The sequence below is a fragment of the Podarcis erhardii genome (genome assembly GCF_964252035.2).
Source record: "Podarcis erhardii genome assembly, chromosome: 7".
NCBI lineage: Eukaryota > Metazoa > Chordata > Lepidosauria > Squamata > Lacertidae > Podarcis > Podarcis erhardii.
In genome coordinates this window covers 89,851,518-89,962,880 of record NC_138511.1, presented here as the reverse complement: position 1 = coordinate 89,962,880, position 111,363 = coordinate 89,851,518, and the positions used below count along the sequence as shown (strand labels likewise).

At 49.0% G+C, this 111,363-nt stretch overlaps 3 protein-coding genes across 9 annotated transcripts; 1 reads left to right on the top strand and 2 right to left on the bottom strand.

The window, feature by feature from the left end:
* Nucleotides 1–16,902: 16,902 nt before the first annotated feature.
* OPA3 (outer mitochondrial membrane lipid metabolism regulator OPA3) lies at nucleotides 16,903–22,102 on the top strand. Its single transcript, XM_081869906.1, has 2 exons — nucleotides 16,903–17,105; nucleotides 21,547–22,102. Exons 1-2 carry the CDS (start codon nucleotides 16,964–16,966, stop codon nucleotides 21,873–21,875), a joined length of 471 nt encoding a protein of 156 aa, XP_081726032.1. The 5' UTR covers nucleotides 16,903–16,963; the 3' UTR covers nucleotides 21,876–22,102.
* An 8,142-nt stretch (nucleotides 22,103–30,244) lies between these two features.
* Nucleotides 30,245–75,153, bottom strand: VASP (vasodilator stimulated phosphoprotein). 7 transcript variants are annotated; one of them, XM_081869111.1, is made up of 17 exons: nucleotides 63,358–63,608; nucleotides 62,622–62,681; nucleotides 60,959–61,012; nucleotides 60,578–60,652; nucleotides 43,336–43,507; nucleotides 42,290–42,458; nucleotides 39,967–40,036; nucleotides 38,623–38,693; nucleotides 37,026–37,318; nucleotides 36,790–36,887; nucleotides 36,145–36,199; nucleotides 35,460–35,493; nucleotides 34,548–34,593; nucleotides 34,234–34,299; nucleotides 32,777–32,864; nucleotides 31,626–31,683; nucleotides 30,245–30,399 (listed from the first exon to the last, which is right to left on the bottom strand). In XM_081869111.1, the coding sequence occupies exons 1-17, from the start codon at nucleotides 63,591–63,593 to the stop codon at nucleotides 30,362–30,364; spliced, it is 1,683 nt and encodes a 560-aa protein (XP_081725237.1). In that variant the 5' UTR covers nucleotides 63,594–63,608; the 3' UTR covers nucleotides 30,245–30,361. The 7 variants fall into 7 exon arrangements, with proteins under 7 accessions (XP_081725237.1, XP_081725239.1, XP_081725238.1 ...); XM_081869113.1 differs by having other exon boundaries at nucleotides 35,460–35,490; XM_081869112.1 differs by having other exon boundaries at nucleotides 38,623–38,690.
* Nucleotides 75,154–80,984: 5,831 nt separating this feature from the next.
* Nucleotides 80,985–104,024, bottom strand: LOC309345825 (amino acid transporter heavy chain SLC3A2-like). The gene is made up of 9 exons (XM_081869243.1): nucleotides 103,807–104,024; nucleotides 96,954–97,304; nucleotides 95,570–95,728; nucleotides 93,078–93,163; nucleotides 91,074–91,151; nucleotides 89,861–89,919; nucleotides 86,088–86,262; nucleotides 84,872–85,000; nucleotides 80,985–82,260 (listed from the first exon to the last, which is right to left on the bottom strand). Exons 2-9 carry the CDS (start codon nucleotides 97,279–97,281, stop codon nucleotides 81,910–81,912), a joined length of 1,365 nt encoding a protein of 454 aa, XP_081725369.1. The 5' UTR covers nucleotides 97,282–97,304; nucleotides 103,807–104,024; the 3' UTR covers nucleotides 80,985–81,909.
* Nucleotides 104,025–111,363: the final 7,339 nt, after the last annotated feature.

The following is a 111,363-nucleotide window of genomic DNA, read 5'->3' as shown; positions in this document are numbered from 1 at the left end:
CCCCAGTCTAGCTGCCGCATTCTGGATTAGTTGCAGTTTCTGGGTCCCCTTCAAAGGTAGCCCCACATAGAGTGCATTGCATCGTCAGGGATGATGGGAATTGTAGTCTCAAAACATCTGGAGGGCCGAAGGTTGGGGATGCCTGAGCTAGACCATTGTTTCCCAAACTTGGTTCTCTGGCTGTTTTCGGACTACAGTCCCCATCATCCCTGACCACTGGTCCTTCTAGCTAGGGATGATGGGAGTTGTAGTCCAAAAACAGCGGGAGACCCAAGGTTGGGAAATGCTGGGCTAGGTGACCCGTGTTGTCCCTTCTGTGGGAATGTTCTGGGGTGCAGGAGAGGATATATTGACTAATTATATCCTTATCCAACTTGTACTAACAAGTTCCCAAAATATCAGCAGAGTTTATAGACATTCCCCTTTAAGTTCGCAACGGTAACGCTTGCACAGGTTCGCTAGAACCTCTATAATAATTACTCTGGTAATTTCCCCTTTGTTCCCTCTTAAAATACAAGACACGACACAGTCTTTATAAAAGTATAAAAGAGTTTACTCACGTTCTGTTCACAATATGATCCCAGAAGGTAGGCAGGCTTAAAAAGGTTACATGCAGTTAGAATCTATCTTGTAGCAAAATATTACTGTCCTCTCTTGGCTGGGAGCCAAGAGGGCATGTTGCTCCTTCAGAAGATGAAGATGGCAGAGAGGCAAGAGGCAAGAGGCAAGAGAGAGAGTGGCTGCCTGCCCTGTGCTTTTATCATTACCTGCACAGGTGAGGCCACACCCACCTCTGGTCACATGCGGAGGAAGTCCGTCCCCAGGAAGTTTACCTGCTTGCTGGACAGACATCCCTCCCCATGTTCTAACATGTACACTCTAGGAATGTTGTCATTGACTGCTCCTGTGTTTACATCCCACATACCCCTTCTCAGGCAATACAACATACACAAAACATAAACAACTTTATTCAACCACCCAGAGTCCCAGCTTGACACGTAGATTCTGGAAACTCTCTCTTGGTAGGGGTTTCGTCAGGATGTCAGCAGTCATCTCTTGGGTGCTGCAGTAGGATAGTTCCACAAGTCCATCCTGGATCATCTGGCGTATGTAGTGGTATTTAACCCCAATGTGTTTTGTTCTGGCCAGGAACTTCTCACTCTGTGTCAGCTTCAGGCAACTTTGATTGTCCTCTAGCAAGCTGACAGGCCCTTTTCTCACCAACCCAAAGTCCTTTATGAGTTGATCAAGCCAGGCGATCTCTCTGCAGGCTTCTGTTGCTGCAACGTATTCTGATTCTGTGGAAGATAATGCTACACAGCTCTGTTTATAACTGCCCCATGAAACAGGTCCATCACCAAACATGAAAACATGACCACTTGTTGATTTATAATCAGCATTATCCCCAGCCCAATCCGCATCAGTATACCCAACCAACTTAGGGTCTCTGACGGCTGGTAACCTTAATTTACAATTCATGGTACCCTTCAAATATCGCACCACCCTCTTTACACCTGCCCAATCATGCTCAGTGGGAGAATTCACTTTTCTGCTAAGAATCCCCACAGCATTTGCTAAGTCAGGTCTACATGTGGTAACTAAATACAAAAGTTTACCAATCGCCGACCTGTAGTCATTGTTGTCTGGCAACTGCTTCGAATCCTGCTGATTCTTCAGGAAGTCAGTAGCCATCGGTGTAGCAACTGGATGTGCGTCTTGCATCTGCATGTGCTCAATCAGCTCGTGGATCTTCTGTCTTTGGCTGAGAAGAAATGAGCCGTCCTCTTCTCTTTCCACCTGGATCCCGAGGTAGTACTGGACATCTCCTAGCTCCTTGACCTCCACCTCTTTGCTAAGGTGTTTTACTATCTGTGTATAGTCTTTCTCACTTGCTGTGGCAATAATCAGGTCATCGACAAAAGCTAAGATATATGAGAATTGTCCATTATTTGACTTACTGTACAAGCACTTGTCAGCGTCGCCTTGCTTGTACCCAAGTTGCGTCAGCATTTTATGCAACTTCTGGTTCCAGGCTCTAGCAGCCTGTTTAAGTCCATAAAGTCCTTTCTGCAGTTTGCACACTAAATGTGCCTCATGTGGTTTCACAAAACCTTTGGGCTGTTTCATATAAATTTCTTCAGAAATCTGCCCATGTAGAAAAGCGGTAGCAATGTCTATGTGTTTCACTCTCATTTTCTTGGAGGCTGCAATGCTTAGAAGCATTCTTACGCTGCTGTACCTCACAGTTGGTGCAAAAACTTCATCATAATCTTCACCAAAACGCTGTGAAAATCCCTGTGCTACAAGTCTAGCTTTGTAGCGCTGCACTTCTCCTTCTGACCCCTTCTTAACCTTGAAAACCCATTTACTGCCAATGGCCTTCTTACCGGGAGGCAGCTCAGTGAGTGTCCAGGTCTTGTTCTGATGCAGTGCATCCATCTCCTCCTGCGCGGCCTTCCTCCAGAGACTGGCTTCTGCAGCTGGCATCTCCTGTATCTCTTCCCAAGTGGAAGGTTCTTGTGGAAACGCCGACCCTGCAAAGTAGGACAACCGTAATGGTGGGACACCTTTGTTGGTTCTGGACGAGCGCCTGACCTCTGGTTCTGCGACCGCATCAGCTTCCTCATCCTCCTCCAACGCAGGCATGTCCCCATCTGAGTCCTCATCTTCGTCTCTGGTGCCGCCAGGGTTCTGGTCCTCTGCGTCTTCTGGTGCGTCGCCTGTAGGGGGCGCTGTAACACTTGAAGGCAGATTAGTACTTTGTGGGGTCTCAAAAGGGAAATATACAAATTCTTGAGTCCTTTCTGACTCATCGGAAGAATCCACAACAGTGTTCTTAGTGTCTACTTTTCCATATTCATCAAAATAAACCGCATGGTATGCATTTGTCTTACCAGTTTGTAAGTCCATAATTCTGTATCCTTTGCCTCCAGAGGCGTATCCCACAAGGATACCTGCTTTTGCCCTGGAGTCAAGCTTGTGTCTGTGTTCCTTGGGCACGTGGAAGTAACATGGACTTCCAAACACACGTATGTGCGACAGATTGGGAGCTTTCCCATGCCAAAGTTCAAATGGTGTGCGCTCTGCACCTTTAGTTGGCAGTCTATTCTGCAAATAGACCGACGTGTACACTCCTTCGGCCCACAGCTTCTGTGGCAAACATGCATCCTTTAGCATGCACCTTGTCATGTCCATAATGGACCTAAACTTTCTCTCAGCTATGGCATTCTGCTGTGGTGTGTAAGGAATTGTGGTTACATGTGCAATTCCTTCCTTGGCCAGGAGAGCCTGCATTTCATTTGAGCAGTACTCACCTCCATTGTCGCTCATTAGCACAGCTGGAGCTCTTTGGAATTTATTCTTGACCATGGCAATGTATTCCTGGAGCTTGTCCACTGTCTCACTCTTCTCTTTGAGGAAATACACAACACAAAATCTTGAAAAGTCATCCAGAAATATTAAAATATATCTATTCTTTCCCAGTGAGGGAACACTCATGGGTCCACATATGTCAGTGTGCACTATGTCAAGCACTTTGTTGCTTCTTTGTTCTGCACAACGTGGAAATGAAGGTTTTACAGCCTTCTCAGTAATACAGCTTATGCACTTTGCTGGAGCTTTGTTGCTCTGCTTTACTTGCAAACCTCTTACAAGATCTCTTTTCTGTAGATCCAGAATGACGTTGGTGTCTCTATGTCCAAGCCTTCTGTGCCACAGGTCCAGATCTGCTTCATCCTTCTGGCTGGAATGTGCCACTTTTGCAGACTGATTCTCTGAAAGATCAAGCTCATATACACCATTGATTAGCTCTGCTTGAGCAAACACTTTGCCATTTCTAGTCACCTTGCATACTCCATTTCCAAATGTGATCTGGAAACCTTTCTTGTCCAGTGTGGACACGCTGATTAAATTGCAGCTCAGCTCTGGTACATACAAAACTCTAGAGATTGTGTTCTCAATGCATTCATTGTTTATATTGCATTTCAGACTCATGGAACCTGCACCTTTTGCTTTAACAATGTTCCCATCTGCAATTTCAATTTCAGATCCTTCTTCATCATTTATCTCATTAAAATAGTCCTTTTTATATGAAAAATGTGAGCTGGCACCTGAATCAATTATCCATTTATTACGTCTATTCTCACGATTCTGGACAGTTAAATTCCTTTCTTGCAGTAGCCATGTGCATTCACATTTCCCCTTCTTTTCTCCTTTTGGCTGAAAGGGGTGGGGTTTCTTGGCTTTAGGAGCCTTGCAATTCTTTGCAATGTGTCCTTCTTTGTTACAATTGAAACAAATCACTTTCTTAGGCATCTCTTTGGACTTTGTACATTGCCTAGATGCATAACTGCTGTCCTTGCTTCTAGCATTTCTCACTGGAGATTCAGCTCTATCTCTGCATTCTTCTTTTAAATAACCAATCAAGTCTTTAAAAGTCAGACCTTGTCTATGATCCATCAAACTTACAAATGCGCTAAAGCGTGGTCCAAGTGATGACAACAAAAAATGCTATCTTTGTATCTTCATCAAAAGCTTTGGGAGTCAAATCAATTCTCTGAATAATCTCAGTGAACTTGTTGATGTGCTCTGTGAATTCCTCTTTTGAATTCATCCTCACTCTGGTTAATTTACACACCAAGTTTCTGAAGCAGTTTATGCTAGATTCTCCATACATGCGCTCAATATCTCTTAAGATTTGAGATGCATCATCTGTACTATTTATTAATGATAGCTGCTCATCACGAAGTCCACTCAAAATTATGTGTCTAGCTTCGCTGTTCATGCGTTTCCAAGCACTTATCTTGGCTAAAGCTTCCTCAGACGATCCCGTAGGTTGAGGGTTTAAAGCTTCCAAAATGTGCTTATAATCTAAACATGCTATCAAGCGCTGCTTCCAGTGTATGAAATTGTGTTCATTCAGCACAGGCATTCCTAGCTTTGCATCACTATCAAAAGCTGCTCTAGCCATCTTAAAATCCAAAAATTTGAAAATTCTTCAAAATTTCAAAATTTCTCAAAATTTTAAAATCAAAATCTCAAAAATCTAAAATTCAAAACAATTCTTCACTGCCTTGGGTCACTGTGAACTCTGAGGGAAGGGGGGGGTGCTTAATCCCCACTGCACAATGGAACAAAGGACCATGTGCTTACCAGGAAGTTAACTCAGAAAAATACTACTCAACTCAAAATCACAATCCAACGCAATCCTTCAAAAATACGCAGAAATATGCAATACTGGGCCCAATAACCCTTTGTGGGAATGTTCTGGGGTGCAGGAGAGGATATATTGACTAATTATATCCTTATCCAACTTGTACTAACAAGTTCCCAAAATATCAGCAGAGTTTATAGACATTCCCCTTTAAGTTCGCAACGGTAACGCTTGCACAGGTTCGCTAGAACCTCTATAATAATTACTCTGGTAATTTCCCCTTTGTTCCCTCTTAAAATACAAGACACGACACAGTCTTTATAAAAGTATAAAAGAGTTTACTCACGTTCTGTTCACAATATGATCCCAGAAGGTAGGCAGGCTTAAAAAGGTTACATGCAGTTAGAATCTATCTTGTAGCAAAATATTACTGTCCTCTCTTGGCTGGGAGCCAAGAGGGCATGTTGCTCCTTCAGAAGATGAAGATGGCAGAGAGGCAAGAGGCAAGAGGCAAGAGAGAGAGTGGCTGCCTGCCCTGTGCTTTTATCATTACCTGCACAGGTGAGGCCACACCCACCTCTGGTCACATGCGGAGGAAGTCCGTCCCCAGGAAGTTTACCTGCTTGCTGGACAGACATCCCTCCCCATGTTCTAACATGTACACTCTAGGAATGTTGTCATTGACTGCTCCTGTGTTTACATCCCACACCTTCCAACTCTACGGTCCTATGATTCTATTAACAATGCCTAGCACCTGTGTAGTGCTTTGCTGGAGAATTCAGAGCACCTTCCTTCTTGGTGGCCCTAGCACAACCACCCTGTAAGAAAAGTGAGCATTGAAGGCGCAGGTGGGTGACGGCGGGTGTGCTGTGGCTGAGAAGCAGCAGCTTGCCTAAGGTAAAATTTGAAAGGAGGTTTTAGGACAGAGGGGAGAGCTGCTTCTGTGTTCAAATCATGCTTGAGCATCTTGCTGGCCCCTGTGAGAGCGCATTTCAGCACATTCCTTCCCTATCCCTTTTGGCTCAGCATTCCATATTATAAGACGGCTTAAGGACCGGAAGACACCCCGGCTGTTCTTTAGAGAGCATGCAAGTATATTTGCAGGGCTTACAAAGAACTCCAAAATGCCCACGGGTATTTTGGGGGCTTGCAAAAAACCTCAAGAGTTCTTGGAACGTGCGAGCCGTAACTGGTTGCTGGGCTGCCTCAATGCCCCTGGAATGGCAGGCTGGAAGCCACCATGAAATCCTGTCCCGTTTGTTCTTTGCAAAGGCACTTTAGTCAGGGGTGGGCAGAGACAAAGATGGAAATGGAGGGGAGTAGTTAAACCAAACAGTAGGAGAAACGGCCCACGGGATCCTTTTGCAGCACCAGAGACCCAAGCAAAACACACATGTCACTTCGTTCTTCCCCCTCCCGGTTTCCCATCTCCAAATTACAAGAAGAGGCCAAAGGCCTGGCGTTTACGGAGCCTAATGAGCAGAGAAAGCTCCTTGGGGACCATGAGAAATGTGCCATGCAGTCAGCCAAAGCCCACCCTCTCTGTGTTTCAGCACAGGCCGGGATTTAGAAGTGCTCTGAGCATCTCGGAGCTATCTGAGTAACGGGTTGATTGTGAAATAAACGAAAGGGGCTGAGGCTGGAGCTTTGCTCAGCTCCTATGCCCCCTCAGGTGCCTGGAAGTTGGCTGTGGCTCCCACATGGGGAGAAGAAACACCCAACGTGTCCTCAGGCGCTCTTGTTATGCCCCAAAGGGAGGCTGATGGCCGATAGCCAAGGTTGCATGAGAAAGCTGATACTCTTTCTGGGTTCCTATTGTACTTTGAAAGCAGGCCCTTTTAAGGAAGAGTGAAAAGGTGGCTTATATTCTCAGGGGTGAGATGCGGCTGTCAAACAACGTCGGAGATTATAAATATGGAATAGGGGGAGAGCAACTCCTATAGAGAGCCACAGTTATGGCATTAAGAAGATTTAATTCTTTTTGTACTGGTAGCTGCAAGTCTGTTGTTGTTTAGTCGTTTAGTCATGTCCGACTCTTTGTGACCCCCTGGACCAGAGCACGCCAGGCACTCCTGTCTTCCAATGCCTCCCGCAGTTTGGTCAAACTCATGCTGGTAGCTTCGAGAACACTGTCCCACCAGCTCATCCTCTGTCGTCCCCTTCTCCTTGTGCCCTCCATCTTTCCCAGCATCAGGGTCTTTTCCAGGGAGTCCTCTCTTCTCACGAGATGGCCAAAGTACTGGAGCCTCAGCTTCAGGATCTGTCCTTCCTGTGAGCACTCAGGGCTGATTTCCTTCAGAATGGAGAGATTTGATCTTCTTGCAGTCCATGGGACTCTCAAGAGTCTCCTCCAGCACCAGAATTCAAAAGCATCCATTCTTCGGCGATCAGCCTTCTTTATGGTCCAGCTCTCACTTCCATACGTCGCTACTGGGAAAACCATAGCCGCTGGAAAATCCCAGGCGGAGATACCTCTTGAGATGTGGTTGAATAATATTTGGGATATAGCTGGTTCAGAATGACTAAGTGGGCTTGGAAAAAATGCAAAAGGGGTTGTGATGGAAAATACCTTTGACAAAACCTGGTCTCCCTTCTTTCCGTACATAAAGGAAAAGTAAAGCTCTCCCACTAGTCTCACAATCCCCAGGATGCCATAAACTTAATGCTATGTTCTTTTCTCTGTTGGGGCTGCGTTGTACAGTGGTACCTTGGTTTACAAATTTAATCCGTTCTGGAAGTCCGTTCTTAAACCAAAGCGTTCTTAAACCAAGGCGGGCTTTCCCATAGCAGCAGGGGACTCAATTTACAAATGAAACACACTCGAGAGGAAGCAGAACATGTTCTGCTTCCAAGGCAAAGTTCACAAACCAAAACACCTACTTCCAGGTTTGCAGCATTCTTAAATCCAAGTTGTTCATAAATTAAGCTGTTCTTAAAGCAAGGTAAAGGTAAAGGGACCCCTGACTGTTAGGTCCAGTCGCAGATGACTCTGGGGTTGCGGCACTCATCTCGCTTTACTGGCCGAGGGAGCCGGTGTACAGCTTCCGGGTCATGTGGCCAGCATGACTAAGCCGCTTCTGGCAAACCAGAGCAGCACACGGAAACGCCGTTGACCTTCCCACCGGAGCAGTACCTATTTATCTACTTGCACTTTGACGTGCTTTCGAACTGCTAGGTTGGCAGGAGCAGGGACTGAGCAACGGGAGCTCAGCCCGTCACGGGGTTTTGAACCGCCGACCTTCTGATCGGCAAGCCCAAGAGGCTCAGTGGTTTAGACCACAGCACCACCCGCATCCCAAAACCAAGGTACCACTGTATAATAATTTAAGTTCTAGAGTTATGGGAGCAGGAGAGAAACTTTTATCTATCCATGCAGCCGTGATTTAATTTTATAAGCTTATGCCCTGTCGCCTCTTCCTTGCCGTTCCTCTAAAGAGTTTCTCCTCAATGAAAAGTTGTGCGTAAGAAGCGCCTTCCCGCACCCCCCTGCCAAGGGAAATTCCCTGCGCATAAGAGTAATTTTTACTTTGCTCATAGCAGGTCAGGAATCCCCGCCTGCCAGCCAGGCTTAACCCCAGAAGTATCTGCATTTCCACACAGGGCCTGCGATCCTGCAATAAACAGCTACTTTCGCCGCCACCCTCTGCTCCTGGCTGCCTCTTGGCTTGGGATAAAACCAAACATGTTATGCTGCGCTGAATGCTTTCAGAAATTCCCACACCTCCTGGGATTAACCTCTACCTCCAGCGATGGGTCTTGAAGCCTAAGACTGCCCCACTGATGACTCACTCCATGTTCCAGGAATGCATGGAGAAGAAAAGAGAGGGTCATCTGTGACGTCCCAAGATGGGAGCAGCCTAATCTCAGGGTTTAACAAGAGGCGAGGGCTGCTGAGTCAGTGGCCTTTCTGGGAATAAACAGGAAGAGGCCAAAGGTGAAAGCAAGTGGAAATACCCAAGGACCTTCCGACAATTCCAGCAGGCTGAGACCAAACAGTAGGACAGGCAGCCTCGGTGGGCTCCCCTTTGTTGGAGGTTTTTCAACAGAGGCTGGGTGGCCATCTGCCAGGGATTCTTTAGCACCGATTGCTGCATTGCACGGGGTTGGTTTAGATGACCCTCGGGGTCCCTTCCTGCTCTACAGTTCTGTGATTCTATAACTGATCAAAGTATGCCCACGTGGGCAAGGAGTGAAGGATGGGGCTGGCCCATTGCCACAAGCCAGCCCGTGTGGTGGTGTGGTTAGAGTACTGGCCTAGGACCTGGGAGAAATAATAACAACAACAACAATTTATTATTTGTACCCTGCCCATCTGGCTGGGTCTCCCCAGTCACCCTAGGTGGCTTCCAACTAAGATTAAAAATACATTAAAATGTCACACATTAAAAACTTCCCTGAACAGGGCTGCCTTCAGATGTCTTCTAAATGTCAGGTAGTTGTTTATCTCTTTGACATCTGGTGGGAGGGCGTTCCAGAGGGCGGGCGCCACTACCGAGAAGGCCCTCTGCTGGGTTCCCTGTAACTTGGCTTCTCGCAATGAGGGAACTGCCAGAAGGCCCTCGGCGCTGGATCTCAGTGTCCAGGCAGAACGATGGGGGTGGAGACGCTCCTTCAGATATACTGGACCGAGGCCATTTAGGGCTTTAGAGGTCAGCACCAACACTTTGAATTGTGCTCGGAAACGTACTGGGAGTAGGTATTTCAAGACCAATGTTATGTGGTCTCGGCGGCCGCCCCCAGTCCCCAGTCTAGCTGCCGCATTCTGGATTAGTTGCAGTTTCCGGGTCACCTTCAAAGGGAGCCCCACGTAGAGCCAAGCGGGAGAAACCGGGGTTCATATCCCCACTCAGCCACGAAGCTCACTGGTCGTGTGTCACTGTGTCTCAGCCTAACCTCCCTCGCAGGGTAATGGCAGGGGGAGAACCACGCACACCCACTTAATCTCCTGGGGAAAGGCAGAATGTAAATGTAATGATGATGATGATGATCAACTTCTTCTTCTGAGAGATTTGCAGCCCCAGCGAGAGCAGTTCCTCAAGTCTTTTTTGGACTTTTTGAGAGTGGATTCCAGAGTGGGATGCTTTCACTGCTCCTGTTTATTTAGCTTCCTCTCGCTCAGCCTAAATCTCTTGATCCCTTTCCCGCTCAAGCTGCTGGGACGCATGCTGGATCTCTGGGGCCATGAAAGGACACGGTTCCCATGTGTGCAGGCAGGGAAAGGAAACAAAAGACCCTCTGGTTTCCCATTGGGGCTCGCGTTCCAAACTCTCCTTTCCATTCCTTCCCCGCTATTGCTTAATCAATACAGTGCGCCAAGACTACCCCTGGGCACAACCTGAAAGAAATTCGGTTGTGCCCAGAGACCCTGGCTGGGCTGTTACGGTACTGACCTCTTGCGGGCAGCTCCCTGGTCCTGCCCTTGGTTCCATGCCTTAGTTTCTCTCTCCGAAAACCCCGTTCTGCTCTAACAAGAAGGATGAGCCAAGAAGGCAGCATCTGAGACAGGCCAAACAGCAGGAAAGTCCTTTAATTCTTGTGTTCACACGGTCCGGGTGACCCTGCGGGAAGGAACGAGCTTGGGGTCAGTCTCCTGGGCAGGCAAAACACAGCAAACCCCCTCAGAGCAACTGAGGAGCCAAAGAGGATCTAACTCATTCAGGGAAGGATTATGAAAGTTTCATTCCTCTTCGTAAATCTCTTAGCATGCTTAGAGTCACAATGACCTAAGAAGAGCCTGGCTGCTGAATCAGGCCAATGGCCCATCTTAATAATAACAGTAATAATAATAATAATAGTAATAATAATAATAATAATAATAATAATAAATTTTATTTATACCCCGCCCTCCCTGGCCAGAGCTAGGCTTAGGGCGACTAACACCAATAAAATTTCAGTAAAAACATAAGGAAAAAAAAGAAAAAATTATTCTGTTCTCACAGTAGCCAGCCAGATGCCTCAATGGAAAACCTACAAGTGGGACGCTCAAGTCCCCTAATTTATATGTATTAAACTGTCTCGTCTCCCTTCATTAGCACTTCACTGATTTTGTAAACACATTAGTTAGGTAAAGGTACCCCTGACCGTTAGGTCCAGTCGCGGACGACTCTGGGGTTGCGGCGCTCATCTCGCTCTATAGGCCGAGGGAGCTGGTATTTGTCCGCAGACAGCTTCTGGGTCATGTGGCCAGCATGACTAAGCCGCTTCTGGCGAACCAGAGCAGCGCACGGAAACGCCGTTTACCTTCCCGCCGGAGCGGTACCTATTTATTTACATGCACTTTGACGTGCTTTCAAACTGCTAGGTTGGCGGGAGCAGGGACTGAGCAACGGGAGCTCACCCCGCCGCGGGGATTCGAACCACTGACCTTCTGATTGGCAAGCCCTAGGCTCTGTGGTTTAGACCACAGCACCACCCGCATCCTTACTCAGCCCAGAACTCAGAGATACAGGGTTAAGGTTATCGCATATATCACAGGCACACTGCATTGACAGAAGTCACACGCACACAAAAAAGTGTCTATTTACAGTACGAAATTAATGAAATTAACTACAAAAATGTACTAAACTTAAAAATTGCGATAGCAAAGGCCGAAGTAAAAAACTTAGCATAATCAGATGACCTGGGATGGCTCAGTTGGTAGAGCACAAGACTATGAATCTCAGGGTTGCGGATTTGAGCACCGCATTGGGCAAAATAAACCTGCATGACCCTAAACTAGATAAAACAAAATAAAAAAATTCCTTCCAGTAGCACCTTAAAGACCAACTAAGTTAGTTAAACTAGACCTTCATGGCCCCTTCGAACTCAACAAATTCTTTGAGTCTATGAAAATATGACAAAGACCTATTCAGGCATTCCTTAAACTTTCCCTCAGCTACCAAGGGATCAAATATACCATCACAGGGATTAAACGCCAGACTATTTAGAAACACAGTTGCAGGGACTTTTGATTCGGAACACAGATATCACTAGATGCACACCAAGCCCGGCCAAAGTCTTTGCTTTCTGCTGGACCTGCAACGCTACGTTACCCAAGAAGTGCACCTGAGGTTATCATGAGGCTTCTGTTGCAAACGGTGCTTGGACTTGGGACCTCGCATTTAACTGAGTCAACCAGCTCCCAGAAACCCTCAGCTGGGTCAGTCTGGCTGCAGCCCTCCCGAAATAAGGTCAAGAGACCCCAAAGAGGTGAGAAATGGAGGCGTCTGGTCAGGAAGGCCAATGGCTGCTCAGCTGTCCCACAAAGGCAGACACGGAGCAATGGATCCAAACTACAAGAAAGAAGATTCCACCTAAACATTAGGAAGAACTTCCTGACAGTAAGAGCTGTTCGACAGTGGAATTTGCTGCCCAGGAGTGTGGTGGAGTCTCCTTCTTTGGAGATCTTTAAGCAGAGGCTTGACAACCATATGTCAGGAGTGCTCTGATGGTGTTTCCTGCTTGGCAGGGGGTTGGACTCGATGGCCCTTGTGGTCTGTTCCAACTCTATGATTCTATGATTCTATTCTATGATTCTTCTCCTTGCCTTCTCAGGTTCCATCGTTTTGCACCATTAGACTCGGCGATTCTATGCAACACTGAACAAAATTGGGGAGTGGGGCCAGGGTGACTTTTTTTTAACGATACGATAATCTTTATTGTCATTGTCCCATACAGAACAACAAAATTGGAAAAAACCATATCAGACATTCAAAAGCTGCTATCCCAGCCTGGTTAACCCCCTAAAAACTCCCCCATAATTACCGTAAATACAATGTACTCTCCCAGAAAGTACCTTACACTGTGTTTAAAACCAAAATCACATTTGGATAAAAACTGTTTCTCAGGCAGCTAGTCCTAGTCTTTATAACCCTGTACCTTCTTCCAGAAAGGTCCGAATAGTTAAAGCTCTGGTTTTCCCAGTAGTGATATATGGAAGTGAGAGCTGGACCATAAAGAAGGCTGATTGCCGAAGAATGGATGCTTTTGAATTCTGGTGCTGGAGGAGACTCTGGAGAGTCCCATGGACTGCAAGAAGATCCAACCTCTCCATTCTGAAGGAAATCAGCCCTGAGTGCTCACTGGAAGGACAGATCCTGAAGCTGAGGCTCCAAGACTTTGGCCACCTCCTGAGAAGAGAAGACTCCCTGGAAAAGACCCTGATGTTGGGAAAGATGGAGGGCGCAAGGAGAAGGGGACGACAGAGGACGAGATGGTGGGACAGTGTTCTCGAAGCTACCAGCATGAGTTTGACCAAACTGCAGGAGGCAGTGGAAGACAGGAGGGCCTGGCGTGCTCTTGTCCAGGGGGTCACGAAGAGGCGGACACGACTAAATGACTAAACAACAACACCCTTCTTCCAGAAGGCAGAAGCTGAAAGAGATCATTTCCGGGGTGCGCACTATCCCTGCAGCTTTCTTATGGCACCTGGAAGTGTAGATTTGATCCAAGGTGGGAAGAGTGCACCCAATTCTTCTCTCCGCAGTCTTTACAACCCTGGACTTGCGGGTGCTGTAGGCCTTTGCCCCTTAGCCTTTGATGTGAACAGGGGAAATTCTTCACTAGAAAGCAACTTCATGCCAGCTTCACCTGTTGAATTGCTGACATCATGATGATGATGATGATGATGATGATGATGATGATATTTATACCCTGCCCATCTGGCTGGTTTCCCCACATAGGTAGGAGGAGGAGGCCAAGGTGAAGTTGGTGGAAGAAGATTGGAAAAAATTCAAAGTTTATTTACAGAAACATTGTAAAATTAAGGAATGTTAGAAGGTTGTTGGAATGAAGTAATGTGGTTTTAGCAGAAATGATATAAAGGATTAGGTTAAAATTGATTTATTAATTGGTGAAAGACGAGAATTACAGTATATTAAGATAAATTATTAGGATAGAAACAAAGCTGGAAAGGATTTGCTGAAACATCTAATTGAACTAGAATACAAAAAAGGGAGGTGTGAGGAGGTCAAGGAAATAAGTAAAGGAAAGAAAGCTATGTAAAGGTCTGATCTGGTTTTTTTTTTAATTGTTTGTGTGTATTTTTTATGTTTTTGTTATTTTTCTTTTTTATTGTTCCTTTTTGTAATTTTCAAAATTTGTTTTTTTAAAAAATATATTTATTTATTTTTCCAGAAAGAAAAAAAAAACATCAAAACAATACAAAACAACAAAAGCAGTTACCAGTATACATCATAAAAAAGAAAAAAAATTAAAAATAAAAACTCCAGTTTTTAAATTCATGTTTACAAAACTTTCTTTCCTGACTTCCTCACGCCTCCCTTTTTTGTGTTCCTCTTTGTCCAATCAGATACAGCAAATCCTTACCCTCCTTCAAAACTCATTTCTAATTATTATAATCACTTCTATTATGTCTCCGATCTTTCCTTCTTATGATTAAACACCTTTAACATATTGTTTACTTTTAACATAATATAACCTTATTCTTTCACCTTTTTTCAATTACGTTTTTACATACTTCTTTAACACTGTATCACTAATGCCATGTTATTTTCATGTCCAACATCATTTTAGCATTCATACACTTTGCAGTATTTCTGCAGATAGTTCTTGAACTTCTTCCAATCCTCTTCTGTAATTTTCAAAATTTGAATAAATATTATTTTTTTTAAAAAAGGAGGAGGACGAGGAGGAGGAGGAGGGGCGTCAGAGACGGGGTTTCCCAGAACAGGAAGGTAGCAATGCCCCCCTGGGTCTCTGCACCGCCTTCCTGGGGGCGAGAAAGGGGAGGAGCCTCCTGGCACGTGGTCTCCGCGTGGCCGTGGGAGAGTTTTCCCGCCAAAAACCCGGGAGGGAGCGGGAGAGGGCGGAGCCAGCCGTGATTGGCTGAGGCGGATGACGGCCAGCACTGGAGGGCAGCAGTGCGCCAAAGATATAGAAAAAAGGAAAGAGTGACCCATGAGCACTGACAGGAGAGAGAGAAACTGAAATGCTCGACCGGCTACGGTTGTCTAAAAGGGCAGCCGCGATTCTGTTCCTGAAAGCAGGCCGTTTTGCAGACGAAGAACAGAAAGGTGGAAAAGAGCAGGAGAGCCTCTTTCCCTTTCTGGGGTGCAGCTTGTTTCTCCAGGGCGGGGGCATTTGCTGCCGCCCAACCCCTTCGATAAGGAGATTCCGGGTTCATAGAATCATAGAATCCTAGAGTTGGAAGAGACCACAAGGGCCATCGAGTCCAACCCCCTGCCAAGCAGGAAACACCATCAGAGCACTCCTGACATATGGTTGTCAAGCCTCTGCTTAAAGACCTCCAAAGAAGGAGACTCCACCACACTCCTGGGCAGCAAATTCCACTGTCGAACAGCTCTCACTGTCAGGAAGTTCCTCCTAATGTTTAGGTGGAATCTTCTTTCTTGTAGTTTGGAACCATTGCTCCGTGTCCGCGTCTCTGGAGCAGCAGAAAACAACCTTTCTCCCTCCTCTATGTGACATCCTTTGATATATTTGAACATGGCTATCATATCACCCCTTAACCTCCTCTTCTCCAGGCTAAACATGCCCAGCTCCCTTAGCCGTTCCTCATAAGGCATCGTTTCCAGGCCTTTGACCATTTTGGTTGCCCTCCTCTGGACACGTTCCAGTTTGTCAGTGTCCTTCTTGAACTGTGGTGCCCAGAACTGGACACAGTACTCCAGGTGAGGTCTGACCAGAGCAGAATACAGTGGCACTATTACTTCCCTTGATCTAGATGCAATACTCCTATTGATGCAGCCCAGAATTGCATTGGCTTTTTTAGCTGCCGCGTCACACTGTTGGCTCATGTCAAGTTTGTGGTCAACCAAGACTCCTAGATCCTTTTCACATGTACTGCTCTCAAGCCAGGTGTCACCCATCTTGTATTTGTGCCTCTCATTTTTTTTGCCCAAGTGCAATACTTTACATTTCTCCCTGTTAAAATTCATCTTGTTTGTTTTGGCCCAGTTCTCTAATCTGTCAAGGTCGTTTTGAAGTGTGATCCTGTCCTCTGGGGTGTTAGCCACCCCTCCCAGTTTGGTGTCATCTGCAAATTGGATCAGGAGGCCCTTGAGTCCATCATCCAAGTCGTTGATAAAGGGTTTCTTCTTTGGCTTTCGAAGGCGCCCGCAGTGGCTCCTGCAGGGGGGGGGGGAGGGCGACACATAGAGCAGCTCCTAGCATGAACCCGGAAGTTCCCTCTACGGACAGTTGAAGGGTGATTCTATATTTTTAACTCTGTGACCTCAGCCTCTGGGCTGCATCAAGTTCCTATATTACATGCGCAGCCGCAGTCGGCGTTGTTCCAACGCCCCCAGCCATCTCTATGGCAATGGGAGCGGCTTCTCTCCTTCCGGTCTGTGCCGGAAGTGTACGTCAGGGCTGCGTTTCGGAGCGCGGCTTTAAAAGGCTGGAAAACAATTGTTTTGCTTTTTATAAACCAGAATATATTCAATATATATATTAAAAAAATTCAAACAAACCCCAGTAAAAACAGAAAGTACACATGTTGAAAATAATATATTCCACTTCGCCTCATTAACATATTTATGACTAGAAAAAAAAGGAAATATATTCCAGCTCGCCTTATTAGCATATTCGTGAGAGGAAAAAAACGATATTATTCAGCGTTGCCTCATTAGCGCGCGCCCACGTTTTTCCTCACCCGGTGTGTCATGCGGGGGGAGAATATATTAGCATATTAATAAGGCCTATTTGCATACGGGAGACGCAGGCGTGCGTCTGCGCGCTGACGTCGCGGACGCACGCCGGGGAGGTCCGGCGTGACGTGCTCGCTGACGTCACCGCGGCCCGGCGTCTGCGTGCGCCGCGCTCGGCGCGGGGGCCGCTGGGAGCGCGAGGATGGTGGCCGGCGCCTTCCCGATTGCCAAGCTGCTCTACCTGGGCGTCCGGCAGCTCTCCAAGCCCCTGGCCGCGCGCATCAAGGACGGGGCCCGCGCCAGCCCCTTCTTCCGCCAGTACATCTGCGGGCCCCCCGCGCAACGTGAGTCAGGCGGCGGCAGCGCCCCCCGCGATAGGGGGAGTCTCCCGTCAATGGTTGAAAGGGAAGCCAATGGGAGAGAGGGTGGGCGGGCACGCGAGGGGAGTAGGCCAATAGGGAGCCGAGGGGGGCGGGCCTCCGAGGAGTCGCGGGCCAATCCGGGGGGGCGGAGAGGCTACGGCGGTGACATTGAGAGGTTCCCCTTCCCGGGCGGCACGTGGGAAAGCGGAGGAGGAGGAGGAGGCGGAGCCCCTTGACCCAGTGGCCGGGAATTCTATTAATTAATTATAATTAAATTATTAATTAATTTTAGTCAATAGAATTTGTACAGCGCTTGGTTGTTTGGAAAAGCCACCAAAGCGGTTTACAAAGAGAACAAAGCAGTGAAAAGTTTAAAACTCAAGTTAGAAATCCAAACTTAGATTCATCCATAGACTGGAAACAGACACTAGAACTCCCAGCAACTTTCTAAGCCTCCGGCATGGCTGAGCAAAGGTGATCTTTAGCCGCCTGGTGTCCACAGGCCAGAGCTGTCAACTTACATCTTTGAAAATAACTGACCAGCAGTGTTAAGTTGTGGGTTGACATAGCAGACGACACAGCAATTTCTCCAAAGCAGCTCTTTATTTTGTAAGCTGGAATAGAACTGACTGCAAACAGCTCAGCCGGCCTGCTTTTATAGGCAGCCGGCTGTCAACATTGTAGCAACAACAACCCAGGGTTTCCTGACTAAAATAACTGACGTGGACCTGAGTGAAAACTATCTACAGTATCCCCCTGCTGGCCCAGGGTGAGAACTTCAGTACATAACAAGCAGGCTCAAAAATAAGGGATCAGCAGCCAAAATAAGGGATTTTGCTATTGTAAAGAGTTACATACATTGGTAGGATTGACAGGTGCTGTCAATCCGGCATGAGGTGGTTGCGACGCTGCGGCAGCCCTGAAGTGCCGCCCTTCTGCGTCCCTCCCCATCCCCTCCTCTTCCTCCTCCCTCAGGCCGCCTCCTCAGCTGTCACCACCGCTGCCGCCTCCGGGATCATGGGCGGCGTGGGCGAGAGTCTCTCTCCCTCCTCCCCCTCTCTCTCGGGCGGGGAAGGGCTGATGGAACTCCTTGCGCCAGGATGACGGGGCCAGTGTGCGCTCTCTCTCACGGTGGAGGACCCCAAGCCGCTGCTTCCCTCCAGAGCCGGGCAAGCATGATACCCGGGAAATTTAAGGGACATCATCAATAAGGGACACGGCACTGGGACAAGGGAGTTTCCCGCCAAATAAGGGACGGTTGACAGCTATGCCACAGGCAGGGTGTTCGCAGGTGTGAGTGTCTGGAGGCAGTTGGAGGATGGATGGCGGCTAACAGATTGAGGTTGAATCCTGACAAGACAGAAGGACTGTTCTTGGGGGACAGAGGGCAGGCAGGTGTGGGGGACTCCCTGGTCCTGAATGGGGCAACTGTGCCCCTGAAGGACCAGGTGCACAGCCTGGGGGTCATTTTCGACTCACAGCTGTCCATGGAGGCGCAGGTCCATTCTGTGTCCAGGGCGGCTGTCTACCAGCTCCATCTGGTACGCAGGATGAGACCCTACCTGTCCACAGACTGTCTTGCCAGAGTGGTGCATGCTCTGGTTATCTCCCGCTTGGACTACTGCCATGCGCTCTACGTGGGGCTACCTTTGAAGGTGACCCGGAAACTACAGCTAATCCAGAATGCGGCAGCTAGACTGGTGACTGGGGGCGGCCACCAAGACCATATAACACCGGTCTTGAAAGACCTACATTGGCTCCCAGGACGTTTCCGAGCACAATTCAAAGTGTTGGTGCTGACCTTGAAAGCCCTAAATGGCTTCAAAGGCCCAGTATACCTGAAGGAGCATCTCCACCTCCATCGTTCTGCCCGGACACTGAGGTCCAGCTCTGCTGAAAAAAATTGCTGACCCCTTACTTTTTATAGTTCATGGGCATCTGTACCATTGAATGATGTTTCGCAGGTGTCCTGCCCACGCTTCCTGCCCCGGAGGACAGAAATAGGATCATAGAATCGTAGACTTGGAAGGGACCCTAAGTGTCATTTGGTCCAAGCCACAGCAATGCAGGAATCATCAAACTCACATTTAATCACTTTATCCGCAAGAATATCCTCAATAACTGTTCTCTGTAAATAGTAAAAGTCCATTCTTAACTGGCCTGCTCAGACAATAACCTTGAAACTAGTGTGACTGGTTCAGGAGTCTCTCTCTTAGATGCATAATTTAATATGTACAAGATGGCGGGTTTGGAAGCAACCGCACAAGCATTGTTAGAGTCTTGAATCATGCCGCTTTTTCTCTGAAATAAAAAAGTCCCAAACACTGCAGCATTTCCTCATAGGGGAGTCCTGAGAGATCTGCATTGGCTCCCAGTACGTTTCTGAGCACAGTTGTTGGTGCTGACCTTGAAAGCTCTAAACGGCCTCAAAGGCCCAGTATACCTGAAGGAGCATCTCCATCCCCATCGTTCAGCCCAGACACTGAGGTCCAGCCTTCTGGCAGTTCCCTCCCTGTGAGAAGCCAGGGAACCAGACAGAGGGCCTTCTCGGTGGTGGCACCCGCCCTGTGGAACGCCCTCCCACCAGACGTCAAGGAAATAAGCAGCTATCTTATCTTTAAAAGACATCTGAAAGGCAGCCCTGTTTAGGGAAGTTTTTAATGTTTAATGCTGTACAGTGGTGCCCCGCAAGACGAAAGGGTTTTCCGTTTTGGAGGCGCTTCGCAAAACGAATTTCCCTATGGGCTTGCTTCGCAAGACGAAAATGTCTTGCGAGTTCCTGCGGTTTTTTTCCCCTTCCCCCCCTTTTTCTAAGCCGCTAAGCCGCTTATCAGCTGATCTGATAAGCCGATAAGCCGCTAATAGTGCTAATCCGCTAAGCTGTCAATGGGCTTGCTTCGCAAGACGAAAAAACCGCTAGACGAAGAGAATCGCGGAACGGATTCTTTTCGTCTTGCGAGGCACCACTGTATTGCTTTTAACACTTGAGTGGGAGCCGCCCAGAGTGGCTGGAGAAACTCAGCCAGATGGGTGGAGTATAAATATTTATTATTATTATTATTATTATTATTATTATTATTATTATTAGTCTCTTCATCTCCTTAATTGGAAAGGTTCAGAAAAGGGCAGCCAAAACAAACTCCACAATGTCTGCCATGGTGAATATTGGGGTGTTGTTTTTATTTATAACATTTGCATACTGCCCTTCCATCAACAGATCTCAGGGCAATTTGCAACATTAAAATTACAATTAAAAGCCCCCACAAAATATAACCTTCAGACCTCTCTTGGAGGAAACACTGCAAAAAAGGCCTCAGAGGATGACCTCAGGGCCCAGGTAGAAAATATGGGAGAAACACACTTTGAAAATGTTGTCTAGAAGGATAAAAGAAAATTATTATAAATTAATTTGGAGATGGTATTTAATACCAGTCAGATTAAATCACATAAATCAAATATTCGGTGTTATGTTGGAGGGGATGCCAGAAACTGGGACCTATGTTCACATGTGGGGGTGTAAATATGTACAATTTTTTTGGCAAAGGGTGTTTAAGGAAATAACAGAAATCACTGGGTTAAAGCTGACCAAAGAATTACTATCAATTTACAATGGGGTGGAAGGTTCACAGGCTACGAAGGACTTACTTGCTAATTTATCGACAGCTGCACGAATTGTTATAGCTAGGAAGTGGAAGGAGCAAGGTGAATATAAAATGGAAGGACGGTACAAAGAGGTGTGGGATTTAGCTGTTAATGACAAATTAACATGTGCCATTCAGATAAGATGGGGAATATGCAGGAGAAATGATTTTGAGGAGATTTAGAGGGTGTTTGTAGAATTTATACTGTTAAAACGGAAAGGGGTCAAACCATCACAAGAGGTGTTGAAATTTTGGGAGGTTGGACAGTTACAATGGTCTCGGGCATGGGCTGCACATTTTTATTCTTATTTATTTATGATTATTACTTTGTCAAAGTAGGACATGGGTGGCGCTGTGGGTTAAACCACAGAGACTAGGGTTTGCCGATCGGAAGGTCGCGGTTCGAATCCCCGTGACGGGGTGAGCTCCCGTTGCTCGGTCCCTGCTCCTGCCCACCTAGCAGTTCGAAAGCACGTCAAAGTGCAAGTAGATAAATAGGTACCACTCTGGTGGGAAGGTAAACGGCGTTTCCGTGCACTGCTCTGGTTTGCCAGAAGCGGCTTAGTCATGCTGGCCACATGACCTGGAAGCTGTACGCCGGCTCCCTCGGCCAGTAAAGCGAAATGAGCGCCGCAACCCCAGAGTTGGCCACGACTGGACCTAATGGTCAGGGGTCCCTTTACCTTTTACTTTGTCAAAGTAAAAATTAAAAAATAAGTGATGCCTGGAAGGTGCAGGCCCAGCACCCCGGACATTCCTCACCCTTCCTTTTCCTCTTGCAGTGTACCACTGGGTGGAAATGCGAGCCAAGATGCGGATCATGGGCTTCCGTGGCGCCGCCATCAAGCCGCTGAATGAAGAGGCGGCCGCCGAACTGGGGGCGGAACTGCTGGGCGAAGCCATCGTCTTTGGGGTGGGGGGGCTGTGCATCTTCCTGGAGTACTCCCGCCAAACCACCAACAGCAAGAAGAAGGAAGACGAGCTGAGCAGCACCCTCGAGAGCCTGCAGGAGCAGGTGGCCGAGCTGAACTTGACCGTGGAGACACTAGACGCCCGGCTGCGGGAGCTCAACCGGGTCCTCGTGGAGGTCTCGGCCTCCCCCAAGAAATAACGGGGATGGCGGGCAGAGAGGGAGAGAGACGGCTTCCTAAAACTGCGCCCGACTGCCAGCTGTGCCGCGAGGTTCCCCCTTGCTGGACGGCGAAGGGCACTGCGGGGATCCTGGCCTACGCAGGATTTGGGGTGCGAAAGTCCCGTTTCCCAACCTACCCTGTGGTGCTGAGTTTCTCGGCCTTTTCCAAGCGTGTAAATACTGAATCCATTAAAAAACAAAACAAATCGCAGAGAAAAAAGCTCTCAGCCTCGCTGATCGTGCGGAGAAGCTGCAAGGGCAGTCGGTGGGTGTGGGGACTTCTGCATGGCAGGGGGTTTGACTAGATGACCGCTGGGGGCCCCCTCCAACAACAGTTGGCCGTCGGTCAGGGGTTCTTTAGCCCTGGTTAACTCTGTGTTATACCGGGTGGTGTGTGAATGAATGGATTTTATTATTATGGTCAGAGACCAGCTCCGGGTTACTTACAATATGAGGAAAATCATAAAACACAACAGGGATACAGTGGTACCTCAGGTTACAGACGCTTCAGGTTACAGACTCCGCTAAGCCAGAAATATTACCTCGGGCTAAGAACTTTGCTTCAGGATGAGAATAGAAATTGTGCTCCGGCGGCGTGGCGGCAGCGGGAGGCCCCATTAGCTAAAGTGGTGCTTCAGGTTAAGAACAGTTTCAGGTTAAGAACGGACCTCCGGAACGAATTAAGTACTTAACCCAAGGTACCACTGTAAATTGAATTGCAATTGGGTACAACAGAGACAATTCAGATATAGCAGCAGTTAAATATATTGTTCCCCAAATTATATGGCAGTGTTAACACAACTAGGTGGTGTGTTCATGGTGGTAACCCTGAACTGTGGTGGCTGAAGCTTCCTGTTTTCTGGCATTTGTTCTATAGCATTTGAACATTTCCCAGATTCTGGCATTGGGGAGAGAGAACCGATGCCCTGAGGCCATGGATTTAAAAACACTTCCAGGGCATGTTCTGCTTTTCAGCACTGAGATGGTGCAGTGATCTTCTATTCTGCCATTTACAGAGCTGGGGTTTTCTGGGAGCTGCTTTCAGGTTCCTCTGAGTTTCAGTCCCCAAGTGCAGTGGTTGGGGGGATTCCACTCCCACTAATATTGGATCACTGCATTAACATGTAGGAATCATGTAGGAATCTTGAACCACAGTTCAAGGAGGACACTGACAAACTGGAACGTGTCCAGAGGAGGGCAACCAAAATGGTCAAAGGCCTGGAAACGATGCCTTATGAGGAACGGCTAAGGGAGCTGGGCATGTTTAGCCTGGAGAAGAGGAGGTTAAGGGGTGATATGATAGCCATGTTCAAATATATCAAAGGATGTCACATAGAGGAGGGAGAAAGGTTGTTTTCTGCTGCTCCAGAGAAGCGGACACGGAGCAATGGCTCCAAACTACAAGAAAGAAGATTCCACCTAAACATTAGGAAGAACTTCCTGACAGTAAGAGCTGTTTGACAGTGGAATTTGCTGCCCAGGAGTGTGGTGGAGTCTCCTTCTTTGGAGGTCTTTAAGCAGAGGCTTGACAACCATATGTCAGGAGTGCTCTGATGGTGTTTCCTGCTTGGCAGGGGGTTGGACTCGATGGCCCTTGGGGTCTCTTCCAACTCTAGGATTCTATGATTCAGGCAGAGCAAATCCACCCACTGTCTTTGAAGGAAGACGGGGTGTTTGGGGAGAGGGTGGAACAGTTTTGGCCCCCAACCGAAGCCCTCTCAATGTGCCCCAAAATAGCTTTCCCCCAGCCTGGCATTCTCTGCTGCCTTTTGGGCTATGACGCCCAGGAACCTCAGCCGGACCCTCTCAAGAAGGGGTGAAAACTTTCAGCACCCAATCCCAAAGGAGCCCAGCACAGTGATCAAAGTACTGTGGATGCTCGGGTTGCGAACATTATCCGTGTGGGATGCACGTTCGCAACCCGCACCTGCGTATGTGTGGGTTGCAATTTGGGACTTCTGCGCATGCGCAAAGCGTGATTTAGCGCTCCTGCGCAACCGCCAAAACCCGGAAGTACGGTGGTACCTCGGGTTACAGACGCTTCAGGTTACAGACTCTGCTAACCCAGAAATAGTGCTTCAGGTTAAGAACTTTGCTTCAGGATGAGAACAAAAATCGTGCTCCGGCGGTGCGGCAGCAGCAGGAGGCCCCAGGTTAAGAACATTTTTAAAGAACGGACCTCCGGAATGAATTAAGTATTTAACCCGACGTACCACTGTAACCGGTTTCGGTACTTCTGAGTTTCGGTGGTCCGCAACCCAAAAAGACACAACCTGAAGCGGCTGTAACCCGAGGTATGACTGTACTGATATGTGGTGCGTCATGGGAAAGCCTCCGTATTTGATGATAACCAGCAGCAAAACCAAAACACTGCTGTCCCTTTAAGACAAAAACACTTTGTGCATCATCGAAATGCCTTCTGCCGAGCCACTTAAATAATTAATTTCCTTAAAAGCACTTTCATCGACTGCCTTTGTTTAGATGGGAGGCAAAAGCGAACCCACACAGTAACAGGGCAGAGGATTACCGGCAATGAAATATGGGGGGTGGGGGGGTGGGGGTGGGAGAAGAGAACCGAAACCAATTTGAGGTGACCTTGTCCTTCCTTGCTTGGCCTTCCCAAAACTGCCCCTTGAATTCCTATTTTTAGATGAGGCTCACCTGTTCCAATAAAGCAAGCCCTTCTTCATGCGAAGGCCGCCAACCTGGATGCCTTTAAAAGAGAATTGGGAAAATTCACGGGCTATCGATGGCTATTAGCCATTTGCTTCTGAATGCCAGTTCCTGGAAACCGTAGGACGGGAGAATCGCTCTTGTGCTCATATTCCACTTGCTGGCTTATCATTGTTGCATCTTCTTGTTGACTGTGAGGATGCTGGATTCGATGGACCATTGGCCTGATCCAGGAAGCGCTCATTTTATTATGGCCACTGAGAACAGGAAGCTAGACTAGACAGGGGCATACTCTCGGCCCAGCAAGCTTTTCTTATCTCCTTAAACTCTTGGCTGGGTCAGCTGCGTTCCAAAGGGAGGATCTCAGGATCCACGGTTTCCCAAATTTGGGTCTCCAGCTCCTTTTGGACTACAGGTCCCATCACCCCTAGCTAGCAGGACCAGTGGTTAGGGATGATGGGGATTGTACAGTGAGGGGGGGAAACGTATTTGATCCCCTGCTAAATTTGCCCGTTTGCCGTCTGACGAAGAAATGACCAGTCCATTAATTTTAATGCTAGGTTTATGGTAGCTGTGAGAGACAGAATAACAACAGGAAAACCCCCAGAAACCCAGAAGACAAAAGTCAGAGATTGATGTGCATTGTTGTTGTTTAGTCATTTAGTCATGTCCGCCTCTTCGTGACCCCCTGGACCAGAACACGCCAGGCACTCCTGTCTTCCACTGCCTCCCGCAGTTTGGTCAAACTCATGCTGGTAGCTTCGAGAACACTGTCCCACCATCTCGTCCTCTGTCGCCCCCTTCTCCTTGTGCCCTCCATCTTTCCCAACATCAGGGTCTTTCCCAGGGAGTCTTCTCTTCTCATGAGGTGGCCAAAGTATTGGAGCCTCAGCTTCAGGATCTGTCCTTCCAGTGAGCACTCAGGGCTGATTTCCTTCAGAATGGAGAGGTCTGATCTTCTTGCAGTCCATGGGACTCTCAAGAGTCTCCTCCAGCACCAGAATTCAAAAGCATCAATTCTTCGGCGATCAGCCTTCTTGATGGTCCAGCTCTCACTTCCATACATCCCATACATCATATAATGATGTGCATTATAAGTGAAATAAGTATTTGATCCCCTATCAACCAGCCAGATGTCAGGCTACCTTGTATCTTCACCAACGAGCTGAGATTAGAAGCACCTGCTGTAAGGGAGAGGTCTGACCTGTAATCCCAGAGGGCAAACGGGCAAATTTAGCAGGGGATCAAATACTTCTTTCCCCTCGCTGTCGTCCAAAAACAGCCGGAGACACCCAAGGCACTGGTCTTGCAACAGGCAGCCTGGTCCAAGGCGGGCCACGATAGGAGCCCTACCGCCGTGCAAATACACGGCGAGAGATTAAGAAACTGGTCCCCAAAATGCATGTTTGGATCCCAAAGTGGGGTGCACCGTGGCAGAAAGTAAGACAGCCTTAAATAGCACTGGAAATGCAAACGGCCAGCAGGTGGCAATATTGTCTTTTGAGAAGACCTGCTCCAACCACTGGTTCTTTTCGTCAAATCTGTCCCTTCTCCCGCACTTAAAAATGAGAGGTGGGTCAGCCGAAGAGACCAGCTTTGCATGCAGAACGTTCCAGATTCCATCCCCAATGGCACCTGCGGGTGTGACTGGGAGAACACCACCCTGGCTACCCCCAGAGAGATGCTGCCAGCCAGTGTAGGCTGGGCGCAAATTAAATTTGAGGTTAATAGCCAAAGCTCATGAGGCCTGAATGCTTAGGAGTGCTGTTACCTAAAGTTGAAATCCTTAACAAATGCAGTAAGGCCAATTAAACACGCAGGAGACCTTGGTTCTTCAGAATCCGTCTATAGCATTGCATTTCTCCAGCCAGAAGTTCCTTGTTTACTCACCTGGCACCTGCTTCTAATCCCCAGCCCTGCTGGGCTATATCTTTCTTCTTTGGCAATCACTTGTAGCCGAGTAAGATTGTCTTCCACAAACACAGTTTTAACAATGAGTCCGTAAGTGACTGTGGAGGCCAATTCTGGATCCACACGTCCTTCCACAGTGGGGACATTGGTTTCCGGGCGGGAGTTGATCACGGTGTGGATTTGCCAAGCGTGCCTTCCTCTTAGCACGTTTCTCCCTTGCGTCCTGAGTTCGAGTGTCTTCAAAGCCCATGACACCTTTGGGAAAGGCTGTTCTCCAACTGGAGCGCTCGCAGGCCAGTGTTTCATAATTGTTGGTGTTTATACTACATTTTTATAATTTGCCTTGAGACTGTCTTTAAACCTCTTTTGATCATAACTTGGAAGGGGTACTTAAGGTCATCCAGTCCCACCCCCTGCAATGCAGGAGTCTCAGCTAAACCATCCCTGACAAATGGCTACCCAACCTCTGCTTAGAAACTTCCAAGGAAGGAGAGTCCACCACCTTCCAGTGGAGCACTTACCATCAGAAAGTTCTTTCCAACGTTTAGCCAGAACTTCCTTTCTTGTAACCAGAGTCCATTGGTTCGGGTCGCCTTCTCCAGAACAGGAGAAAACAAGCTTGCTCCATCTTAAATGGCAGAGCCCTTGAAATATTCGAAAGGGCTCAGTCTCCTCTTTTCCATGCTGAACATACCCAACTCCTTCAACCATTCCTCACAAGGCTAGCTTTCCAAACCCTTGACCACCCTCTTTTTTCCTCTCCTGGCTAAACATCCCCAACTCCCTCAACTCTTCCTCTGAAGTTTCAAGACGCGGTCACCCTCCTCTGCCCACCTTCCAGCCTGTCAACATCTTAAATCGTGATAAGAAAAGTAATAATTTATTATTTATACCCCGCCCATCTGGCTGGGTTTTCCCAGCCACTCTGGGCGGCTTCCAACCAAATATTAAAAACAATACAGCGTCACACATTAAAAACTTCCCTAAACAGGGTCGCCTTCAGTTGTCTTTTAAAAGTAAAATAGTTGTTTATTTCCTTGACATCTGATGGGAGGGTGTTCCACAGGGCGGGTGCCACTACCGAGAAGGCCCTCTACCTGGTTCACTGTAACTTGGCTTCTTGCAGTGAGGGAACCGCCAGAAGGCCCTCGGAGCTGGACCTCAGTGTCCGGGCAGAACGATGGGGGTGGAGACGCTCCTTCAGGTATACTGGGCCTTTGAGGCCGTTTAGGGCTTTAAAGGTCAGCACCAACACTTTGAATTGTGCTTGGAAACGGACTGGGAGCCAGTGTAGGTCTTTCAGGACCGGTGTTAAATGGTCTCGGCGGCCGCTCCCAGTCACCAGTCTAACTGCCGCATTCTGAATTAATTGGAGTTTCCGGATCACCTTCAAAGGTAGCCCCACGTAGAGCACATTGTAATAGTCCAAGCGGGAGATAACCAAGAGCCCAGAACTGGACACAAGACTCCAGGTGTGGCCTGATCAAGGCAGAACAGTGGGACTATGACTTACCTTGATCGAGACACTAGACTTCTGTTGATGCGGCCTGGAATAATAGCATTGGGTTTTTTCTGATGCTGCGTCACTCCTAACACCTGTGTCTAGGATTCGAAATGCCAATTCATAGCTTCAAACTTCAAAGTATTCAAAGGAGGAGACCAAGTAATCCAGCGGTTCTCAACCTGCGGGTCCCCAAATGTTGTTGGACTACAACTCCCATCATCCCTGAGCTCTGGCCTTGCTAGCTAGGGGTGATGGGAGTTGTAGTTCGACAACATCTGGAGACCCCCACAGGTTGAGAAAGGCTGCCGTAATCCTCATCAACTACCGTATTTTTCGCTCTATAAGAAGCACCACACCATAAGACGCACCTAGTTTTTGGAGGAGGAAAACAAGAAAAAAAAATAATATTCTGAATCCCAGAAGCCAGAACAGCAAGAGGGATCGCTGCGCAGTGAAAGCAGCAATCCCTCTCACTGTTCTGGCTTCTGGGATAGCTGCGCAGCCTGCATTCGCTCCATAAGACGCACACACATTTCCCCTTACTTTATAGGAGGGGGAAAGTGTGTCTTATAGAGCGAAAAATACGGTACCTCCCATTTCTTATCCATTTGCAAACAAACACCAGGAAGGGGGTTTTCCTTTCCGCTATCCCACATACAGTTCTCTGAGCCCAGTGAGAGTGCCACCAGTAAGAGAGGAAAAAACCACGCAGAGGCCCCCTTTTTTTTGCAATTTTACAAAAAAGGAAAAGATTTATTCCTAGAGAAGTTTGGTGCATGTGCCCTAGACCCTAGTGCCGATTTGCAGGTGAACATGTGCGGTGAGGCCAGAGGGTGGGCAGAAATACCCGGCAGTTCAGTAATAATAATAATAATAATAATTAAAAAAATCAAAATATAATATTCCATCCAGCTAGACAAAAAAATAACAAAAGTCAAAAAATTACAGCTCAGTAGAAAAGCCAAGAACCCTGCCTTGCTTTCCCCTCGGCGCTCCCCGATAGGAGGCAGAGGGGAGCGAAATCCTCTTTTTTATTATTATTAAAAATAAAAACAAATCATTACCCAGAGAGGTGAGAGCAGAGAGATGGGTGAGTGGGTGGGGTTGAGTAAAATATATATATTTTTTCAGAATGAGCCCAGCAAGAGAGAGCGTGTGAAATGAGAAAAGGTACTAGGAAGTGGGGTGGTAATTATTATTATTTGGGGAGGGGGCTGTGAAAGCTGTCCTTTTCAGCAAAGTGGTCCATCTTCCAGGGATGGGCATGCATGACTAGCGAGGGGGGGCCCCGTGCATTGCAAGTAAGGGTGCCCTTTTAAAAATAAAAAGGTTGTGGTTGGCAACTAGGTGGCCGGAATTTGGCCCGGATCAAATTACCAGCAGCGGGAACGCTGCGGTTTGTCACCCTTCCACTGGGGAAAATATATAACTGCGCCCCAAAACTACAGAGAAGGTTCAGGCCACCTTTGTTCCGTTCCTTGGTCCCCTTATCGCAAACCCAACCCCTGGCGTCGCGTCTGGAAGAAGGAAGGGTCCGAGAGACCTGCTGCCTTAGCTAAAAAGGGAAATGTTGCTGGTTTAGGTGAGGAAGGAAGCTCAGAAAAGTCAGGGCAGGTTTGGCCTTTGGGGCAACCCAGTTGCTGACCACTACCTTCAAAGGAAAGGAAACTTCTCCAGTTTGGTTAAGCTGATGCGATTCCCTGAAGCCCGGGAAAAACAGGTGTTTCTCGTGCTACTGCCTGCCCCCCCAAAAACGTCTAGGGGTCCCTGGCTGGGCTGCCTGCACCCCCCTTCCCATGCCATGGTTTTTTTTGGGGGGGGCGGAGGAGAGAAAGTAAAAACAGACACAGGCGTCTTGGTCCAAGCGTGAAAAAGGGTGATTTGCGGGTGATGGAGAGTCTAGCCCTCTCTGGGAATGGCACAGTGTTAAGTGGTGGCGGGAGGGGAGGGGGAAGGAGCCAGTTCCGCCAGGGAAACGAACCCCCCCTTGCACACCTCCCGCGGGAACAAGCCCCTCGTTGTGGCGGGGGGGGGGGGAAGCAGAGGACGAAGGAGGGTTGCTGCTATTGCTCTGGGTAAGGCACAGGTGGGGGTCCTGCCCTTCCTGGGGTGGGGGGCTGCCAGAGATTCTCCTTTCCCCCCTCCCCGGAAATTGCACAGCGGGGGCATGGGAGCCGACGGGAAAAGTTGTGTGTGTGTGTTTTGTGTGGAGCTCATCTGGTGTGTTTGGGGGTGGGGAGAAAAGGGGTGATCAAGTTCATTCTTTTTATCTTCTTCCGCTTTTATTCTTTCCTGCACGTTTCGGAGGATTGAACTGCTGGCTCCAGGAGGCACCGGCAAGTTGGGGGGTTTTCTTTCTTTCTTGAGGGGGGTTGCACTAAGGAGACCCCCGCTTCCTTAGCTCTGTCACAAATGCTGCGGCAAGAGAGAAAACGAAAGTATGAAGCCGGGCTCTTTCAGCGATCCAAAATATTCCAGCGCTGTCTAGAAAAGCCAGGCTTTTCCAACCCCTGCGGGGGGGGGGGGGGCTTTGCATAGCTGCTTAAGACTACAACTCCCATCAGCCCCTGACGGCACAGTCGATAAGACACACTGGCTCATGGGAGCTGTAATCCAACACAGTTGGACAGCCCCAGGTTGGGGAAGACAGCTGCAGGTTATATATTGTATTTTTCACTCCTAAGGATCCATGGGCTTTTACCTCCCCCATCCCAGGCAGCCTCCTTTATCTCTAGTGTCCCTTATCTCCGTTCCGATCGCTTGCCAATCTGCTGTTTCCTTTCAACACGCCCTTCCCTCTTGTTTGCCTTACGGTAGTGTCTTTTCCTTGGGACGCGGGGGGCGCTGTGGGTTAAACCACAGAGCCTAGGACTTCCCGATCAGAAGGTTGGTGGTTCGAATCCCTGTGACGGGGTGAGCTCCCGTTGCTCGGTCCCTGCTCCTGCCAACCTAGCAGTTCGAAAGCACCTCAAAGTGCAAGTAGATAAATAGGTACCGCTCTGGCGAGAAGGTAAACGGCGTTTCCGTGCGCTGCTCTGGTTCGCCAGAAGTGGCTTAGTCATGCTGGCCACATGACCTGGAAGCTGTATGCTGGCTCCCTCGGCCAGTAAAACGAGATGAGCGCCACAACCCCAGAGACCGTCACGACTGGACCTAATGGTTAGGGGTGCCTTTACCTTTACCTAGTGTCTTTTCCTTAGTTGGAGCAGTTTTTTGCTCCTCCTTTTCTTTTAATTTCTCTCCTTATTGCTTTTGTCTTCCTGTTTCCCCCCTTTGCAAGTTTGCTGTCTTTACCTCCCCCCTCCCAGGCAGCCTCCTTTATCTCTAGCATCCCTTATCTCACTCCTGATCGCTTGCTCATCAGCGGCTTTGTTTCAACACCACCTTCCCTCTTTAAAAAAAAAAAAAAGCATGATCTGCTTTTCGCCTGTGGGCAATTTGGCTCCAGGGACCACACATCCACTCCATAAGCAGCACAGACATTTCACCTTACTTTTTAGAGGGGAAAAGGGCATCTTATGGAGTGAAAAATACGGTCTTATGGAGTGAAAAATATGGAGAGAAAAATATATATAATTTATTTTGTAAAACCTATATACCACTTATTAAAAAAACAACAACCAAAAGCCTTCATAACTTACCCTGTATGATTTCCTCTTTCATTTTCTGTAATTCCCGCCGGACCTCCTGCAAGAGTTCCTAGGGTGGGGGTTGGAAAGACATGCATTTAGGGCCCAGAGGGAAGAGGGAGAAGACTGGACCCCCCCCCCCCCCCGCCAACAACTCTGGCACCAGGGAAAGAACAGAACAGAACCCCCCAACCAGCCAAAAAATGAGCATCTTTGAAATAATCATTAGCTGCATATTATCTGTAAAAAAATGTTACTTGGAAAAAAAAGAGCGAGAGACATTGCACATACTTTTGTAAACCAAGAAAATCTTTAACTAAAATAAAATAATAATCATTAGCTGAGATTCCTGCATTGCAGGGGGTTAGAATCATAGACTCATAGAGTTGGAAGAGACCACAAGGGCCATCGAGTCCAACCCCCTGCCAAGCAGGAAACCCCATCAGAGCACTCCTGACATATGGTTGTCAAGCCTCTGCTTAAAGACCTCCAAAGAAGGAGACTCCACCACACTCCTTGGCAGCAAATTCCACTGTCAAACAGCTCTTACTGTCAGGAAGTTCTTCCTAATGTTTAGGTGGAATCTTCTTTCTTGCAGTTTGGAACCATTGCTCCGTGTCCGCTTCTCTGGAGCAGCAGAAAACAACCTTTCTCCCTCCTCTATGTGACATCCTTTAATATATTTGAACATGGCTATCATATCCCCCCTTAACCTCCTCTTCTCCAGGCTAAACATGCCCAGCTCCCTTAGCCGTTCCTCATAAGGCATCGTTTCCAGGCCTTTGACCATTTTGGTTGCCCTCCTCTGGACCCGTTCCAGTTTGTCAGTGTCCTTCTTGAACTGTGGTGCCCAGAACTGGACACAGTACTCCAGGTGAGGTCTGACCAGAGCAGAATACAGTGGCACTATTACTTCCCTTGATCTAGATGCTATACTCCTATTGATGCAGCCCAGAATTGCATTGGCTTTTTTAGCTGCCGCGTCACACTGTTGGCTCATGTCAGGTTTGTGGTCAACCAAGACTCCTAGATCCTTTTCACATGTACTGCTCTCAAGCCAGGTGTCACCCATCTTGTATTTGTGGGTTGGACTAGATGACTCTAGAGTGTCCCCTTCTCTGGTTCTAGGTGACGTTAGCTTGGACCCAAAAAGGCAGGCTTACCTGTTTCACCCGTTCCAGCTCCGACTCATCTCCTCCACCGCCGCCACCAGCAGGTTCCGAACCGGTGATTGCTCCGGCGGATTTCATCCTGGGGTTGGCGAGAAAGTAAAGGAAAGATTTCAGGGGGGGGGGCAGGCTAAGCTTTGCAGCATCAGACCCGCCAAACAGGCAGCTGCCATCGAGTTTTCCATGTATGCAAACAGCTGCTTCGGAAGGGGGGTTTTCCCCTGCAGGAAAACCCCCTCCCTCCCGGGGGCTGCTATTTCGTTAACAAAAACCAGGTTGCAAAAACCAACAGCCAATATCGTTTGGCCCCAAGGCAGCACCAATAACGAAGCCAATAACTGATAATCATATTGCGGTTATTTTATTGTGTTTCTATCCCACTTTTATTTCCAAAGTGGCACTCCAGGTTCTCCCCCTCCCTCATTTAATTCTCCCCCACAAACAGCAACAGAGAGCTTTGTGGCTGAGTGGGGGATTCGAATCCAGGTCTCTCCTCGGTGCCAGTCCGACGCTCTAACCACTGTACCACACTGCTCGGGAACAGGGCTGGGCGGGAGGCAGCTTGCACAGCCCTCATACAGGAAGTATTTGCCTATGGGGGGGGGGAGAACAGTGTGGGGCAGGCTTGCCTCTCTCCCTGCCTTGCAAGCTTTCCTTCTGCAGAAAATGTTCTCTTTTTCGTTGGCAACAGAAAGGCCCCCCGGGCTTTTCTGAGATGCTGCAGAATCCCTGAATCAGCTCAGAAAGCTGCGCTTGGGTGCCAACTCCCATCAGCCCAGGCCATGGAGAAGGATGGGAGTTGTAGTTCGGCAGCGCCTGGTGGGGGCACAGATACCTCTCCACCCAGCCCGGTCTTAAAAGAAACCCAGCAGCAAGAGCTAAGTGGGCACCCTCTGCTCAGGGAAGGCTCCAGGTACGTTTGAAGTCGGCCATGATTCCTGTATCGCAGCGGGTTGGGTTTGATGAGCCCTGGGGTGCCCTTCTATGGTTCTACGGGGGTACTTAGCAGATATAAGTCGATCCTCCACCAGGGCCAGGGCCTTCTCAGTGGTGGCTCCCACCTGGTGGAATGCTCTGTCCAATGAGACCAGGGCCCTGCAGGATTTAACCTCCTTCCGTCGGGCCTGTAAGACAGAGCTATTCCACCTGGCCTTTAATTTGAATTCAGCCTGATCTTTTATTTCCCTTCCCTCCCCCTCCCCTTTTATGAAGATCACCTGCTCTGAGACCCCACAACTAATTCTCCCCTGGCCTCCTCGCTGGCCCAAGTAGGACCAATTCAGCCAGCTAGCCCTGGAGATTATCTAATTGATTTTCGAATTTATGTTTTTATACTGTATTTTATGCTGCTTTTACAATTCAATGTTTGAGTGGGGTATAAATAAATTTATTATTATTATTATTATTATTATTATTATTATTATTATTATTATTCCCTCCCTGCCTGATACCTAGACTGGCCGAACTGTGGACGGGCTGCAGCGGAGGGCGTGGTGCTTCTCTGGGTCACAGTTGTCCTGAGCGTTGGGGGGGGGGGCAGAGAAGAGAAAGACTGAGACACAGCTTGGGTGGGGGGCAAGCAAGATAGTCACCCCCCCCACTGCCTGCTCCCCACTTTGTGGGTCAAGGAGGGAGAGAAACACGGCACACAAAGAAAACACATACACACCAATTCCACTGGCTTCGTGGAAACTTGGTGCCAGGAAAAAGGGTGGGGTGATTTCAGAGAAATTCAAAATGACCATGATGGACAGGTGTCACTTACCTGGGTAGCGTCGTGCTGGTCTTCTCCCAAGGCCTGCGGAAGGAATCTAGGACAAAGCAAGGAGGGAGAGGATGGGTGGGGGGCTGTGGATGGCAGAGGCGCAAACCCCCTGGACACTCCTGTTGAAGCCCCCGCTTAGCGTTCCCCAGGCGCCTGGGAACTCTAGAGCAAACGGCCCTCGCGTATCTCCAAAGAGACCGGCTGCTGGATCAGGCCAAGGGGGGCCCATCGAGTGCAGCGCCCTGTTCTCACAGCGGCCAATGGCCCCCGAGAACGCAGGAGTCCAGATAGACTGCTCCTGGACCTAGAAGCTCCATAAGTAAAGCCCAGCTTCTGGATTCATAATGATCATTTTAACTATTCATACCCTGCACATCTGGCTGGGTTTCCCAGCTTCCAGCACCTATAAAAGCTAAAGGGACCCCTGACCATTAGGTCCAGTCGTGGCTGACTCTGGGGTTGCGGCGCTCATCTCGCTTTACTGGCCAAGGGAGCCAGCATACAGCTTCCGGGTCATGTGGCCAGCATGACTAAGCTGCTTCTGGCGAACCGGAGCAGCGCACGGAAACGCCGTTTACCTTCCCGCCGGAGTGGTACCTATTTATCTACTTGCACTTTGATGTGCTTTCGAACTGCTAGGTGGGCAGGAGCAGGGACTGAACAACGGGAGCTCACCCCGTTGCGGGGATTTGAACCGCCGACCTTCCGATCGGCAAGCCCTATGCTCTGTGGTTTAACCCACACGTAATAAATCTACTCCAGTGTCCTCCTCAAAGGGAAAGCCACAAGCAGGATTTGAGCATCGTCACCATGCCCAGTAGCCATGGCAAGTTACAAGGTGGGTCTTCCACTGGCTGGAGGGTCTTGTGCCCACTCTAGTCTATCACCCGCCTTCTGGGCACCTTTGCCTACCTGTGGTCTTGGCACCAGCGTCCGTGTCGTTTTGCTGTGGGGAAAGAATCAGAGATGGCAAATGAGACACGAGAAGCCGCCAGCCTCAGTCCCACCCCCAGGGGGACCCTCCTGCTCTGCAAAGCAAAAACCAGAGAGGGATGCTAGTCAATGCCTCTCAGCCCAACCCGCCTCCTAGGGTTGTTGTTGTTGTTGTTGTTGTTGTTGTTGTTGTTGTTGTAGTAGGAAATGAACTGGGGACGGGGAGGGCAATGTTTGCCACCTTGCAGGAAAAGGTGCCATATAAACTGGCCCTACTACACAGGGGCCAATAATGACCCTTTTCTGCATTTGCAAGAACTCAGTTGCTTGGCCTTTGGAACTCCCTGCCTCATGGAGATGGAGCAGGCGCCTTATTTTGGAACCAGCTGAAAACATCCTTGTTCAGACAAGCCTGTGCAGACACTTAGTAAGGTAATTTTTTTAATCTGTTCAATATTTGGTGGGATTTCCCTTGATTTTATTTGTCTTTCATATATCAATTCGAGGTGTGTTTTTCTTTTCAATCCAGCGTTGGGAAAACTGCATTGCAATAATAAATGAATGAATTTTGCAAGGGGGGGGGGATGAATGAAACCCAGATTTCTAAACTTCTTGTTCTCAAACTGGACCCTATGGGGGCAGGGAAGGGGAGCTGGGTACTTACGGGACCTTCATCTTTCTTTGGAATGGGTTTCTCACCCTGATCCGCAACTTTTCTCCTGGGAAGATGGGATTTGGGGGGGAGAGAGAGAAACGAGTTGTTCAAGATCGCCTCACTCCCTAGATGCCGTCTCATCGATCTATGGAAGCAGCCCTGTCACAGAACACCCCTTCTGCGTTTGTAATAAATCCAGCTTTTAGTGCAGCGGCTAGACTCTGGAACTCTCTGCCACTTGACACCAGGCAGACGCCTTCACTGTGCACTTTTCAGCCAAACGCATTCTTGCTTATGAAATTACTACACTTGTGGGGCACCCTGTTCCAAGCAGGGCGCAAGACGAAGAGAAATCAGGAATTTGGCAACCTTCTCCTACGACTATTGGGAGAAAAACATGCCTTGCCTGAGCCCAGAAAGGGGCTCCGTCTCGCCTGGGTCCTCAGCCCTACCTGGAACTGCTGCCAGGGTCTGATCCTGAGCCCTTTTGCATGATGCACCACAGAGCCAGGATCTTTTCCTTGACAAATCGAGAGCTAAGATCCTAGTCCTCAAGAGTCTTGGATTTAAATAGGAAGAGACTGGTACTCTGCACCACTGAGCCAGGCCCCCTCACTGCCACCCACCCACCCACCGAGGTTCCTCCGCACTCACCGCCGCGCCAACATGGCGCTCATTTCCTCCATGAGCCCCCCGCCTCCCCCTCCACTCGGTGGGGGTGCCGCGCCAGCCGTGGCCTTTGGCGCCTCCTCCTGTGGAAGAAGAACAGGGTTAAGGGTTAAGGCGAAGGCGCCGAGAGGGTGCCCAACTACAACTCCCATCTACAGCCTTAGGGGAAACCGGGCGCCTGAACTACAATTCCCGCCACCCGCGGAGTTGCCTGTACTCACCTTGCCCACTTTCTTGAGCTTTGCCCCTGCGAGGGCAGCTGCCAAGCCGGAGGGCGGGCCGCCACCTCCTGCCGGGCCCTGGGGAGGCGGGAGGGGCGGCGCAGGGGGCGGCCCCCCTCCCGGAGGTGGAGGGCCAGGGGGGCCAGGCGGAGGGCCGGGCGGCGGCGGAGGCCCCGGAGGTGGGGGTGGCCCCGCTGGTGCTCCTGGCGGTGGGCCCGGGGGCGGGCATGGCGGGGCAGGCGGGGGTCCTGGTGGGGGCGGGGGTCCTCCTCCCGAAGGGGTCCCTGCAGGCACTGCAAGAAGAGAGGTTTCGGTTGTGGCTCCAGCAAGGCAGGGGGCTGAGCTGGATGACCCCTTAGGGTCCCTTTCCAATGCTACACAATTCTGCAGAATGTGGGGTCGCATAGAGGGGCAGAGGGAGGCATCTCATCACAGCCCCCCCACAAGCACGGAACACCTGTGTGCCCAGCCCAAGATATTTTCTTAGGTCACATCCGCACGTCACATTTAAAGAACTACGATACCTCTTTAAACAGCCCTGGCTTCCCCCAAAGGATACTGGGAGTTGTAGTTTGTTAAGGGTGCTATTTCCCCTCCCACAGCCATGATTCCCAGAACTGCCTCTTCCACTCCTAGAACTACAATTCTCAGAATCCTCCTTCCCCCTCCCAGAACTACAACTCCCAGAATTCCTCCCCCAGAACTATAACTCCCAGAACTCCCTCTTCCCCTCCTAGAACTACAATTCCCAGAACTCCCCCTCCCCTCCCAGAACTACAACTCCCAGAACTCCCTCTTCCCCTCCTAGAACTACAATTCCCAGAACTCCTCCTTCCCCCTCCCAGAACTACAACTCCCAGAATTCCTCCCCCAGAACTATAACTCCCAGAACGCCCTCTTCCCCTCCTAGAGCTACAATTCCCAGAACTCTCCCTCCCAGAACTACAACTCCCAGAACTCCAGAACTAGAATTTCCAAAGCTCCCTCTTCCCCACACAGAGTGACAATTTCCAGAGATTCCTGGGAAGAGGGGGTGTCTGTTGAAACCACTCTGACAATTGTACTTTTGGGAGGGGAGTATGGGGCTCTCCTGACAACCCCCAGCACCCCCCCCACAAACTACAGTTCCCAGGATGCTTGGGTGGGGGTGGGGAAAAGCCACATCTGCTAAAAGGGGAGCCATACTGCTTTAAGCATGGGTGAAGATGTGAGCTTGACCATTTAGCAGAACGCCCTCCATCCCATTCTCTCCCCCCCCCCAAAAAAAATCCTCAGCCTGGGCGCGTTAATCCACACTAAACCAATTGTTTATTCTTCAGGCGCTCAGAGGCTGGCCGGCCTCCTCCCACCCACGGACTTCCCTTTTGGGAGTGAGGTCACCCCACTTATGTTGGGGGGGGAGGCTTTGTCGAGGGCACCCCCCACCCTGCAAAAAAGCCATAACTCTCCAGGCACATTTCCAAGTCTCTCCCCAGAGCCATTACCGGCCAAGGTCCTGAAACAGAAAAGGGGTTTTGCACCCCACTCGCCTGGGAGAGGGAGGGAGGGTTGGGGTCACCCACTGGGTGCTGCTTGTCCCCCCACCCCAGGGACCCACCTGAGATTGTCACCCGCCGTTCTCGCTCGGCCTGCTCCTGTTGCTCCCTCTCCAGCTGCTGCTGCTGCTGCCTGGAGTTTGGGGAGGGGGGAAAGAAAAGAGAAAATCAGCCCCCCCCCCTGCAGTCCGAGGGCCCAGGAGAGGCGCCTGGGCAGGATGAGGCCCACCTGGGCTGGGTCCCCCACCCTCCCCTGTGTTCAGCCCCCTCCCCAATCGCTGCCACTCACTTCTGCGGAGGCTCTGGCAAAATCCCGGACACTGCAAAGCCACACATGGCCAGGAGATGGGGCAGGTGGGGGGCGGCCCCCCAGGAACAGGGTGCTCTGTGCACGCTGGGAACAGGCGGCCGGAATGGAGGCAGCGAGTGGGGCAGCTGGGTGACCTGATGACCCCTCAAGCCGATTAGCAGCTAAGCTGGGAAGGCCCTCTGCTGCGCATGGAGGCATGAAGGAGGGCTGGGGGAATTAGCAGCAATTGTCTGCTGACCTGGGTACCGGATCGGACCCCCAGTATTCCCTGCACGGGACGGCAGCCTCTCTCCAGGGTTGCAGAGGCAGGGGTCTCTCCCAGGGGTCTCTCCCAAGAGAGGCCACTGTTGGGGACTGAGGTTTCTGCATGCCCTTTCCATTCTGGCCGAAAATGAATCGGAGCAAAATAAGGAGGCGCGATTCGCACTGGGGGCCGAGGGAAGGAAAAGCTGGCGGGAGGGAGACCCACTGGATTTGGGGAAGAGGGGCTCGGTTACAGTGTCCACCTCAGCCAACGGACTCAATCGGGTGGCCCTCAGGGGTCAGCTGCTTTGCAGCCTCAGTTTGCTCCGTCTGTAAAATGGGCACGGCAGCAACCTCAGATTCGCGGGGATTTGTTGGAAAGCCAAGGATTCCTTGAAAACATGCAGTTGTTTAACAAAGTGCAAAAGGAGATATGAACGATGAAGTAACTGTAATTATTATTATTATTATTATTATTATTATTATTATTATTATTACCCCGCCACTCTGGACAGCTTCCAACAGAATATTAAAATACAATAACCTATTAAACTTTAAAAGTGACCTAGCCTGCTCCCCCCAAAATCCTTCCCCTCCCTCTCCTTTTCGCAGAGGGTTGGACCAGATGACCCTTTCCCCTCCATCGCTACCATTCTATGATCTTAAAGGAATTGAGGCTTGTGCCTCTTTTGAGGGCACAAGCACCGAGGACGCAGCCTGGGCTGGCCTCTGCCCACCTGGCGCCCATCAGCCCCTGTGAACCTAGCTTGGTACTAAACTGGAGTAGGCAGAGGCCCCGCAAGGCGTTGCTCTGGGCAGTAAAACAATGTAGTAGCAGGGAGTTCCGCAGTACCTTTTCTGCTGCTCCGCCATTTCTTCCGCCGTGGGGCCGTTCTGGATGGGCCGTGGAGCTGCAGAGTTCCCTGCAGGGTGTGAAAAAAATCAGGATTTAGAGCCAGATGGCAGACAAGATCAGGGCGGGTCCTGCCCTTCTCCTTTGCAAGTTTAAGGCTGAGTATCCCCGCAAGACAATGACAAACCTAGACAGCATCTTAAAAAGCAGAGATATCACCTTGCCGACAAAGGTCCGTATAGTTCAAGCTATGGTTTTCCCAGTAGTGATGTATGGAAGTGAGAGCTGGACCACAAAGAAGGCTGATCGCCGAAGAATGGATGCTTTTGAATTGTGGTGCTGGAGGAGACGCAGCAGCTAAAAAAGCCAATGCAATTCTGGGCTGCATCAATAGCAGTACAGTGGTGCCTCGCAAGACTAAATTAATTCGTTCCACAAGTTTTTTCGTCTTGCGAGTTTTTCGTCTTGCGAAGCACGGTTTCCCATAGGAATGCATTGAAAATCAATTAATGCGTTCCTATGGAAACCGCCTTCAGACCAGGTCCGGGACAGTCTGTCCCCGGACCTCTTCTGAAGGCGTGGGGGGGGGGACAAGGGCTTTTTCCCCCCACCGCCAGCCTTCAGAAGGCTGTTCTGAAGGCTGGCGGTGGGAAGAAAAGCCCTTCTCCCCACCTCCCGCCCCGCAAGCTCCGGGGACAGGAGGGCTTTGCTAGCGACCGCCAGCATTTTAAAAGCCCCCGGGACAGCTGATTTTAAAATGCTGGCGGGCGGCAGCGAAGCCTCCGCTGTCCCGGGCGATCTTAAAATGCTGGCGGGCGGCAGCGAAGGCTTCGCTGCCGACCCCCAGCATTTTAAAAGCCGCCGGGACAGCGGAGACTTCTCTGCCGTTTCTCCGCTATCCCGACGGCTTTTGAAGGCAGGCGGGGGGGGGGAGCAAAGACTTTCGCCCACCGCTGGCCTTCAGAAGAGGTCCTGGACCTCTTCTGAAGGCCGGCAGGGGGTGAAAGTCTTTGCTCCCGACGGCCAGCATTTTAAAAGCAGTCCGGGATAGCGGGAAAGAGCAGCGCAATTCCCTGCTATCCCGGACCGCTTTTAAAATGCTGGCGGTGGGGAGCAAAGCCTTTCGGCCCCCGCCGGCCTTCCTGGACCTCTTCTGAAGGCCGGAGGGGGGGCGAAAGGCTTTGCTCCCCACCGCCAGCATTTAAAAGAGGTCCCTGGAGATTTCCCTATGGGCTTTCTTCTTGCGAAGCAAGCCCATAGGGAAATTCGTCTTGCGGAACGACTCAAAAACGGAAAACTCTTTCGTCTTGCGAGTTTTTCGTTTTGCGAGGCGTTCGTCTTGCGGGGCACCACTGTATAGCATCTAGATCAAGGGAAGTAATAGTGCCACTGTATTCTGCTCTGGTCAGACCTCACCTGGAGTACTGTGTCCAGTTCTGGGCACCACAGTTCAAGAAGGACACTGACAAACTGGAACGTATCCAGAGGAGGGCAACCAAAATGGTCAAAGGCCTGGAAACGATGCCTTATGAGGAACGGCTAAGGGAGCTGGGCATGTTTAGCCTGGAGAAGAGGAGGTTAAGGGGTGATATGATAGCCATGTTCAAATATATAAAAGGATGTCACATAGAGGAGGGAGAAAGGTTGTTTTCTGCTGCTCCAGAGACGCGGACACGGAGCAATGGTTCCAAACTACAAGAAAGAAGATTCCACCTAAACATTAGGAAGAACTTCCTGACAGTGAGAGCTGTTCGACAGTGGAATTTGCTGCCAAGGTGGAGTCTCCTTCTTTGGAGGTCTTTAAGCAGAGGCTTGACAACCATATGTCAGGAGTGCTCTGATGGTGTTTCCTGCTTGGCAGGGGGTTGGACTCGATGGCCCTTGTGGTCTCTTCCAACTCTATGATTCTATGATTCTATGAGACTCTTGAGAGTCCCATGGGCTGCAAGAAGATCCAACCGATCCATTCTGAAGGAAATCAGCCCTGAGTGCTCACTGGAAGGACAGATCCTGAAGCTGAGGCTCCAAGACTTTGGCCACCTCATGAGAAGAGAAGACTCCCTGGAAAAGACCCTGATGGAGGGCACAAGGAGAAGGGGACAACAGAGGAAGAGATGGTGGGACAGTGTTCTTGAAGCGACCAGCATGAGTTTGACCAAACTGCGGGAGGCAGTGGAAGACAGGAGTGCCTGGCGTGCTCTGGTCCAGGGGGCCACGAAGAGTCGGACACGACTAAACGACTAAACAACAACAACAACAATCCCCGTAAGATGGAAAACCTTTCCAGCACCCCCAGAGAGATGCCCCGATTCTTCCATCTCACCTGAATCCAGAGCCTCCAGGGCAGCCATCATCCCACCAGCAAACTGGCTAGCGTCCTCTTTGGTGCCAAAGTTGAGCCCCCAGACTTGGCGGGCATCTCGCCACTGGTGAAAGTTGGGTGTAGCCTGGTTGTATTTTAGCCCTTTCACGATCGGGCTGTTGATGACCACCTTTGGGAGAGGGAAGGGGGGGGGGGTAAAAAAAAAGCTGAGCCAAGAGGGATTTTGCCAACTTGGTGCCCTCCAACACCCATCAGCCCCAGGCAGGGTGCACAAGCATTTTGGACCCTCCCCTGGCGCCAAACCCAACCCCTTTCCGGTGCCAAGACCTGACCCCTTTGACGCAACCTGAGAGCCAAGCAAGGCTCTGCTGCTCCTTCGGTTCCTTCCTTTTGTAACGGCAAGACATTCAGCGGGTCAAAATAAGAGGATGGGAAAGTCAGAGCCACAATCTCCATTCCACGTTTGTAAGAAGTCGATATTTTAGTGTGGCACTTTTGGAACTCCCTGCCTGTTGAAAGCAGGCAGACGACTTCACAGCACCCTTTTCGGTGCACGCTAAAAACATTTATTTGTACCTGGAGAGGTTGGGAACATTGACACCTGCGTCCATCTGGTTTTTAGTTTACTGCTGAATTTAATTTTCTTCTAATCTATTAGCCTGTAATTTTACAGTTTTGTAAACAGCTTTGAGGCAGGTATAAATTCTATGAAATTACGTAAGTATAAATAGGGGAGAGCCCCGGACACAGACCCATGCACCCCAGGAGAGGGAAAAATAAAGAGAAAGAGCCCTTTTGGGTACCAGAGCCAGGGGGGTTGCTATGGCAACACTGGAGATGCTCTAACACAGGCTTCCTCAACCTCAGCCCTTCAGGTGTTTTTGGCCTACAACTCCCATGATCCCTAGCTAGCAGGACCAGTGGTCAGGGATGATGGGAATTGTAGTCTCAAAGCATCTGGATGACCGAGGGTGAGGAAGTCTGCTCTAACATTACAGGAAGGGCAGACCTCCTCTTCCCTCCCTCATCTTTGCTGTGGTCCTTACCTGTTGGTCCGGCTGCATCTTTCTCCCCACGACCCTGAACGTGTTGTTGACGGGGCTGTGGTAGATTTGGATGCGGCTGAAGGCCTGGGGGCCACTCCCCGCTGGCACCCATTTCTTGTTGGCATCATCATACAGCATCACAGTGGCTCGGGTGGTGCAGACGACGGACTCACTGGGTTCAGGGAGTGGGGGGCACAGGAAGGAGAGAGTGAGGCTAAGCCAGGGCACAAAGACCCCCCCCCACCAGGAAAAGTGTGGGGCAACACAGACACACACACACACACACATGCTTTGAGGGTACCAGTGTAAGATGCATCATCAAAAGAACTAGGCTTCTATATGATCTTGGCACCTAGGATAGCTAATTGCATCTCTTTTAAAAAAATAATTTTTACTGAATGATTTTATGCTACAAAAAACATTACAACCATACTACCACAAAATATAATTGAGAAATAAAAATTACATGCATCAATATTTTGTTTATTTGTTATTTACTGCCTTATTTCCTCCCAAACATTCCATACAAAACACAAAGAAAAAAATTAATAATGAAAATAATGAAAATAAGTATTTCCCCCTTTTTTATCTTACAAAACCTTTTCTTCAGTTTTGACTTCCTGTCAAGTCCCATCGCATATGTTTTTTCTTACAATTGAATGTACACAAAACAATAAACCTTTCTATATAAATTTTCCAATACATTCAGAAAACATAATAAATCCTTAATTGTTATCCACCACGCTTTGTCACTCGAATGCTAATTGCAGCTCAATGGAAAAACAGCCCAGAATTTTACACTGGGTGCTGGGTAGCACTTAGTCCGGAATTGAGATACAATGGAGAAAATTACACATAACTTGAGATTTCAAGAGGGATGACCTGCATTCTTTGGTTACATATATAGCAGAATCGTCATTTTCAAAACAACTCTCATCGCAGGCCCGGCAACATCTGGAACTTGACTCGATAATTCCCTTATTTATTTCACAATCTACCAAATAACATCAACGTTCTTTACAGTGGCACCTTCGTTCTCAAACAGCTTGGTACTCAAAACAACTTGGAACCCAAACACTGCAAACCTGGAAGTAAGTGTTCCGGTTTGCGAACTTTTTTCGGAAGCAGAACATGCTCTGTTTTGAGTGTTATGCTTCTGATCTGAGTGTTACGCTTCTGTTTTGAGTGCTACGCTGACATCTGTTTTTGCTATATATTTTTCATTATTGCAGCTTTCATTTTTATTTTTGTGACTGTGTGGAACGCAGTTCAGCTGCTGCTTAATTGATTGTGTAACTGCAGTACATTGTTTATTGCTTTCATTTTATGGATCAATGGTCATGTTAGATAGTAAAATTCATGTTAAGTTGCTGTTTGGGGGGTTGTTTTTAAAAGTCTGGAACGGATTAATGCATTTTGCATTGCTTTCTATGGGAAAGCGCACCTTGGTTTTGGAACCTTTTGGTTTTGGAACGAACTTCCTGAACGGATAAAGTTTGAGAACCAAGGTACCACTGTACTTAGATTTTCATTATTTTGACCCTTGCGTACGCATCCCACATGCTTATTTTCCAGTTTTGTTCTTCATCTTTTTATTTTCAACACCCGCTGTTCTGTTATATATACTCATCGTAAAATGAAATAAAAAGTATTTACACACACACACACACACACACACACACACACACACACACAAAATATCCCAGCCCCGAACTTCTTTCAATACAGTCAAATTTAGCATAGTAGCTGGTAAAAAGGAGGTAGAAACCTCCCCACCCCCCATTCCCATCTGAAAAAACATTACCCAAGGAAGAGGAAGGATCTGTTCCGAAGGCATTAAGCAAATTGCATGTCTCAATTATGCAAATATGAACAGAACCCTATTCTTCTCTGTGCTCAGTTTTAAAAGAGAGAAGTTCACAGTCTGAGGACTGCAATGTTATACTGCAACGTTTATTTATTTAAAAGCTTTCTGTATTGCTTTTCTGACAAAACTGCCTCCCAAATGCATAAATAAATGAGTTCTTAAGGCCCATTTCACAGACACCAGAGATGAGGACTGCCTGATATCACTCGGAAATGGGTTCCCTAACTGGAGTGGGGGGGGGGTTCAGAAAAGGGCACGTTCCTTAAGAACTTGCTCTCAATTTGTGGCCTCCAACTTTTTGACCCGACAGCCATCAGGGTTGCCGCTTTTTTTATTTAGAAAACTGGTCTTGCTCCTCTGCATCCTAACATCCCCCCCCCCAAAAAAGCAAGTGATGCTCTCCCCTGTCTATTGAAGAAGCATCTCTTTGCCGGAAAACTTTAACTTCCCCTTAAAAAAAAATCACTCGCAATTCATGTGCATGGCTGCAATTAAAGGCAGAGGAGCAGGAGCAAGAAAAAAAGTTGGCAACCCCAGCTGAGATGCTGCAATTTCCCCCCCACGGAATTCAGAAGCATGCCTTGGGAGGCCTGTCACAAACACAGCGAGACCTGACACATGGCCTCCATCGGTGGGGATGGAAAGTTCTGCAAACCATCAAGTCACAGAAGCCCCAAACAACAGGCAGCAGAAATGTACTGTTGGCAGAGAGAAGAGTTTCCGCAGCCCCTTCTGCCTGGATTCCCCAGAGGTCCGGCCTTATATGGGTCCTCAGGGGCCAGTGGCGGGGAGGGGGGCAAAGGCACGCGTTTGCCCCTGGAGCCTCTGGCCTTCTTCCTCTTGTCTCCAGCTTCCCCTGCTCCCTCCAGCTCTCCTGCTTTAACAGCACCGAGAGCCAGGCAGAAATCCAGCAGGTGCAGCTCACTTTGCCACGGACAGCTGCCCCTGTTGAACGGCTGGCTGCTCAAGGCAAGATGCAACAGGGCAGGAGTGGCAAGATGGCTGAGAGTCAGCAAAATACGTATATATACCCAACGGGGAAATGGGAACCAACTAACGCCTGACCAAGGATAAGATTTGGAGACTTGTGGAAGAATTACCAACGAAAGAAGATTGGAGGATGAAATTGATGGACTGTGCAGAACTAGACTAACGGGAAGAATTCGAAACCGGCGGGACCAGAGATTCACAGAAGATTGGTGTAAATTTACGGACTATTTGAAAAGTAGCTGTGATGACCAGATTACATTTGTAGGTTTGCAGGAAGTTTTGTAAGGGGAATACTTGGAAATACTGCATTATTGAATGAAAAGGATGATGTCAGTGATGATAATTAAAGGCAATATGAACTTAAGAAATGCGGAAGAAATTATAAAAATGGAAGGTCACCAGAGGTGCTGATGGAAGTCCAAAAAGATCGTATAAGATGTGAAATTTGGTGAAATGTATAATGACTATTATGTTTGAAAATTAATAAAAATTATATATATAAAAAAAGATTTGGGGACTTGTGAAATAGGTTTGGGGACTTTGAGAAAGGCGGCCTACGGTTTAAACCACCTATTCTGCAATTAAGTTCACTGGCTGGGCCAATCACATTCTCTTTCAGCCTAACCCGCCTCACAGGGCTGTTGTTGCGAGGGATAAAGGGGGGAAGGAGCGAGGCCAAATCACCCTGAGCATCTTGGAGGATAAACTGGTGATAAATAAATATGTTGGGAGGGATGAGGGAAGCCGTACTCCTCTGCCACAGCTGGCTGCCGGGGATTATGGGAGTTGTAGTTGTAGCAGGAAAACCCCCCCCCCAATCATTCAGTTTGTACAAACTTCACACACACTCACACTCACACACTACATATGCTACGCTTCTGTTATAAATTCATAGAAAATCAACCATGCATCGGATTTGCACTGTTCTACTTTTATTTTACTCCATGAAGGAAGGACTACAAAATGGGGAAGGTTTGATACAGGGCACCATAATCCCTTCACCATCCCAGCACATCCACAGGAGCCCTGCCCAGTTGCTATGCCAACCCTGATGGTCCTAGACAGAAGACCATCAAGATCACAAAGAACTTGCATATGGCAATGGATTCGGCATGGACTGGAACAAAGGACAATGATCAGATCTTCCCTCAGGGGGCAGGAAACTGCCAAATCCCCTTTGTCTCCTGGAAGTGACTCATGGGGAGGGGGAGAAGGGAACCAGCCAGGTGACAGGACACTCAGGTTACCACCGCAACTCCTCCCTCAACCCCTCCTTTCTGTAATGTATGCATGATGTTTCTGGGGGTGGGCTTGACCTACAGGATGGGAATTTCAAAAGTTTTTATAAGGTCTTGCACACCATTTTTCTGTGTCTTTCCTCTCTCCTGCAAGTGAGGGGAACACCCTGTTGCAACAGTTCAATAAAGGCCAAGCCTACAGGCTGCTGATTTGCTCCAATTTACAGTGGTGCCCCGCTAGACGAAAGGGTTTTCCGTCTTGGAGGTGCTTCGCAAGATGAATTTCCCTATGGGCTTGCTTCGCAAGACGAAAATGTCTTGCGAGTTTTTCTGACTCCCCCCCCCCTTTTTCTAAGCCGCTAAGCCGCTTATCCGCGTATCAGTTTATCTGCTAAAAGCCGCTAATAGCGCTAATCCGCTAAGCTGCTAATGGGCTTGCTTCGCAAGACGAAAAAACCGCTAGACGAAGAGACTCGCGGAACGGATTATTTTCGTCTTGCGAGGCACCACTGTACTCTGGTTGGTGTCTTTACTTTTTGTCCAAGGGAGCCCTCAGATTTTTCCGATAACATAGTCCAATGCTACTTGGAAAAGCCACAGGTATCCCTCACTCCTGGCTTAACCCGGCTTCCGGCCTGAAGCTCAATGAAAACCAGGTGCCTTTGGGGAAATCCCCAGGCTGGGCCCGAGTGCAACAACACACCCATTTTGGCTAGTAGCCCTCTCCTCCTCGATTTTAAAGCCATCCCTGCCTCATGTAGGAGGGAGTTCCACAGGCTAACTCTGTGCCGTGTGAAGAAGTCCTTTTATCAGTCCCAAATCTTCCAACATTTGGCACCCGTTAGTTCCAGTGCGGTGAGAGAGGGAGACGAAATTTTCCTGACGCTGCTTTCTCCATGCCATGAATAATTTTACAAACTATCATGTTGCCACTTACACAACTTTCCTCTAAACTCAGAAGTCCCAAATGCTGCAATCTTTTATTCGCAGGAGAGTCCCTCCCCTTGATCATCACGGATGCTGTTTTCTGTACCTTTTCCAAACTCTACTATGTCCTTTCTGAGTTAAGGCAACCAGAACAACACACAGCGTCCCAAACGTGACCAGATCACAGATTTGTACAACAACATTCTATGAGCAGTTTTATTTTGAACCCATTTCCAAATTATCCAATTATCTGGTTATCTCCCGCTTGGACTACTGCAATGTGTTCTACGTGGGGCTACCTTTGAAGGTGACCCGGAAACTACAACTAATCCAAAATGCAGCAGCTAGACTGGGGACTGGGAGTGGCTGCTGGGACCATATAATACCGGTCCTGAGAGATCTGCATTGGCTCCCAGTACGTTTCTGGGCACAATTCAAAGTGTTGGTGTTGACCTTTAAAGCCCTAAACAGCCTCAAAGGCCCAGTATACCTGAAGGAGCGTCTCCACCCCCATCGTTCAGCCCGGACACTGAGGTCCAGCACCAAGGGCCTTCTGGCGGTTCCCTCATTGCGAGAAGCCAAGTTACAGGGAACCAGACAGAGGGCCTTCTCGGTGGTGGCTCCTGCCCTGTGGAATGCCCTCCCACCAGATGTCAAAGAGAACAACTACCGCCAAACTTTTAGAAGACATCTAAAGGCCACCCTGTTTAGGGAAGCTTTTAATGTTTGATGTATTACTGTATGTTAATATTTGGTTGGAAGCCGCCCAGAGTGGCTGGGGAAGCCCAGCCAGATGGGCGGGGTATAAATAATAATAATAATAATAATAATAATAATAATAATAATAATAATTAATTACTGTTATCCCTAGCATGGAATTTGCCTTTTTTCACAGCTACCACATAGTTGATGTCTTTGTCTACTTACAACCCCAAGGTCTCCTTCTTGGTCAGTCCCCGCCAGTTCAGACCCTGTGAGCGTAGGTATGAAATTCACAGAGTTTTTTTGGCCTGACATGCCTCATTTTACACTGGTTTACAACGAATTGCATTTGCCGCCTTACCACCCATTCACTTAGTTTGGAGAGGTCCTTTCGGAACTCCTCACAGTCTCTTTTTGTTTTAACAACCCCGAACCATTTTAGTATGATCAGCAAATTTGGCTTGCTCACTCCTAACTCTAGATGGTTTATGAAGGGGGTTAAAAAGAGCAGAACCCAATTTTGACCTTTTGGGGGGGGGGTGCAGAGAGAAAAGGTTTCCACTTTCGACTTCTCCCCCCTTTGGAGAAGTGTCCATTTATTGCTTCCTGCTACTTAACTGGTTCCTGGTGCACAAGAGAACGCAAGAATCGTCGGCGAGGCATTTTGTCAAGAACCTATTTGAGAGTTCAAGCACCCTAAGTCACGTCTGCCTACCGTATTTTTCGTTCTATAGGACGCACATTTTCCCCTCCAAAAATTAAGGGGAAATTTGTGTGCGTCCTATAGAGCGAATGCAGGCTGCACCGCTAAGCCCAAAGCCAGAACAGGAAGACGGAGCGCTGCGGAGCGCTCTGTCTCGCTGCCCTAGCTTGGGGACGGCTGCGCGCGCAGCCTCTCCAGGGCAGCGGGTTGCCTTCACCCCGCTGTCCTGCAGAAGCTAGCAAGGCTGTTCCCAAGCCAGAACAGCGAGACGGAGGGCTCCGTCTCGCTGCTCTAGCTTGGGGACGGCTCCGCGCAAAGCCTCTGCAGGGCAGCGGGGCGCTGCGCTCCAAAGGCTTCAGGGATCTTTGAGGCTGGCGGTGGGGGAAAGCAGCGTTTCCCCCCACCGCCAGCCCCACAAGCTCTGGTGAATGTACCTTGAACGCACCTTGTTTTAGAGGGGGAGAACTAGAAATAAAATTTTCCCCTGTTCTCCCCCTCCTATGGTCCTGTGCGTCCTATGGTCCGGTGCGTCCAATGGAGCGAAAAATACGGTATATGCTTGTGTGTGTTTTTTTAAAAAATAAATTATTATGGTCAGAGACCAGCTTATAAAACACACTTGGGGGTACAATCCCAGAAGGAAAACAAACAAGATGATGGATTTTTCGGAGCTAGCTGGCCTGACTGGAAGAGTCCGTGACCAGAAGGAGGAGTACCAGGAAGAATGGTCGAAATTTAAAGACTATTTAGTTAAATGTGTCAAGTTAAATTAAATGGAAAAGCTTGCAAATACCAGATAGGTTTAGGATTGAAATATGTAATGTGATGAATTAATATGTTTAATGCTAAATTGGAAAGAAAGAAAGATGTTACGTGATTAAGTTAATTTTATAAGAATACTGGTTTTGGAAAACCGTTAAAATGATATACACCGAAATTCAACCAGGGGGATACGAGGAAGTCACTTAACAATGTTAAAAAGATTAGACTTAGTAAGGTTAGGATTTGTGTTTGCTTGTTTATTTGTTTGTGTGCTTAAAAATGTTGTGGAAAATCAATAAAAAATTTTGGGGGGAAAACAGAAGGAAAACAAACATTTAAAACAATATACAACAATAAATTTAAAATTTATATATGCGTTAAGCATATAGACGCTTTAAACTTTAAGATAAGCTACCACAGACAGATTACCCACGGTCAACCAGGGAACAGAGTTTGGGGATTTTTCTTAACAAACTAGTTTGAGTTGAGCGATGGTGTGCACCTACAGATCTGTACACAGAATCTGGTGACCGTCCGGGTCATCTTATGATCTTTGCCTAACAGGAAAAGTCTAATTTTTGGCTTTTCCGGGAGGTCAGCGAGCCGCACCAGCAGGGGATCAATGGTCTCACTCCGTGCCTCTTCATAAAAGGGACATCTAAGGAACAAGTGCTCTGGGCTTCCTATCTCTCCCAATGAACAGGCAAAAAGTCTCTGAGCATATGGGACTTTTTTTTAAAGGCTCCTTCCAGGATATGCTTGTTTAAACTCAAAGAACTCTGACAGCTTTGGGAGACAGGACATGTCCTTGCAGAAGCCATGCTGCCTCTGCTTGAGCAAGGCTTGTTCTTCTATAGCCTTGATTTTGTTGTTGTTGTTGTTTAGTCGTGTCTGACTCTTTGTGACCCCCTGGACCAGAGCACACCAGGCACTCCTGTCTTCCACTGCCTCCCGCAGTTTGGTCAGACTCATGCTGGTAGCTTCGAGAACACTGTCCCACCATCTCGTCCTCTGTCGTCTTCCTTCTCCGTGTGCCCTCCATCTTTCCCAACATCAGGGTCTTTTCCAGGGAGTCGTCTCTTCTCATGAGGTGGCCAAGGTATTGGAGCCTCAGCTTCAGGATCTGTCCTTCCAGTGAGCACTCAGGGCTGATTTCCTTCAGAATGGAGAGGTTTGATCTTCTTGCAGTCCATGGGACTCTCAAGAGTCTCCTCCAGCACCAGAATTCAAAAGCATCCATTCTTCGGCGATCAGCCTTCTTGATGGTCCAGCTCTCACTTCCATACATGACTACTGGGAAAACCAGAGCTTGAACTATATGGACCTTTGTTGGCAAGGTGATGTCTCTGCTTTTTAAGATGCTGTCTGGGTTTGTCATTGCTCTTCTCCCAAGAAGCAGGCGTCTTTTAATTTTGTGGCTGCTGTCACCATCTGCAGTAATCATGGAGCCCAAGAAAGTCAAATCTCTCATCGCCTCCATAGACTTGATTGCTTTATCCTTAATGATACTTCCCACCAGTTGAACTTCGCGCAGCGGAATGGGTGCAGAAATATATTCTGGGGAAAACCCATATGCCGCTCAGGGGAATGGAGTCACTCTGTCCCCCCACCTCCTGTGGCAAGCCTCAACAGCTCCTGACCTCTGTGTGGCAACCGCACAGCTATCTCTTAACCCGGGGGTTTCTGCAAGAGGAAGCTGAAAAAGGCTTGTCGAAACCACCATGCACAGAAATGCTGGCCAAGCAGACGCTCCAAACTGGGCTGATGAACTCTCCTGATCTTCCAGAGACTCCGGGGGCCGGGGGGGGGGGAATAGCGTGTGCAAACATGAAGCCTCAATGGATAGAGAACTGGATCCGTATGACCTGAAACATTCCCACTCCATCTCTGCACAGGTTACGACGACTGGCTATGGAGAAGTCTCTCTCTCTCTCTCTCTCTCTCTCTCTCTCTCTCTCTCTCTCTCTGCCTCAGTTCCCCACTCTGTAAAATGGCCTACTGCTCAGAGGAAACACAGTGGCACATAAAAAATACTTTGCAGATTTAAAATGTTGCAGAAAGGGTTAGCTGTCCTAAGGCACCGCTAAATCTACATTAAAAGATTTATCAGCTCCATCTGGTATGCAGGATGAGACCCTCCCTGCCCACAGACTGTCTCGCCAGAGTGGTGCATGCTCTGGTTATCTCTCGCTTGGACTACTGCAATGCGCTCTACGTGGGGCTCCCTTTGAAGGTGACCCGGAAACTACGACTAATCCAGAATGCGGCAGCTAGACTGGCAACTGGGGGCGGCCGCGGAGACCATGTAACATCAGTCTTGAAAGACCTACACTGGGTCCCAGTACGTTTCCGAGCACAATTAAAAGTGTTGGTGTTGACCTTTCAAGCCCTAAACAGCCTCAAAGGCCCAGTATACCTGAAGGAGCGTCTCCACCTCCATCGTTCTGCCCGGACGCTGAGATCCAGCGCCGAGGGCCTTCTGGCAGTTCCCTCGCTGCGAGAAGCCAAGTTACAGGGAACCAGGCAGAGGGCCTTTTCGGTAGTGGCACCCGCCCTGTGGAACACCCTCCCACCAGATGTCAAAGAGAAAAACAACTACCAAACTTTTAGAAGACATGTGAAGGCAGCCCTGTTTAGGGAAGATTTTAATGTTTAATAGGTCGTTGTATTTTAGTGTTTTGTTGGAAGCTGCCCAGAGTGGCTGGAGAGACCCAGCCAGATGGGTGGGGTATAAATAAAAAAATATTATTATTATTATTATTATTATTATTATTATTATTATTATTATTATTATAAAATGTATGAGGGCAAGCGGGAGGGCAGGCCACATGGGGACATGTTTAACATACAACTGGAGGGTTCTGCACAGCAGATGCAAAATACGAGCTTATCTGCAACCAGGAAGCCCAAATTCCAAGGCTGGGCTGAATTATGCAAATCAAAAAGAAGAAAGGTGTTTGCAATTTAATCCGTTTAAGTAGTCCAGGGCTGCCAGTCCACCATGGGGCGGGGGGGGGTGAGGAGGAAAGAAAGGGGTTGTGCTTGGAAAACGGAGGGGCATCCTTGCGGAATGTTTCCATGCAGAATGCTGAGGACTAGAACCTTGGGCAGGCAGGTGGGAAAGAGAAGTACCGTATAAGACTCTGTATGAGACTCACTTTTCCCCTCCTAAAATGTAAGGGGAAATGTGTGTGCGTCTTATGGAGCGAATGCAGGCTGCGCAGCTATCCCAGAAGCCAGAACAGCAAGAGGGACTACTGCTTTCGCCGTGCAGCGATCCCTCTTGCTGTTCTGGCTTCTGAGATTCAGAATATTTTTTTTTCTTGTTTTCCTCCTCCAAAAACTAGGTGCGTCTTTTGGTCTGGTGCGTCCTATAGAGCGAAAAATACGGAAACTCTATAGGAAGCCAGTGGCAAGTTCCGCACTGGACTCAAGGGGCCTGGGTATGCAGACCACCATGCGCCCCAGCCGATTTCCACGGCCGTCTCTTTTCCGCACCCAATCATACCCCCCACCCCGCTATGCACACAAAGCTGTCAAGTGAGTTCTTCTCCGCCAGCTTCCTCTCTTAGCGCAAGGGTGCTCAGAGAATTGTGGCAACTGGCAGAACAGGAAAAGCAGCCAGGCTGGCAAGGACTGTGTGTGTGTGTGTGTGTGTGTGCGTGCGTGCGCGCGCGCGCACGTGTGCACATGTGTCTTCTACTGTCTGGGGTCTTCATGCGCAAGGAGGGAGGGTATAGAAGGAGCTGATAGAACACAACGGGGGGAGAGAGGTTGGCCAATGTCTGGGACATAGAAACAGCCTGAAAACCACACCATTTGTGTGTGCGCGCACACATGCATGTGCCAAAAAGAGCCTTAGAACCGGATCAGGCCAAGAATGGTCCAGTCTCCTCATCTCACAACACAGAAATCCACAAGCAGGATCTGAGCGCAAGAGCAACTCTCCCTCTCCTGCCGCAGCCTTGCTGCCACAGAGTGTGCATAGACAGCCCTCTCATCTAGCAAAAGAGGGGAGATTTCGCCCGTTGGGTCTGGGCACCCCCGAGCAGCCTGGTCGAGCCCCCGCTCTTACTTACTCAGATTTAAGGTGCTGGTTTTGACCTTTGAAGCCCTTCACGGCCTAGGACCCTCGTAGCTACAGGATCTCCTTGTATGCCCCACGGAGGACCTTAAGGTCCATAAATAACAACGTCCTAGAGGTCCTGGGCCCTAAGGAGGTCAGATTAGCCTCAACCAGAGCCAGGGCCTTCTCAGTGATGGCCCCAACCTGGTGGGACACTCTGTCTCATGAGACCAGGGCCCTGCAGGATCTGATTTCTTTCCGCAGGGCCTGTAAGACAGAGTTGTTCTGCCCGGCCTTCGGCTTGGAATCAACTTGATCCCCGCCCCCTCTTTCCTTTTTCCTTTTTCCTTCTGTGATGGAACTCCTATTTGGGGACTTCCCTGGTTTTTTTTCTGGCTCACATAGGACCAGTCTGGACAGTTAGCCTTGGTGAAGATTTGACATTTTCATCCCCCAAAAGTTTTTGATTTGAGTTTCTACTGAAATGAGACTGCATTTTATTCTTGTTTTTAAGTTGTATTTTAATCAATTGTTTTTATACCTGGTGGTAGCTGCCCTGAGCCCAGTCTTGGCTGGGGAGGGCGGGGTATAAATAAAATTATTATTATTATTATTATTATTATTATTATTATTATTATTATTTTATGCACACACTCTGTTTCCTAAGCTGCACTCCTGCCCGTCTTCTTTGCCATGTTGGCATTGCAGCGCCACCTCCCTAGCCCTGCATAGGTCTAAAGTACTTGTTGCAAAGTCTCCTCTGAGTTCGCCTTCCAAGAAAGGACCTCCTTCAGTTTCCTTGAGCCAATTTGTTCTGGTCTTTTCCAGTTGCAGGCTGCCTGTTTTCTCCCTGCCTCTCGCCCGCTCCCCATTCCTGCTCCCCGCAGAGCCGGGGCTGTGCCACAACTCGCCTGCAGCCCAGAGGCAGGAATCGTGGCCCAGGCCTGGCGCTGCCTGTTTGGATTAAGGGAGCGGCTGCCGTTTCCGCTTCACCCTTTGGTGCCTGGAGGGAAGCTGAGCTTCGGGGGAACCCAGTGTTTTGTGTGTGCAAGGCCTTCTGTGTTTGGCAGTGCGGAGGGCAGGAACCTGAAAGGCCATAGTAATAATAATAATAATAATAATAATAATAATAATAATAATAATAATTGTTGCTGCGTTCCAAAAGAAGGATCCCAGGATCCACGGTTTCCCAAACTTAGTGTTCTGTTGGAAGCTGCCCAGAGTGGCTGGGGAAACCCAGGCAGATGGGTGGGGTATACATTATTATTATTATTATTATTATTATTATTATTATTATTATTACAGTGGTGCCCCGCAAGGCGAACGCCTCGCAAGATGGAAAACCCGCTAGACGAAAGGGTTTTCCGTTTTGGAGGCGCTTCGCAAAACGAATTTCCCTATGGGCTTGCTTCGCAAGACGAAATGTCTTGCGAGTTCCTGCGGGTTTTTCCCCCTTTCCCCCCCTTTCCCTAAGCCGCTAATCAGCTGATCCGCTAAAAGCTGCTAAACCACTAATAGCGCTAATCCGCTAAGCTGTCAATGGGCTTGCTTCGCAAGACGAAAACACCGCTATATGAAGAGCCTCACGGAACGGATTAATTTCGTCTTGCGAGGCACCACTGTATTATTAATCAGAGAGTTGGAAGGGAAAGTGACTCTCTGCAAGGCAGGACACATGCAGCCGTCCTATACGGGGATTGAACCTGCAACCTTGTTAGGAGACACCCGGGTTCAAATCCTCCCTTGGGTGACAGCCACTGCCTCTCAGCCTAAGCCCTTCCTCGCAGGGTTGTTGTGAAGATGAAACAGGGAGTAGCAAGAGAGCTTTGCACCCCCTGAAGCTTCTTGGAGAAAAAGGGGGATAAATCAGCAATAAATGAGGAACAGGCAGGCAAAGTCCTTCTGGTTTCAAGCCGAGAGCGACGTGAGGTGGAGAGGGGACCAATCCACCTCATCCTCACCCCTCCCAGGTTGTGTTGAGCAACAACTTCAGCCCATCATGCGTCTCCATCACGTCCGGCTCTCGCAAGTCACAGGTCCCTTCACAATCTCACCACGGCCGCAGTGACGCAAGGTACACTTCCGAGACTACCTCGCTTTTAAGAGAGAAGGCAAAGATCCAAACCGTCCGGAGGAGGGTTGCGCAAGGCCGGAGAAGACCCGAGGTGTGGCTCTGCAACTGCTGCCAGCCAGAGCCTGCACCGGCAAGGCAGAAACTGCGTCCCTGCAATGCCACCTGCGAGTGCCGCAGAGCAGGTGGATGGGTGCATCGTTCGAGATGGGCATATATCTAGGTGCAGAGGAAGCTGGAGGAGACTTGGTCAGCCTAGGTCAGTGTTGCATGCACTGGCCGGCAGGGGCTTCCCAAGGTTCAGACAGCGCGCATTACCAGGAAATGCCAGGGGGTTCCTGCCTGCAAGTGCTCAGCCTCCGTCTAAGTAAGTTGCCAGTCCTCATGGAGTTTAGCAAAGGGCTGTTTTAAACAGGACGCTACCGACTCAGACCTAGCTTAGCACTGCCTACACTGACTGGCAGCTCCAGGAGACTCATTCAGGGATTAAACCTGGGACCTTCTGCACGCCAAGCAAGGGCTCTGCCAGCCCTTGGAAGGTGGCAGTGCACCGTCAAAAATTCCAGGCGGGTCTGAAGTTGAGGCAGTGCAGTGTAGTGGTTAGAGTGCATCAGACTAGGACCTCGGAGAGACCGGGGTCCGAATCCTCACTCAGGCATGCTGCTTGCGGGTTCAGTCACTGCAACCCTCAGCCTAACCTACCTCGCAGGATTGGTGCAGGGATTAAATGAGGAGGGGGAGCAGAACCAGGTACCTCACCCTGAGCCCCTTGCAGAAAAGGGTGCAATATAAATGCCAAAAATATAAATAAAATCCAATTCACAGACACACATTTCTGCAACGGCCAATGTTTCTCAGAAACGGCTTGGGAAACCGTGGCACAGCAATACCCAGAATCCTTTGAGACGCATCTAATCAGATGTTGCTGTTGAAACCACTGCGACATTTTCTCTCTATCCCGTCCTCTCTCTCCCCAGCCGTCGCATTTTTCCCTTTGCAAAACCGTTTGTTTGCATTCTGGGGTCAGGCTGCAGGCCCCAGACCAAAGGTCTCTCTCTCCAGCTCACAAATGGAGGAACATTTGCTGCGAGAGGAAGGTTTTGTGAAATGTGGAACTTGCTCGGCCAAGTATCCCAAGACACAAAAATTACAGCATAAACAAACCACCTTCCCTTTCATAACCTCATGGGGGGGGGCGGCGAGAGAAAGAGGAAGACCTGCAAACACGACTCCTGGGTCCTGCAACTTACAAGTCAACTCAAGTAGTTCCCTTGCTTCCTTCTGCCTCAGTTTCCCCTCTACGTAAGAGACACCTTAGCCTCTTCTTACGGACCCCTCCAGGCCAAACAGGGGTGGGTACAGGGTCTTATCAAGATAATCCCAGCATTTCATAAGGTAAGTGTGATGCCCAGTGGCGGGGGAGGCTGCAACCAGGCCTTCTGCACTCCAATGCAGCTGCCCAGCAGGGTCTGGGCATATAAGATTTAGGATGCTGCCTGATACCAAGTTCAGGTCAGCGTTGTCTACTCTGACCGGCAGCTCTCCAGGGTTACAGGTGAAGGACCCTCCCAACCCTATACCTTGGAGATCCTGCCAGATGAAAACTGGGGCCTTCTGCATGCCAACCAGGTGTTCTACCCAGAGAAATGGCCTAGGAACTGCAAATGCCAGGCCAGCGGGGGCCAAATGAGAGCGCTGCAACCTGGGCACAAACCCCCATGCCAAGGCCGCCCCCCAAGCAGCTATAACCTCTGGTGGATCCTGTCCCAAGGTGAAAGACTTCTGGGAAAAGATTTATAATGAATTGGAAAGAAAGTGTTGAAATATACATTTACAAAGAAACCAGAGGCCTTTCTTCTTGGAATAACAGGTTTGGAATTGCCCAAGAAAGATGTTAAATTATTTTTGTATGCCACAACTGCTGCTCATATTTTGTTAGCTAAAAAGTGGAAAACCCAAGAATTACCAACAATAGAAGAATGGCAGATGAAGATGATGGATTTTTCGGAGCTAGCCGACCTAACCGGAAGAGTCCGCGACCAGAAGGAGGAGGAGTATCAGGAAGAATGGAAGAAATTTAATGATTGTTTAGTTAAATTTGTTAAGTTAAATTAACTGGAAATAGCTTGCAGATACTTAATGGGCTTAGGATTTTATTTATGTTAAGTGATGAAGTAATAATTAATTCTATAAGGTGAAGATTTAAGGATGTGAAAGTTTAAGTTAAATTTCATAAAAATTGGGATTTGGAAAACTGTTAAAAGGACATGCAATGAAATTCAACCAAGGGGAAGCGAAGAAGTCACTTAACAAAGTTAACAACTGTAATTTTCAATAAGGCTATGATCTATGTTTGCTTTGTTTGTTTGTCTTGTGTGTTTGTTTGTTTGTTTTTCATAATATTGTGAAAATCAATAAAATTTCGGGGGGGGGGGGGAAATATAACCTCTGGTGGCTCAGCTCAACGCCGGCTGTCCGAACCAAAACATGCCAGAGGTAGGCTTTTGAATCCCAGTTGCTGGAAACCTCAAGAGCTGCTTGCGGGGTTTCCCTGGCCCCTAGGAGAACAGGACCCTGACTCCTGTCCTGATCCAGAAGCCCAGCTCTTCTAATGGAGCCTCTAGCTCCAGGGGCAGTCTATCTGCGTTCCTAGGTTCTATGGGGTATTTGGCCTCTGCGACAAAAGGAGGCTGGACTAGACTGCTCCTTTTAGGTTCAGAGGGCAAACAAGACCTACCCGCTCTATTTCAGGAAAACAGAGCGAGGTTAAGTGGGGGGGGGGCAGTGCGGGAAACAGGCTGCCCCCCCCTTTACTCTGGCAGTGACTGAAAGAATAAGAATTGGCACCTGGAACGGCCAACCGGAAAAGAGGCGGAAGGAGGGAGGGCGGGAGAGCAAAAAGCAGCCTTTGCCCATATAAGGTAGACTTGAAGGACAGGCCGGATAATGTGGGAATGCAAGGCGGTTGGAGGAGGCGGGGAGGGGCCCAGAGACACCCAGCGCCGTTCCCCCCCCCCCAGCAACCCTGCCTAAGCAAAGACAAGCACCCCCAGCCCAGCTCAAAACATCCTGACATCATCTATTGCCTCCATTCTCTCCCCAAAGCAACTAACTTCCCCATAAAGGTATTCACAAAGGAGGTGGTTTTTTTTTGCTAGAGACACACTCCCCAAATTCCAGACTTATGAGCTGGAAGCATTGCAAACTGATGGGGTGGGGGGGTGGCTGAGTTAAATTTGGGGTGGGGGGGTGGGTCAGGACAGAGCAACAGACAAGCAGGTACGGTTCGACTCAGGATTGCTTTCCATGTTACTTTCTCCAACTTTGTATTAAAAAAAAAAGTGGTGGGTTTTTTCGGGAGGGAGGTGGGAATTGGCAGAGCTGCACAGCCTTTGTTTTCTGCAGAGGGACAAGAACGGCTCGGGGTTGGGGGGGGCCTGGAAAAAGACATTTCCACGTATAATGGGCGTGCATGTGCATTTTGGACGGCGTTCAAAGTCGTTTGGAATTAGCCGTGTAAACATCCCCCCCCCCCGAACGCTGATCATGCACAAGAAACCGTCAGCTCGGTCCCAGTTGGAGAGGGCGGTTCTAGATGGGGGGGGAATGACCCCCCCCAAATGATATTCCCTCCATCGTTGCACTCCTGTCACTGATATATATGGGATTTTCCCCTTTTAGAAATCTTAATGTGTTGCACACAAGACTTTGCCCCTTGTGTGCCACCCCAGGAAATTTTTTTTCTGCTGCCCCCCCCCCAATTTAGTAAGAGGGTGGCAAAGTGGGGAGCAGGTGGCTCTCAACCCTTCCAATGGGGAGAGGGGGATTCCCTTATCCTGAAATTCAAAGCCCTTTCCTAGAGCTCAGAAGAGCATCTGTAGTGTCGCACCCCCCCCCAAAAAAAATTCATTCGCACCTGGGTTTCTCTGCCTGTTTCACTTCGACTTTCTTAGTGGGTTCCGGGGCGGGAGACTTCTTCCCCAGCGTGATCCTGCCAAAGGGAAGCACATTCCTGGTCTCTGGGGGGCTAGAAGCCCAGGGAGACCCCCAGGAGAGGGGGGTGGTCCTCAGCCCCCTCCCAACCAGGCCTTTTGGGACAATGCATAAGGCGGCCACAGAAGGATGTTGCTTCCAGGCCTGCAACTGCAGGGCCAGGAGAAAAATTAAATAGCTTTGCCCCCCCCTCCAAAAATGCATCTTGCAAAGGGCAAGCATGGAGGGCAAACCAGCCCACCACTCTGCGCCCTGCCGTTGCTAACTCCCTGCCCCCCACCCTGACCCAAATACTCATCCGTACTTGAGTTGCGTCGAATGGTGTTGGTCTTTGGCCTTGGGGGGGTCGGGAGCCTTGCTGGAAACGGAGAAAGTCAAAGGTCACAGAATCGTGGGGTCGGGAGGGAACCCCAGGGGTCATCCATCCCAACCCCTGGTGGAAAACCTCCATTGGTGGGGAAATTGCCACCTTCTGAGGCCAAGGAAGCCAGAAAGCCCCCGGACTCCAGGAATCAGTCTGGAAAGGAGGGAGGGGGTGTTTAAAACCATTCCTAAGAGTCAGAAACCAGAGGCCTTTCTACTAGGAATAATAGGAATGGAATTGCCCCCCAAAAAGACTATTTTTGTATGCCACCACAGTGGCAAGACTGCTGTTAGCTAAAAATTGGAAATCCCAAGAAATTCCAGTGGTGGAAGAATGGCAGGTGAAGATGTTGGACTTTTTGGAGCTGGCCGACCTGACTGGAAGAAGACGGGAAGAAATTTAAGGACTATTTAGCTAAATATTGTAATATAAATAATTAGAAATCACTTGAAAAGTACCAAACAGGCTGAGGATTAAAATAAGGTTCAATTGTAAGTAAGCTGAATTTAGAATATTAAGGAAAGAGGAGAAGATAGTTACCGTATTTTTCGCCCTATAGGATGCACTTTTTCCCCTCCAAAAATGAAGGGGAAATGCGTGTGCGTCCTATGGGGCGAATGCAGGCTTTCGCTGAAGCCTGGAGAGGGAGGGGGGTCGGTGCGCACCGACCCCTCTCACTCTCCAGGCTTCAGGAGAGCCCCACCGCCAGCCCCACAAGCTCGGGGGACAGCGGGGAGGCGGAACGCCGCCATCCTGCTGTCCCCCGACTTGGTTAGAAGGCTGGCCGGGGGGGGGGGGGGAGAGAAGCCTGCTCCCACCCGCCCGTCGCCAGACCCGCAAACTCAACTCCCGACTTGGTTTGGAGGCTGGCCGAGGGCTTCCCCCTCCCCCAGCCCAGCAAGCTCCCAGAGCGATGCCAAAGCTGCTCTGGGTCCCGTTCTGGGGGCTGGGGTCGGGGGAAGCTCGGGCTTCCCCCGCCCCAGCCCCGTGCCTGGGGGGGGGGATAATAATTTTCCCCCTTTATTTCTCCCCCCCAATCTAGGTGCGTCCTATGGGCCGGTGCGTCCTATAGGGCGAAAAATACGGTAATTGTTGGAAATAATTTTAGTTGAAGAATGATATTGGAGAGCTGTTATATGCAGATACAATGAAATTCAGAAGGGAAGGATTCGAGGAAGTCAATTAACAATGTAAGATAACTTGGGTTTTTCAAGTGATAGGTGTTTAAATTTTTCTTGCTTTTCTTTTCTTTTTAGTAATGTAATGTGTCTTGTGTGTTTTCTTTTCTTCTATGTTTTATTTGTTATAATTGTGAAAAACTTAATAAAAAAATTGGGGGAAAAATAAAACAAAACCATCCCTTAAGAGTCAAAGGGGGGGCAATTTTCAGGTTCCAGCCAGAGGCAGGTCCAAAACTTCCAAGATTTTTTTTTGGGGGGGGGAGGGGGGGAGATTGCTTCCATCCCTAGAATACACAAGAATCTCGGGTACCCCTCTCAAAGGCCTCTGCAGGTTTTGTGAGATAAGGGTGGGCACCCCAGGATAAAGAAGATTTTTTTGGGGGGGGCTACATCTCCCCCACACAGACCCAATCCATCCACACCTGAGCGTTGTGCCATGCTTCTCCACTTTGGGCTTAGACGGCGGGTCAGGAGCCGGCGATCTGCCAGAGAGCAAAAAACCCCAAACCACTCAAGTCGCCTATGGCGAACGGAGGGGGAAGCAAGGCGACCAGCGGTGGTGTCCCCCCCCCGAAAGTTCTGGGAGCAGCCAAAAGCCATGCCTTGGGGCTAAGGGGGTAGAATGCAACTGGATCTTGTCTGTGCTCGCCCCTGGAGAGCATCAGTAAGGAGGTGAAGTGTCGTCCCCCCCCCCCGAAAAACCTCCTCTTCCTCCCCTGGGCAGCCTTGTATTTGAGACGGCTGAGTCACTTCCTGAAAGGCGCACAGCTTTTCCGGCCTTTTCCAGCTCAGGACAATTTGGGGAAAGGGGGCGGGGAGGGCCAGCAAGACTTAGGACTCTTTGTGGGGGGGGCAAGAAACACTCCCCCCCAAAAAACAGAACTGACAGAATATCAGGGCTGACCTTGGATGAGAAAGTGGAGGCGAGAGAAAAGGGACAGCTGGTATTGGGGGGGCAATATGGGGGGGGGAGAGAAGGGGCTGCAATCCATGTCGGAGTTTCATGTTTAGCGAGGGGGACGGGGGACAGGGAGAGTATGGTGGCATTTCCAAAGGGCAGAATACGACCCACGCTTGCGACTCCAACCCCCTCCCCTACACCCGGGAGGCCAGCAGAACAGAGGGCCCAATCCGAGGGGGGGCGCGGCGCGAAACAACCTTCCGAAGCGGCCCATGGTGTCCGGCGTTGTGCCCCCGCCGCGCCCGGCCCGGGTGCAGGTCTCTCTGCCTCTCCCACCAGCCCGGAAGACGTGCCAATCGGAACTCAGTGCTGCGTCACAATGCAGCGGCCCCCAGAACCTGCGACCCCCAAGAAGATTCCGGCGCTGGGGGGCCCAGAGACTCGGGGTGAGGCCAGGCAGTTGAGGCAGCTCAGGATCAGGCCATTGACCCATCTAGCCAAGCCTCCTGTTCTCACAGTGGCCAAATACCCCAAAGAACCTAGGAATATAGATAGACTGCCGCTGGAGCTGGAGGTTCCATAAGAACCTGAGGAGATGCCCACGGGAAGCATGCAATCCGGCCACGGGGAGTAGCCATATGCCAGGTCTGAGGTTTGTGGCCACCCACCCCAGCCTCCTGTGGCAGCGAGTTCCACAGGTTAGAGGCAGCAGCAATGGCATTTTACTATTGTACTGTGGAAAGTGTATTAACTTATGGTCTGTGTGTGTGGTTTGGGAGCTGCATGGTCAGGGAAAAAACAATGCTGTCCAGGGTTGTAAAGACTGCGGGGAGAATAATTGGGTGCACTCTTCCCACCTTGGATCAAATCTACGCTTCCAGGTGCCATAAGAAAGCTGCAGAGATCGCGCAGGATAGTGCGCACCCCAGAAATGATCTCTTTCAGCTTCTGCCTTCTGGAAGAAGGTCCAGGGTTATAAAGACTAGGACTAGCCGCCTGAGAAACAGTTTCTATCCAAGTGTGATTTTGGTTTTAAACGCAGTATAAGGAGTCTCTAGTATAGTGTATTTTATTGTATAGTGTATTTTAAAATGGGGTTTCAGAGTTTTTAGGGGTTTTTATAGTATAGTATAGTATAGTATAGTATAGTATAGTATAGTATAGTATAGTATATTTCAAAATAGGTTTTTAGGGGTTTAGGGGTTTTCAGAGTTTTTATGGGTTTTTGAATGTTTTATGTAGTTTTTCAATTTCATTGTTCTGTATGGGACAATGACAATAAAGATATCTATCTATCTATCTATCTATCTATCTATCTATCTGTCTGTCCTTTCTTTGCCCTGTGGTGGGGCAACACGCTGGGCCTTAGTTTGCAGAACAAGGCATCCTGGGGCTCACTGTTCTGGCCGGCTCATCCCTAGCGTTTGGGGCTGACGGCACTTAGTCATCTGAGGAATGAGGAAAATGGGGCTTAGCAACCCGGCGCATGAAGCTGGCTCCAGTGCAAAATGAAGTCACCCTTTTAAACGCCGAATCTGAATCTTAACCTGCCGTGTCCCCTATGAACGGCGCAGCTGAATCAGGAAAAAACGCCCCAGGATCCTGCTTCCGACAGAGGACAGCCAAGGTGCTTCTGGAATCTCCCAAGCAGAGCACACACACAAACACACTTCTGCTACTTTTGTCCTCCGTCCCCAGTACATCAAATTTAGAGGTAGACACTCTCTGAACATGGAGGCTCCATTATCATTCAATTCAGGGTCTTTGTTCCTGGCTGATGGACCAACCCCCCCCCCCCATGAATTTATCTAATCTCTGTCTCTCACACACCAGAAACATTTTTACTTGGCATTGTAGGAGAGGATATTAACAGACAAGACTAGAAATTATTTTTATACACAACAGCAGCAGCAAGAATATTATTGGCACAAAAATGGAAGCAAGAAGAACTGCCGACCAAAGAAGAATGGCAAATGAAATTAATGGACTATGCAGAATTAGATAAATTAACAGGAAGGATTCGAAACCTGCGGGATCAGAGATTCTTAAGAGGACTGGAGTAAATATTTCATCTATTTGAAAAGCAATTGTGACAAACAGATTACGCTAGCAAGGAGTTCTGTAAGGAGGACTTTGTGAAATATTGCAAGGAAGACTTTGAAAAGGATTATTAGTTAAGGGCAATTAAAAGTAATAGAGAAATTAAGAAATGCAGAACAAGTGATAAAGAACGGAAAATCTTCAGAGGTTGTTGATGGAAGTCTAAAATATTGTATAAGATAAGAAGCTATGTTAAATGAATGTTGGAATTTATATGTTAAAAAATTATTTCACCAAAAGTTCATTTCGGAAGCTGCCTCTTCCCTTCCCACCCAAAACAATGGAGCATCTTTCTCCTGGAGATGAAATGGAACCTTTTCTCGGAGGAGTTCAAAGTATTACCATTGCACTCATTTCAGTGGTTAAGGCTAAGCAGCCTTTAAAAAGAGGAAGGTGGCAGAAGGGGTCCCAAAGGGCATCTAGCCCAACCCCCGGGCAATGCACGGTCCCCCATCCCATATGAAACCCAACCGGACCCTGCTTAGCTTCGCAAATGTGCTAGCCGTTTTCTTGCTGCGCCACCAGGAGGAGGAACAGGTGAAGAGTTGGGCTGGATGACCTTCGGGGGGCCCCTCCCAATTCTACGATTGCGTGAATTTGCCTTTTGAAAGGCTTGGTTTTAATTGGCATCTTGCTGGGTATATGTGTGAGCCCACCTGGTGCTCTCAAAACCCCCCAAATAGTTCTGTGCCAGCTAGGGCTGATGGGACTTGTAGTCCAGCAAGATCTGAGGGCACCAAGATTGCCTTCAAGGCATGGGCCACAACTCCCTGGGTGCCCAAGGGTTAACACCCACTGGGCCTGCTCTTCCTCTTCCCAGTCTGTCCATGTACACAGTGGAAAAAGGAAATGGGACAGGCTGCTTCCTGATCTTTAGGTAATCAGCCAGGACTCATTAAATCGCCTGCAACATCTCAGACCCACAGTCAGTACTAAGCAACTCAGTCAAGTAACTGCAGAGCTCAGGGGTCTCTCTGGACTCCTGCCCGGGTTGCCCATTTTACAGATTGGGAAAGTTAAGGCAGAAAGGGGGAAAGGCTGTATCTCAAACAAGACATGGCAGACAGGCACACATGTGAGCACACAGACAGAGAAAGCGGTGTTTTTGTTCCTTGTCAAAGTGAAAATATGAAAATGGATGCGGGTGGCACTGTGACCACAGAGCCTAGGACTTGCCGATCAGAAGGTTGGTGGTTCGAATCCCCGCGACGGGGTGAGCTCCCGTTACTCGGTCCCTGCTCCTGCCAACCTAGCAGTTCAAAAGCACGTCAAAGTGCAAGTAGATAAATAGGTACCACTCTGGCGGGAAGGTAAATGGCGTTTCCGTGCGCTGCTCTGGTTCGCCAGAAGCGGCTTAGTCATGCTGGCCACATGACCCGGAAGCTGTACGCCGGCTCCCTCGGCCACTAAAGCGAGATGAGCGCCGCAACCCCAGAGTCATTCGTGACTGGACTTAACGGTCAGGGGTCCTTTACCTTTCTTAAGTGAAAAATGCTGCTGCCTTTTGGGTCAGAAACTTTGCAAGGTTGCTAGCCTGGTATAGTGGTTGAGCGTCCAACTAGGACCTGGGAGAGACCAAGGTTCAAATCCCATCCCCCACTTATCATAGAATTGGAAGGGACCCTGAGGGCTACTAGACTACTGCCATGCGCTTTACGTGGGGCTACCTTTGCAGGTGACCCGGAAACTACAACTAATCCAGAATGTGGCAGCTAGACTGGTGTCTGGGAGCGGCCGCCGAGACCATATAACACCGGTCTTGAAAGATCTACATTGGCTCCCAGTACGTTTCGGGGCACAAGTGTTGGTGCTGACCTTGAAAGCCCTAAACGGCCTCGGCCCAGTATACCTGAAGGAGCATCTCCACTCCCATTGTTCTACCCGGACACTGAGGTCCAGCGCTGAGGGCCTTCTGGGGGTTCCCTCGCTGCGAGAAGCCAAGTTACAGGGAACCAGGCAGAGGGCCTTCTCGGTAGTGGCACCCGCCCTGTGGAACGCCCTCCCACCAGATGTCAAATAGAAAAATAACTAACAGACTTTCAGAAGACATCTGAAGGCAGCCCTGTTTAGGGAAGCTTTTAATGTCTGATGCGTTACTGTATTTTAATATTGTGTTGGAAGCCGCCAAGAGTGGCTGGGGAAGCCCAGCCAGATGGGCGGAGTATAAATAATAAATTATTATTATTATTATTATTATTATTATTATTATTATTATTTACTACCCAACTTCCTGTCGGCTTGGTCTACCTCACAGGGTTGCTGTGGGGGATTAAATGAGGCAGGGTTTAGGAAAAGCATCTGGCCAAGTCCTTCACATTAGACTTCAACGATTCAGTCCTTCCAGCATTCCTGCATTGCAGGGGGTTGGACTAGATGACCTTGGGGGGTCCCAGCTCTACAGTTCCATGTTTCTAAGCATCTTTGTTCCCCAAAGTGGCTGGGGGAGGGTTTTCGGGGGGAGCATGCAACATAACCCCCCCTTCACTCCCAGACAGCTGGAAGCCTCTCAGCTGTTGAAAGATACCAGAAAGAGACCCCAAGTAGCAGACATTTGGATGGCGGGGGGGGGGGGGGCTGCGCAGAAAATAAAATCACCAGTTGCTGCAGCTGCTGAAACTTCTCAGGCCTCCCCCACAGCTCTAACCACTAGGCGCTGCATGAAGACGCAAATAAAACCCTGACCGGGCCGCTGAAATCCGCTTCTCCTACCCACAGCTTTCAGTGCTGACGTGGTCTCCGGAAGTGGAAGCGAGAAAAGCTGTGGGTTTTCAAGGGGTCGGGAAGGTGGGGGGGGGGTTGCTTCTGCACAGCTGCAAACGCAGCAACGCCCCCCCCCCCACTGCCATGACCCAGACCCGACAGAAAACTCAAGGGGTGGCTGCGAGCTCTGGGTGGGAGTCAGGATTCCTAGAGGGCTCTTTTGCACCTTGCAAAATGCAAAACAAAGGCTTTGCAAATGAGAGGGCCTTTTGTGGTTTTGTTAGAAGAGGGGAGAGGTGGATTCTGCAAGGTCATCGGTGCCAGGAAACTCTTAATTGCTGGTGTGCTGCGAACAACCTCAATATTCCTGTCTGCTGAGAAAGGAATAAAAACCTCCCTCCCCTGTGCTAACCACAAGGATGGAGGTCGAGAGCCACTGATGGGAGCTGGGTTCGAATCCCCGCTCAGCTGGTTGTGTGACTTTGGTTCAGTCACAGACTCTCAGCCCAGCCTACTCTGCAGGGTCATTGTGAGGACTAAGTGAGGAGGACCCCACCTCAGAAGAAAGAGGCAGGGGAGCGGAGAATATATAAATGTAATCGTCAAAGATTTCTCAGTATATACCCGAGAGTCAACGAACTCAGATCTGAAACTGTTCCACATCACGCAACATCTCTGTGAAATCAAGTTCCTGCCCAGAAGTTTGCGAGACCGTCAGTTCAACCCCAGCAGTGAAGGGGAACAAAGTCTCAGGTCAGCTACTCTTAACACAGACCTCCCCGTTGGGCTGTTTCGGACTACAATTCCCATCAGTCCTAGCATATCAGCCAGGGATGATAGAAGTTGTAGTCCAGAACATCTGGAGACGGCACTAGGTTGCTGCACGGTCAGGGGAAAAACAATGCTGTCCAGGGTTGTAAAGACTGCGGAGAGAATAATTGGGTGCACTCTTCCCACATTGGATCAAATCTACACTTCCAGGTGCCATAAGAAAGCTGCAGAGATAGCGCAGGACAGTGCGCACCCCAGAAATGATCTCTTTCAGCTTCTGCCTTCTGGAAGAAGGTACAGGGCTATAAAGACTAGGACTAGCCGCCTGAGAAACCGTTTCTACCCAAATGTGATTTTGGTTTTAAACGCAATGTAAGGAAACTCTATGGAAGTATACTGTATTTAAAAATTGGGGTATCAGAGTTTTTAGGGGGCTATCCAGGCTGGGATAGCAGGCTTGTTGGTTTTTGAATGTCTTGTGTAGATTTTTCAATTTTGTTGTTCTGTATGGGACAATGACAATTAAGATTATTGTATCGTATCAGAATTCTGTGTTTAAAATGTATTATTGAAAGACAAGAGTTATTTAGCCTAAAGAAGGCAGACATGGGGTGGCAGAGAATGAAGTTTTAGAGCCATCAGAATTAATGAACGTGGCTGAGTTAGGTCCATCAATTTCGAAAGGTCTATTCTGAGTAAAGCTTAGAGCTGGAAGGGATCCCCCAAAGGCCGTCTAGTCCAACCTGGTGCAATCATGCAGGAATCGCAGCTATAAAGAATCGAAGGGAAGTCCCACCTCGATAACCTTTCAGAGCTGTTTGAACGTGTCGTCAAGAGCGGAGACAGGAACAACCCAGCGGAAGACATGGCAAGCTTGGAGTTCCCCCAAAAAGAGCTTTTGACAAAGTCCTACACAGCAAAGGCTCTCGAGGGAACTTAATCATGGAATAAGGAGACAATTCTCTAGTGACTCAAAGTCGTCTCACCCTGCAAGGAGTCAACCAAGGAAATGAATGGGCGGCCGTTTCAGAACATGCAGCGCACGACTGACCTCAAATGCTGCAAGACGCAGATTTAAAAAGGGATTGGACCCATGTTTGCAGCCCACTCTGAGCCAGAGCAGCAAAGTGAAGCCTCCATCAACAGCAGCAGCCTACATGGAAAGACCGGCTGCCAGGATGTTCAAATTTCCCTTGGGGGCTACTAAAGATAACTGAATGACTGCCACTGGAAACATGTCCGGAAGCCAGACTATGTCATTCACTCTTGAGATAACCAGACCCACAGGTCAGAGGTCACACTCCCCATTTTTTTAAGAAAAGGCAGCATATAAGAGGATCTGGCTGATACTTTTGGGGTTCCTCCGGCACTATTGATGAGGGAATCTGCACCCCACTGTCGACATAATACGGCGTTTTATGGCTTAAGTGAGGGCAGCAGGTCTCTGGCCTCAGGGCGCTTACAGTCTTAAAATTAATTTAGCCTCCTCTGTACCCTTTGAGACACCCAGAGCTCCCCATTTAAATGAGCACTCAGTGTAACCTAGCCAAATGAATGGACCTAGCTTAGCCACGTCCATCCATTTCAATGGGTATACCCCGGGGGAAGGGACGCGGGTGGCGCTGTGGGTTAAACCACAGAGCCTAGGACTTGCCGATCAGAAGGTTGGCGGTTCAAATCCCCACGACGGGGTGAGCTCCCGTTGCTCGGTCCCTGCTCCTGCCAACCTAGCAGTTCGAAAGCACGTCAAAATGCAAGTAGATAAGTAGGTACCGCTCCGGCGGGAAGGTAAACAGCGTTTCCGTGCGCTGCGCTGGTTTGCCAGAAGTGGCTTAGTCATGCTGGCCACATGACCCGGAAGCTGTACACCGGCTCCCTCGGCCAAAAAAGCGAGGTGAACGCCGCAACCCCAGAGTCGGCCATGACTGGACCTAATGGTCAGGGGTCCCTTTACCTTTACCTTACACCGGGGAAAACATAGCCAACAACCACCACAACTCTCCTCTCTTCCTTCCTATCCCAGGGCAACCCCAATGCCAGAGGGAACCCTGTCTCCAGATTGCACAAAACACCAGACAGGACTTTTCTCCAAAACCCTCCAAAGATTTCCTACTACACCAGCCATTTCCAAAATTCTGGGGGTCACGCACCACCCCCTTGGTCCCATAAACTCATCCCCAGCATTTTATAAAAAGCATTATTCAGAATAGCGGTTCGCACGGCCAACTATGGAAGAGAATAATAGAACTCTTTGGTGGACATGCCCAAGGATTAAGACATTCTGGGAGATGATTTACAATGAAATGAAAAAGGTATTTAAATATACCTTTCTGAAGAAACCAGAGGCCTTTCTCCTGGGCATGGTCGGCCAATTGGTGCCAAAGAAGGACAGAACTTTCTTTATGTATGCGACAACAGCAGCAAGTCATCGCGAAGTATTGGAAGACACAAGATTTACCCACCCGGGAAGAATGGCAGATGAAGTTGATGGACTATATGGAATTGGCGGAAATGACTGGCAGAATCCGAGACCAGGGAAAAGAGTCGGTGGAAGAAGATTGGAAAAAATTTAAAGATTATTTACAGAAATATTGTAAAATTAATGAGCTATAGAAAAATGGTGGAATGAAGTTATATGGCTTTGGCAGAAATGTTATAAGGAACTAGGTACAGATAGATTGTTAATGTATTAAAGGGAAAAAACAAGGTTAGAATATGTTAAGATTAATTACAGGACAGAAAATAGATGAAGATGGAAAGGAATTGCTGAAACAGTTAATTGAAGTGGAATACAAAAAGGGAGGCGTGAGGAAGTCAATGAAACAAGTGAATGAAAGTTAAGATTGAAAATATTGGAAGTGTTTTTAATTGTTTTTGTTTTGTTTTGTTAATTCAATGTTTCATTTTTGTTTCTGTTTTTGTATTTTATTATATTGATTTGTTTAATTCTTTTTCTTTCTTTTTGTAATCTTTAAACTCTTAAGAAATATTATTTTTTTAAAAACACAGAATAATAGAACTCAAAGCAGTGAACAGCACATTTATTCAGAACCCAAATAAAACTATTTAGTTTGATTCATCTGAACAAAGTTCTTGGGCTTGCTCCAGGGACACCAGCTTTTCAAAGTCTGATAGTCATTTGCACCTCCAGCGACACCCCCCAACAAGGAATCCTGCCCACCCCCACTTTGGGACACCCCCCCCAAGTACTACACGCTCCCTTTCTCTGCATTTCCTCCTACTGAGACCAAGAACCCTGTGAGCCCTTCAAGGCTGACTAATTCGGTGGTGATGCTGATGATGGCAGCCCAGGCAGTGATAAATCTTGTCAACCTTTAAGGCGTCACTGCACTCCGTGTCTCTTGCAGCGAAGATGACAAACTGACCTCTTCCGGGTTGCTTAACCTGCAAAACACACCCTGCCTCCCCCACACCCCCACACCCCAACTTTCCCTTCTTGTATTGTAAGGCTGCAGGCAGGGGCTGGCTGCCCTTTTAAAAATAAAAAATAAAAAATTGCAATACAGCAACTAGAGATCGGCTCATAGATAAGGCATATCATGGATTTTAAACTCAGGGCCCTGCGCTTGATCTGAATCTACTTCCCCTACATTTCACTTCCTTTTGCTTTCAGGGGATCGGGGCCACAGGCACAGCTTTCCGCTGGATTAAGGAGGCGAGGGGAGAATGCCATTTATACCCCAGCTTTTTCAAGGAGCTCAAGACACGGTCTACCAACCTCCTCATTTCACCCCCACAACAACCCTGTGAGGTAGGCCAGGCTAGGAGGCAGTGAATGGACCCCCCCCCCAAGGTGACACCCAGTGGCCGAGTGGGGGGTTCGAACCCTGATCTGACACGCCAACGCCAGTGTTTCCCCAAACTGGAGTCTTCCACTGTTTTGGGACTACAACTCCTATCATCCCACTAGCTAGTTAAGGATGATGGGAGTTGAAGTCTACTGCTCTAACCACTACACCACGCTGCCTCTTCCCTTGGTTTGGGACGGCTGGTCGCCTCCTCCTCGTCAGCCTAATTTCTGAAGGAGGGGGGCTGCTTGTCTCTCTCCCCTCCTGACCTCAGAACCCTCCCTGTTAGGCTCAGAAATTATCACACTACTTCAACGAAGCAGGGGAAAACACTCTTCACATGCTCAAAAGCACAACCTTGCAAGTCCCAGGACACAGAAAATGAGGTGGGAGAGCTTAAGACCTACCTGAGACTTAAGACTTAAGATTTGGGGGCAGCTTGAGCCTGGACAACCTTAAATAGCCTGCTTTGAAATAGGTTTACAATTCCAAACCTGCATTCACTGAAAGAGACTTGGAGGTAGGTGGGGGTCTTTGGTGTGTCCCCCCCCCTCAACTTGAGGAAAGGAGCGAAGGGGGCACAACGGGGACAGGAGCAGGGCCAGGATCGCAAGGGGAAGAGAGATGGAGGTTTGAGGTGCCCCTCATTCCCCTGCAATGGTACCTAAAGCCAGTCCAGTCATCTTCAGACAAGGATCCATTCAAGAGGACTGACCACTTATCGGATGTCCAGCATTGGCCAGAAACTCTGGGACCCACCAGACCAGCACCCCAAATTCGGGAAGGGTCTTGGGCTCCGGGAAAGATCACTTTCCCTGTACCATCATAGGGGCGGAGCCACCCCCCTCTCAGGAATGCCCTCCTGGGAGAAAACAATTTCCTGTGTCCTTAAAGGGTGGGGGTGATTTGTTCCTTAGGTGTGGGGTTGCAAGGAACTAAGTGGCATACCCGGATCACAGAAACCAACCTTTGAGGTCCCTCCCCACTCACAACGGATCAGAGGTGTCGCTCCCCCCCCCCTTCGACTTGACCCCTTGCAGCCCCCACCCTAAATCCTGACCTTCAGTCCTCTATTGCAGAACTAGGAAATGCCCCCCTCCGCCCCCCAAAAAACTTAAAACTCCCACCCCAAAGCGAAATGCATGCACAACCCCCCTGGGAAAGAATTTGCATTCCTCACAACCCCCCCCCCGCCCCACTTATGGACGACACGAGGCAGCTGTGGGGCAAATCTATCCTTATCTCTTCCTGCTCCCCCCTTGCCCGGGCGTGGCTCGATTCCCTCCCCCGGGAGAAACTCGCCAACAAACTCCGCTGCCGTCCTGGAAGTCTCCCCCCCCCCCTTATCTCAAGCGGGGGGGGGGCGAGCAATGAAGTCACACGGAAGGGCGTGGCTTCAGACATCAACTTGGGGTGCCCCCATTCAACCCCTCTTCGCTCCCATTCAAAGATGGGCTGCGTGTGTCCACAGTCATTCCGACCACAGGAATTTTTTTTGGGGGGGGTACTGTATCCTCTCTTGCCTCTTCCAAAGTGGGGGGCGGGGGGAGTGCTAATCTCTCTTCCTATATTGGGGAACATTTCCCCACTTCCGGAAAACACGCTCAATTGGGCTTCAAAGAGAGGGCAAAAACGACCCCCCCATTTTAAAAAAAGCTTCTAACAGTTTCTATTTTTTTGGGGGGGGTGTTAATCTTTGCCACGTGCACCTCTCTCCCAAGCGGTTACAAAAGGAACCAGGAAAACCGCGTAATGTGGGAAGGGGGTCCCCCAAAACAGCAACCCCCAATGTTCTAGGTTCCCCCAAAACAGCAACCCCCTGCGTTCTAGGTGCCCCAAAACAGCAACCCCAATTTTCTAGGTTTTCCCAGACAGCAACCCCCAATGTTCTAGGTTCCCCCAAACAGCAACCCCCAATCTTCCAGGTCCCCCCAAACAGCAACCCCCAATGTTCTAGGTTCCCCCAAACAGCAACCCCCAATCTTCCAGGTCCCCCCAAACAGCAACCCCAATGTTCTAGCTTCCCCCAAGCAGCAACCCCCAAGGTTCTAGCTTCCCCCAAACAGCAACCCCCAATCTCCCAGTTCCCCCCAAACAGCACCCCCCGATGTTCTAGGTCCCCCCCCCAGAATCTGCGCTGGTTGCAGCCCCGACTGGAGGGCGGGGACGCGGGTGCCGCCGCGCTCCTTTCTTCGGAGCAGCCTCGGCGTGCCGCCTCCCGTTTCCCCGCTTGCTCCTTCCTCGGGGCGGAGGCCCACGGGGAAGCCAGACGGCGCCCCCCCCTCCCCGAAATCCCGGCTCCCGCAGCCCAGACAACAAAGGCGCCCTCCTCCCTCCCTCCCTCCGCCGCCGCCGCGCCCGGGCAGCAGGTAGCAGCACTAACCGACCTCATGTCTGCGGGCTCCGTGTGCGGCGCCGCCGCTCCTCCGACTGCCGCTTCCGCTGGGCTGCCGCTGGCCCCGAGCTGGCGGGGTGGGGACGGGGGTGGGGCCGCGAGGAGGCCGGGCGGGCCGGAGACCCGGAGAGGAGGCTGCCGGAGCTCCAGGCTCAGGCAGCAGCACCGGGAGCCACCGGCGCCGCCGCCGCAGCGTCCGCTCCGGTCCCCATCCGCCGCTCCCCGCTTTCCTTCCTCCGGCCCGCGGCTACCTCGGCCCGGCCCGCACCAGCCCCCGCCGGGGGGTCATGGTCCCGATCCTGCCTGGCCAGAGAAGGAGGGGAGGCGGTGAGAGAGAGAGAGAAGGGGGGGGGCGCGGGCACGCGCACGCGCGCTCCCGCACCCGCCTCGCCTCCCTGGCGCGCCCCCTTTGATGTGGTTCCACTCTTGCCTCCCCCGCCCCTCACTTCCTCTTTTGCTTCCCTCTCACTTTTTTCCTCCCTTTGCTACATTTCATTCCGAAATTCCACGCCGCCTCCTCCCCCCCCCCCCGTTTCCACAATGCACCGCTCCGGACCCGTCTTAAAAGGGGCGCGGCGGAGGGGGCGCCTTAAAAGGGCGATCGGAGGCGGGGGAGGGGGTGCGGGGGGGGGTAAGACGGGAGCGCGCCCCCGATGGGGACTTAAAAAAAAATCAATTTTTTTTTAATTGGTTTTCACATTATAAACAAACAAACACATAAGACAAACAAACATAAATCAGAGCCTTATTGAAAATTACGCTTGTTAACATTGTGAAGTGACTTCCTCGCTTCCCCTTGGTTGAATTTCATTGCATGTCCTTTTAACAGTTTTCCGAATCACAGGTCTTATAAAATTTAACATCCTTAGATCTTCACATTATGAAATTAAACATATTAATTTGACGCTTAACATAAATAAAATCCTGAGCCAATTAAGTATCTGCAAGCTGTTTTCAGTTAATTTAACTTAATGTATTTAACTAAGTAATCATTAAATTTAATCCACTCTTCCTGGGAAAAGATTTATAATGAATTGAAAAAAATGTTGAAATATACATTTATCAAGAAACCAGAGGCCTTTCTCCTTGGAATAACAGGTGTGGAATTGCCGAAGAAAGATGTTTAATGATACTCATCCACCTTCTGGTCACAGACTCTTCCGGTCAGGTTGGCTAGCTCCGAAAAATCCATCATCTTTATCTGCCATTCTTCTATCATTGGTAGTTCTTGGGTTTTCCACTTTTTAGCTAATAAAATATGTGCACAGTTGTGGCATACAAAAATAATTTAACATCTTTCAGCTGGAAGGGGTCCCCCCAAAGGCCATCCAGTCCAACCCCCTTCAATCATGCAGGAATCGCAGCTAAAATAATCCCCATCCAATGGCATTCTGGAGAAGCCTTGGCCACCCAAACCTGGGTTTAAAAACCTCCCACACATACATTGTATTGTTCTAATACATACAACAGCCTTGTCGGGTAGGACAGTATAATTTGTCTCCCATGTTGAAGATAGGGGAGGCTGAGATGTGTGTCTGTGTGTATAATGAAGGTGTATACTAATTTAATAGACCTCTACCCAGTTTGCAAAGTATAATGACCAATTACAAGGCAGTCAATCAATCAGTTTATTACTGTCATAGAACCAGCAGCGACAAGATATTAAATTTAACAGAGCCTTGCTTGAGGCAGCTTTATTATCCAGTGAGTAGGTCAGTTACACCCATACATATAGCCGCTATGACTACACACTAAGCTTTTGTGTTATGCTTTTAAACTAGGGAATAATAATAATAACAATAACAATAATAATTTATTATTTATACCCTGCCCATCTGGCTGGGCTTCCCCAGCCACTCTGGGCGGCATAGAACAAAATATTAAGATACAGTAATGCATCAAACATTAAAAGCTTCCCTAAACAGGGCTGCCTTCAGATGTCTTCTAAAAGTCTGGTTCTTCTCTTTGACATCTGGTGGGAGGGCGTTCCACAGGGCGGGTGCCACCACCAAGAAGGCCCTCTGCCTGGTTCCCTGCAACCTTCCTTCTTGCAGGGAGGGAACTGCCAGAAGACCCTTGGAGCTGGACCTCAGTGTCTGGGCAGAACGATGGGGGTGGAGACGCTCCTTCAGGTATACTGGGCATTTGAGGCCGTTTAGGACTTTCAAGATCAACACCAACACTTTGAATTGTGCTCAGAAACGTACTGGGAGCCAATGTAGGTCTTTCAGGACCGGTGTTATGTGGTCCCGGCAGCTGCTCCCAGTCACCAGTCTAGCTGCCGCATTCTGGATTAGTTGTAGTTTCCAGGTCACCTTCAAAGGTAGCCCCACATAGAGCGCATTGCAGTAGTCCAAGCGGGAGATAACCAGAGCATGCACCACTCTGGCGAGACAGTCCACAGGCAGGGAGGGTCTCATCCTGCGTACCAGGTGTATTGTTGCTGTTTAATAGATTTTGTCTACTGCTCTTCATGCAAAGAACACAGGGCAGTTCACAACATGCAGGATCTGGAGCCCAAGTATGAATGTGTGTGCTGCATCAACATTGCCCAACCTGGTGCCCCTGAGATGTTTGAGGAATTTGGATTTGATATCCCGCCTTTCACTCCCCTTCAGGAGTCTCAAAGCGACTAACAGTCTCCTTTCCCTTCCTCCCCCACAACAAACACTCTGTGAGGTGAGTGGGGCTGAGAGACTTCAGAGAAGTGGGACTGGCCCAAGGTCCCCCAGCAGCTGCAGGTGGAGGAGCGGGGAAGCGAACCCGGTTCCCCAGATTACGAGACTACCACTCTTAACCACCACACCACACTGGCTCCCACAACCAGTTGTGGTTTTGGACCACAACTCCCATCAGCCTCAGCCAGCCCCAAGCAGAACTGATAAGCCAAAGCTACATTCTGGAGGGACAGAAGCCATTTTGAGGGGGACAGAGAGTGGCAGGTTGCGCTCTTCTTGGTGGGTTTTTTGCCTTAGATCTGTCACCATCATCGGAGGCACAGGGGTCCTCAGTGGCTCACAAGAGTGCTTCCTTCCACCTTTGGCTGTTCCTTGGCAGTGATGGCCTGGCTATGGTGGTGCAGGCCTTGGCAACGTCTTGGCTGGACTGCTGCAATTTATTCTACGTGGGGCTACCCTTGAAGGCAGTGAAGGTCCTGTGTGAGTGTCTGGAGGTGGTTGGAGGATGGATGGCGGCTAACAGATTGAGGTTGAATCCTGACAAGACAGAAGTACTGTTTTGGGGGGACAGGAGGCAGGCGGGCGTGGGGGACTCCCTGGTCCTGAATGAAGTAACTGTGCCCCTGATGGACCAGGTGTGCAGCCTGGGAGTCATTCTGGACTCACGGCTGTCCATGGAGGCGCAGGTCAATTCTGTGTCCAAGGCAGCTGCCTACCAGCTCCATCTGGTACGCAGGATGAGACCCTCCCTGCCCGCAGACTGCCTCGCCAGAGTGGTGCATGCTCTGGTTATCTCCTGCTTGGACTACTGCCATGCACTCTACATGGGGCTACCTTTGAAGGTGACATGGAAATTACAACTAATCCAGAATGCAGCAGCTAGACTGGTGGCTGGGAGCAGCCGCCGAGACCACATAACACCAGTCCTGAAAGACCTACAGTGGCTCCCAGTACGTTTCCGAGCACAATTCAAAGTGTTGGTGCTGACCTTTAAAGCCCTCAACAGCCTCGGTCCAGTGTACCTGAAGGAGCGTCTCCACCCCCATCGTTCTGCCCGGACACTGAGGTCCAGCTCCGAGGGCCTTCTGGTGGTTCCCTCCCTGCGAGAAGCCAAGTTACAGGGAACCAGGCAGAGGGGCTTCTTGGTAGTGGCGCCCGCCCTGTGGAACACCCTCCCAGCAGATGTCAAGGAAATAAACAACTATCTGACGTTCAGAAGATGTCTGAAGGCAGCCCTGTTTTGGGAAGTTTTTTAATGACTGATGTTTTATTGTATTTTTAATCTCCTGTTGGAAGCATCCCAGAGTGGCTGGGGAAACCCAACCAGATGGGCGGGGCATAAGTAATAAATTGTTGTTGTTGTTGTTGTTGTTGTTAATATTATTATTAATTAAGTTGGTTCAGAAACTGCAGCTCATGCAGAGTGAAGCATCGTAGCTTTTGGCCAGAACAACTCTGCATCCATTATGCAGTTACTGAAGAAGAAGAAGAAGAAGAGTTTGGATTTGATATCCCGCCTTTCACTCCCTTTAAGGAGTCTCAAAGCGGCTAACATTCTCCTTTCCCTTCCTCCCCCACAACAAACACTCTGTGAGGTGAGTGGGGCTGAGAGACTTCACAGAAGTGTGACTGGCCCAAGGTCACCCAGCAGCTGCATGTGGAGGAGCGGAGACGCGAACCCAGTTCCCCAGATTAGGAGACTACCGCTCTTAACCACTACACCACACTGGCTCCTTGCTGGCTGCCAGGAAATCTCCTAGCTTTGTTCAAGGTATCAATGCTGAGGTATGAAAGCCTAAAGGGCTTAATAGGAATCAGGTAACCTCAAGGTCCACAAATGACAACATTTTGGAGGTCCCGAGCCTCAAGGAGGTTAGATTGGACTCAACTAGGGCCAGGGCCTTTTCAGTACTGGCCCCGACTTGGTGGAACGCTCTGTCACAAGAGACTAGGACCCTGCGGGACTTGACATCTTTCCGCAGGGCCTGCAAGACAGAGCTGTTCTGCCTGCCTTTGGTTTGGACTCAGTCTGGCCCTTATGTTTCCCTCCCCTTATGGTTTTGATCTATGGGCTACTTTTAAAATGAGGCTGCATTATAAATTACATTTTAACCTGTATTTTAAATTGCCCCCCCTTATGCTTTTACTGTAATTTTCCTGGTGTTAGCCACCCTGAGCCAGGCTCTGGCCGGGGAGGGCGGGGTATTATAAATAAAATTTATTACTATTATCATCATCATCAACAACAACATCATCAGCATCAGCATCATCATTAGGGACCACCTTGTCTCCCTGTATACCAATTCTCCCATAGTCCTTTAGTTCTTATGCAAACTGAGGTCTAGAATCGTCAAATCGGAATGGGTCCCAGGGGTCATCTAGTCCAACCCCCCGCCATACAGGAATCGCAACTAAAGAATCCCTGACCGATGGCCATCTGACCTCTGCTTAAAAAGCTCCATTGAAACAGAGAGCTTGTCAAAGGAAAGAACTCCGGAGGCTTCAACCACCCCAGAAGAGGAGATTTCTGATCCGCTCTCTGCTCGTGGGAATGTGGGGAACTGGCTGTGGTTACTCTGTGTATGCTCAGAGGCGCCCCCTCTCTAGCTGGTTCCCTATGACCTTATGACTGAACAGGGCAGAGATGAAGGCCTGTGCAGACAGACTCCGGCTGGCCTCCCTCCCCTGTTTGTCTTGTGGGAGGGAAGACATTGTCGGCCAAGGGAGTTGGCGTTTGGAGAGCGTTGGCTGCGTCGCTGCAATTATCTTGGCTCTGCCCCTCTGCGTGTGCCAGCTGCGGATCCAACCACTTTCCCCACTCTGTATCTGTATGGGTGTGTGAAATTTGGAGCCTGAATTTGCCTGGAATCCCACAATCCCCCTTGTTTTTTGCATGGTTGTAAAAAACACACCTAGAGAGCATCTTAAAAACTAGAGACATCACCTTGCCAACAAAGGTCCGTATAGTAAAAGCTATGGTTTTCCCAGTAGTGATGTATGGAAGTGAGAGCTGGACCATAAAGAAGGCTGATCGCCGAAGAATGGATGCTTTTGAATTCTGGTGCTGGAGGAGACTCTTGAGAGTCCCATGGACTGCAAGAAGATCCAACCTCTCCATTCTGAAGGAAATCAGCCCTGAGTGCTCACTGGAAGGACAGATCCTGAAGCTGAGGCTCCAAGACTTTGACCACCTCATGAGAAGAGAAGACTCCCTGGAAAAGACCCTGATGTTGGGAAAGATGGAGGGCACAAGGAGAAGGGGACGACAGAGGACGAGATGGTGGGACAGTGTTCTCAAAGAAACCAGCATGAGTTTGCGGGAGGCAGTGGAAACCAGGAGTGCCTGGCGTGCTTTGGTCCATGGGGTCACAAAGAGTCAGACATGACTAAACAACAACAAAAACCACACACACACATAAGGTAACCCCTTATGCTAGGCCCTGTTTGCACCCTACATGTAAAGCTCTAGGTCTAGGGTAACCCTTTTCAACAGTCAAGGCCTCCAGCTAAGCAGACATCTGGGAGATTTCCTTTATTTCATTTTAATGCACAGTGGCAGGGTTTTTTTAGCCCACACGGATATGGCCAAAAGGAGGATGGCATCCCATCCCTTCTCAGGTCAGAGTCGTACCATATATTTAAAGCACGCCATGATGCCACTTTAAACAGCCATGGCTTCTTCCCCCACAAAAATTTCTGGGAACTGTAGTTTAAGAGTGCTGAAAGTCCTCCATAGACCCCTATTCTCCTCGCAGAACTACAATTCCCAGAGTTCCCTGGGAAGAGGGATTGATCCTTAAAACCATTCTGTGAATTGCAGTTCTGTGAGGGGAATGGGTTTGTGTGTGTGTCTCCTAACACCTCTCAGCACCCTACACTTACCAGAATAATTTCGGGGAAGCCATGGCTGATCAAAGTGGTTTCACAGGTGAGTCTCACCAATCTGCATTATAAGTACTGTATTTTTCACTCTATAAGACGCACCAGAGCACAAGACACACCTAGCTTTTGGAGGAGGAAAACAAGAAAAAAAATATTCTGAATCTCAGAAGCCAGAACAGCAAGAGGGATCGCTGTGCAGTGAAAGCAGCAATCCCTCTTGCTGTTCTGGCTTCTGGGATAGCTGAGCAGCCTGCATTCGCTCCATAAGACGCACACACATTTCCCCTTACTTTTTAGGAGGGAAAAAGTGAGTCTAATAGAGCAAAAAATACGGTATGTATATGCATCAGTGACAATATCCCAATAGGAGCATCTCTTCCATTGGTCGATAGCAGGGCGGCCGAGCGGCCAATAAGAGTTCCTTTCACATCACATTGGCTGCCAGCTGTGTGGACCGGATTCCGTGGCAGCCAATCACTGTCCACGTCCTCTGGGCACTTGGAGGAGGACTGCTTGGTGTGGCGTCAGCCTCACTCGGTCCACGTTGCTCTCTCGCTGGGGCTCAGGGTGGGTGCTGAAGAGAACTTTGGCAGGAACCAGGAAGTTGAGCTGGCTCAGGCTGAGCTGGAGGGGCCGCGGACCCAGGTTCAAGAGCACCAGGATTGCGGAGCAGGATCCGGGCCGGAGAAAGGCGAAGACATCCTCCGAGTGGCTGGCAAGGGGCAGAGGGATGTAATCGACTCCGTGTAGAGCGAACGAGCTGGCGTGCAGAGCGAGGAGAGAGCGGTGCAGGATCTCCAGAAGGGCCCGGTCAGAACTTCCTTCCTAATTGAGAGAGCACAGAAAGCAGCCTCAGACCACTGGCCCACCTAGTGTGCTGGTCCCGAGGGCTAACCGTGCGGCGAGCTCTGAGTCCAGTCCGAGGTCAAGGGTGCTGTATGGAGGCTGTCTGTCAAAGCTGAAGCTGGGTCCAAGGCAGGGAGTCGGGTGAGGTCAGGAACTCTGGCAGAAGAGCAAGGCAGGAACAGGCTACCAACAATGTTGCTCCTGCAACTTGGGACTGGGGCTGGCCGGCTTTTATCTGCCCCAAGGCATAGGGCAGCCCTGGTCCACAGGTGACTCACCTCTCCTGGCCTGGAGGCGAGCCCTCCTCCTGCGGGAACTTAGTTCCCTCCGCCTCTCTGCCCTGAGCCTCTGCAGCTCAGGAGAGACAGGAGGGTTACTGGACCCAGAAGCAACCTCAGCTTCCTCTGACGGGGCTGAGAGTGGAGCACCTGCAGGCAATGGGTCCTCCATCACCTCAGGAGCCAGAGCAGACTCAGCTGGTGCCTGCGCCTGAGGACCCAGCACAGGTGAGGACCCTTCAGGCTCAAGCCCCGGCTCAGCTGGTTCTGGAGGCGGGGAATCCTGTGCAGGCTGGGATCCCTCAGGTTCAGCCTCCAAGTCCGAATCCCAGGCCATCACACCTACCTCCATACTGTCTACACTGCAGATGCCAAGGATTGAACCCAGGACCATTTGCGTGTGAAGCGTATATGCAGCAGCTGCGCAAGGGAGTTTCCCTCAAAAAACACACACAACAGGATTCTAGTCCTCATTGCTTTGAATAAGGGGCTGATTTAAACAGGGGGTCAGCAGTGCCATCAGACCATAAGTCAATGTTGCTCTGTTGGGGCTGGATCAGTGATTCCCAAAGGGGGGTGGGTAGGATCACCGAGGTGGGGTGCTAAGAGTCAAGGGGGCGGCAGGAGGTATGGGCGTACTTAAGGGTTGAGTAGGTTGGGGAGCAGACAAAGTGGCGAGGGCAAATCTCCAGAGTTTCAGAGAGGGCACACTCACAGCCCTATAGGAAGATGGAGAGGCAGCATGGTGTAGTGGTTAGAGTGTCACACTAGGACGGGGAGAGAAAAATACAATAAAACATCAAACATTAAAAACTTCCCTAAACAGGGCTGCCTTCAGATGTCTTCTAAAAGTCAGATAGTTGTTTATTTCCTTGATATCTGAAGGGAGGGTGTTCCACAGGGAGGGCGCCACTACCGAGAAGGCCCTCTGCCTGGTTCCTTGTAACTTGGCTTCTCGTAGCGAGGGAACCGCCAGAAGGCCCTCGGCACTGGACCTCAGTGTCCAGGTAGAATGATGGGGGTGGAGACGCTCCTTCAGGTATACTGGGCCGAGGCCGTTTAGGGCTTTAAAGGTCAGCACCAACACTTTGAATTGTACTCGAAACGTCCCGGGAGCCAAAATAGGTCTTTCAGGACTGGTGTTATGTGGTCTCAGCGGCCGCTCCCAGTCACCAGTCTAGCTGCCGCATTCTGGATTAGCTGTAGTATCCGGGTCACCTTTAAAGGTAGCCCCACGTAGAGCGCATTGCAGTAGTCCAAGCGGGAGATAACCAGAGCATGCACCACTCTGGCAAGACAGTCTGTGGGCAGGGAGGGTCTCATCCTGCGTACCAGATGGAGCTGGTAGACAGCTGCCCTGGACACAGAATTGACCTGCGCCTCCATGGACAGCTGTGAGTCCAAAATGACTCCCAGGCTGCGCACCTGGTCCTTCAGGGACACTGTTACCCAATTCAGGACCAGGGAGTCCCCCTCGCCCACCTAGCCTTGTGCAAAAACCACCTCCTTCTGCATTGGACCCCCCTCTTGGTTTCGGCTAGTCCATCTGCCAGAGCCTGTCTTCACAAGCAGGGGAAGTCCCTAACTCCAGTATACCTGAAGGAGCGTCTCCACTCCCATCGTTCTGCCCGGATACTGAGGTCCAGCGCCAAGGGCCTTCTGGCAGTTCCCTCCCTGCGAGAAGCCAAGTTACAGGGAACAAGGCAGAGGGCCTTCTTTGTAGTGGCACCCGTCCTCTGGAACGCCCTCCCACCAGATGTCAAAGAGAAGAACAACTACCAGACTTTTAGAAGACATCTGAAGGCAGCCCTGTTTAGGGAAGCTTTTAATGTTTAACAGACCACTGTATTTTAATACAGTGGTACCTCGGGTTACATACACTTCAGGTTACATATGCTTCAGGTTACAGACTCTGCTAACCCAGAAATAGTACCTTGGGTTAAGAACTTTGCTTCAGGATGAGAACAGAATTGTGCTCCGGCGGCGCGGCAGCAGCAGGAGGCCCCATTAGCTAAAGTGGTGCTTCAGGTTAAGAACAGTTTAAGGTTAAGGATGGACCTCCGGAACGAATTAAGTACTTAACCCGAGGTACCACTGTACTCTGTTGGAAGCCTCCCAGAGTGGCTGGGGAAACCAAGCCAGATGGGCGGAGTATAAATACCGGTAATAAATTCTATTCTATTCTAACTCACTGAAGGTTTGAGACATGTAATAAATAAATTAAATAAATTCCGGGGATTCAACCCGGCGGACATGCTTTAGCAGTGAGCTACAGCCCTTCGCCAAGTGTAAGACGATGGTCTGTGTCTCACCGTGGACGCATTCTGCACTGGAACAGGGGATCCTTCACCGCCGTGCAGTAGCGGGACTCCCGGAAGGGTGAGCTGGAGAACAGCCAACATCTCCCCCAAACCAGCCTTCAGTGGGGATCCCCATGGCACCTGGAAGAGAGAGAGAAAGAGAGAACAGAAAAGGATGTGGACCCCAAACCAAGGCCTTGACTCGTTTACCGGTTTATTTTTTTGCACAAGGGATTATTTTGGTGCCTTCTCGGCACAACAAATCCTTTCACAGAATTGCAGCTTGTGCAATATACAATTTACAGCTTGGGAGAAGTTACGGAATTGGGATTCAAAAGTCACAGCATATTACACGTTGAAAGAAAATTATATGAAAACGATGTACCGTTGGTATTTAACTCCTAGCAAATTAGGAAAAATGTATAAAACGGAGTCAAATGTATGCTGGAAATATAAGGGGAAAGAAGCTACCTTCTATCATATGTGGTGGAAATTTATGGTAGTAAAAGGATTTTGGGAAATGATATAAAATGAGTTGAAAAAAATGTATGCTGGAAATATAAGGGAAAAGAAGGCACCTTCTGTCATATGTGGTGGAAATGTAAGGTAGTAAAAGGATTTTGGGAAATGATACACTGTATAATGAGTTGAAAAAAATGTTTAAAATAACGTTTTCTTTAAAAAAACCAGAAGCCTTCCTTTTAGGAATTCCAGGTGCTGAAATCCCAAGGGAGCAGAAAAGACTATTTATATATGTGACCACAGCTGCGCAGATGCTATTGGCCCAGAGATGGAAACAATATAAAGTCCCTACCAGAAAGGAATGGCTGATCAAATTGATGGACTTTGCCAAAATGGCTAAAATGACCGGAAGAAACACAAATCAGGAAGACCAAAATTTTAATTAGGAATGGGGAAAAATTTATAACTTATCTTGTAAACACTTAAAATCGTTAGTAAGATTGGAATATTGCTTGTAGTTTAATGGTGAACATTGGATACAATCGAGAGATAAAATATTTGGATTATTATAAAAGATGCAGGAGGAAATGATTAACGATAGGACCCACAAAGGGAAGGAGGAAAGCCCAAGAGATTCCTTGTAATTTTGTTTTTAGGTTGGATATGTGAAAAATCTGAAAAACCAAATATTTTTTAAAAAATAACAATTCAAAAAGCAGCTTGCACCAGAGAAGTTTCACGCAGCCCAAGCAAAGTCCCTCCTCACCATCCAGCCGGGCCAGGGCACCTGCGGGTGCCCCAAGGCCCCTTCCACCCATTGCGCCAGTCCTTGGGCAGTCAGGTTCCTCGCGGCTCCCAGCAGACGGCAGCTGAGGATGACGCTCTCAGGCACCCGGCAAGAAATATTGCACCTTTCGCTCTCATCCCGGACAATCAGAACCCTGAAAGAGATGTATGTGAAAGTAAAAGTGGATGGTTATTTGGTGAAAGAAAGAATGGAAAATTATAGTATAATAAGATATAAGGATAAAAATAAGATGAAGGATTTGCTGAAATATTTATATGAATTAGAATATAAAGAGGGGAATTATAGTATGCTAAGATAAATTATTGGGATTAAAACAAAGTTGGAAGGATTTGCTGGAATATCTAATTGAATTAGAATACAAAAATGGGAGGCGTGAGGAAGTCAAGGAAATAAGTGAATGTAAGTAAGTGAGTTAAAGGTTTGACTTGTTTTTTTTTATTATTTTTTTCGGTTTTTTGATGATGTCTTTTTTGTATATGTACTGTTTTTTCGTTTTTTCTTCGATTGTTCTCTTTTTATTCTTTTTTTTCTGTAACCTTTAAAATCTTAATAAAAAATTATTTTTTTTAAAAAAGAGATGTATGTGAAATTACCGTATTTTTCACTCTATAGGATGCACCGGGCCATAGGAGGGGGAGAACGGGGGGGGGGAATTCTCCCCCTCTCTGCTCAGCGCCCCTTCAGTGAAGTGGCAGGAGAAACGGAGCAGGAGGAGGAGCAGGAGAAACAGAGCCCCTTCCATTTCTCCTCCCGCTTCGCTGAAGGGGAGCTGCGCAGAGAGGGAAAACTGTTTTGCGCCTCTCCAGCGAAGCGAAGCCTGGAGAGCAAGAGGGATCTGTGTGCACCGACCCCTCTCGATCTCCAGGCTTCAGGCGGCTATCCGCAAGCCTTTGGAGCGCAGCGGGAACTCATGCTGTGCCACGAAGGCTTGCAGATAGCTGCCTGAAACCTCCGGAGCGCAGCGGGAGTTCCCACTGCGCTCAGGAGGCTTCAGGCGGCTTCAGCGAAAGCAATGCAGAGGGAGGGTTCCCTCTGCGCTTCGGAGGCTTTGCGTTGCTATCGCTGAAGCCAAGGAGCCTGCATTCGCTCCATAAGATGCACACACATTTCCCCTTAATTTTTGAAGGGGAAAAGGTGCGTCTTATAGAGTGAAAAATACAGTAACTGTGTCACTGTTTTGCAGGTCGTGTGGTGAATTGTAGATTTCAAATGCTTGCTGCTTCGACTCAAGACTTTTTTTGCAGTAAGGCACACGACAGGAGTTGCTTCCAGATGACCTGGTTATGGTGCATGCGTCGGGGGGGTTATACGATGTTACGTCCGGCAATAACACAACATTTCCCAGTGCGTTTCGCCATGGCTTCCTCGTTGCGAAAAGCCTGCTTTTCTTTTTAAAGGGGGAAGTGGGTTTGTTGCACAAGAGCAGCAGATCGGCTATAACCATGCAACCCAAATTGCTCGTATGCGTTTGAATCCCACCTAATAATAATAATAATAATAATAATAATAATAATAATATATTATTTATACCCCGCACATCTGGCTGAGTTTCCCCAGCCACTCTGAGCGACTTCCAATCGAGTGTTAAAAACAATACAGCATTAAATATTAAAAACTTCCCTGAACAGGGCTGCCTTCAGATGTCTTTTAAAGATAAGATAGCTGCTTATTTCCTTCACATCTGGTGGGAGGGTGTTCCACAGGGTGGGCGCCACTGGAACATGCATGCATTGCAAAGTGCAAGATGGCAACGTGAAGTCATATGACCTCCCTACAAACCAATCCGAATGAATTCTAAATAAAAGATGGACATCGCAGAATCTCCCGGCTAACTATGTGCAATGCATTTGGGACGAATGACGTCGTGCATTTGGGGGTCATTCTAGATGATGCCCTGAGTACCTTCCAGTCCTGGGAGACCTGTGCCCAGTGCTGGTTGGAATCTACTGGAGGAGGCTGCTGGGCTGGCCGCACAAGTTTTTTGTAAGGTCATTAACTTGGCTGGCCATCTCAGTGTCCTCATCAGCATCACAAAAGAATGAGCTAGGTTGCGTCTATGTGAGGTAGCCTTCCAGGCTAATGGGTGGAAACAGGCAGAAAGCTGGAGACACAGAGACCTGCTAACTCTGTGCTGGATGTAAAGCTGCAACTAATGGAGAAGCAATTAATGCAGGCCCCCCACCCCACCCCACCCCATGGGTCCCTATTTTCCAGGAACAGTCCTGGACAACAGAAGTTGTCCTGGTTTCTGATTTGATCCCAGAATGTCCTGCTTTTCCTTAAAGGTAAAGGTAAAGGGACCCCTGACCATTAGGTCCAGTCGTGGCTGACTCTGGGGTTGCGGCGCTCATCTCGCTTTATTGGCCGAGGGAGCCAGCGTACAGCTTCCGGGTCATGTGGCCAGCATGACTAAGCCGCTTCTGGCGAACCAGAGCAGTGCACGGAAACGCCATTTACCTTCCTGCCGGAGCGGTACCTATTTATCTACTTGCACTTTGACATGCTTTCGAACTGCTAGGTTGTCAGGAGCAGGGACTGAGCAACGGGAGCTCACCCCGTCGCGGGGATTCGAACCGCCGACCTTCTGATCGGCAAGTCCTAGGCTCTGTGGTTTAACCCACAGCGCCACCCACGTCCCTTTTATTATGGAATAGAATGTCCCTATTTTCATCTGAGAAATGTTGGAGGCTATGCTTAACGTTGATGTATTATGCCCAGGTTTCATAGATGAGTAAATATATCCTAAGGACACAACAGTATCTGCTGTTCTTCATTCCTATGAAACTGAACCCTGGCCAAGCACTGGAATGTCTTGCCACTCAGATATTGGGGTGATGCGTAAAAGTACCCAATAAAAAGGCAAACCCCCAGCCCCCCAAACCTCAGATTCTCCAATGCCTTGGGACTGCCTGCATTCCCCAGTCCGGCCACCAGGGGTCCTTGCAGACCCTGGACTAAGGAGGGTCTGGGGGGAGGAGTGGTGGGAAAGGAAATTGAAAAGATCAGAGAATGAAATATAAAATATATAATGAATTTAAGAAATTATTTAAATTTACTTTTTAAAAAAAGGCCGGAGATTTTCCTTCTAGGAATAATGCCCATAGAAATAAAGCAAAATACAAGACAGCTGCAAGAATACTGATAGGCAGAAGTTGGAAAAGTGAAACAACACCTACAATAATTGATTGGCAATCACTCATGCTAGAGTACTTTCAATTAGCAAAGCTGACCGGAAAAGTTCGAGGAGCCCCAAATCAAAAAATATACAGAGAATGGAGACTATTCAAAGAGTATATAAGATTATACTGTAATAATGACATTATCCTAGCAGAACTGAATGATAATAAGGTAAAGGTTTAACCCACAGCACCACCCTTACTTGTATATAATAAACAAATGGAATAAATATACTAGAAAAATTATACAGGAAAAGTTATAAAACAAACTGTGTGACAAAATTAAGATAATAGAAAAAGTACGACGAGAATGGTTGGACGTTTCTTTCAGAAGACTCTATTAGATAAGACAGGATGTTATAACCAATGTTCATTTCTTATTGTTAACTCTCTTTTGCTTTTTTATTTTATCTTTTTTTCCTCTTACAATTTCGTGTTTTGTTGTAACTATTTGTAACATATATGTAAGATGATATTTTAAATCAAGAAAGACGAATTATTTAAAAGAAAAGAAAGGATCAGAGAACCCCCATAGGCCGCTGACCCCTCACTTACTTCTCCTGCCCCCGATCTGGCTTGGTCTGAGCGCCCAGCTCACTCCAGGCATGCAGCACCTGCAATCGAGCCCCACAATAGACAGTATCACACACCCACATATTTGGGGTTCATCAATCCTAAGAGGGAAAACTCAGGCACCCGACTGCAGTTCCAATCAACAACACACCTTAGATTCCTCAGTATACCTACAAATGTGCATTGCAAAGGGGGCATTTTAGAAGTTTTTTTTCTTTACCCATAGAGCAGGCATCCCCAAACTTGGCCCTCCAGCTCTTTTGGGACTACAACTCCCATCATCCCTAGCTAACAGGACCAGTGGTCAGGGACGATGGGAATCGTATTCCCAAAATAGCTGGAGGACCGAGTTTGGGGGTGCCTGCCATAGAGGCATCGTGTTGGCTAGAGGGGCCAGTGAAAAAGAGATGACAAACCTAGACAGCGTCTTAAAAAGCAGAGACATCACCTTCCCAACAAAGGTCCGTATAGTTAAAGTTCTGGTTTTCCCAGTAGTCATGTATAGAAGTGAGAGCTGGACCATCAAGAAGGCTGATCGCCAAAGAATGGATGCTTTTGAATTCTGGTGCTGGAGGAGACTCTTGAGAGTCCCATGGACTGCAAGAAGATCAAACCTCTCCATTCTGAAGGAAATCAGCCCTGAGTGCTCAATGGAAGGACAGATCCTGAAGCTGAGGCTCCAAGACTTTGGCCACCTCATGAGAAGAGAAGACTCCCTGGAAAAGACCCTGATGTTGGGAAAGATGGAGGGCCCAAGGAGAAGGGGACGACAGAGGACGAGATGGTGGGACAGTGTTCTCGAAGCTACCAGCATGAGTTTGACCAAACTGCAGGAGGCAGTGGAAGACAGAAGTGCCTGGTGTGCTCTGGTCCAGGGGGTCACGGAGAGTCGGACACGACTAAACAACCCAACAACAAGCTTTATATTGTCTACACGGACTGGCAGCATCTCTGCAGGATTTTAGGCAAGGGGTTTCTAGCCCTACCAGGAGATGCTGCCAGCTGCCAGTGGGGTTTGAACTTGGCAGTTTCTGCACACAACACAGGTGCCCTGTTGCTTAGCCACAAACTTCCCCAAGTGCTTTATTTAAGTTTTTGTTTTTTTAAAGTGTCGGTCTGGGATTCGATAAGATAGGGTGGTATATGAATATTTCAAACAAGTAAATAAAACACCACTGGGTGGCACCGCTCTTACCGCCTCCAGACGCCAGGCCGGATCCTTGCCCACCAGGAATCCGTGGACCCCCAAAGCCTGCCAGAACTGGAACGCCCCCTGCAGGGTCAAAAGGAGGCGGGAGCTCAATTTGGCTGCAGAAATCCCAGGCTCACTCAGCTGCGAATAAGACCCACTTTGAGACAGAGGGAATGACTTCTCAGTTAATGTGCTGTGTACCCGCTTGTGTTGCACAGAAGTGAACATGCCAGGATCCATCACGGCTCAGCCCAAGAGCATGTCAACTCGGAATATTGCATCTTGAGAGCAAGGGCCGGATTCGAGCCAAGTGTGGCCCCTGGCTTGGGCACAAGCTGTCTCTGTGCACGTACAGGATGAACCCAGGGCCAGATTTAGGTCTGATGAGGCCCTAAGCTGCTGAAAGTAATGGGGCCCTTTATATGTCCAGCTGTCCTTTGTCAACAACAAATTGTCTCTGGTTTTTTTGTGTTAAAAGATACGCTATATGGTAATTGATGGACCTAATAGGTATCTAAAGTCATCTGCAAGTAACAAAATATGTATTTTATCCAAGTATTTTTTGAACTGAAATGCAATTAAGATAGGAAAATTCATGTTAAATTGCTGCTTTACGGGTTGTTTTTAAAAGTCTGGAATGGATGAATCCATTTTGTATTGCTTTCACGCCTTGGTTTTGGAACACTTTGGTTTTGGAAAAAACTTCTGGAATGGATTAAGTTTGAGAACCAAGGTACCACTGTATATAGAAATGAGCAAACCAGTGATATTTTAGGGAGGAGGTGAGCAGGTGGGCCATTACATTGGTACCTCGGGTTACATACGCTTCAGGTTACATACGCTTCAGGTTACAGACTCCGCTAACCCAGAAATAGTACCTCAGGTTAAGAACTTTGCTTCAGGATAAGAACAGAAATTGTGCTCCGGTGGCACGGCCCATTTAGCTAATGGGAGGCCCCATTAGCTAAAGTGGTGCTTCAGGTTAAGAACAGTTTCAGGTTAAGTACGGACCTCCGGAACGAATTAAGTACTTAATCTGAGGTACCACTGTACCTCCTAGGAGCCTACACAACACAAAACACTGTTTGAGTATGTTTCATGTAACCAGAGGTTTGTTGTTGGTTTCCCATAATGGGCATCTTGTTGGCCACCGTGAGAACAGGGTTCTGGATCAGATGGGTCGCTAGCCTGATCCTGCAATTCTTAGTTTCTTATGCACCCCCACCCCCAGCCAACCTCTGCACATCTGGGATCAGAAGAAAGGTTTCTGGGCCGGAGCCTGTGAATTCCAACCAGGCTTGAAGTTTAGTTCAGAATTTCAGCAAACCGACATCAGCAGCCTCCTGCCCTGGCAGCTGAATACGGGGCAAACATGGCCAGACTTTGAGGAGAACTTTGAGGAGACTTTGACGCAGTGGCGTAGCGTGGGTTGTCAGCACCCGGGGCAAGGCAAGTAATTTGTGCCCCCTAACCCGGGGCAAGGCAAGTAATTTGCGCCCCTAACCCCTAACCTGCCGCCGCTGCCAGCTTCTTCTTGCTGCTGCCTGGGCTGGGGTATTTACGGTAAGGTAGCCACGGCGGCGGCGGTGGGTCCGTGTCAGGTGATCTGAGGCGAGTTGCCGCTGGCGCTGCCCCCCAAACGACACCGCTTGCCTGGAGGAGGAGGAGGGCAGAGAGGCGAGGAAAATGCAACATGGCCCAGCAGCTGCAGCAGCGGTGGCGGCGGTGGCGGCGGTGGCGGGGCTGTGAGGAGGGGCTGCCTGGCGCGCCCTCCGCGGCCCTGACACGCGGGGAGCGCTGAGAGCCGCTGCCTGCCGGACGCCTTCAGCCCTGACGCGCGCACAGCTCATCGGTTCCGCGAGACATGGGGCTCTGCTACAGCCTGCGCCCGAGGCTCTTCGGCGACTCCGGAGGTGGCGAGCGCCCCCCCCCCGATGTTGCGCCCGGTGCGGCCGGCCCCCCCTGTACCCCCCACGCTACGCCACTGCTTTGACGATAACCACATACCTTAAGGTGCTGGTGTGTCCGGTTGTGCTTTGCAAGGGAGTCCATCTCCTCTTCCCAGACTGGGAGTTCAAGCAAAATTCGGAGTCCTGGGTGGTTGGAGGAGAGGGGCGTTGGAATGGGAAAAGGCAAAAATATTAGAATCGTGGCCACCCAACCGCTGCTTGCAAATCTCCAGTGAAGTTGAGGTCTCTGTTGAACAACTCTTACCCTAAAAAAAAGTAATGCTTTCTTGTTGTTTGAATCTGTTGCTTCAAGTCTTCTCCTCTGGAGGAGCCGGAAAGAAGCCTGCTTCATCTTCCATGTGACCACCCTTCAGATATTTGAAGGTGGCTAAATGCCGTATTTTTCGCTCTATAGGATGCACCGGACCATAGGAAGGGGAGAACGGGGGGGGGGGGGATTTCTTGTTCTCCCCCTCTAAAACAAGGTGTGTTCTGTGCGTTCAAGGTGCGTTCACCCAAAGCCTCCGGAGCCCAGTGGGAGTTCTTGCTGGGTTCTGGAGGCTTTGGGTTCCTTTTGACCTGCTCTTTGGGGCTGGCGGGCGGAAGCGCCGCTTTCCCCCACCGCCAGCCCCAAAGACCAGGTCGAGGAGCAGCATAGAGGCGGCAAGCCGCCTTTTCGCTGCCCCCTGAGCTTGTGGGGCTGGCAGTGGGGGGAAGCGTTGCAGCCTTCCCCCCACCTTTGTACAGCCTTCGTAGCCTCCACAGGGCAAGCGGGGTGAAGGCGCTCCTCTGCCCTGTGGAGGCTTTGCGCAGCTAACCCCAAGCTAGAACGCAAGACAGAGCACTGCACAGCGCTCCGTCTCCCTGTTCTGGCTTTGGGCTTAGCCACGCAGCCTGCATTCGCTCTATAGGACTCACACAGAATCATAGAATCCTAGAGTTGGAAGAGACCACAAGGGCCATCGAGTCCAACCCCCTGCCAAGCAGGAAACACCATCAGAGCACTCCTGACATATGGTTGTCAAGCCTCTGCTTAAAGACCTCCAAAGAAGGAGACTCCACCACACTCCTTGGCAGCAAATTCCACTGTCGAACAGCTCTTACTGTCAGGAAGTTCTTCCTAATGTTTAGGTGGAATCTTCTTTCTTGTAGTTTGGAACCATTGCTCCGTGTCCGCTTCTCTGGAGCAGCAGAAAACAACCTTTCTCCCTCCTCTATGTGACATCCTTAATTTTTGGAGGGGAAAAAGTGCGTCCTATAGAGCGAAAAATACGGTATCTCCTCTCCATCTTTTCCTCTCCTGGCTAAACATTCCCAACTCCCTCAACTCTTCCTCTTGAAGTTTCAAGACGTGGTCGCCCTTCTCTGCCCACCTTCCAGCTTGTCAACATCCTTCTTAAATTGTGGCGCCCAGAACTGGACACAGGACCCCAAGTGTGGCCTGACCAAGGCAGAAGAGAGCAGGGCTATTATCCCCCCTTGATCTGGACACTAGGACTTCTGTTGATGCAGCCTAGAAGTTGCAGCACAACAACCTCATCAGGTGTGGGGCAAGATTGTACTTGAAGAACTGCAACCTGCCATTTCCTGCCTTGAAACAGGCCCTGTCTCTGGGCACCGGAAGCTCAGCTGCTTTCTGTGGCATCAGGGCCACTTGGTCCACCAGCGTGACCTGCTCTGACTGGCAGCTGCCCTATGGGGTCTCAGGCTGGACTCTCCTTCAGTGGAGGTTTTTAAGCAGAGGTCAGATGGACACCTCCTCTAGCTGTGATTTCTGCATGGCAGGGGGTTGGGCTGGATGACCCAGGGGGGTCCCTTCTAACTACAATTCAATAATAATAATAATAATAATAATAATAATAATAATAATAATAATAATAATAATAATGTTTTATTATTTATACCCCACTCATCTGGCTGGGTTTCCCCAGCCACTCTGGGCAGCTCCCAACTGAATATTAAAAACACAATACAGCATTAAACATTAAAAACTTCCCTAAACAGGGCTGCCTTCAGATGTCTTCTAAAAGTAAGATAGCTGCTTGTTTCCTTGACATCTGACGGGAGGGCGTTCCACAGGGAAGGGCGCCACCACCGAGAAGGCCCTCTGCCTGGTTCCCTGTAAACTCACTTCTTGCAGGGATGGAACCACCAGAAGGCCCTTGGAGCTGGACCTCAGTGTCTGGGCTGGACGATGGGGGTGGAGACGCTCCTTCAGGGATACTGGACTGAGGCCGTTTAGGGCTTTAAAGGTCAGCACCAATGCTATGAATCTAGGACGGGGTAGGCAACCAAAGGCCTTCTCAATCTGGCCTGTGGACAGTCCAGGAATCAGCATGTTTTTACATTAGTAGAATGTGTCCTTTTATTCAAAATGCATCTCTGGGTTATTTGTCGGGCATAGGAAGTCGTTCATTATTTTTTTTCAAAATATAGTTCAGCCCACCACAAGGTCTGAGGGACAATGGACCGGCGTACGGCTGAAAAAGGTTGCTAACCCCTGATCTAGGTCTTTACCTCTGTCACTGAGCTGTAACCACCCCTTCATACCTTCCTTCTTCCCAACATCCACCAGGGCTTCCAGCTGTTCCTGAGACCCATGGGCAGGTAGGATCCTGCTCAGATTGGCAAGGTCGCTCTCGAGGATGGGGCCCAGCACCAAGGCCTGGATGGAGAAGGCTAGGAGCCGGTCCAGCTGACGTCTCACACCTTGAGGGAGAAGAAGCAGGGAGAGGCAGGGTCACTGCTTAGACTCCACCCCACAACTAACACCCCTCTTGCCCCAATTTTAATCGAGCATGATTAAGTGGGCACAATATGTGGGTCACTGTATTGGTTATGATTTATGGGGACAGTTGTGGGAAATAAATATGAATTTAACGGCATGTCGTGCAATAAAATAAAACTCGATGAAAATGGCCCACAGATGGTATTTAACACCCACCAGATTGGGACACGGGTGGCGCTGTGGGTTAAACCACAGAGCCTAGGTTCGAATCCCTGCGACAGGGTGAGCTCCCGTTGCTCGGTCCCTGCTCCTGCCAGTTCAAAAGCACGTCAAAGTGCAAATAGATAAATAGGTACTGCTCTGGTGGGAAGGTAAACGGCGTTTCTGTGCACTGCTCTGGATTGCCAGAAGCGGCTTAGTCCTGCTGGCCACATGACCCGGAAGCGTATGCCGGCTCCCTCGGCCAGTAAAGCGAGATGAGCACCGCAACCCCAGAGTCGGCCACTTTACCTTTACCTTTTAGATTGGTGAAAATGTCTTTTAAAAAAAGGAAAAGGTCTATTTTGGAAGTGTAATTAAACTGAGGAATCCCTTTTCCACATGTGGTAGTCCTGTAAAGTAATTAAGGAATATTGGGAAACCATGTAGAATGAATTAAAAAAAATATTAACTATCCCAAAACACCTGAGGTTTTCCTCTTGGGTCCCCAAAAAGCAAAAGAGTTCATTACTATACCCCACCTCCTCAGCTAGAGGCTTATTGGCACAAAGGCGGAGAACAAGTCTAGTGACCACTAAGGAAGAATTGGCAGTGTGAAATGTTCGAATATGCTGAACTGGCTGGTCTGACGAACAGGGTAAGAGAAAACGAAGATAAGGAATATAAGGCGGAATGGGCAATTGACTATTATAAGAAGCAATCGAGACAAATACGTAGCTTAGCAGGTCTCCAGTAAATCCAGCAGAGCTGAAAGAAAGTATTTAAAAGGTAACAAATTGGATAATTAAAAAGATGTGGATTACGCGGAGTAGCAGAAAAGGAACCAGGAATAGGGTGGAAGGGAAATCATATGATATAGGTATACATTCTGTGTTTGCTACGAAGTTTTAAGTGGGACAGGGACAGGAGGTTAAATATGCTCTCCGTTCCTATTTTTGAAAATGCAATTTTTAAAAATAAAAACCACAACCCTCCTGACCTCCTTACCTTCCAGGTCCCCTTGCCCATCGCCGTCGGAATCCGGGAAGGAGGCCGGGGGCAGGTGGTAGAAGGACGCTTTCTGCCACCAGACCAAGGGTGGCCGCGGCCGTGGCATCGTGACCAAGAGGAGGACGGCCAGGGCGAGCAGGCAGGCGAACAGCGCCCCCAGGAGGCAGAGCAGGGCCTTGCGGACGCCCGGCCAGGGGGCAGCCCCCGCCTGCTGCACCACTTCCTCCTGGCTCAGGTAGGTGGGGCTGGGCAGGGCGTGGCCCAGTAAAGGGATGCTCTCGCTGGGCACCTGGGATGTGAGCACCACGTCTTCCGCTTTGCCCATCCTCTATTCCTTTGCCCGCAGAGCTGCAAGGGGTCAAAGACAGAGTTGGAAAGAGGGGAGCATTTTGCGGTGGGGATAACACAAGTCAGCGCAGTATTTGGGGGTGTATGGGTTTGATTCTGACCAGGGTGAGTTTGATTTAAATCAAATCGATTTCAATCACGATTTCAGTCACTAGTCAGGAAGACTTGATTTACCGTAAATCACTAGTCAGTAAGACGTGATTTCAATCATTTTTTTACAGAAAGGCTCATTCTTGCTGGTACAGTCATACCTTGGGTTGCGATTGCTGCGGGTTGTGTGTTTTCGGGTTACGGACGCGCTGAACCCGGAAGTACCGGAATGGGTTATTTCTGGGTTTCGGCGCATGCGCAGAAGCACTAAATCACACTTTGCGCATGCGCGGAAGCGCTGAATCATGGCACACGTGGTGCTGTGGGTTGTGAATGTGCCTCCTGCACGGATCAGGTTCGCAACCCGAGGTTCCATTGTATAATCTTAGTATTTGCAACCAGATGAAGGTTTCATTTTTGGAATCATGAATTTCCAGAGTAGTTTTTACAGTTATATCAAAAATTGCTGATTTGGTTATACTGTTAGAAATACAAAGACAGGGAAATATGAAATTATTGTTTACATTTCAACAACTTTTCTGCTGTGCTTTATTGGACGGAGAAAAATAATCATTTCCTTAATAACAATTTATTCAACTAAAACAATAACATTATAGCATATGTATCCATGTTAGTTAACTGATGTGGTTAAACGATTTAAAAAAACAAAAAACAGACTAAGTTTTAGCACACATGAAAAACTTACAACAAATCCTTACTTCCTGATGAATAGCCTTTGGGCTATAATGTAACCTAACTAGAAAATTATCTTTAGAAATATTTTTCCTCCGAAAGCATTTTATTTTAAAAATCTGATTTAAATAAAAAAACTGATTTAAAAAAAGAAATAATAAATAAAACCATTGCTTTTTATCCACCCTGATTCTGACAGGGATGAATCGTGGGATCATAGAATTCTCCTGCCCACAAGACCCAGAAGAATGAACGTGGAGCTCAAGCAAGGTCCCAACCAAAGAAGAATGACAACTTAAACTGATGGAATATGCGCAGCTTGCAGATCTAACTTACAGAATAAGAGAACAAGAAGAACATTCATGTAAAGAAGATCGGAAAATGTATACTGAATATACAAGGGGAAATTGTGTACACTTGAAAACATTGGAAGCATTAAGATAAAATCAACAGTGTAAATAAGTTTTGATGGAAGTAATAATGGAATACCGAATGATTTAGTTTAGGCCTTTGGTCAGGGTTTTCAGTCTGATTCTTTTCTTTCTGTATAAGAACAAGCATTAAAGAGGCCTCCTAGCCTGCTCGCAGGTCCTTTATAAGGCCAGTGGTAACAGTTGGCCCTGGAGAATATTAGCCACTCTCAATTTTACCTGTGGACGGCCATCTGTCCAGATTTTAATTTGCTCTGAACTAATTTTAAGACGTATTTTAATTTTATTGATTGCCTGTTCTTATGTTCTTTGTATACTGTGTTAGTTTTATGATGTTAGCCGCCCTGAGCCCGTCTCTGGCCGGGGAGGGTGGGGTACAAATAAAAAATTATTATTATTATTATATAAAATATGCAGGGATTTATGCCTTGCAAAATGAACCATGGAAAGAGAAGAAGGGAAGTCATTGATATTTTAAGTTTGTCTAAATGAATACAGTCATACCTCGGGTTACAGACACTTCAGGTTACATTCTTTTGGGTTACGGACACGCCAAAACCCAGAAGTACCAGAACGGGTTACTTCCGGGTTTTGGTGGTCGTGCATGCGCAGATGCGCCGAATTGCAACCCGCACGTATGCAGACGCGGCGCTGCAGGTTGCGAAGGCTGCGGGTTGCAAAAGTGGTCTAAACCACAGAGCCTAGGGCTTGCCGATCAGAAGGTCGGCGGTTTGAATCCCCGCAACGGGGTGAGCTCCCGTTGCTCGGTCCCAGCTCCTGCCAACCTAGCAGTTCGAAAGCACATCAAAATGCAAGTAGATAAATAGATACCACTGCAGTGGGAAGGTAAACGGCGTTTCCATGCGCTGCTCTGGTTTCACCAGAAGCTGCTTAGTCATGCTGGCCACATGACCCAGAAGCTGTACGCCGGCTCCCTTGGCCAATAAAGCGAGATGAGCGCCGCAACCCCAGAGTCGGCCACGACTGGACCTAATGGTCAGGGGTCCCTTTACACACACACACACACACACACACACACACATATATATATATATATGAGAAAATGAATGGGTAGCTGCTGCACCCGAACTCTGAAGGCTCCCAGCATATCTCAACAATAATGCCATCCCTCCTGCTGCTGTAAAGGTGGGCGTTGCGAAAAGGCGTCTTGCAAAATGCTTCTTACGAAGGATGCGGGGACTATGTGGCAATCCGGCCCCGTCTCAGGGAAGAGGCGGAGGTAGCAGGAATTCAGCTTTAATGACCTTCGGGAAAATCAAGGCAGCATTCCAAAGTCACACACGCCTGTCTTTGCTCCCTTGTCTGCCTTTGTGAAGAAATCCACAAGAGGGGCCCGTCTCCAAGGCCTCCTTCACCCTTGTTCCAGTTCTGATACCTCCATCTATCTCTCGGCTCAGATCCCTTCCTTAAGCTGATAAGAATGAGCAGTCGTGCTTCCTTCTAGTAAGGATCATAGAAGCACAGCAGGGACCTAGGAGTCATCTAGTCCAACCCCCTGCAATGTAGGGACCGCTGCTAAAGCATCCATGACAGATATTATTATTATTATTATTATTATTATTATTATTATTATTATTATTATTCCACAGGTGGAGGGAAGACACAGGGCAAGAAATAAGAAATGGATAAATGTTGGTACATAATGAAATGTGAAAATGTGAATTTACAAATATAATGTATATGTATCATTATGTAAAGATTTCATATATGTAAAGGTAAAGGTAAAGGGACATCTGACCATTAGGTCCAGTCGCGGACGACTCTGGGGTTGCGGCGCTCAACTCGCTTTATTGGCCGAGGGAGCCGGCGTACAGCTTCCAGGTCATGTGGCCAGCATGACTAAGCCACTTCTGGCGAACCAGAGCAGCGCACGGAAACGCCGTTTACCTTCCCGCCGGAGTGGTACCTATTGATCTACTTGCACTTTGATGTGCTTCTGCTTCTACCTCATAGGCAAAAACTAACCTCTGTGGCTGTCTCTGATAGTTGAACTGCATGTTTCATAAAGGAGATAAACACAGATTAAAGGGATTCCTGACCGTTAGGTCTAGTCGCAGACGACTCTGGGGTTGCGGTGCTCATCTCGCTTTACTGGCTGAGAGAGTCGGCGTACAGCTTCCGGGTCATGTGGCCAGCATGACTAAGCCACTTCTGGCAAACCAGAGCAGCGCACGGAAGCACCGTTCACCTTCCCGCCGGAGCAGTACCTAGTTATCTACTTGCACTTTTTGGCGTGCTTTCAAACTGCTAGGTTGTCAGGAGCAGGGACCGAGCAACGGGAGCTCACCCCGTCGCGGGGATTCGAACCGCCGACCTTCTGATCGGCAAGTCCTAGGCTCTGTGATTTAACCCACAGCGCCACCCATGTCCCTTATATATGTATTGTAACATTAATAATGAATAAATGAAAAAAACAAATCCTTCTTTTTCTCTGACCTGAATCTTCCAACTCCTATCCTGAGCACTAAAAAAGAGTCAGGGACGACAACAGTGATTATACTGCCACTTATTTGTGGGAGGTGCTTCGACGACTGCGTTCTTGGACTATGTTCTGAGAGCTGTGGCGAGTATTGCAGAGCCGTTTCAGAATCAGCCCAGGCAGTGGCGTAGCGTGGGGGGTGCAGGGGGGGCCGGCCGCACCGGGCACAACATCTGGGGGTTAGGGTTAGCGGGCGCAAATCCACGGGTTAGGGGGGGCAAATTACTTGCCTTGCCCCGGGTGCTGACAACCCACGCTATGCCACTGAGCCCAGACCTGGCTTTGTGCTGCTATGCAGAGAGACAACGCCTCTCCTTGCATATCTGTGTTACAAGAAAAGATCTGCCACTGACCTGATACATTCCTCAGGGTTTTGCTGAGATGGAGCCATGATAACCTCTCCCCTCCCAATCCTACGCACTTTTACACAGAACTAAGAGCACTTCCAAGGGATGCGGGTGGCGCTGTGGGTTAAACCACAGAGCCTAGGACTTGCCGATCAGAAGGTCGGCGGTTCGAATCCCCGCGATGGGGTGAGCTCCCGTTGCTCTGTCCCAGCTCCTGCTAACCTAGCAGTTCAAAAGCATGAAGTGCAAGTAGATAAATAGGTACCACTCTGGCGGGAAGGTAAGCGGCGTTTCCATGCGCTGCTCTGGTTCTCCAGAAGCGGCTGTCATGCTGGCCACATGACCCGGAAGCTGTACGCCGGCTCCCTTGGCCAATAAAGCGAGATGAGCATCACAACCCCAGAGTCGGCCACGACTGGACCTAACGGTCAGGGGTCCCTTTACCTTTACCTTTAAGAGCACTTCCAGAAAGTCACTGTTTGGGGGCAGGATTCAGTCACAGACCTGAGAATTCGGTTGTACAATTCAAGCAACAGTTCTGCTCCAACCATGCACCCAATTTCCAAAATTGGAGTGTTGTTGTTTTTTACAATAAGGATAATCTGGACTTGTGTACAATATGAAATCTAACATACTATAATCGATTACAACGTGGCACCTAACATACTGTTGGTATTCCTGAGCTGAGTTGGTATTGTACAGTGGGTTGTATAAAAATGCTGTACAGCAAGTCTTTCTGTAAAAAAAAAGATTTAAATCAAGTTTTACTGACTAGTGATTTAAATCGTGATGAGTAGAATGTGTCCTTTTATTAAACCGTAGAATGTGTCCTTTTATTTAAAATGCATCTCTGGGTTATTTGTGGGGCATAGAAATTTGTTCATCCCCCCCAAAAAAATATAGTCCGGCCCCCCCACATGGTCTGAGGGACAGTGGACTGGCCCACAGCTGGAAAAGGTTGCTGACCCCGGTCTAGTGGGTTTCTGCTGAAAACAAAATGCCTAAATTCTAACACATCCTAGTAGGTACTTTTCTTACAATCTGTTCCTCATTTTGGAGCTCTCTGCTGAGCAATGCTGATGACCAGTCTGAAAAATGCTTGTGTTGCAGTGGATACGGCAGGCTGTGGATGAAATTGCATTTACAGTGGACACTCGTGTTGCGAACATGATCCGTGCGGGATGCACGTTCGCAACCTGCAGCGTTCGCAACCCGCATCTGTGCACACACGGGTTGTGATTCAGTGCTTCTGTGCATGTGCAAAGCGTGATTTAGCGCTTCTGTGCATGTGCGACCGCCGAAACCCAAAAGTAACCCATTCCGGTACTTCCCGGTTTCGGCAGTCCGTAACCCTAAAAAACACGACCTGAAGCGGCTGTAACCCGAGGTATTCTGTATATCCCAACTTTTTCTCCAAGGAATTAAAAGTGGCATTCCTGGTTCTCCCCCCACAATAGCCATGTAGAGGTAGGTGAGGCAGAGAGGGAGTTTTGTGGCTGATTGGGGATTTGAACCCAGGCCCTGGCTGTCTATGGGACAAGATGTTTCACATACAGGGAAAATGTGGTCCTTTCCAGTCTCTGGATCCAGTAACAATGGGGGCAAAATTAAAATCAGTTTGCATTAAAGGTGGACCTGCCCAGTTCACCCTTTCTGGAAAAAATCACAAACCAAAGCCAAACCAACCATCACAATTCACCCTTCTCTGAATTTTTCAACGCAGTTCCTCAGCCAAGTCTCATGTACAAAATCACATATACCAGGACCTGAATTGTGCACGGAAATGCATTTGTCCGGGCAAATAACACGCAGGAACGCATTGCATTAAGGGAAATTGCTTTGCAGAAATTGTGTTTATTAGGCATACAACTGCATACGAAAAGGTGTGTATCAGGAGAACTTTGCACGAAAATGCTGACGAACTGTCAGGAGGCCTTAAAGTAAAATCCTCGAACCAATTTGGAAACGTGCAGCGTGGAATTTAAGACTGGGAAAAGGAGAAACCCCAAATGGACAGATTAACACGTCCCTTGCATAATTTTTTTTCCAGGAAAAAAAGGGGTGGCTTGAGAAAGAAGCCCCCAGAAACCGCCTGCCGTTCAGGATGCAGTTGCTAAACTGGGGATTCACCAGGTGGCCTAATAATAATAATAATAATAATTTATTTGTACCCCACCCATCTGGCTGGGTCTTTCCACTCTGGGCAGCTTCCAACAAAGATTAAAAATACATTAAAATGTATAAGACACACTGCCCTTCACCCTGCCGAACCCCCACTCTCTGTGCCTTCCCAAAAGCTGCAAAACAGGGGAATTATAAACGAGGCCAACCTTACAGGGTCGTTGTGATGGTTATACAGAGGCCATCACATTTTGGGAAACACTGGACCCGTTGCCAAATATTGCAATGAAATGGTCCTGCAAAACAGGCGTCGCTCTTACCGTGTTCTGTTCTCTTCTTGCAAAGGAGGCCAGGGAGGGGGTGCTGAATGAGAGTAACAAAAGAGAGTAACAGGCCCGTCTCTCTGGGTCTCCTCCTTTCCTTCCCGGACTCTGTTGGGCTGGGAAGAAGGCAGGAGTGGGTGAAGTCTCTCCCCAGATATCTCTTGCATCCAATGTCCTGGACGGAGGGGAGGGGGCTGGCTGGGAGCTCCCAGGTCCTTGTGAACCATTAGGAGGGGGGTGCAGTGGCGTAGCGTGGGTTGTCAGCACCCGGGGCAAGGCAAGTAATTTGCGCCACCTAACCCATGGATTTGCGCCCCCTAACCCGTGGATTTGCGCCCCCTAACCCTAACCCCCAAATGTTGCGCCCGGTGCGGCCGGCCCCCCCTGCACCCCCCACGCTACGCCACTGGGGGGGTGGCAATATTTCGTCAGCTGTGCAAGCAGGACGAAAGGCCCCTTCTCCTCACCTTGTTCCTTTCCAGCTCTCGAGACTCTTTTTCGGGTGGTCAAACAACCAACAGGGAGCAGTCCTCTCTCTGAAAACCCGCTTGGTCCAAAGATCAAAAGCCAGAAGAAGGAGAGGGCTTTTGCAGCTTCCCACCCCCAGCAAGCCAGTTCGTAACATGCACAAATAAGCCAAGAGACCATGCTGCCTGCAATTTATTTTTAATTAGGTGCCAGAATTCTGACTCTTTTGGGTCTAAATCGCTTCCAGCTATCGGATGATGTCCGTTTAAGTCCTGCTCCAAGCAGGCATATTGAAAGCAGTTGTTTGAGGAACGGTTGAGGGAGACACAGTAGCAAAACGAGCACCCATGTTTAGGGGCAGTATATCTTTGAATGCCAGATTCCGGTGGGGGGGGGGGTGTGTGGCAAGGAGGGCTGTTAACATTTCATGTGGATTTCGCAGAAGCACCGAGACTTTCTGAAGTATATCTGAAGGAGCGTCTCCACCCCCATCATTCTGCCCGGACACTGAGGTCCAGCTCCGAGGGCCTTCTGGCGGTTCCCTCACCGTGAGAAGCCAAGTTTACAGGGAACCAGGCAGAGGGCCTTCTCGGTGGTGGCTCCCACCCTGTAGAACACCCTCCCATCAGATGTCAAAGAGAAGAACAACTACCGGACTTTTAGAAGACATCTGAAGGCAGCCCTGTTTAGGGAAGGTTTTAATGTTTGATACATTACTGTATTTTAATAAAGTGGTACCTCAGGTTATATACGCTTCAGGTTACAGATGCTTCAGGTTACAGACCCTGCTAACCCAGAAATATTACCTCGGGTTAAGAACTTTGCTTCAGGATGAGAACAGAAATTGTGCTCCGGCGGCACGGCAGCAGCGGGAGGCCCCATTAGCTAAAGTGGTGCTTCAGGTTAAGAACAGTTTTAGGTTAAGAACGGACCTCCAAAACAAATTAAGTACTTAACCCGAGGTACCACTGTATTTTGTTGGAAGCCGCCCAGAGTGGCTGGGGAAGCCCAGCCAGATGGGCTGGGTATAAATAAAATATTATTATTATTATTATTATTATTATTATTATTATTATTATTATTATTATTATTATTTCCAGCCCAACTTCCTGTCAGCCTGGTCTACCTCACAGGGTTGCTGTGGGGGATTAAATGTGGCAGGGTTTAGGAAAAGCATCCGCCCAAGTCCTTCACATGAGACTTCAACAATTCAGTCCTTGCAATGCCAAACTTTGATGCACACACACATTCAAGGGTCTGGAAACCAAGCCTGGTGAGGAACGGTTGAAGGAGCTGGGTATGTTTCACCTGGAAAAGAGTTGGCTGAGAAGAGATAGGATATCTCCACATATCCACAGTTCAAGAAGGACACTGACAAACTGGAACGTGTCCAGAGGAGGGCAACCAAAATGGTCCAAGGCCTGGAAACGATGCCTTATGAAGAACGGCTAAGGGAGCTGGGCATGTTTAGCCTGGAGAAGAGGAGGTTAAGGGGGGATATGATAGCCATGTTCAAATATATAAAAGGATGTCACATAGAGGAGGGAGAAAGGTTGTTTTCTGCTGCTCCAGAGAAGCGGACACGGAGCAATGGTTCCAAACTACAAGAAAGAAGATTCCACCTAAACATTAGGAAGAACTTCCTGACAGTAAGAGCTGTTCGACAGTGGAATTTGCTGCCAAGGAGTGTGGTGGAGTCTCCTTCTTTGGAGGTCTTTAAGCAGAGGCTTGACAACCATATGTCAGGAGTGCTCTGATGGTGTTTCCTGCTTGGCAGGGGGTTGGACTCGATGGCCCTTGTGGTCTCTTCCAGCTCTAGGATTCTATGATTCTATCTCAAGGCCTCCCACGTGGAAGACGGAGCCAGGTTGTTTCCTACTGCTCTGTAGGAAAGGGCCAGAATCAATCGCTTCAAATGACAAGGAGATTCCAACAAAACGTGAGCAAGACGTTTCTGATGGTAAGCGCTGTTTAGCAGCGGCCCTCAGGAAAGGGTGGACCCTCCTCCCCTGGAGGTTTTTAACCAGAGATTGGGCGGTCGTCTCTCAGAGATTCTTTAGCTGTGACTCTTGCATTGTTGGGGTTGGACTGGATGACCCTCGGGTGTCTCTCCCAACTCTACGATTCTATCACCCACAGTTTGTTCCATAATTTTAAACAACAACAACAATCTTTATAATGGTCCAGAGACCCAACAAATTGTTACAAAGCAATGCACAATTCGGACAGCCTACCTCCAGGTTAAACAAGCATGTCGTTCAGAATAATAGGGATCATTGGTTCTTGCAACCACCGATAAAAATTTGCCACTGCTAATGTTCTAGCGTTTGTCTGGTCTTCCAATAGGAACCTGACATAGTGAGCCTCTGATTTTCCCGGGAAAGGTACCAGCAAGGGTAATTTTATCAGTTCAGCCCTGGCTTGCTCGTATTTTGCACAGTACAACAAAATATGTTTTATGGAATCGATGTCTTGAGCACACGAGCAAAATCTGTCCTGGCAGGGAACTCCTCTCAACCTGCCGTCCAACACTGCAGAAGGAAAGACGTTTAGTCTGGCTTTGGTGAAAAGCCTTCGATAGTTTGGTACTGTCAGGTTTTTAATGTAAGATGTTAACTTAAAGACATGCCCATATTGTACTCCTACTGCCAGCAGACTATGGACTGCGTGTGATCGAGATCGCAAGTCACGGTGTGCATTATCCCATAATCTTTGCTTTAACATCTTTTGGGCACCTTCATAACCCAGGTAATACAGCCGGGGGGCGGGGGCGGTGACAGACCAATAGAGGTGCATATTTAAAATATGAAATAGGGTTGTGGCTCAGGAGAAGCACATTTTCCTTGCATGCAGGTGGTGCTCGATTCAATATCAATATTCAATATCGATTCAGGTTTGTCCACCCTGTAGACCTGACTGGCAGCCTCTCCAGATAGGGCCAAGAATATCTCCATCCCAAAACCCTGGAGAGCTGCTGCAAGTCCGAGTCAGGCATATAGGGTGGACAGACCTGACCTTGACAGAGCCATGCACTGACTTGATGAACAGCAGCCTCCGGTGACGGGTGATGGTTCTGTTCTGAGGCTGCTTATGTCTCTTTTATGTCTGTATAAAACCCATAATAATAATAATAATAATAATAATAATAATAATAATAATAATTATTTTGCTGGATCAGTGGCGTAGCGTGGGGGTGCAGGGGGGGCCGGCTGCATCGGGCGCAACATCGGGGGGGGGGGGCGCGCTCGCTGCCTCCAGAGTCGCCGAAGAGCCTCGGGCGCAGGCTGTAGCAGAGCCCCATGTCTCGCGGAACCGATGAGCTGTGCGCACGTCCGGGCTGAAGGCGTCCGGCAGGCAGCGGCTCTCAGCGCTCGCCGCGGTTTCCGCGCGTCAGGGCCACGGAGGGCACGCCAGGCAGCCCCTCCTCACAGCCCCGCCCCCGCCGCCGCTGCTGCAGCTGCTGGGCCATGTTGCATTTTCCTCGCCTCTCTGCCCTCCTCCTCCTCCGGGCAAGCGGCGTCGTTTGGGCGGCAGCGCCAGCGGCAACTCGCCTCAGATCACCTGACACGGACCCGCCCCCGCCGCCGTGGCTACCTTACCGTAAATACCCCAGCCCAGGCAGCAGCAAGAAGAAGCTGGCAGCGGCGGCAGGTTAGGGGTTAGGGGCGCAAATTACTTGCCTTGCCCCGGGTTAGGGGGAGCAAATTACTTGCCTTGCCCCGGGTTAGGGGGCGCAAATTACTTGCCTTGCCCCGGGTGCTAACAACCCACGCTACGCCGCTGTGCTGGATGATCTTTTTTTTAAAAAAAAATTATTCAAAATTATAACAAGACATATTATCCAAAAACATATCATCTTTGGTCCCCGCCCCCGTTTTTCCTCCCTCCCCCTCCCCCTCCCCCACCCCGACTTCCCTCAGTTCCAGTCTTTGGTTTCTCTAAGAATGCTGTTTTCTGCATGTTACAAAGTTGTATAGATCCTCAAACTATTTAGCTGATTATTATCAATAAAAGGTTTGTTAGTGTTTATTCAAAACCTGCCAAGGAGTCCAGTTCACTTTGTTGCGTCTTCAGATACTTTGTAAAGGGTTCCCATTCATCCTTAAAGTCACAGTTATCCTTGTGCCATATTTATATGCCAGTTTTGCCAGTTCTGCATAGTTCATCAATTTTTCTTGCCATGATTCTTTAGTTGGGATTTCTTCAGTCTTCCATACTTGTGCTACCAGAACTCTGGCGGCCGTTGTCGCATACATGAAGATGTTTTTCAACTTTTTTGGTAGGTCTTTCCCTACAATCCCCAACAAAAATGCCTCGGGTTTTTAAACAAATGTTAAATGGAACATTTTCTTCAATTTGTTGTAAATCATTTCCCAAAATTTTTCAATTGCCTTACAATCCCACCACATATAATAAAATGTCCCCTCCTTTTCCTTACACTTCCAACATATATTTGAACTAGTTTTGTATATTTTCCCTAACTGCACTGGTGTCGTGTACCATCTGTACATCATCTTCATGTAATTCTCCTTCAATAGGGAACAATCTGTAAATTTTAAGCCAGGGTCTACAGGGTGGACAGACCTGACCTCGACAGAGCTATGCTCTCACTTGATGAACAGCAGCCTCCGGTGATGGCTGACAGCTTTCTGTTCTGAGGCTGCTTATGTCTCTTTCAATTTCGCTCTGCATAAAACCCTTAATTATTATTATTGCATTCATCTGTTTGGCAAATGACGACTCCGGCAACCGTTGCTAATTTCCTGTTGCTCATATTGTCATGTTACTGTGCTGCGAAACCTTTTTCTCGCATCTGTTACTTAAACGTTATTTTTTAATTTTTTTTTTAAATAAAAGCATCCCTGTGAAAACTATGATAAATAATTTGTGGGGGGAATGACAAGCTGCTGAGTCCTTCATTTCTTGAGCTGCACAATTATAACCAGGAAGGAACTTAAGAGGCAGCTGGGCTGGTGACGAATTGTGAATTTTGTGACATCACAGAAGTACCGTCATTGCGAGTCTCTGTCCATTGCAAAGAGCTGGAGCAGCCTTAATAATTCTTTGGCGAGTCAGTCCAGCAGGACTTATCATTGTTGACGTAGGACTGATACGGGGAAAAGCAAGTGCGCCGTTAAAAGAATGTTGGGGGTTGAATTTTCCTCGCACATTCTGAAGAACCCACAGCAATGTATTCAAAGGTCAGTCTGTGCAGGAAACTGAGTTTTGCAAACAAACGGCGGTTCGTTAGCAAAAGCAACGTGTAATTGTCCCCAAAGACACTGCGTTGTGCTGCGTACACAGTCATGAGCTCGAAGTAAGAAACAAACATATTGGATGAAGAAATCCAAGCGAACAAGGGGGTGAAGATTTCAGACCAGTACAATGCAATCTCACATGCAATCACACAGTAGTGAAATGCGAGAAGTTGAGACAGGCTCTCACCAATTACGCCACAGAAATTGTCATGTGGAAGCCTGGAAGCACAAAACTTATATGGTACAATAAAATAAAAAAAGGAAGCCTCAGAGACAACTTGTGAGGTTCCAGAACATTAAATATTTGGATATTTGTGAATACCACTTCCCTGCACAAGAGGAAAGGATATCTGTGCAGATGATCATATGAGAGAGCCACAGGGATCCCAGAAGAACTAAATTCTGAATTTGTTTTCAGTGTCCTGGGTGCACAGATAAGCGAAGTGTCTCTGAACATGTGCAGAGTGCCCTCACCCACCCGCAGGCCAGATTTAGAAGGTGATTGGGCCGGATCCAGCCCCCGGGCTTTAGTTTGCCCACCCATGGCATAGTATAACTCAGGCATCCCCAAACTTGGCACTCCAACTGTTTTGGGACTACAACTCCCATCATCCCTAGCTAACAGGACCGGTGGCCAGGGATGATGGGAATTGTAGTCCCAAAACAGCTGGAGGGCCGAGTTTGGGGGTGCCTGGTATAACTTTAGGGAAGGGCTTTGCTCTCGGTTGTAGCACCCCCTGTCTGTGAAAGGGGAAAGAATGGCAGGCCTTCCTCACAAAGGGGATGTTCTCAAGATATTTCGCCTTACCTGAAATACGGCCACTCAACCGCTACGATCTCCGGAACCGGCACTGTTCCAAGTGCCACGTGTAACACCCGTTCCAGATTTGTAAGAAATTGACATTTTTTGTGGCAGCACCTATGGAACTCCCTGCCTTTTGCATCAGGCAGGAACTTTCACTGTTGTGTTTTTGGCACCTGTTTAGGGCAAGCCTCTCCAGATGTGTAGAACGTCAATGCATGTTTTGATCTGCTTTTAGTTTCTTGCTGGTTTTATCTTCTGAATGTTTTAAAGAGTTGCTCTTACTGACAATGCTGTTGTTTCATTCTCTTTGTAAACTGCTTTTAGGTGTCCCTTCCACATCCCTGCAACCAAGCAATGTATGAATCTTGTGAAATAATAAACAAAGAAAGAAAGGCCGGTGCAAATTTTGCTGAATGGAGCAAAAATATTAGAAACCTGCCCACCCAAAGACTTGTGTTGACATCATCTGCTCCAGGGGTCAGCAAAGTTTACCTTGCCTGGACCGGTTCACTCCAGCGGATATCCCTCTGTGGGCCGGATCGAGCCCGCACCCATGTTTTCTGGCATCAGACGCAATTTTCAGCACCGCAGAAGCAAGTCCCTGTGCTGCGTTGCACTGGTTTAGCGCAGCGCACCGGGACTTGCCGAGTGGGCGGCTCGGTTTGGGGACTTCCTGGCAAATAGAAGGGGAAGAAATGGAGGCAGTGAGAGATTTTACTCCTTGGGCTCCATGATCACTGCAGGTGGTGACAGCAGCCATGAAATTAAAGGACGCCTGCTTCTTGAGAGAAAAGCAATGAGAAACCTAGACAGCATCTTAAAAAGCAGAGACATCACCTTGCCAACAAAGGTCTGTATAGTTCAAGCTCTGGTTTTCCCAGTAGTGATGTATGGAAGTGAGAGCTGGACCATAAAGAAGGCTGATCGCCAAAGAATGGATGCTTTTGAATTCTGGTGCTGGAGGAGACTCTTGAGAGTCCCATGAACTGCAAGAAGATCAAACCTCTCCATTCTGAAGGAAAT

Excerpts from the sequence above, each read along its gene's own strand:
- OPA3 (XM_081869906.1), top strand. The coding sequence starts at position 16,964 with ATGGTGGCCGGCGCCTTCCCGATTGCCAAGCTGCTCTACCTGGGCGTC. Across the intron at positions 17,106-21,546 it reads CTGCGGGCCCCCCGCGCAAC|TGTACCACTGGGTGGAAATG; the intron begins GTGAGTCAGGCG and ends TTCCTCTTGCAG.
- VASP (XM_081869111.1), bottom strand. The coding sequence starts at position 63,593 with ATGGGTCAATGGCCTGATCCTGAGCTGCCTCAACTGCCTGGCCTCACC. Across the intron at positions 34,594-35,459 it reads CGCTGGTGCCAAGACCACAG|ATTCCTTCCGCAGGCCTTGG; the intron begins GTAGGCAAAGGT and ends GCTTTGTCCTAG. Across the intron at positions 32,865-34,233 it reads CCACAGTTCGGCCAGTCTAG|GATGAAATCCGCCGGAGCAA; the intron begins GTATCAGGCAGG and ends CGCCAACCCCAG.
- LOC309345825 (XM_081869243.1), bottom strand. The coding sequence starts at position 97,281 with ATGGGCAAAGCGGAAGACGTGGTGCTCACATCCCAGGTGCCCAGCGAG. Across the intron at positions 89,920-91,073 it reads CGGCCTGGCGTCTGGAGGCG|GTGCTGCATGCCTGGAGTGA; the intron begins GTAAGAGCGGTG and ends GCTCGATTGCAG. Across the intron at positions 82,261-84,871 it reads CAGTGCAGAATGCGTCCACG|GAAGGAAGTTCTGACCGGGC; the intron begins GTGAGACACAGA and ends TCTCTCAATTAG.